Source organism: Salmo salar, chromosome ssa09 (genome assembly GCF_905237065.1).
Source record: "Salmo salar chromosome ssa09, Ssal_v3.1, whole genome shotgun sequence".
Taxonomy (NCBI): Eukaryota; Metazoa; Chordata; class Actinopteri; order Salmoniformes; family Salmonidae; genus Salmo; species Salmo salar.
In genome coordinates, this window is record NC_059450.1 from 24,897,076 (window position 1) to 25,002,829 (window position 105,754).

Consider the following 105,754-nt stretch of genomic DNA (forward strand, 5'->3'; position numbering starts at 1 on the left):
CAGAATCTGGATCACTGACTAGAAAAAAGTTATTTAGGCAGTTTTGCAACCAGAGTGAACAGGATGATTGGGAATAACAATAGATCATTATATTAGTCCTTCAGAATCAGCACAGCGTGTTGATTTGGCCGATATTCAGTCTCCCTGAGAAAACACTTCATGGTGTTCTGATTACCTTGCGTTCTTTACATTTCAAAGCAGAACATGGAGGATTTAGAAGATTGTCTTACATGCTACATTCCTCTGAAGGAGGTTTCTATTGTTATCTTGGCTGGTCTTGTTGTGAGTGTATAGATGAGTGTGTGAGTAGGAAATATCTGTGCAGGGAATGGGAATTCATTTAGAGTGTCTTGCTGTGGTGTTTTTTCACTGAAAGGTGCCATAATCAACAAAGTGCTTACAGCATGTCTGTAGGTGGAAGATATAAAAACACCAGTGCAATGCTATATCGTTCTCCATGGCTAATCAGTACAGTCCCTGGATGGATATCATTATCATGTCAACTGGAGCATGGGTGTTCTTCTGGTTCATTCTGGGCCCTTAGTGTCTCCAGTGAAAGTCCTTTTCTCATTGTTTCACAGATGACTCATCTTCCACTTAGAGGTGTGTTTTGGGGGGGTGAGGTTTTGTGGAAGGCTAATCGTTACTCTCTCCTCTGACTCCTCTCTTCTTATGTACTGGCTATTACAGCATAAGGCCATCCCAGTGCCTGCCCGTCTGTAGGATAACACTTAATAAACCCACACCCAAATAGGCAATTAGAGTAAAGTCCACAGGCACAAACGTCCTCCTACAACCATCTCATCTCCTCTTCCTCCCTCCTCTCAGGGACATGCTGTGACAAGGCAGGGGCGTTTGGAGCAGAGAATCAGAGGGCTGAATAGGCACCTGATCTCCACTGCAGGGTAGCAAAACAACAACAGAGAGCTACACTAAACACACCACTATAAACCCATAGATACATTACATATAGTAAGTCCACAGTAGTACTGAGGAATGTGAGGACCAATTCAGTGAGCGAGATTTAGAACAAAGAAGATGAAATGGTGTGTCGAGTTATGGAGTTAGGGCATCTACTCTTACCCCCCCCCCCCCCCCGAGCCTGCTGAGCGAGATGACGCTCCAGCATGGACACCCCAGGGTGCCATGGACACCCCAGGGTTTTCACAGTGGTTCCTCAGCTTGGGTCACTGGAGCAGGGTAACAGTGTGCTTGGTAAAGCTCTGTTGCTCTCCCAGTCAGGCAGTGGCTGTCAGAGCTCATATAGCAGCCAGCCTGTTCATCTCTACTTCAGCTCCCATCTTGGAATAGCCAGGCTGTGGAGCCATCACCATGCACCATGCCACTCCAGGATGGAGCACAGTGGTGGGTGATCCTAGGAGAGGACTGGAGACTGATGGGAGAGGTGGTTAGATGGTGGATGGAGATGAGGCTGGTTAGACACAGACACAGGACACTGGGCAGGAGGTACACTGGCCAGAGAGACCAGCCAAGGCAGAGCAGAGCTGGCTGAGAGACAAGACCACAGCTGGTTGGCTAATGTCCACTTTCTCACTGTGCGCCTGTAGGCACCATGCCAGAGGACAAATCCCAGTACTTCACATAACAGGTGGCCCAGATGACAAGATATTATCCAGGGAACTGAGATCCTCGCTGGATGTCAAAGTAACAGAACATCAGGTATCATCATAGCACTAGACATGCAGTGACATGATGGTATCCATGTAGCCATTCAGACTGAAAAAACTAAATGCTCCACAAAAGACAGGAAAAATAAGGTCATATGGATACATTCATACATAGTCAGTGAATATGTATGTAATATAATGCTGTGTGTGAACAGTCATACAAATTATAGATTGTTGTTGTTCACTGCCTGGTCTGGGATAAATTATGAATCTGCTGTGGATGGGCAGGCACGTGTCTGATGCAGCTGTGATGAGAACCTGTGGTCTGGCAGGGACCAGGGCTCTCAGCTCCTATCCTCTTCCGAGGTCTCAGGGCCTGTCTGTCTGGGTGGCTCTCAGCCCAGATCCACCAGACAATGTGTGTGTGCGCTTGTATTAGAGTGTGTGGACACGCAGCTGTGTGAGGCTGGATGTTTCCTGGCTTGGTTCCCAAGGGCACCCTGATGAAGCCTGGTCTGGCCTGGATGGAGGGAGGAGAGGAGAAGGGAGGAGAGGGTGGGCTGGAGTCTGGCAGCTGTACAGAGGTCGGTCTATCTCTAGCCCTCACACTGCAGTCTCATGAGCCAAACCCTGCTGAATGATCCACAGTCAACACCTGCCCATGTACCAGTGTCCGGGACACTGCACACAAATAAATGAGGATGCTCTGTAGACGAGGCGACACTACCTCTGGAAATAACTGGGTTATATAGACCCCTCCGCGCCCACGAGCGGGCGAGAGAGAGATTGATGAAACTCCTACTGAGAGAGGACAGAGCCCACATGGTCTGTTTAATCAGAATCATCCCTCTCGCTCTCCCTCCCTCTGTTCCAACCCGCTAATCAAGAGCCAGGTGTTCAACATGCGCTAGTCAGTTCCCTCGCCCTCTCTCTGTCTACCCCTCTGTCTCTTTCAATCTGTCTCAGCATCTTTTTTTCTCTCCTCCTCCCTCCATCCCTCCCTCTCACAGGTGGGTTTGTGCATGGCTCTAACCCTGTAATTAAACAGTATCATCCACCTGCGCCATCGAATCAGATCTGACTTGAGATCATTATAAGGCTGCTAGGCTAGCTGCAACACAACAGAACAGAGGAGCACAGGGGAGTCAAGGCCAAGGGCACCAGGCTCTGACCCCACAGTGAGACCCTGTTGTGTGGGTGCACTCAGGGGGAGGTGGAGAGGGCAGAGGAGGCATTAGTGGGCTCACAGATCAGAGGGAGCTGTATGTTGGAACAGACAGGTACACACACTCATATAGTATATGCACGTACACACACAGCTGGAGGTCTGGGGAGAGAGTTAGATCTAATTTCTCTCTGTGATGGGGGGTTTCTGACAGAGGGAGTTTGGTGTGTGTGTGTGATAGCGAGGGGCTGCCATGGGAGTGGTCTCCACAGATGGGGTTCAGTAATCCCTTAATGAATTAAATTACAGAGATGGGACCATAAATCAAAACTGAGCCTAGAGCTGAAGGCAAACTCATCTGTTGCCACAGAGAAACAATTTAGCCCTCCTCCTCCAGCTCCACATGTTGTTTACAGAGATGAGGCCAAAGGATTTATGTCTGTGAATTAGAAGCGCTTGCTGTAGCTGTTGCTTGGACTCTGCTATACCTCCCAAAACTAAGTTAGGCTGAATGCCTCGAGAGCCAAGCAGCAGTTCTCTACTCCCTTAAAACCTGTTGGGGCTCGGGGGCAGTATTGAGACATTTTGAAAAAAATATGTGCCCATTTTTAACTGCCTCCTACACCAACTCAGAAGCTAGGATATGCATATTATTAACACATTCGGATAGAAAACACTCTGAATTTTCTAAAACAGTTTGAATGGTGTCTGTAAGTATAACAAAACTCATATTGCAGGCAAAAACCTGTGAAAAATAGATTAAAAAAAAATGTGAATTTTGTGACTGTACTATTTAGTGTCATTGTTTTATAGATACCATAGTGAGAAAGGATTCATTTCGCAACACCTACGGCTTCCACTAGATGTCAACTATCTTTATAAAGTTGTTTGAAGCGTCTATGATAAACAGAGAGCAAATTAGAATCCAAGGAAGTTGACATGTCATCACTTCATTTTTTTGCGCCTGCGCATAAATCTGAGAAACGTGAGTTTGTCATCATTGTTTATCTAGACATAGGATAGGTTGTGTGAAAATATTACTGATGTTTAACGTTAAAAATGGACCAAAAGATTAATGCTAAACAACATTTGACATGTTTGAACGAACATAAATAGATTATTTACTAGGTTTTTTTTGCTTTCGGCGTGATTTTACACTCCCCCCACCACGTTTTGTGGGAGCATAATGAACGCTAAGTACTTGGTGTTATTTGGACATAAATTATGAACTTTGTCAAAAGAAACCACATTTGTTCCGGACCTGGGATGCCTTCCGGACCTGGGATGCTTGCCTTCTGATGGAGATAATCAAAGGTAAGGGGATATTTACAATGTTATTATCGATTTTAGATGATGCTAACTGTATAGCATAGCCTGTTGTTCTTAGCATAGCACCACGTTTATTGCAAAATGTGATTTCCCAGTAAAGTTATTTTGAGATCTGGCCATTCGGTAGCAATTACGAGATGATAATATATTATTCTTTGAATGACAATATTATAATTTACCAATGTTTTCGAATAGTAATTTTGTTATGTTCACCGGAAGCATTTCAGAGAAGAAAAAAATCTGAATTTCACGCTACTGTAAAATGCTGTTTTTGGATATAAATATGAACTTGATGGAACAAAAAATGCATGTATTGTATAACATAATGTCCTAGGAGTGTCATCTGATGGAGATTGACAAAAGTTAGTGCATAATTCTAGCTGGTTTCTGCTTTTGGTGACGCTGACCTTGAATTGAAAATGGATGTTTGTACTTTTGTGGCTATGTACTGTCCTAACGTAATCTAACTTTAAGCTTTTGCCGTAAAGCCTCTTTGAAAATCGAACAATGTGGTTAGATTAAGGAGATGTTTATCATTTAAATTGTGTAAAATAGTTGATTGTTTGAGAAATTGAAATTATTAGATTTTTGATGTTTTGAATTTCCAGCCTTGTTAGCAATCCCGACTCGGGGTTCATTGCTAACCTGTAGCCCCAACAGGTTATTAACTATGCCACTGGTATTACAGAAGTGAAACAAGACATGTAACTGTGTTATGTAAATATAAAACATAACTTGGTGTTAAACTCCTTACATAATGTAAGGCTACTCTTAACACTTTCCTGTCCTTCAAAGGTCACTCCCATTCAATGTCAGTCATACCTGTATGATGTCAGCAAAAATCTGACAAAAGATGACAGCATCTGTCTATGACAATCTTTATCTTCTCAGATGATAATGCCTATAATAGGTATTCAGAGCAACAGAATACACCCACATCTATATTCCACAGTGGACAGCATAGCCTACAGCAGGGAGGTTGGTGTACAATGAGATTACAAAGAGAGAGGGTAAAGGAATCCCTTTAAGCTAAGGTCCTAGGAAATAATTGGGGTGAGGGAGCCAGGAGGGAGAATCAAAGTGCTGATGCAGAGAAAGGCAGAGTGAAGTGGAGGGAGTTCAAGGCAGGTGGGATTATTAGGGAAATTATTCTGGCAGAGCAGCAGCAGAGTCTGAGCAGGCAGGCAGGGGAGGGATGGGAGGGCCGAGCCCAGCAAGGTGCCTTTGAGCTGGCTGCCATTGGGTAAAGTTAGCGCTGCCGCTAAACTGCAGCTGTCAGAGTGAGGGAACCAACCAGGAAGGAGGAGAGGGAGGGTCATGCTGCGGCTGCCTTCATGTACTGTATGTTCATCTGCCTGGGCTATGAGTGTGGAGAGCAGGAAACAAGGGGGTAAAGGGGGAGGAAAGGAGGAGTGGGCTTTCTCTCTTCACCTCTCTGAATCTACTATCAATGCCAGAGGTCCTCTCCAAAAGTCTCATCGGCATTAGGAAAATTGCAGTTTAGTCAACTAGCATAAAAACATGCTGAAGAATGAATCCACCCGGCCTTCTTGTCTGTTAGCACTGTGAAAGCGAATTAAGGTCACATAATACCACAAAACTACACAACCAACACATTTTTCCTTCAACAGACATTAAAGGTGACTGGTGTTACCAGACTGAAAGAATGAACTTCTCTACAGTAACATATAGAAAAATACCAATGTCAAACTTTTGTGTAGAAGATGAAGATTTAGATGACATGAGAAAAGGTACGACGGCCCTAAGGGGCAAATTAGCTTGGTAATTTGGTAAAAAAAACAGCAACATATTTAAAAGGCCATCAAAAAATACTTCAAAGGCCTGCAGATATGTCAAAGACCTGCAAAATATTTCAGGTTACAAAGTTAGTTAAAAAGGGAATAAATATTTTTGCCTTCGAAGTTTGGTAAAATGCTATGTCGTTAGCATCCCAAGCTAGTTAAGTCATTAGCAGCGATAACATGTTAGCTACGATGTTACCATTGCTAGCTACATCATTATCAGCGCTATCTAGTTAGCAACGACAACAAGTTAGCTATGATGTTATTAACGGTAGCTAGTTAGCTACATCATTAGCAATGCTAGCTAACAACGCTAGCTAGTTAGCGTCATCGTTAGCAGTGCTAACAAGTTAGCTACGACGTTAGCAGCACTATCTAGTTAGCTAGGTCATTATCAATGCTAGCTAGTTAGCTACGGCGTTAGTGAGTTTGGTACAGCATTACTAACTGCTAACAAAATTGGGGGGAAAATTTGTTAATGTCATATACATTATGAAGAAGGTATAATTGAAAACTTGTGGAGCATAATCGATAGCGAGCTAGACTTCGGGCTAGAAGGCCGAGGGTTCGAGACCTGCTATACGATGTTGAGTCGTAAGCTAGCGCGAGGATGCGCTCTTTGAAAGGATGGAGTTGTAACGACCCTCGTTCTATAACGAGGAGCTCCATAGGGGAGCTATGCTCCTAGTGGTTTACCACGCTGCCTAGGCAGCGAACAGCCTGAGAGAAATTTATGCACACACCTGTAGCCAATAGATTACAGGTGTCCCTATATAAGGGGATCCTTCCCCACAATCAGCCTCCCATTAGATGCCTAGAAGAGAAAAGACTCAGGATGAACCCGCTGTCGATATCCTGGTCTCGACGTTGTCCTTCATGAGCACTCCTTTTCCACCCCCAAAAGCGGGCTATATTCACCCTACTTCCTAGTGCCAAAAAAGACTGGGGGGAACGAGGGCAAACGACCCTTTCTAATGCTTACGACAAAACATCTGTTGGACGTATCCACAACAAAGACTTTTGAATAAGCATAGACCTAAAGGACGCATACTTTTATGTGCCGGTGCATTCGCGTCACAGGAAGTTTCTGCGTTTCGCCTTCCAAGGGGTGGCGTACGAGTATGCGTGGATGTCATTAGAGGTACGCCCCGGAACCTCGCACCTTTTCCAAATGCATGGAGGCGGCATTGGAACCGTTGCGTCGTCAAGGGATAAGGCTACTAGCCTACCTAGATGACCTACTGGTTCTCGCCCCGTCAGCCGAGCTGGCGATCGCACACACGACACAGACAGTGATTCATCTCACACGTCTGGGGTTCGCTGTGAATTGGAAAAGGAGTATGCCTTGGCCCAGTCATCAGATTGTCTACCTGGGATTACAGCTAGACACTGGGTCTCATGTCGTCTGCCCACTCCGTGGTTCCGCTGGGACTTCTGCACAGAGCACAGCGATGGTTTGCCCAACTACGACTGGACCCAGTGAAGCACTTTCATCATGCGTCCTGACGCAAGGGGTCCTAATAGGCAGTGTCCTCCAACATTCCAGTGTTTACATTTACATTTAAGTCATTTAGCAGACGCTCTTATCCAGAGCAACTTACAAATTGGTGCATTCATCTTATGATATCCAGTGGAACAACCACTTTACAATAGTGCATCTAAATCTTTTAATGGGGGGGGGGGTTTAGAAGGATTACTTTATCCTATCCCAGGTATTCCTTAAAGAGGTGGGGTTTCAGGTGTCTCCGGAAGGTGGTGATTGACTCCGCTGTCCTGGCGTCGTGAGGGAGCTTGTTCCACCATTGGGGTGCCAGAGCAGCGAACAGTTTGGACTGGGCTGAGCGGGAACCGTGCTTCCTCAGAGGTAAGGGGGCCAGCAGGCCAGAGGTGGATGAACGCAGTGCCTTTGTTTGGGTGTAGGGCCTGATCAGAGCCTGAAGGTACGGAGGTGCCGTTCCCCTCACAGCTCCGTAGGCAAGCACCATGGTCTTGTAGCGGATGCGAGCTTCAACTGGAAGCCAGTGGAGAGAGCGGAGGAGCGGGGTGACGTGAGAGAACTTGGGAAGGTTGAACACCAGACGGGCTGCGGCGTTCTGGATGAGTTGTAGGGGTTTAATGGCACAGGCAGGGAGCCCAGCCAACAGCGAGTTGCAGTAATCCAGACGGGAGATGACAAGTGCCTGGATTAGGACCTGCGCTGCTTCCTGTGTGAGGCAGGGTCGTACTCTGCGAATGTTGTAGAGCATGAACCTACAGGATCGGGTCACCGCCTTGATGTTAGTGGAGAACGACAGGGTGTTGTCCAGGATCACGCCAAGGTTCTTAGCACTCTGGGAGGAGGACACAAGGGAGTTGTCAACCGTGATGGCGAGATCATGGAACCGGCAGTCCTTCCCCGGGAGGATGAGCAGCTCCGGCTTGCCGAGGTTCAGCTTGAGGTGGTGATCCGTCATCCACACTGATATGTCTGCCAGACATGCAGAGATGCGATTCGCTGCCTGGTTATCAGAAGGGGGAAAGGAGAAGATTAATTGTGTGTCGTCTGCATAGCAATGATAGGAGAGACCATGTGAGGATATGACAGAGCCAAGTGACTTGGTGTATAGCGAGAATAGGAGAGGGCCTAGAACAGAGCCCTGGGGGACACCAGTGGTGAGAGCGCGTGGTGCGGAGACAGATTCTCGTCACGCCACCTGGTAGGAGCGACCTGTCAGGTAGGACGCAATCCAAGCGTGGGCCGCGCCGGAGATGCCCAACTCGGAGAGGGTGGAGAGGAGGATCTGATGGTTCACAGTATCAAAGGCAGCAGATAGGTCTAGAAGGATGAGAGCAGAGGAGAGAGAGTTAGCTTTAGCAGTGCGGAGAGCCTCCGTGACACAGAGAAGAGCAGTCTCAGTTGAATGCCCAGTCTTGAAACCTGACTGATTAGGATCAAGAAGGTCATTCTGAGAGAGATAGCAGGAGAGCTGGCCAAGGACGGCACGTTCAAGAGTTTTGGAGAGAAAGGAAAGAAGGGATACTGGTCTGTAGTTGTTGACATGGGAGGGATTGAGTGTAGGTTTTTTCAGAAGGGGTGCAACTCTCGCTCTCTTGAAGACGGAAGGGACGTAGCCAGCGGTCAAGGATGAGTTGATGAGCGAGGTGAGGTAGGGGAGAAGGTCTCCGGAAATGGTCTGGAGAAGAGAGGAGGGGATAGGGTCAAGTGGGCAGGTTGTTGGGCGGCCGGCCGTCACAAGACGCGAGATTTCATCTGGAGAGAGAGGGGAGAAAGAGGTCAAAGCACAGGGTAGGGCAGTGTGAACAAGACCAGCGGTGACATTTGACTTAGCAAACGAGGATCGGATATCGTCAACCTTCTTTTCAAAATGGTTGACGAAGTCATCCGCAGAGAGGGAGGAGGGGGGGAGGGGGAGGAGGATTCAGGAGGGAGGAGAAGGTAGCAAAGAGCTTCCTAGGGTTAGAGGCAGATGCTTGGAATTTAGAGTGGTAGAAAGTGGCTTTAGCAGCAGAGACAGAAGAGGAGAATGTAGAGAGGAGGGAGTGAAAGGATGCCAGGTCCGCAGGGAGGCGAGTTTTCCTCCATTTCCGCTCGGCTGCCCGGAGCCCTGTTCTGTGAGCTCGCAGTGAGTCGTCGAGCCATGGAGCAGGAGGGGAGGACCGAGCCAGCCTGGAGGATAGGGGACAGAGAAAATCAAAGGATGCAGAAAGGGAGGAGAGGAGGGTTGAGGAGGCAGAATCAGGAGATAGGTTGGAGAAGGTTTGAGCAGAGGGAAGAGATGATAGGATGGAAGAGGAGAGAGTAGCGGGAGAGAGAGAGCGAAGGTTGGGATGGCGCAATACCATCCGAGTAGGGGCAGAGTGAGAAGTGTTGGATGAGAGCGAGAGGGAAAAGGATACAAGGTAGTGGTCGGAGATTTGGAGGGGAGTTGCAATGAGATTAGTGGAAGAACAGCATCTAGTAAAGATGAGGTCAAGCGTATTGCCTGCCTTGTGAGTAGGGGGGGAAGGTGAGAGGGTGAGGTCAAAAGAGGAGAGGAGTGGAAAGAAGGAGGCAGAGAGGAATGAGTCAAAGGTAGACGTGGGGAGGTTAAAGTCACCCAGAACTGTGAGAGGTGAGCCATCCTCAGGAAAGGAACTTATCAAGGCGTCAAGCTCATTGATGAACTCTCCAAGGGAACCTGGAGGGCGATAAATGATAAGGATGTTAAGCTTGAAAGGGCTGGTAACTGTGACAGCATGGAATTCAAATGAGGAGATAGACAGATGGGTCAGGGGAGAAAGAGAGAATGTCCACTTGGGAGAGATGAGGATTCCAGTGCCACCACCCCGCTGGCTCGATGCTCTAGGGGTATGCGAGAACACGTGGGCAGACGAGGAGAGAGCAGTAGGAGTAGCAGTGTTATCTGTGGTAATCCATGTTTCCGTCAGCGCCAGGAAGTCTAGGGACTGGAGGGTAGCATAGGCTGAGATGAACTCAGCCTTGTTGGCCGCAGACCGGCAGTTCCAGAGGCTGCCGGAGACCTGGAACTCCACGTGGGTCGTGCGCACTGGGACCACCAGGTTAGAGTGGCAGCGGCCACGCGGTGTGAAGCGTTTGTATGGCCTGTGCAGAGGGGAGAGAACAGGGATAGACAGACACATAGTTGACAAGCTACAGAAGTGTTGTTTCTTGTATTATTGTCTCGTGTCTTTAGAGAACTGTTTCACTTTGATATCCTTTTTCTTCTGTCCTGATTTTCTCTTTCTTTTCTTCTGTTAACTAGATATTCTTTGTTATTCTTCGTTAGCTAGCTAGCTTCTTCCAAAAGAGTCCCTAGCAACTGCTTAGCAACTGGTAAACAATTCAGCTAGCTAAGATAACTACAATTTTATGAAAAATAGTAACTTTTTTCAAAAGCCTATCTTCTTTGTTTGTTGCTTGTTTTTTCTCCTATTCAGTCTTGCAGTTTTCTTTTGATTTTTCCGATGTACTTCACTCTAAAAACCATGTAAATTTCAATATTTGTAGGAGCTCATTTTTCAGCTGCTGCTGCTCAGTGATTGGAATTCCAGACAGTTTACAGAAGCTTGTCTGACTGGATGGGGAGGGACATGTCAGGCTCGGGCGCTCAGGAGGTGTGTGGCCTCACTCGGGATGCCACATCAACCTCCTGGAGTTGGAGACAGTTTTACTTGTTCTGACCCACTTCGTGTCTACCCTATGGGGTCACGACGTGCTGGTCTGGTCGGACAATAGAAACACAGTAGCCTACATAAATCGCTGAGGCGGAGTCAGGTCTCCTGCACTAAACCGGCTGGCAGAGGAATTGTGGCTGTGGGCTCACGAGCACCTTTGCTCGTTGACAGCAGCACACATTCAGAACGTCGGAGCAGACCTTATGTCTTGAGGGAGTCCCCGAGACGGCGAGTGGCAGCTGCACCCCGACATTGTTCTCCAAATATGGGAACGGCTCGGGAGAGCCGAGGTGAACCTGTTCGCGTCACGTGTGAACGCGCAGTGTCCCCTATGGTTTTCCCTATGAGCCCAGGACGAACCGCCACTAAGGATAGACGCTTTTGTGCACCAACCATGGCCAGATGTTCTCCTGTACGCATTTCCACCGCTGTCCTGCATTCTCCCACTGCTAGCCCGTGTGAGAACAGCAGGGCTGTCAATCATATTGATAGCTCTCGATCGCCCAGGAGCTCCGTGGTAAGCGGAGATGACTCAAATGTTGATTGCGCCGTCATGGCCAATTCCACAGAGAGGACGCTTTCTCAGGCAGAGGGCATGATAAATCGGCCAACCACTGAGGCTCTGGCCCCTGAGAGGGACAGGTTAGAGCGCCGTGGGTTATCTGATTCAGTAATCAGAACCATACAGGGCTCAGGTGCCAGTTCCACATCCATGATGTATGCCAGCAGATGGAACGTGTTTTCACAATGGTGTGCCACAGAGAATGTAGACCCCGTGTGCTGTCAGGTCGAGAGCGTGCTCTCTTTCCTACAGTTCATGTTTGACAAGCAGCGCTCACCACTACCATTAAGGTGTTCATGGCAGCGATTTCAGCTTGTCATGAGGGGTTTGGCAGAGAGTCTTCAGCCACCCTCTAGCGAAACGGTTTCTATTGGGAACGCGGCGGCTTAGGCCAGCGGCTAGAGCCACGCTGCCCCAGTGGGATTTAACTTTGGTACTCGAGGCGCTCCGCGAGACACCGTTCGAGCCATTGAATCAAATCCCCCTCATGATGTTGTCTCTGAAGACGGCACCATTGCTTGCCTTGACTACAGCCAAGGGTGTCAGGGATTTGTGTGCTCTTTTGACGAGACCTGACTGCCTTGCCATCAATGGCGACTTGAGCAGAGCGGTGTCACATCCTAACCCGGCATTTATGCTGAAGGTTATTAAGAGCCCATATAGGTCACAGACCGTTGAGTTATGGGCCTTCTCCCCCCCTCCCCATGCGGAGCAGAGAGAGGAGAGGCTTCATCGCCTGTGCCCGGTGCGCGCCTTCGCGTGCTAAGTGCACAGCGATAATTAGGTCATCGCCTCAGCTGTTTGTGTCACGGTGCTAGTACACTTGGTAGACAACTTTCTAAACAGTGGTTGTCTCATTGGCTTTGCGAAGGCATTGAGGTGGCTTATGAGGCGACAGGGCAGCCACTGCCTCAGGGCCTCCGAGCCCACTCCACTCATGGAGTAACGGAGTCTACGGCCCTTTTCAGAGGAACAGCGGTAGAGGATATTTGAGCAGTGGCGTCGGGGTCGTCACCGTCTCCTTTTATCTAACTTTACCGGTTAGACATGTCGTTTAGCTTTCTAGCTCGTTCTGTACTCAGCATGGCTGAAGGGAGAACTTGAGTTAAGAAAAGATGCAGGACGATTGGGCAGGGTTCCCATTAGGTCCGCTCTTTTTTATTAGGGAGTGAGACATGTGCGACATGACCTTTGTCTGACACAGTCAGTACAGAAGGGAATGTTTAGACTTCCCACCAATGTATCACTGTGTAGGGGCGGAGTGATGAGGGAAATAGTAGGATCAATGGACAGGGTTTCCATCAGGTCTGCTTTCTCTTATTAGAATGACTACATGACATGACTCCTGGCTGGGGGTTCATGTGTTGTATCTTTACCCACAAGTCTATGACTGTGTTTGGGCGGAAGGATTAGGGATATAGTTTCTGTAACTGGTGTTACAGTACTATTAGACCAATCTTTAATACGGACAGAGTTTGAGTTTATCGATCTGCTTGTACAGTTTAGTATAGCTCATATTCTGTTTTATCTGCCCACTAGTCATTGGCGGTGTCTCTGGACTGAGATGGGTGGATTAGACCTATTCGTTCTATGAGTGGAGCGGAGCCCCATAGGTCTTAAGGCCCTGCCAACCCCCATTCTCGCTGAAGATAATTTTTGGGGAGGCTGTTTGTGGGGAAGCATCCCCTTATATAGGGACACCTGTACTCCTATTGGCTGCAGGTGTGTGCCTCATTTCTCAGGCTGTTCGCTGCCTAGGCAGCGGGGTAATCCACTAGGAGCAGAGCTCCCCTATGGGGCTCCGCTCCACTCATAGAACTGGAGCTACAACACTGGTAACTATCGGTTTATAAGTGCGGATATCTACTCTGCCTCTTGAGCATGCTGTTGGGGCACAGTCGATAGCGCTCTGGACCTCGGGCTAGAAGGCCGAGGGTTCGAGACCTGCTCCCTGTCTGTTTTCAGCAAAGTGTTTGCGTGAAACTTTATCAAATAGGGGAAAAAAAAAAAACATATCAATTTAAAAAACAATGACCTGAACTTGGGCTAATTCAGACCCTGACATATTTTGAAGCCTTTTACCAAACTTCGCAGCCTATTATTTTGAAAGCTGGTTTGCCCCTTAGGGCCACTGTAAGAAGGGGAGTGGGTGATATTAATCCTAAACCTGTTTCACAAATATTATTTGACAGGGTGGCCATTTTACATATCATAAAACAGTATATCAGATAAGGTCATAAAATTTTACTGAAAAAAGCTGAAAAATAGCCTACGCTCCAGGCTTTGATGGCTCTGGAGGAGTAAAATGTGATATCTACATACAATGGTGCTGTAAAGCCCCCATCTGAGTGGGAGGTTGGGTTCAGCTGGCAATGAAGAGAGAAGAGGATGACGTGCCTCTGAGGTGAAGTGTGGTAATGTTCTAACATGTCAGCCCAGCCAGACCCTCTCAGTGACAGGGTTTGATGTGCGGGGGCGAGGAGACCCAGACCTCTCCATAAAGTTAACTCTACACCTCTGCCAAGGGTGATATCTGATAGCCTTGAAAACCAACACCACTATAAAAGCTCAGAAAAAAAATGGAATATGACACCTTACCTTCTCTAAACCTTGCTTTATCCAATTGGAGATGATAGGTTGAGGATGCCTTTTAGCCAGCAGCTAAGTTACTGTAACATTTAACTCTGTTGATGTGACCATTCTCCTCTAATTGTGACTAAACCATGTTGTTTCATGTATTCATGTCAAAAGCAGTTCTAACACATATCAAGACACAACAAAAAGATGATAGACAAATTAGAAAAGAGAATAAGAACAAAAGTTTCCTGTTGGTAGGAGCTTTACTGAGATGCAAAACAAGTAACCTTCAACACAGATGGGTTACTTGACGTCATGAAAATGATGCACACACTTCAAAATGGGGCAGAAGTCTGCGTGTTGTGATTCTGGATGGCCAGATAGCTAGCAACAATAACAAGAAACTGCCATGTGGGGAAATGTCAGTGGCTTGTTCAGCTAGTTTTATTTCGTTCTTGATACCATGTCTTGTTTTTAGGTGTTTTCACTGATGTCATGTCTATGCTAATATGGTCAAACATGTGCTAGCTAGCTAACCAACAACTGTAACGATGTAGTTCTCATTGTGCAAATTTATTTATGTTTTCAATAACACTAAACAAAATATAGTTTGTCAACAATCTAAGCCAACTTTGTTTTTCCCCATAGTTTTGCACGCGTCGGTTTTGTTGCTAATCAACCAATCCGTCTATATACAGTAGCAGCAAAGTGGAAGGAGAGGCTGTGAACATTAGCCACATCCTAACATCTCCTTAAATACAGTTGTTTCAACACAGTGAACAAACCACCAGTAATCCTCCCAGTCAACATTTTCCAAATAAAATCATAAAAGCTCATTTACAAAATAAATCCATAACGCAATGTCATTCATTTGGAATGGATAACATTGCATAGTTCATCAACAATTAATATATTTGCCAGCTTTATGTACAATTAATTAAAGCTGAGATGTGCGGTAGGCGCAACAAGCAATCCTGCATCATGGTAAAAAAAATGTATAAATCGTAGTACATACTATGCTGTTCTATCGCACGTGCAATGATTTACGAGAAGAAAAAAACGTGTTGTCTGAAGCAATGTCTTTGTTGTTGTAATACCCCAAACGGACGTGGCAGTATCACCGCTACGGATTCCAGCTTTAACACTTTAGTGAATATCCAGTCCAAAATAGTTTGCAGAATTCTTCTCCATAAAACAAATAATGAGAAATCATACCACATTAAATAAATAGCAGCTGTTGAAAAAGAAACCCAAAACCAAATCAAAACGCTACCAGTTCAAATGTACCTAATACGATAATACAGGTTTCAAGACTTAATGTCATTGGCTGAACTTCATCACCTCGATTAACATGAGCATTTCAACTGAAATATACTCCATATGATTTTACATATTCAAGGCATGAATATAGCAATACTTCGACTTCAGACGCAAGCTCGCATACAGTTGCTTTCATACTTTGTTCATGTGTAGCCATGATTTTTGAAATACTGATTGGACTAATACCTGTCTTATGACTGATCCCAACACATTAGGTAGTGTACTTCACTTTCATGTAATTATAGACATACTTAGCCATGATGGGGGGGTAACAAGCTAAGGCAAAGACAACATGCACTACCGTTCAAAAGTTTGGGGCCACTAAGAAATATCCTTGTTTTTGAAAAGGAAAGCACATTTTTCGTCCATTAAAGTATCAAATTAATCAGAAATACAGTGTAGACATTGTTAATGTTATAAATGACTATTGTAGCTGGAAACGGCAGATTTTTTATGCAATATCTACATAGGCGTACAGAGGCCCATTACCAGCAACCATCCCTCCTGTGTTCCAATGGCACGTTGTGTTAGCTAATCCAAGTTTATCATTTTAAAAGGCTAATTGATCATTAGAAAACGGTTTTGCAATTATGTTGGCACAGCTGAAAACTGTCGTTCTGATTAAAGAAGCAATAAAACTGGCCTTCTTTAGACTAGTTGAGTATCTGAAGCATCAGCATTTGTGGGTTCGATTACAGGCTCAAAATGGCCAGAAACAAAGACATTTCTTCTCAAACTCAGTCTACTCTTGTTCTGAGAAATGAAGGCTATTCCATGCGAGAAATTGCCAAGAAACTGAAGATCTCGTACAACGCTGTGTACTACTCCCTTCACAGAACAGCGCAAACTGGCTCTAACCAGAATAGAATGAGGACAGAGGTCCCGGTGCACAACTGAGCAAGAGGACAAGTACATTACAGTGTATAGTTGGAGAAACAGACGCCTCACAAGTCCTCAACTGGCAGCTTCATTAAATAGTACCCGCAAAACACCAGTCTCAACGTCAACAGTGAAGAGGCGATGCCGGGATGCTGGCCATTTTGAGCCTGTAATCGAACCCACAAATGCTGATGCTCCAGATATTCAACTAGTCTAAAGGAGGCCAGTTTTATTGCTTATTTAATCAGAACTACAGTTTTCAGCTGTGCTAACAATTGCAAAAGGGTTTTCTAATGATCAATTAGCCTTTTAAAATGATAAACTTGGATTAGCTAACAATGTGCCATTGGAACACAGGAGTGATGGTTGCTGATAATGGGCCTCTGTACCCATACGTAGATTTTCCATTAAAAAAAAGATCTGCCGTTTCCAGCTACAATAGTCATTTACAACAATAATGTCTACACTATATTTCTGATCAATTTGATGTTATTTTAATGGGGGGGGAAAAATTGCTTTTCTTTCAAAAAGAAGGACATTTCGAAGTGACCCCAAACATTTGAATGGTAGTGTATACTTGAGTGACGTGAAATGTACGATATGAGACATTACGGTTGGTCTCTTTGTTCGATCCAGCTCAATACTACCCATAACCTCTTTCCTAGATAAAGGAGATATCCTGAGAAGAAATGGATCCTGTCATCATCTCCATCCTCTTCACCATTCTGCAAGCATGAAAGCTGTCTCCGCCGTCCGCCGTCTCAATCAATGAGTCAATCTCCAAATGGGACAGGGGGTTGGAGTAGCACAATGGTCCAGACAAACAGGCCAAACCCAGTAGTGCTAGAAACCATCATCATCATCACATCCATACTCTGGAGTAAAAGAAGACAGAAGGATTACTCAACTGCTCTCAAAATACATGTTTTCAAACATATGTAGACACCCTGATAGCCAGACAACATGGCAAGACAACCAATGCAAGAGGAGTTAGATAATGCCGATCAAGAGATCTGGCTACCAGGCTAGTTTGAAGTATCTATCTTACTGACCGTTGCCTCCCAGCAGCTCCATGGCACTGACGCAGGGCTCCTCCTCATCCTCCTCTTCCTCATCTGCCACATCATCATAGACCACAGGCCCACTCTCGACCAGCACAGAGTGGGGCGACACCTCAGAGGCCACTGGCAGGGGGCTGGCTATCTAAGAAAACAATAAGGAAAAATCCACAAAATCAGTCGAAATCAGTGGTAATCTGATTCTGCACACTATCTGCAACCTGAGCCTGAAAGCCTGAATACATGTTCAATACAGAGGTTATAGCTAGCCTGATCCCCCATCCGAGTCCTACTGCATGTGGGTATGGGCGAGGCAGGTGGGGGGATCCACAGTGTGATGGAGACCCATTTCAGCTCCCTCTGCAGCAGCATGTTAAAGCTCCTGCTGGGCTCTCTCTTCCCTCCCTCTCTCCATGGACACCCTGCTGGGCCCAGCCTCTCAGTGTGGAAAATGTCTCATAACATGAGCTGGAAGTCTCATTAATTATCATCAAGAGGGAGAAAAAAAGTATATAAATTATTCTCCAGACTAATTAGTGGGTGGGTGGCCACTGTGTGGTGAGGAAGGGTCTGAGTCCTGGGAAGGAGCTATGGGAGAGGCAGGGAGTGTTGAAAGACCCTTTCAGAGGGAATGAGAAGACATACTGATTCAACAATCTTGACCCCGGACAATTTTAAAGGTGAGAGAACTGGGTGACCTTGGTGGAATCAGGTCAGTCATAACAGTGTGATGAGTCAGTGGTTCTCTGCCATAGCTTACACTGGGGGAAGGGCTGGATGAACTTGAATAGTCTCTCAGCTTTAAAGCCTGGAACAGTGAAATTAGGCTAGTCTCTATTCTATTGCAGAGGTTTATCACAGGAGCCTGCCAGTTTCTCTGAGCTTGACGTTTAAACAGACATTTATTGCCAAGACTGTCAGGCAGAAGCACTGCACTGGGTAACTCAAAGTGCCATTTACTCCTAGAACATTTCTTTTGGAAATACAAAGAGAACCAGAAAAACTGCCAGGCAACAGCAAAGCACACATCTCCTTTCTCTCTCCTGTGCTCCTTTTCCTTTCCTTACATAACATGAATTCCAAGCAAACCCGTCCCAACCAATCAGAGAAGCCATTTTATGCCAGTTCCCAGGGGGTGGTGAGGGGTTGCTTAGTAACAAGCTTTGTTGACCCGGCCCCTCGTGGCAAATGTTTTCTTCCTGGTTGCTGTAGCCTGCACTGGGAGATTCTATTCATGGCTGCCAACACCACATGAGTGAGAGAGAGCGAGCAAAAGAAGGGAATGGAGCGAGACACAGCAGCAGAGGGATGAAGAGTGGGTGCAGGAGAAAGTGAGGCTCCCTCCTGTACGTTCCAGCCCACACCGCTTGAGTGCATGTGAACAACTCAGCGGGACATGGCCGCAGTCCTCTCCCATTAGTGAGCCTGCTGCTGAAGAAACACTCCCCTCCCCCCCCCATCTGGTCCATAGGAGACTAAAGGGTTGGTTAAAGAAAAGACTCACCCAATTTGAATATTATATCGTATTTGTGCATCTCTGAGTGATGTTCTATCGATTCCCGGGGTCATTTCATGTTTTCATGTGTATCTGAACCATCATCGTGCAAGCAGGCAGAAATACAGCCCGTATGATGAGTTTTGCATCTTATGAGGATATAACATTCAAAATGGGTGAAAACCATAGGTAGAGACAAAGAATCATGATTCCTTTTTTTCTCAAGATATAGTGTTATCGATAGTAGGCTTGGGCGGTATACCGTATATACCCTATACTGGGGTATTTTGAAAAAGCCACGGGATGGTTTTTCAGTAAAGCCAAAACTATTTATTTTTATACATTTGAATATTTGTAGCTTCTTTTTAAGTGAATACCTGCAGTCAACTGGTGCAATAAGTTAGGAGATAAAGAACATTGCGTTCTTCACTTCACTTGTCACATTATGTAGCTTACGGTAGTCCCCAGTCACGTGGTGTTTGTTTACAAGCATACGATGAGAGACCGGAGCCTTGTGAGTCAGTCACTGTCGTGCAACATGCGCCAGGTGATATAAGTATGGAATTCACAACTAAATGTTTGCCAGCTAGATATCTTATAATTATTAAGTTATGTCTAAAATGTGCTAAATGCTCTGCAGTTGTGCATTTGGTTTGCTAACTTAGATAGCTAAGTGGTTAGCTTCTTCCAAAATCAAGCATCCACTTGGTAACAGCAGAGAATACCCTCCTGGATCAAGAGCCTTGCTGGCTAATAATCATTTTGTGTGTGCAACAAACTGAGTAGCGTTTGAGTTACTTGTATAGTTTAGGTCAGAAACTGTACAAAATGTTCATAATGCACTTGTAAGCATTTAGTTAGCGTTCTCTATGAGGATCACTTAGTACTTGTTAGCATTTTGTTAGCATTCTGGTAAGTGATGTTTTTGGGCTTTGAATATTAGTACTTAAGTCAAATTGAGCACTAGGTAATAGATAAAGCAGATTGTGTTCATCATTCAGCCCATTAGATCATTTTTCCATTATGAAGCTTACCAGTACTAGTTTCCCAAAAAAGCAGTTTGAGCCAGTCACGTTTGTTTACAAAAAAGCACAATGAGCAAAATGGGAGCTTCGCAAGGTGAGTCACTCCTGCAACACAATTTAAGTGAGGTGATCAAGTTACACTTGTATTAAATTCACTAATATTTGTCAGCTATATAACTTATAAATTAAGTTATCTAAGATGTGCCAAATAAATGATCTCTAGCTGGGTTTTGCTAACTTGCTAATGTTGCTAACTTGCAAGATCAAGCTTCTTGGTAACAGCAGCAGAGGCAATCCCCTCCTGGATTAAGATCCCTGCTGCCTAATATTTGTTTTGTGTGTGCTGCAAACTGCGTTTTGAGAAACTTGCATAACTTTATGAGCTGGGTTGCCTGTCCTAGTAGTAAATGTTTGCAAGCTCTCGTTACCATTTACCTAGCATCTGCTATGAGAATTTCTTAGTACTTCTTAGCATTTTGGTAGCATTCTGGTGACTTTTTTACGTTTATATATTTTTCAAAAGCGCCCCTTGTGTGCACTACCGGTAATACCGTATATCCCGGGATGGCACAGGCACGGTATGAAGGTATGGAAATCTGGATACCTTTAGCGATAGTAAGTGTGTGTGTGTAAGAGACAAAAGCATGTGTAACATCTTACCTGGTCTAGAGCCAGCTTCTTAGGGGGATGTGCTGATATGAAGGGCCGTAACCTGAGAGAAAAAAAAAAACTTTGAAGAATAGACCACGTGGCTGCAATGAATGGCAGAGATGACCGTTGAGAAAACGGACAAAGGCTGGAGCGACAGACAGACACAGAGGGAAAGAGAGATATTCTAACAGACAGAACACAGAGAGAGATGCAGCTGAAGTTTACATACACTTAGGTTGGAGTCATTAAAACTTGTTTTTCAACCACTCTACAAATTTCTTGTTAAACTATAGTTTTGGCAAGTCGGTTAGGACATCTACTTTGTGCATGACAAGTAATTTTTCCAACAACTGTTTACAGAGAGACTATTTCACTGTATCAAAATCCCATTGGGTCAGAAGTTTACATACACTAAGTTGACTGTGCCTTTAAACAGGTTGGGAAAATCCAGAAAAAGATGTAATGGCTTTAGAAGCTTCTGAAAGACTAATTGACATCATTTGAGTCAATTGGAGGTGTACCTGTGGATGTATTTCAAGGCCTACCTTCAAACTCAGTGCCTCTTTGCTTGACATCATGAGACAATCAAAAGAAAATCAGCCAAGACCTCAGAAAAAAAGAAAAAAATTGTGGACCTACAAGTCTGGTTCATCCTTGGGAGCATCCAAACGCCTGAAGGTACCACGTTCATCTGTGCAAACAATAGTACGCAAGTATAAACACTATGGGACCACGCAGCCGTCATACCGCTCAGGAAGGAGACGCGTCCTGTTGCCTAGAGATTAACGTACTTTGGTGCGAAAAGTGCAAATCCATCCCAGAACAGCAAAGGACCTTGTGAAGATGCTGGAGGAAACAGGTACAAAAGTAGGGGTGGCAGGTAGCCTAGTGGTTAGAGCGTTGGACTTGTAACCGAAAGGTTGCAAGATCGAGTCCCGGAGCTGACAAGGTAAAAAAAATCTGTCGTTCTGCCCCTGAACAAGGCAGTTAACCCACTGTTCCTAGGCCGTCATTGAAAATAAGAATTTGTTCTTAACTGACTTGCCTAGTTAAATAAAGGTAAAATATCTACATCCACAGTAAAACGAGTCCTATATCGACATAACCTGAAGGAAGCCACTGCTCCAAAACCGCCATAAAAAGCCATACTACGGTTTGCAACTGCACATGGGGACAAAGATCGTACTTTTTGGAGAAATGTCCTCTGGTCTGATGAAACAAAAATAGAACTGTTTGGCCGTAACGACCATCGTTATGTTTGGAGGAAAAAGTGGGAGGCTTGCAAGCCGAAGAACACCATCCCAACCGTGAAGCACGGGGGTGGCAGCATCATGTTGTGGGGTTGCTTTGCTGCAGGAGGGACTGGTGCACTTCACAAAATAGATGGCATCATGACGAAGGAAAATTATGTGAATATATTGAAGCAACATCAAGACATCAGTCAGGAAGTTAAAGCTTGATCGCAAATGGGTCTTCCAAATGGACAATGACCCCAAGCATACTTCCAAAGTTGTGGCAAAATGGCTTAAGGACAACAAAGTCAAGATATTGTAGCGGCCATCACAAAGCCCTGACCGCAATCCTATAGAAAATTGGTGGGCAGAACTGAAAAAGCGTGTGCGAGCACAAACCTGACTCAGTTACACCAGCTCTGTCAGGAGGAATGGGCCAAAATTCACCCAACTTATTGTGGGAAGCTTGTGGATGGCTACCTGAAACATTTGACCCAAGTTAAACAATTTAAAGGCAATGCTACCAAATACTAATTGAGTGTATACGAATGCTGAAATAAATAATTCTATTATTCTGACATTGCACATTCTTAAAATAAAGTGGTGATCCTAACTGACATAAAACAGGGAATTTTTACTAGGATTAAATGTCAGGAATTGTGAAAAACTGAGTTTAAATGTATTTGGCTCAGGTGTATTTAAACTTCAACTGTATATTCTAACAGCCAGGCAGACACACAGAGAAAAAAAAATAATTACTTAACACGTTGGAAAGAATGTTTTTTTGTTCAGAGAAAATTTGAATGCTATTTGGCCCTAAACCGAGAGTACAGAGGCAGAATACCTGACCACCGTGACAAACCCAAAATTAAGGAAAGCTTTGACTATGTACAGACTCCGTGACCTTAGCCTTGCTATTAAGAAAGGCCACTGTAGGCAGACCTGGCTCTCAGGACAGGCTATGTGCACACCGCCCACAAAATTTGGTGGAAACTGAGCTGCACTTCGTACACATTTCCCTATGAATTGACTTGAATTCTAAGAGTGCAAGAGACTAACAGACAGAAGGGTGCCAACAGCAGCAGTAATTCCTGGAGAAGAATATCTCCAGTGGATGAAATTAGAATCTCTCCTGGAGGCTCTCTGCCCCCCCTGCCCGCCCACCCTGGTGAGACATACTCCCCTGGGGGCTTACTGTAAGTGCCTTACTCACACTGATAAGAGTGGAGAGAGAGCACTTTTAATTAATCTGCTTTACAAGGAGAAGGGTGGAGGAGAGGGTGTGTGTGTGTTCACTGTTCAGCAAGCATGGCATCTTCACTCCCTTTGTCAGAGCTTATTAGAAAAGCATCCAGCAGCACCAGCCTATTCTGGGCTTAGTGGGGCTAGCCCACAGACCTTGTACTAGACAGGACTGGGTGAGCAGGGTTCCCCAATGGGTCCCTTTCACTTTAGTTTCCAATCACAGGATCTTAGAGGCACCAGCACATACAGTTATACACATAAGGTAATCTATTCACTGTTGTGAGATGGAAAATGCATTAGTTAAATTAGTAGTATGAGGAAGCTATGGTATAAATATATGGACTATGATAATAAATCAGGGCTTCAAACTACATTTTCCAGGCTGGGCCTGAAGTCTGAGGCAAAGTTCCTCTCCCCTCACAATCAAACTATGCATAAAGAAACTGCCCACAAAAAACTGTGGTGCCCACTCGCTCTTTTCCAGTATACACACACTTATTCTCCCAGATACTACTTTGGCAGGGCTGGCTGAGCGCGGTCCATTCACCCTAAAGTGGATTCTGGGACAGACAGAGCAGAGCAGAGCTTGGCAGCGTGAGACACTGATAGGGCCAAAAGAAGCTCCACATGGCACTGACACCATTCATACTCTACTATAGCATCTCACTACAACACACTCAAACAGAAACATCTCCCACACCAAAATACCTGCTTGAGTAAGAACAAACTCATACAGTGTATGAGGGTCCAATGTTTATGATTGTTTAGGCTAGAGGACCAGCCTTGTTTGTTACAAAACAGACATGGCATTTATGAAAGGGAGATCATGCTGCGTGGCCCTGGGGAATTCTGACCTCTAAAGAGGATGTTTGAGACATATTGGGTCATATGTGGCCTTTTTTTGAAGTCATGTGTGGTCTGAGATTGGCCCTGCATTCCCATGTGCATCTGGGTCTGGGCTAGATACGCACACATCAGAGGGATGGGGTCGGGGCTCAGGATGGTGGCATTAGCCGGTAGAGTGACAGCATCTGTCTGACCATGCCCACCAGGGGGAGGATCACAGGCTGATCACACAGACAGGATCAAACTGCTACTACAGGTTCACTACTACCATCCTGGCTTGGAGTATGACAGGCTCAGTATGATCACAGACAGCCTGGGAGGATCAGACACACACACACACACACACACACTACTACTACCGCATTAATATCATACTAATAACACACTACAGGGACGCTACTACCACCCTGACAAGGAGGATCACAAACACAGACAATGCGGTCAAAAAAGATGAGCAGACTGTCTCACACCAAAAGGCAGGCAGAGACAATCTCAGAAATACCAAACAGTCCATGTTCTCATTACTGGTGACGAAGGGTATACCGAAAAGTCGGTACTTTTTAAATACTACAACATAAAAAACTATTTGATACTAGAATTTTTGTTGCTTTCAGTACATCAAATGTGTCCCACGGATCAAAAGTCTGTATCAGTGAAGGTGATGTCCCCCGAATAATGCCAGCCCACACTGCCTACTCCACTTAGCCGGCACTGGGAGTCTGGGCTGCATCATGTTAGCGCCCCACGGCATGTAGAAATGTTGAAACCATTACTGTTGCAAAACAATGTCCATACAAGCTAGAACACTTTACAACACAAGAAGATACCGGTAGCTTCAAGCTTTACAGGCAAACTTTCATTGCTAGATTACAGCTAAAGCTGACATCAGTTCACCTCCCTAGTACTTCGTTTGGGATAATGTGCAAACCATAACATAATGCTGATTTTAAAGATAATTGCCACCAAAACTTAAATAATTCACTTTATTGGCCTCTCACGTTTTTACCCAAAAATGATTTATTGTCTCAAACAAGTAGGGTCTATCTGCAGACCGTGATTACTACATGCCTCGGCACTACACTACAATTCAATTGATTGGACATGATATATTAGGTTTCACAGTTGCGAGTGGATGTCAGAGTGAAAAACAAGCCATGAGGTCAAAGGAATTGTCCGTAGAGCTCCGAGACAGAATTGTGTCGAGGCACAGATCTGGGGAAGGCTAATACAATTTCTGCAGCATTGAAGGTCCCCAAGAACACAGTGGCCTCCATGATTCTTCAATGGAAGAAGTTTGGAACCACCATGACTCTTCCTAGAGCTGGCCGCCCGGCCAAACTGAGCAATCGGGGGAGAAGGGCCTTGGTCAGGGAGGTGACCAAGAGCCCGATGGTCACTAACAGAGCTCCAGAGTTCCTGTGGAGATAGGAGAAACTTCCAGAAGAACAACCATCTCTGCAGCACTCCACCAATCAGGCATTTATGGCAGAGAGGCCAGACGGAAGCCACTCAGTAAGTTGCACGACAGTCCACTTGGAGTTTGCCAAAAGGCACAAAGACTCTCAGACCATGAGAAACAAGATTCTCTGGTCTAATAAAACCAAGACCGAACTCTTTGGCCTGAATGCCAAACGTCATGTCTGGAGGAAACGGGAGAGTCAGGATCGAGGCAAAGATGAATGGAGCAAAGTACAGAGAGATCCTTGATGAAAACCTGCTCCAGAGTGCTCAGGACCTCAGACTGGGGCAAAGGTTCACCTTCCAACAGGACAATTTAACCTTTTATTTAACTAGGCAAGTCAGTTATGAACAAATTCTTATTTACAATGACGGCCTAGGAACAATGGGTTAACTGCCTTGTTCAGGGGCAGAACGACAGATTCTTACCTCGTCAGCTTTTCTTTTCGGTTACTAGTTAAATGCTCTAACCAACAGGCTACCTGTCCAATGACCCTAAGCACACAGTCAAGACAACGCAGGAGTGGCTTCGGGACAAGTCGATGAATGTCCTCGACTAGCCCAGCCAGAGCCTGGAATTGAACCCAATCTAACATTTCTGGAGAGACCTTAAAATAGCTGTGCAGCAACGCTCCCCATCCAACCTGACAGAGCTTGAGAGGATCTGCAGAGAAGAACAGGAGAAACACCCCAAATACAGGTGTGCCAAGCTTGTAGCATCATACCCAAGAAGAATCAAGGCTGTAATCACTGCCAAAGGTGCTTCAACAAAGTACTGAGTAAAGGGTCTGAATACTTATAGTACCAGTCAAAAGTTCAGACCCACCAACTCATTCCAAGATTGTTCTTTATTTTTACCATTTTCTACATTGTAGAATATAGTGGAGACATCAAAACTATGAAATAACATATGGTATCGTGTAGTAACCAACAACAACAAAAAGGGTTAAACAAACCTAAATATATTTTGACAGCTTTGCACTCTTGGCATTCTCTCAACCAGCTTCATGAGGTAGTCACCTGGAATGCATTTCAATTAACAGGTGAGCCTTGTTTAAAGTTAATTTGTGGAATTTATTTCCTTCTTAATGCATTTGAGCCAATCAGTTGTGTTGTGACAAGGTAGGGGTGGTATACAGAAGATGGCCTTTTACCAAATAGGGCTAAGTCCATACTATGGCAAGAACAGCTCAAATAAGCAAAGAGAAATGACAGTCCATCATTACTTTAAGACATGAAGGTCAGTCAATCTGGAAAATGTCAAGAACTTTGAAAGTTTCTTCAAAATGCAGTCACAAACATCAAACGCTATAATGAAACTGGCTCTCATAAAGGACCGCCACAGGAAAGGAAGACCCAGAGTTACCTCTGCTGCAGAGGATAAGTTCATTAGAGTTACCAGCCTCAGAAATTGGAGCCCAAATAAATGCTTCACAGACTTCAAGTAACAGACACATCTCAACTGTTCAGAGGAGACTGCGTGAATCAGGCCTTCATGGTTGAATTGCTGCAAAGAAACCACTACTAAAGGACACCAATAAGAAGAAGAGACTTGCATGGGCCAAGAAACACAAGCAAAAGACAGTCCAAATTTGAGATTTTTGGTTCCAATCGCCGTGTCTTTGTGACACAGAGTAGACGAATTTGTGGTTCCCACCGTAAAGCATGGAGGATGAGGTGTGATGGTGCGTTGCTGGTGACACTGTCAGTGATTTATTTAGAATTCAAGGCACACTTAACCAGCATGGCTACCACAGCATTCTGCAGCGATACGCCATCCCATCTGGTTTGCGCTTAGTGGGACTATCATTTGTTTTTCAACAGGACAATGACCCAACACACTTCCAGGCTGTGTAAGGGCTATTTGACCAAGAAGGAGAGTGATGGAGTGCTGCATCAGATGACCTGGCCACCACAATCACCTGACCTCAACCCAATTGAAATGGTTTGGGATGATTTGGACCGCGGAGTGAAGAAAAAGCAGCCAACAAGTGCTCAGCATATGTGGGAACTCCTTCAAGACTGTTGGAAAAGCATTCCAGGCGAAGCTGGTTGAGAGAATTCCAAGAATGTGCAAAGCTGTCAAAGGAAAGGTTGGCTTCTTTGAACCTAAAATATATTTTGATTTGTTTAACACCTTTTTGGTTACTACATGATTCCATATGTGTTAGTTCATATTTTGGATGTCTTCACTATTATTCTACAACGTAGAAAATACTAAAAATAAAGAAATCTTTGAATGAGTAGGTGTCCCAACTTTTGACTGGTACTGTATGTAAGTGATATTTCAGTTACATTTTTTATAGATTTGCAACAATTTACAAAAACCTGTTTTTGCATTGTCATTATGGGGTATTGTGTGCAGATCGATGAGGAAAAATAAATGTAATCAATTTTAGAATAAGGCTAACGTAACAAAATGTGGAAAAAGTCAAGGGGTCTGAATACTATCCGAATGCATTGCAAGTCCCAAATATAAGGGAAACAGATTGTCATCTGTATCCCCATGAAATCAGCCAAATAAGCTCAATAACTCAACACATGCACACTGTTGAATATACATCAACCTGTATTGTGAATAGGCCTGGGCTACATCTAGATTTACCATTGAAATGTAGTTAGATTGGTAAAAAGTAGTCAAATTGATTGTATAATTGATTAATTAATGCATACATGTTTGTCACTGAAAATGTTTGAGGTAAAACAATTATAATATTGAACTCAAAAGATGCCCAACGATTGAACAGAGCAGTAGCTGAGTCTCTCTGTCTGGATCAAGAGCCATTCTGTGACTTTGGCTAATATGCCGTTTTTTTGCCGTGGGATTGTTTTGTTATTGAGTATCATCATTCTGGTATCGTGACAACACTACTCATTATTGCGACACCACTTCAGCTAGAACAGTGAATGTGTTCTAAAAATCTACTTCTCCCTCAGAGAAAAGAAAACATGTCTGACGTCTCCTCTCTAATGAGGGCAGGGGTGGTGTAGGTGTGACAGAGATGCCTGCCCAGACCCGCTCCATCCTTCCTCCCATGGCATGTCCCCTCTCACACCTCATCCCCCATGAGCTCACACCTTGGACTGGAGTAAGCATGGACACAGCTCAGCTCATTATTGGGGAGACACACAGTAACACTGCTCATTCATTAGGGAGCTGTAACACACCACCACCACACACCTCCATACTGTCAGCTGTCACAGTGACAAACTATACATAGCCTTTGAGAAAGCCCAGAGGACATCAACATTAGTCGTGGCTTCTAAACCTCCCAGAAAAATACATCTGTCTGGTTAAAATCTAAGGCTACAGATGTTCCATAAAAGCTTACATCCAAAGACAAACTACTTATCGACTTGTTGGTCCCCAGTGTGTCAATATTTCCATAGTAACAGTCTGTAGTTATTCTACATCCCAAATAAAGCAACTTCATTCTGGTTAAGCAGTGATCACTTTTAAGCCTCACTAACCCAAAATATGCAAGCACCATCCTAGATCCTCGTCCTGCAAGGGGACATATCTTGCCTTAAGTTCAGAGGTCAAACTGGTGTTCAAAATTGAGCCGGCTGCCAATGACGACAGCCTCCTAGGGAGCCCTTTCCCTCTGAACATTGATATCAGCAGTGGGGAGTGGCTCCTTGGACAGAGGAGATGTGACATGTATAAATCACCTCTCCAAAGACAATGGGACATATGAAGCACTCCTCTATTGGCGTGACGCCCCCCTCCACCTCTCTAAAAAGGTCAGACAGGAGACACTTGGGGAGACTCCAACACACTCCCACTTTCACTCCCCCTCTTTCTTACTGCCTCAGTCTTTCCCCCACCACTGCTGTCCATCTCCGACTCGCTCTCTGCTAGACTATTAGTCTCTGCTGGGCTTAACACATTTCTAATCAGCTTACTGCCAATGAGACTAAGCCGGAGTTGAAAAGGCGGTTGACGGAGAGCGTTTAGCCAGTTGCTAGCAACTGGTTAGTGCTGGGGGATGGCAACTATATAATTAGAAGAAAATCGTTAAAGCCAAGAATGAGAGGAGCGAGACTAAAAGAGATGGATAATGTTAAGGTTACATTAAATCAGTAATATAACAAATTAAATGGGGAAATGATTGCAGTGAATGAGAAACAAAGAGGAAGCATTTACCCTACATATGAAAGTATAATCTGAGATTTTTGTGTACGGCCCAGTACATCACTGGGGCCAAGCTTCCTGCCATCCAGGACCTCAATACCAGGCGGTTTCAAAGTTATTTTCAACTTTCCCTTACGGTACTTGTCTACTATTGGTCTTGTGCCGGTATTTAGCCTTAGATGGAGTTTACCACGCCCTTTGGGCTGCATTCCCAAACAACAAAGACTCCAGCCACCCTAGTCATAGACTGTTTTCTCTGCTACCGCACAGCAAGCGGTACCGGAGTGCCAAGTCTAGGTCCAAAAGGCTTCTGAACAGCTTCTACCCCCACCGTTTCTTTTTTTTTAACACTGTTGCTACTTGCCGTTTATCTATGCATAGTCACTTTACCCCTACCTACATGTACATATTTCCTCAATTACCTTGACTAACCTGTACCCCCGCACATTGACTCAGGACCGGTACCACCTGTATATAGCCTTATTTTATTGTTGCCCTTTTTTTCTTCTTCTTAGCACTGCATTGTTGGTTAAGGGTTTGTAAGTAAGCATTTCACGGTAAGGTCTACACCTGTTGTATTCGGCGCATGTGACAAATAACATTTGATTCCGTCACTATGTGATGATGAGCACTTCACACTGGCAGAGGGTGAGAAACCAGCAGTAGTGAGAAAAGGATTTAGCTGGTGCCAACAGTCAGTCCTTCTCCTCTGGGATCTCCAGACAGACCACTCTGGTTCAGACACTTTCACTGTGCAGTATGCCCCTGGGCTCACAGAACTGAAAGAATAATTGTCTAAGTGCTTTGATACAAGATGGCTCCCTTTGTCACCAAGGCAGGTGCTAATACATGAGTGGTGAGTATAAAACAATGTATAGTGAGAAAGGCACTAAGTGCATCCGCCAGTCCATGTGTTACTACTCAAGAGAGACTATTTGACTGGTTCAGGCTGTGGAACAATGACCGTAATATCAACTCTGCCCATCTCAACAGTTCCCGTGGTGCTTCTTGGGCTGTGGATGGATATACTGTGGGATGGAGTCCAAACGGCCCACTTTGGAACTCTAGTTCGAAAAATTCCAACTTTCATTGGACCATTAGTTGTGGTAAAGCGTTAGTAGAACAAAGGTTTGGCTGTAGACAACTGTTTGAAAATCGAGAAGAGAGAAAGCTGCTGCTAGCGGAGCCGGATGTCCAACAGAGAAAAATATGCAGTTTCCCAGCAGTCTATAGTCCTCCTGTCCAGCCCAACGTATGCCTCAGGTAGGATGGGATGCCCTCTGGTCTGTAGCATTGTAACGGATGGAGCCTGCCTGGCAGTGGCACCCAAAGAGTTGGTTCCTGCGAGAAGCAAATCCAGAGGCGTCCCATGGAAATACTTAGTGGTCACAGTCAGTCAGGTGTTGCAGGGCAGTGGGGGAGATCAGAGAGAGGCCAGGGAAGGGCTGGAAACCAGAGGGAGATTATACTCTCCCAATAGAGCTGCTACTATTAGTAGAAAAACACTTCTTTAGAGTGGACTGAAAATAAAGTGACGCATATTGGTCCATGTGGGGATGATCTGATGTCACTACTCTGCTGATGACACCTGCTCTGAGAGGCTGAATAGAAATGCAGAGAAAGTTGTTAATTCTTCACAGGCAGCAGAAAGAAAATCGATGGTCAAAAACTCTTGCCACAACCCTCTCCATTAGACCAGACTGTGGATCAGAGCTTCCACTAGAACTTTAGGGTTAGATTTACACTTCTGAAACCCAACACAGACCAAAACCATACAACCCCCCTCCCCTTGGTGAAATATGCAGTCAAGTATTCCTCCCCAAAAAGTTGAATGGGGAAAAGGGCTTTAAAAAGAGAGAAGAAAGAAAAACAGCTTTGAATGGGAACAGATTAAGGAGGGAGAAGAGGGAAGAAAAAAAAGCACTGGAGGGAAATTATCTGGGCTATTTCTGGAAGAGTGCTTTTCCATCCTCCAGTCGGAATGAAGGGAACAGGGAGGCCCTGTTTGGCAGCTAGCTGGAGAGGCGTGGAGCAATATGGAGGGAGAGGGATGGAGGGATTGAAGGACTGGCGGGTGGGAGTCCTGTAAAGTACAGGCCTGTGACCGGGTGAAGGGCTGGGGAAAGGGGGAGCTCAGAGGCCTTCCCTAGAGGCCAGGCTGGCCATGACCGAGGATGGGAGACCCTGTATAAATCAGGCTTGAGACTGTGCAGGGCCAGTTCCTACAGGGGAGAGCCTTTAAAAGTGGAGTGGAGTGTGGGGGAGCCAAGCAGTGGTTGGAGGAAAGTGAGAAGGAGCACAATGCTTCAGTGTAGCAGTCAGTAAGTTCTGGAAGCAGGCAGCACAATGGACTTACTGTCAGCCACCGCTCTCCTCCACTTTTCTAGTTCTCCCTGACTTGCCTTTTAAATAACCACAGCAACCCTTTCAGAGCTCCAGTAATGGTGTACTCGTCAAACAACCAGTGAAGGGACTCTTTCTGCAGTCAATGGGCAAGTCATGTTTTCATTTGAATGTCACTATTTCTGAGGTACAATGTCAGCAAAGATGCCAAATTATCAACATAGTGATATAGAAAAAGTAACTGTTTGGATAAACCATGGTGTGATCCCATCCTGTGGTTAAAACTATTTTTGTTGAGCAAGCAGAACTAAAGTGCAAAGTTCAGATTTTTCTCAGCAAGTGGATGAGAGTCTTAAAAGCTACCTGCTAGCAAAAGCACTGTTCCATTCAGGAAAAACAAGTGTTGAAAGTGTACAATGAATGATTCAATAACCATAATGTAGATGAATCATTTATTGACATGAATGCATTTTTTTTTTTTTTTTTAATGTACTGACAGTTGGAGGGAAAATTGTAATTCTTAAAGGGGGAAAGGTTCATCCATGAAGCCCTCTTCAACAGCAAAAAAAAACACTGGAGATGTCTTGAGTGTGTAGGCCTACAGTAAACGTCAGCTTTCTAAAGAAGTGCTAGGCTACTCTGACTGGCGCAACTACACTGAACAAAAATATAAAACGCAACATGCTATATTTCAACGATTCTACTGAGTTACAGTTCATAAAGGCCCACCCACTGAGGAGCCAGGCCCAGCCAATCAGAATGTGTTTTCCCCCACAAAAGGGCTTTATTACAGACAGAAATACAAATCAGCTGTCCGGGTTGCTGGTCTCAGATGATCCCGCAGGTGAAGAAGCAAGATGTGGATGTCCTGGGCTGGTGTGGTTACATGTGATCTGCGGTTGTGAGACCGGTTGGACGGACTGACAAATTCTCAAAAATTATGGAGGTGGCTTATGGTAGAGAAATGAAGATGAAATTCTCTGGAAACAGCTCTTGACAAAGGAGAATTACTCACTAACAGGGATGTAAACACATTTGTGCACAACTTTTGAGAAATAAGCTTTTTGTGTGTATGGAATATTTCTACAATCTTTTATTTCAGCTCATGAAAAATGGGTTGAGAGGGTTGGGGCTGGTCAGATGGAGGGAGGAGCTGCAACCAGATGACCCCAGTAACACTTACTGCACTAGGAAGGGGGGTGGGGGGGGGCCTCCCCTGGATGTCACTAAAAGGCTGGCTCTAGGCTGAGCTGGGTCAAGGCTGAGCTGGGTCTAAGACTTGTACACCTGCAAGATGGTTCCACACAAATTTGATTTGAGGTTTTTTTAAACAACAAACAACTCAAAACTGAAGAAACTGATTAACTTTAGAAGAAAGCCTCACAGTGGATCATAACATACTGAATGTGTGTGTTGAGAAAGCGGGAGAGAAAGAGAATGAGATCAAGCAAATCCTGGCAGAGAGAGAAGGTAAATCTCAGGGAAGCACATGGGAGTGAGTGGCGGGCTGAGTGAGTCCACAGCCTTCCAGAAAAACAAAAAAAGGAATGCGAGCATCTGTCTGGTTGTCGCTGGTGATTAATCCAGGATAGAGGAAAAGTGCCGCCTCATCGTTATTGAGAAGAGCAGCAACATCGCTTCAACAGGCTGGGAAGTGGACATGTTGCCCCTAGTGACAGACAGGAGGCTCGGAGAAGGACAAAAATACTGTTGCATCACTCACATTTCCATTCATCTCCCATTTATTCAACACTGCTGCCGTCAGTCAGTCTTGAAGCTTAAATCAGCCAATATTGAATATATTGAACAATATATGACAGTGAACAGCAGTGGTATTATTAGATAGACTGAGTCACACTGTGGTTCTGCTTCACCCACCTCTTGCCCAGGCTGCTGAGTGGTGTGCCCAGGCTCAGAGGGACATTGGTGGGTTTGCGGTATCGTCCAGTCAGCCTCTGGGCTCCAGGGGTGGCTCCTTTCGGAGACTCTGCTGTCTGGTGGGCTGGACTGGCACATGGCTTGACATTCAGCTCCTTCAGGATATCGTAGTTGATCTTAGTGGAGATCTTCTTCTGCTCCAGCATCTTCTCTATGGCCTCGTCGGCTGTGCTGGCATGGATCGGAGCCCGCTTCTTGGAGCTCTTGGGCTGCAGGGCACATAGTGGGGTTTCAAATCACTCTATATCCAGTCAAATGCAATTAGTTATGCAAATTGGTGCTTTACCTTAATGTACATTTGTAACTATACTTTGCACAACAAAGGGATGCTCTAGTTATGCGGTAGTATTACGGGAGGGGGCCGATTGTGAAGTTAGACAACATGGCATAAGGTGGTTGGATCAGTGCTGTCAAAGACTCCACACCTCATTAGGTATCTATTGCGCTGCAGTTAATCCAGCTAGTTAAAACCAGAGAGCAGATGTTGGACCTAACAAGGAGCCTGGGCCTTGCCAAATACTGACATGAAATGAGAAACCCACTAGAGTGGAAAACATGCACACACATTGACACACCACAGCTTAGCATATATCCAGGCCACCCCAAGCTCACTGCTTCTTTATACCAGTGGTTCTCAACTGGTTTAGTCTCGGGACCCAAATTGAACCAGGTTGTCTGTCGCGATCTAATAATCGTGTCACGATTTTTTGTTGTTGCCAAAATGCAATCTGGAAAATGTTTAATGATATATTGATACTAAATGCACCAATTATATGACAAAGGAACAACAGTCCCACCTTTTTCAATTGTCAATAATTCCACTTTGCCCATATTCTTGATGAAGAATGTAAACTCACTGGTGTGAGACCAAAAAAAAGATAAAAATATCTACCAAATCCACTAAAGGTTCCGCTAATAATTCTAAATTGAAAACTGATTGAAGAAAAAAATAGGTTCATTATCATTTATACACACTTTCTACCTGATTTTAGTAGTTTAAGTTCAGACTGGTGTATTTTGACAAAAAAAATAAAGAAGCATTTATCAGTATTATTCAGACACTCGCAACACATTCAAAACCTCCCAAGACCCAAATTTGGTTTGCAACCCACCAGTTGAGAATCGCTGCTTTAGATTGTCAGGATTTACCTTCTTGTCCTTGTAAATCCCCAGCTCCTTCTCTTTGGCTATCCGCGCTTCCTTTTCTGAAAGTATAAATGGATTGGGGGGAATTCAATTGGAAATATAGTTATTTGTAGAGAGTCAACTTGGGGGGGGGGTTAGTCTCTAAATAAATGCTAATTTAACAATTCTTCTATTTGTTTAAAATGCAGTGGTAAATATGAAAATAAAAGCTTCCAATGAAATGAACATCCCCACCTCTCTGTCATGGTTTATTTTTATGTGGCGGCGCTGTCCACTCAGTTGTGCTGAAATTTGACCTCAGCTGAGCTCCTTCATGCATAGATTTTTTTTTGCATTTCCTCATTTTCACCATGCGTTTGTGATTACAATATGCATTGGAATAAAGGTTTTCATTTATCATTGTTTGCTTTTGTCAGTCAGCTGTTCAGAGCGCACATTGCTTTGTTTTTCAGGTGCGTGCAGATACTGATGTTCTCCGTACCATCCGGGGCCAGAAGTAGTACATTTATTTCACTTAATTATTGTCTATCAATATTTGTTTTCTTTCCTGGATCAGCTGACGGTCGACAATATCACTAGCCTAGAGCTAGACACCAATATCACTAGCCTAGAGCTAGACACCAATATCACTAGCCTAGAGCTAGACACCAATATCACTAGCCTAGAGCTAGACACCAATATCACTAGCCTAGAGCTAGACACCAATATCACTAGCCTAGAGCTAGACACCAATGTGCATCCAATAAGTATACGTTAATGACACTATGATTATAGTTTCAATAGAAGCATTCGATTTTGCAATGACATAAGATTACATTGTCTGGGATTTGTGTGCCCATGAGAACTGTTTTCACGGCGAAATCAAATCCAATCTTATTGGTCACATACTTGTGTTTAGCAGATGTTATTGCGGGCGTGCTTCTAGTGCCGACAGTGCCGCAATATCTAACAAGTAATAAATAAACAATTTCACAACAAATACCTAATACACATCTAAGTAACTTAATGAAATCAAGAATATATAAATATATGGATGAGCAATGTCAGAGCGGCATAGACTAAGAAACAGTAGAATACAGTATATACATTTGAAGTCAGTAGTTTACATACACCTTGGCCAAATACATTTAAACTCAGTTTCACAATTCCTGACATTTAATCCTAGTAAAAATTCCCTGTCAGTTAGGTTCACCACTATATTTTAAGAATGTGAAATATCAGAATAGAGAGAAATATTTATTTCATCACATTCCCAGTGGGTCAGAAGTTTACATACACTCAATTAGTATTTGGCAGCGTTGCCTTTAAATTGTTTAACTTGGGTCAAACATGTCAGGTAGCCTTCCACAAGCTTGAATTTTGGCCCATTCCTCCTGACAGAGCTGGTGTAACTGAGTCAGGTTTGTAGGCCTCCTTGCTCACACACGCTTTTTCAGTTCTGCCCACCAATTTTCTATAGGATTGAGGTCAGGGCTTTGTGATGGCCGCTACAATACCTTGACTTTGTTGTCCTTAAGCCATTTTGCCACAACTTTGGAAGTATGCTTGGGGTCATTGTCCATTTGGAAGACCCATTTGCGACCAAGCTTTAACTTCCTGACTGACGTCTTGAGATGTTGCTTCAATTTATCTATGTAATTTTCACCACAAAGTGCACCAGTCCCTCCTGCAGCAATGGACCCCCACAACATGATGCTGCCACCCCCATGCGTCATGGTTGGGATGTGTTCTTCGGCTTGCAAGCGTCCCCGTTTTTCCTCCAAACATAATGATGGTCATTACGGCCAAACAGTTCTATTTTTGTATCATCAGACCAGAGGACATTTCTCCAAAAAGTACGATCTTTGTCCCCATGTGCAGTTGCAAACCGTAGTCAGGCTTTTTTATGGCGGTTTTGGCGCAGTGGTTTCTTCCTTGCCGAGTGGCCTTTCAGCTTATGTCGTTATAGGACTCGTTTTACTGTGGATATAGATACTTTTGTACCTGTTTCCTCCAGCATCTTCACAAGGTCCTTTGCTGTTCTGGGATGGATTTGCACTTTTCGCACCAAAGTACGTTAATCTCTAGGCAACAGGACGCGTCTCCTTCCTGAGCGGTATGACGGCTGCGTGGTCCCATAGTGTTTATACTTGCGTACTATTGTTTGCACAGATGAACGTGGTACCTTCAGGTGTTTGGAAATTGCTCCCAAGGATGAACCAGACTTGTGTAGGTCCACAATTGTTTTTTCCTGAGGTCTTGGCTGATTTTCTTTTGATTTTCCCATGATGTCAAGCAAAGAGGCACTGAGTTTGAAGGTAGGCCTTGAAATACATCCACAGGTACACCTCTAATTGACTCAAATGATGTCAATTAGCCTATCAGAAGCTTCTAAAGCCATGACATCTTTTTCTGGAAGTTTCCAAGCTGTTTAAAGGCACAGTCAACTTAGTGTATGTAAACTTCTGACCCACTGGAATTGTGATACAGTGAATAAGTGAAATAATCTGTCTAAACAATTGTTGGAAAAATTACTTGTCATTCACAAAGTAGATGTCCTAACCGACTTGCTAAAACGACAGTTTGTTAACAAGAAATGTGTGGAGTGGTTGAAAAACAAGTTAATGACTCCAACCTAAGTGTATGTAAACTTCCAACTTCAACTGTACATATGAGATGAGTAATTCAAGATATGTAAACATTATTAAAGTGACTAGTGTTCCATTTATTAAAGTGGCCAATGATTTCAAGTCTGTGTGTCGGCAGCAGCCTCTCTGTGCTAGTGATGGCCATTTAACAGTCTGATGGCCCTGAGATAGAAGCTGTTTTTCAGTCTCTCGGTCCCAGCTTTGATGCACCTGTACTGACCTCGCCTTCTGGATGATAGCAGGGTGAACAGGCAGTGGCTCGGGTGGTTGTTGTCCTTGATGATCTTTTTGGCCTTCCTGTGACATTGGATGCTGTAGGTGTCCTGGAGGGCAGGTAGTTTGCCCCCAGTGACACGTTGTGTAGACCGCACCACCCTCTGGAGAGCCCTGCGGTTGTAGGCGGTGCAGTTGCCGTACCAGGCGGTGATACAGCCCGACAGGATACTCTTAATTGTGCCTCGGTAAAAGTTTGAGGGTTTTAGGTGACAAGCCAAATTTCTTCAGCCTCCTGAGGTTGAAGAGGGGCTGTTGTGCCTTCACCACACTGTGTGGCTGGACCATTTCAGTTTGTCAGTGTTATGTACCAGAGGAACTTAAAACTTTCCACCTTCTCCACTGCTGTCCTGTTGATGTGGACAGGGAGGGTACTCTCTCTGGTGTTTCCTGAAGTCCACGATCATGTCCTTTGTTTTGTTGACCTTGAGTGAGGTTATTTTCCTGACAACAGACTCCCAGAGCCCTCACCTCCTCATGTAGGCTGTCTCGTCGTTGTTGGTAATCAAGCCTACTACTGTGTCGTCTGCAAACTTGATGAGTGAGTTGGATGCGTGAATGGCCACGCAGTCATGGGTGAACAGGGAGTACAGGAGGGGGCTGAGCACGCACCTTTGTGGGGCCCCAGTGATGAGGATCAGCGAAGTGGAGATGTTTCCTACCTTCACCACTTGGGGGCGGCCCTTCAGGAAGTCCACAACTCAGTGGCACAGAGCGGGGTTCAGAAACAGAGCCCAGAGCTTAATGATGAGCTTGGAGGGTACTATGGTGTTGAATGCTAAGCTATAGTCAATGAACAGCATTCTTACATAGGTATTGCTCTTGTCCAGATGGGATTGGGCAGTGTGATGGCGATTGCATCGTATGTGGACCTATTGGGGTGGTAAGCAAATTGAAGTGGGTCTACGGTGACAGATAAGTTGGAGGTAATATGACCCTTGACTAGTCTCTCAAAGCACTTCATGATGACAGAAGCGAATGCTATGGGGAAATAGTCATTTAGTTCACTTACCTTTGCATTCTTGGGTACAGGAACAATGGTGGTCATCAATTTCACATAATGAAAAATTACGTAGACAGTTACACTTACAGCACATTTTCCAAGATCTCCAAGATCAATGATTTGTACAGGGTTTAAGTTCATTGTTCTAATTCAATTGTTAAATGCTTAATAATGACAAATAACTTATGTCATTGATGTAAGAAAAGGTTGTGTTATGTCACACGATCTGTGAAGACTCCAAGCATTAACTCATGAATTATGGACAACTCACAAACTAGGGTGTAAAACATTTTTTCATTCAACTCATGTATTATATTGAATGTAATATTATATTGAATGCTACCTATTCTGCGTGTGTTCATGAGTTTAAAATTGCCTTGACAGAGGGTAGGCTACCGGCAGTAGTGTAGGCCTAGTGGAGGGTAAACTCCAGTAAATGCTGTTTACCCACCTTTTTTCAGAAAAATGCATTGAAAGTACCGGGAGCGTTCCTTTTTTTCACCGTTTACGACTTATATTTTTTACTACTACACACTGGCTACCGGTAAGGCCTATTTGAAATGTATGGTAATACACATTGTAGCCTAGTCTAGTAAGTTGACCGTGTGTGTTAGGGTGACGGTTCCATTTTCCCCGGGACAGTTTCAGCCCCATTTCAGCTGTCCCGAAATTTCAGGCTAGAAAAAAGGTCAATTTGTCAGCAAGACACATCAATTAATGTAGGCCTAATCAATGGCAATCGCTGAATGTCATTAGGCACACATTTTGGTGTTTTGTAACAGATGTTTATTTCCATTAATCAAATAGAGTGAGTAGGCTGTACATGCAGTTTGGATGCTGGAATTATTTGAGTGGGCGAACAAGCACAGGTAGCCTACTTTTTGAAGTGATTTGTTTGACAGATGAAAATATGACTGGTTGTATTCCTGCCACATTAAAAGGTAAATGTACATGACGTCTATTATTAGGCACATGAATTTTGCAATACAGAGACCCACTGGGTGTGGCTGTACCTTTCTGCTCTTTCAAGTAGTCTTCATTCTGTTTCAGCCAAAGCTCAGTCTTGATTTTCACCTCTCTGTCATTCAGGAGATACTGCAGAGAAGGGTACATAAATTACATAAAGTACATAAATGACCTTAGTTATGCATTCACAGGCTTTATTTGCTGGCAATCCTGTAAAGTCAGAATGAATAGATGGTTCAATATTAGGTGCAACGTAAATTAAAATCCAGTACATACCAGCTCAATCTCATCATCATCAATACCACTCAAGTCCAGCTCTCCATTTTCAGCATCCTCATCTGAAAAATAAATTGGAACATTATTATTATTATAAATGTTAAGTATTGTAGGTTCTCAGGTACGCCAACTCACTCTGGGAGAAAGATATCAATTCCACAGCAGATAACACTTTACAAAATTCATCCAGTGTATTTCTGCAAAAACAATTGTGCCTGGAGTTTATCAGTAAATAATAAGCACCACAAATTCTAAAAACAAAAAATAATAGGTTTAAGCCTGATTTAAGCAGATCTGCCTGTAGAGATTGTCTTTTCAATTACAATACGCTTTCAAGATTGTGGTACGCTTTATTTTCATGGAGTTGCTGAAACGTCAATTTGCATTTTGATGCGAGACAATGGATTCCTGAGCCTCATTTCCATTTTTACCCTCCTTCCTCTGGTGATTGCTCAGGTTGTCAAGAGAAGAAACAACAGCCACCTTTATGCCGAGACAAGACAGGAGTGTTCTCAAATCCCAGGGAACTCAACACTTCAATGATGAACGTTTTTTTCCCAGTCCCTCACAAAAGGAAAAGTCTGATTACCTTTGATAACAGAGACAAAAGGATTGTGGGATTGACTTCGGCAAAAAAGAAAGAAATAGAACAGCTTTCACACACAGATGAATCTCCTTGATAAGCCATTTTCTAATAAAGTGAGACTCCTTCGCCTGCCTACACACAGACACAGTCTCAGTCAAAGGGAAGAGGAGAGTCACGTCTTAAGAGGCAACATGTGACACGTTTATGGGAGTCGTTTAACTTCTGTCACCTCTCTGTCTGACGTGTTCAGAGAGCCATGCTTCCCTAGGTTAACACACTCACCACAGAAGCACACTTCAAAGCCGTGCCACACACATCCAGACAGGCTTCCCAGTTAATTAAGGAGAGACGGGTGCACAGGACACACCACACACAATATTACAGAAGGTGCAATCCAGTCAGTCGTGTTCAGTAGGTCCCAATCGGTCTGGCCCAGCCCTCTCAAAACTTCCCTTCAGTGAAGTGTGAGGGGAAGTTTTTTTATTTAACTCGGCAAGCCAGTTAAGAACAAATTCTTATTTACAATGACAGCCTACACCGGCCAAACCCAGACAACGCTTGGCCAATTATGAGCCACCCTATGGGACTTCCAATCACGGCTGGTTGTGATACAGCCTGGATTCGAACCATGGTGTCTGTAGTGACGCCTCAAGCACTGAGATGCAGTGCCTTAGACCGCTGCGCCACAGACAGGAGACGGACAGAGAACACACTATTCATCCAGAGGAGCAAGGAGGAGCATGAGAACAGGGGTGGTGACAAGTTAAATTAATTTCCTTAAACTATGACAATTACATTGCTTTTATCAAAACAAATTATTCAAGTAAATAATGATACTGTATGTGATGTGGAAAAAACTAAGAATAATAATGTACCGGAGAGTATAAAAAAAAAATAGGCAGTAAATCGAGACTAGCTGCAAATGAATTAAAGTGTTGATTGCAGCAGGATAAAAGGCAGTGCAATTTACATTGTATTCTCCTTTGATAAAACCCTCTTAAAATGACATCATGATGTGAGATGGGCTTCTACAGTTTTTGTTCACACAGCACACCCTGCGCATCAATGCCATGAGCCCCAGGATTCCTTAGGGCTTTCCTTTCCCAATGAACATTTCTTTACCAGTAGATCCCCCCTCCCCCTGGAGCACTCTAGAACGCACTCCAAATCCGCCACAGAGGGGAGGAATAAAGGGTAGACCACTGTCAGATCGTCAACTGTGGGGGCTGTCCACAAGCCAAAAACACCAAATTCTGATGTGATGTTGTCAGAGATTAGATACTACACCGCATAGCTTCACTTTTGTGTGTGTGTGTGTGTGTGTGTGTGTGTGTGTGTGTGTGTGTGTGTGTGTGTGAGATGGAGAGCAGCTGATCTCCTTGAGCCCATATTTCAGAGAGAGAAAAAGACAGGGGAGAAAGAAAAAAGTATGGTCCAGCAAATTAGAAGAGAGCGTCGGTGCTTCGAACCTGCGTGGTCCTCCCCTCTCCGCTCTCTTCCCAGAAAACACTCCAGAGTTCATGATCGTCAGGATGAATCAGCTAGTGGCATGGTGCTGCTCACGGTGGATCACTATTACCTAAACTTCAAGACTCCCTTGAGGTCCCCAACAACACCGCTGCTCCAAACAAGGCTTTCCCTTAACCTGAGAACATGACAAGTCTCATCATCATGCAAAACCAGCCCAGTGGTCAAGTCAAGCAGACTACATGGCAGCTGCGTGCTGAAAACAACCAAACAGAGCAGAGGAAATAAATAAAGTGTAATATTCTCCGACTGAGATGGGCAGGCCAGGCTGAGGCAAGAAGAGCCCATTAAAATATGACCTCCCTAACCTTGACTGAGCCCAGACAGACACTACTCCCTCTCAGCCACCTGCCTGGGCCCCTGCCCTGAGCCAGAGGGAGGGAAGGAAAGCGAGAAAGAGAGAGATGGCTAGAACGAGAGTGAGCAAGCGAGAGATTGATGGTTAAAGATTTCATAATGCTGCTGGTGGCAGAGCTGTGTGCTGGTTCACCATGTTGAGCACATCTCTAGCACTAACCTTGGGACAGGGACCCACCAGGCATTACAGCCCACTTCATTATCTGTTCCAACCCTTTAACATAACCACATACATCAAACAGCATTCAGATATGTTATCATAGTGCCTTGACAGTCCTTATGACATAATCCTGTGTTTGTGCTCCCTGGTTTCCACCATGCTAAATCAATAAACAGTTTTAGCCCTGATGCACGCAGTGAGTTAAAACCGAGAGAGCGAGAGCGAGAGAGAGAGAGATAAGCCTGAGGCACAGGACTTTCTGCTCCTCTGTGGTAAACGGCAGCTGTCATCTCCACTCAGGCTGGGAGCTACAGACAGAGCATCCCCTTTTCCTCCCCAGTCCACGGAGACGGATCATGTCCAGTCACGACTCGCTCATATGATATGTGTCACAGACTATGATGCAGCATCTCACCAAGCCTAGGAGACGCTACTGCAGCTCTTGAGAAACACAATCAGCCTGGTTTTACATTTGAAATCACAAAGGGGTTTTGTGAGACTTCCTGACAAAGTGTAATAGGCCGGTAGAGATGGGCTTAAAATACATACTAGAATGTTTTTATCCTAATCTTCCCGCTTTTGGCATATGCATATTAGAGGTCGACCGATTATGATTTTTCAACGCCGATACGAGGACCAAAAAAGGCCGATACCGATTAAATCGGCCGATTTTTACTTTTTTTTAATTTGTAATAATGACAATTACAACAATACTGAATGAACACTTATTTTAACTTAATATAATACATCAATAAAATCAATTTAGCCTCAAATAAATAATGAAACATGTTCAATTTGGTTTAAATAATGCAAAAACAAAGTGTTGGAGAAGAAAGTAAAAGGGCATTATGTGCCATGGTAGAAAGCTAACGTTTAAGTTCCTTGCTCAGAACATGAGAACATATGAAAGCTGGTGGTTCCTTTTAAAACATGAGTCTTCAATATTCCCAGGTAAGAAGTTTTAGGTTGTAGTTATTATAGGAATTATAGGACTATTTCTCTCTATACGATTTGTATTTCATATACCTTTGACTATTGGATGTTCTTATAGGCACTTTAGTATTGCCAGTGTAACAGTATAGCTTCCGTCCCTCTCCTCGCTCCTACCTGGGCTCAAACCAGGAACACATCGACAACAGCCACCCTCGAAGCAGCGTTACCCATGTAGAGCAAGGGAAACAACTACTCCAAGTCTCAGAGCGAGTGACGTTTGAAACGCTATTAGCGCACACCCGCTAACTAGCTAGCCATTTCACATCGGTTACACCAGCCTAATCTTGGAAGTTGACAGGCTTGAAGTCATAAACAGCGCAATGCATTGTGAAAGGCTGCTGGCAAAACGCACGAAAGTGCTGTTTTGAATGAATGCTTACGAGCCTGCTGGTGCCTACCATCGGCTCAGTCAGACTGCTCTATCAAATCATAGACTTAATTATAACATAATAACACACAGAAACACGAGCCTTAGTTCATTAATATGGTCGAATCCAGAAACTATCACGTTTATTCTTTCAGTGAAATACGGAACCGTTCCGTATTTTATCTAACGGGTGGCATCCATAAGTCTAAATATTCCTGTTACATTACACAACCTTCAATGTTATGTCATAATTACGTAAAATTCTGGCAAATTAGTTCGCAACGAGCCAGGCAGCCCAAACTGTTGCATATACCCTGACTCTGCGTGCAATGAACGGAAGAGAAGTGACAATTTCACCTGGTTAATATTGCCTGCTAACCTGGATTTCTTTTAGCTAAATATGCAGGTTTAAAAATATATACTTCTGTGTATCGATTTTAAGAAAGGCGTTTATGTTTATGGTTAGGTACAGTCGTGCAACGATTGTGCTTTTTTTCGCAAATGCGCTTTTGTTAAATCATCCCCCATTTGGCGAAGTCGGCTGTCTTTGTTAGGAAGAAATAGTCTTCACAGTTCGCAATGAGCCAGGCGGCCCAAACTGCTGCATATACCCTGACTCTGTTGCAGAGGTGACACATTTTCCCTAGTTAAAAGAAATTCATGTTAGCAGGCAATATTAACTAAATATGCAGGTTTAAAAAGATATACTTGTGTATAGATTTTAAGAAAGACATTGATGTTTATGATTAGGTACAAGTTGGAGCAACGACTGTCCTTTTTCGCGAATGCGCACCGCATCGATTATATGCAATGCAGAACAGGCTAGATAAACTAGTAATATCAACCATGTGTAGTTAACTAGTGATTATGATTGATTGATTGTTTTTTATAAGATAAGTTTAAATGCTAGCTTACCTTGGCTTCTTACTGCATTCGCGTAACAGGCAGGCTCCTCGTGGAGTGCAATGTAAAGCAGGTGGTTAGAGCGCTGGACTAGTTAACCGTAAGGTTGCAAGATTGAATCCCCGAGCTGACACGGTAAAAATCTGTCGTTCTGCCCCTGAACAAGGCAGTTAACCCACCGTTCCTAGGACATCATTGAAAATAAGAATGTGTTCTTAACTGACTTGCCTAGTTAAAAAATATTTATATAAAAATAATAATAATAATTAAAAATACATTAAAAAAAATTGCCGGCCAAAATACTGATTGTTATGAAAACTTGAAAAATCGGCCTTAATTTAATCGGTCGACCTCTAATGCATATCTCTATGATGTCATCAGTAGTCACCTTACCCCACCTTCCTCCGAGGGGCTGGCCATCCGGCCATCTGTCATGCTGGCCCTGGCCCTACAGACTGTACTGCCCCTAGGCATTGTAAAACACCCCACATCTCCGCCTTCTCACTGTGGAATTGAGGCATCTCCAGATGTCAGGCAGAGAATGTAAATGACAGAGCGGAGGACCTTTGTGTGTGTGTAGCTTCATCTGACCTCTCTATGATTGCCTTTTTGTTAAATGGGAAGGAAGATAAACACCAGTTTTTCTAATAGCTTACATTTTTAAAGGCTAGCCCAGGTAGGTAGGTCGGATGTGTAGAGTGGTGCTGCTGCTGACACAGTGAACATTTGATTCTATTCCACCTTGAATAGCTTCTAAATAGACCTTTTAACAGCCCAAAATTAGCAACTAGAGATCTTCTCACTTCACTTGGATCTGCCTTAAGATATTCACACACCAGAGGTCGTTACGCTCTCTGAATTATATTGTTATGTTTAGCTGTAAGTTACAGAGTAGTAACTGTAGTCTTAGAATTGGAGAGTCAGGAGCCCTGCTTAGGTAAGCAGGAGTCTACTTATTTACCAATGGCTTTAAGCACTGGCAGTGGACAACTCCAGTCATTGAGCGCTTCGTTGTCCAATGATTGATTGACTTTCAAATCAAAACCTGGTATGTGGGGGAAAATGAGGCACAAGTTTGTTTTCTGCGCAAACATCTGAAATGGTTCAGGGAAGTGCCAAGATTCACCTAAATCCAGAGGCCCAACACCTTTAAATGGCCCTTGCGGAGTGCTGACATTATCAGCCCATAAAAGCAGAGCCGTTTAAAAAGTGCCAGAGGCTGACTGTGCTCAGTGATGCTGTTAAGGTCAGGCCCAAAGTCATTGTTTGGACTAAGTGCCTGGATGAAAACACAGGCCTTCAATCAATGCCTGCTCTAATGGTAAAGGACAGTGCTCCCTGAAGACAAAACTATATAGACTTTTGCGACAGAGTTATCATGTGGTTGCCGAGTCGCAAAGCTTTGCCAAGACTGGCTGCTCTCTCCCTGACTCAAGTGTAAATGAATATGCCATTACTCAGAGACTAAAGCATCTAAACTTCAGCACACCTACTGTAACAATCACTAGTCATGCCTCTGGTTTCCACCCTTCAATTAGAGGTCATCTGTACCAGAGACCGGAACTGGGACCAGAGCGGGTCCCGATCGAGAATTCTAAATGACACCACGGGTCTGGGTCGGATCCGATATGATTGTCACGGGTCTCAGGTATGTCAGTTAAAATTGCACTTGTCCGGAAGGGCCCATACAGATCCAAACGCAACTGCTGCAGTATAGCAAAAGAGACATTTTATAATTTATGCTGCTGCTCTTGCTTTTCATGAGTGGAACAGGGCACAAGTAGCTTGTTGGCCAATCATGAATCAAAGTGGCACAAGGCGACAGGTATAAAACCTGTGTGTGTGGCAAAAGTTAGGAGATATTTAATCAATGGAAGATGGAATAAAAATGACAGAATTAAAAAGTTAAAAGGAGAAGGATTGGCTACAATGACCAAGAACCACAACAGGTAGGCTGCTACTTAATATTCTGAATGAGGGTAACTGTAGGATGAGAAGGCATATTCACTGCAGCCTCAATTAGCCTAGCTAGTTAACTCCCGGTTTGATGCAGTCAAGACAGGTACTACATAATCATATTGGATGATAAATACCTTAACTATGGCAACTATTAGTCTACTATAACGCGAGTCTGCTTGTTTGGTTGCGGTCTCATCTCTCCGTGTCATCTGCTCACAGTATGGCCCCTCCCTGCCTGCTAGAGCAGCACCCCGGCCTCCCTTTATCAGCTCCAGTTAATAAAGTAGCATAAATTACTTTCCCCACACTCTAGTTGTCCTCAGGTCCATTCGGAACAGGTCTCTATGTTTTAAGAATGAATTTATGCATATCAGGTACGGGTGGGAAAGCCCCAGGTCCATTTTGAAACGGGTCCAACATTTTGGACTCATGAAGACCTCTACCTTCAATATAGGCGTTAGGGATGGATGACAGATTGGTTTAGTCTACTCAATTCCATCTTTAGTGTCTTAAACACATGAACAGACTCTCAAAAGGACCCCTCCTCCCCTTCCTCTTAAGCCGTGCCCAAACCAACAGTGCACGAAAACATAACTGATCACACACAGATGAAAGTCGCCTTATTAATGACAAGGTCCTACTCTGCCCACTTAATGCTTCAAACGTTGAGCTGGGGACCCTTGAACTTCCGCCCCTCCCAAACCCACCATAATTAGCCAGTTTTGGGGAAGCTACTCTGAAAATATAGTTTACCAAGCTACCAATTACTTCACACTGGAAGAAGTTAAGCTACCCTTAAGAAAAAATATAGTTTACTTAAGTAAAGTTAGAAAAATAGTTCACTACTTCCAAACTACATTGTGAAAAAAAAATATCCAAATCTGAAATGTCAGACTTCAAAGAACCATCGCTCTGTAGTCAGATGTCAACAGAATGTGTGATTTAGCCAATTAAAACACATAAAGCGAGAATTAGGTTTCAAGTGTGAATTGGGCAGGTCTGATGCCAAAAAAGGAAATTATTGCCTATGTCACACATTTTTTGCTAAAAATAAAAAGGCGATTGTAGTTTTATTTAATTTAACCTTTATTTAACTAGGCAAGTCAGTTAAGAACAAATTCTTGTTTACAATGACGGCCTACCCACGCCAAACCCAGACAACGCTGGGCCAATTGTGCGCCGCCCTATGGTACTCCCAATCACGGCCGGATGTGATGCAGCCTGGATACGAACAAGGGACTGCAGTGATGCCTCTTGCACTGAGATGCAGTGCCTTAGACCGCTGCGCCACTCGGCAGCCCAAACACCACTGTGGCATTAAATAAATGATTAACTACTGAAAAAACTACCAAGATTTGAATTAATTTCAACTACCACCAAGAAACTGCAATATGTAATTCAATTATTAGTTGAACTACAGGTAGTTCACTACTCCAACACTGCAATTAGCCAGGCCTGAGACACCACTGGCAGACTGCATCCATGACACAACCATTGCAGACACACAGATCCATGAAAGCAGCCCCAAGAGGTACACACAACAACACCGACTTGCTTAAATCATCCTCTCTCACTAGATCAGCCACATATTAAAAAGTATTCTATTAGAATGAGTCAAAAGGTCAGCCAATGTACAGTACCAGTCAAAAGTTGACATACCTACGCAATTCAAGGGTTCACTATTATTTCTACATTGTAGAATAATATTGAAGACAAAAACGAACACATGTAATCATACAGTAACCAAAAAAATTGTTAAACAAATCAAAATATATTTTATATTTGAGATTTTTCAAAGTAGGCACCCTTTGACAACTTTCCACACTATAGGCATTCTCTCAACCAGCTTCACCAGGAATGCTTTTCCAACAGTCTTGAAGGAGTTCCCACATATGCTGAGCACTTGTTGGCTGCTTTTCCTTCACTCTGCGGTCCAACTCATCCCAAACCATCTCAGTTGGGTTGAGGTTGGGTGATTGTGGAGGACAGGTCATATGATGCAGCTCTCCTTCTTGGTCAAATAGCCATTACACAGCAATGACAGTGGTGGGTCATTGTCATGTTGAAAAATAAATGTCAGTGGGACTAAGCGCAACCCAGATAGGATGGCGTATCGCTGCAGAATGCTGTGGTAGCCATGCTGGTTAAGTGTGCCATGAATTCTAAATAAAAGTCACCTTCAGTGTCACCAGCAAAGCACCATCACACCTCCTCCAAGCTTCATGGTGAGAACCACACATTCGGAGATCATCCGTTCACCAACTCTGCGTCTCACAAAGACAAGGCGGTTGGAACAAAAAATCTCAAATTCAGACTCATCAGATCAAAGGACAGATTTCCACCGGTCCATTGCTCATGTTTCTTGGCCCAAGCAAGTCTCTTCTCTTATTGGTGGTTTATTTGCTTAATTGAGCTGTTCTTGCCATAATATGGACTTGGTCTTTTACCAAATAGGGCTATCTTCTATATACCACCCCTACCTTGTCACAACACAACTGATTGTCTCAAACGCAAAAAGGAAAGAAATTCCACAAATTAACAAGGCACACCTGTTAATTGAAATGCATTCCAGGTGACTACCTCATGAAGCTGGTTGAGAGAATGCCAAGAGTGTGCAAAGCTGTCAAAGGCAAAGGGTGGCTACTTTGAAGAATCTAAAATATATATTCATTCAACACTTTTTTGGTTAATAGATGATTCTATATGTGTTATTTCATAGTTTTGATGTCTTCACTAATATTCCACAACGTAGGAAATGGCAAAAATAAAGAAAAACCCTTGAATGAGTAGGCGTGTCCTAACTTTTGAATGGTACTCTATATTTTCCCCTTTCACGGACATGGAGGATGAGATCCACATGACAAATGTACATAGAGATAACTCAAACTCACGTCAGTCAATAAAAGCTTTTGATACATTAATTTGAGAAGCATTATAAACTCAGCAAAAAAAGAAACGGCCCCTTTTCAGGACCCATCTTTCAAAGATAATTCGTAAAAATCTAAATAACTTCACAGATCTTCATTGTAAAGGGTTTAAACACCGTTTCCCATGTTTGTTCAATGAACCATAAACAATTAATGAACATGCACCTGTGGAACGGTCGTTAAGACACTAACAGCTTACAGACGGTAGGCAATTAAGGTCACAGTTATGAAAACTTAGGACACTAAAGAGGCCTTTCTACGGACTCTGAAAAACACCAGAAGAAAGATGCCCAGGGTCCCTGCTCATCTGCGTGAATGTGCCTTAGGCATGCTGCAAGGAGGCATGAGGACTGCAGATGTGGCCAGGGCAATAAATTGCAATGTCCGTACTGTGAGACGCCTAAGACGGCGCTACAGGACGGACAGCTGATCGTCCTCGCAGTGGCAGACCACGTGTAATAACACCTGCACAGGATCGGTACATCTGAACATTTTTGTATTTATTTTTATTTCACCTTTATTTAACCAGGTAGGCTAGTTGAGAACAAGTTATCATTTGCAACTGCTACCTGGCCAAGATAAAGCAAAGCAGTTCGACACATGGAATAAACAAACATACAATCAATAATACAGTAGAAAAATCTATATACAGCATGTGCAAATGAGGTAGGATAAGAGAGGTAAGGCAATAAATAGGCCATGGTGGCGAAGTAATTACTGACTGTTACTTTTGATTTTAACCCCCCCTTTGTTCAGGGACACATTATTCCATTTCTGTTAGTCACATGTCTGTGGAACTTGTTCAGTTTATGTCTCAGTTGTTGAATCTTATGTTCATACAAATATTTACACGTTAAGTTTGCTGAAAATAAACGCAGTTGACAGTGAGAGGACGTTTCTTTTTTTGCTGAGTTTATGATTCAAGCCGATGACTCATTTTAAATCACAGAATGGTGGGTCTTTTAAAACCAAACCCATCTAATAATCTATTCTTCTGACAATAGATTATGTTTTGTCCTTAGTGGCTACAGTGATCCTTCCATAGAGATTGACTCTGTTTGTTTTGAAACTCATTCCCTTCTATGACTAGATTTTGGTCACCTTCTCTCTACACTCCCCAGATGCCCACTACCATGAAAACCAATCTGCTTCACCACATCCGGACAGACAGTCAACATCCTCCTACACCTTTGAAATCCCCCACACCTTGACATTTCTAGATATGGAGTAGAGGGAGAAGTGAGAGACAGTGGAATATCAAAATTAGGAAGGAGCAGTAAGGAATATTTCCGATGCAACTAACAGCAGGGGAAAAAAGCATCTAGAGCAAGCAAAAGGTTTGCTAACCGTTCTCCTTCTCCTCTCCGATGCACTTGCTGATAGACTCTGGGAGGCCAAGGCTGGCTGCGGTGGGCATGGGCCCCAGGAGCGAGGCTAGTGATGGGCCTCTGCGTGGAGGTCTCTCCTCCTGCCCCTCTCCATCCTCCTCTCCAGAGATCACCTGGTCACACAGCTCCTTATTGAGGTGCTGGGCCACCGCCTTTAGCTCCTCGTCCTCCCTCTCCTCCCCATCAGGAAGAGATATTTCATCATCCTCTTCCTCCTGGGGGCCTAGGAGGTGGAGAGAAAGAGCAAGACATCCAAATAAAATCCTATAAATCCTACATGCAATTACATTTCCTAATTAAACTGATAAAAACTAAATGATGCAGAGAACAAGTAGAGAGACTGACATTGCATTTCAAGGCAGATTGATTTAGTCGTCGTTGTGGCTGATTATGAGAATAATTCAAACTGTATGACATCTGTGTTTTCAATCAAGTCAAGAGTCCTTCATGTAGTTATGGTTGAATCTACCAACCCGGGTAATGAGACAAGGTACCTTATAAAATAAGTACCTGGTTTAATTCTACGGTACCATCAAGCTGTCAAAGTATCATCATGATGACAGCCCTCTTAGTGTTGATAAAAGCCCAGTGTGTGTGTTATAATTGTGCTTCCCAGCCCAGGCAGAAGAGCAACAGGCCTACATCACGCTGCCAGCCTGCCAGCCAGTGGCCCCGCTACAGAGGCCGTGCAGAGATTAAGAATGAAATGCAACACAACCAGCTAGGGGGGCACAGATGGTTGGAGGGGGTTTAGCTCATCACAGTTAAATGGCAAATGTGCGTCATCATAACATTCTCATTTGCACTGAGTGAACAATTGTTTTGTTTTTTTCTGAGTATTTAGATAAATGGAAGTATCAGGCTCTAGCGACAGACTGGTAGCATAGTGAGATACAAACACACACCCCCCCACCCCAGGGGGTCCTAACTAGAGAACTTGCATGGCTGCTGAGCGCAGCAGGACCCCTCAGTGTCGTACCGGCTTTTGCACAGGAGGCGTACATCCCTCTCAACTTGGGCCGGCTCTGCTCCAGCTCCATCTCAATCTCATCTTGGTACTCATGGATTTCACCTGTTGAGATAAAACCCAGACAACGCTGTAAAGTCAGAGTGGAGTCGGCAATCTTTGTATATTTATTTTTTACGAATTGTTTGGTTGGCATTTGACTAGACATTTTTCATAACCGTACCTTGAACATCGTCAATCTTCTTCTCTAATTCTTCTTCAAGCTAGAAGGAAAAAACCCAAGATCGGGGTGTGAATGTAAAAAACAGCAGTGCCATATTGAGACAAAACACCAGTTAAAACATAGGACGAGATAAATAAGGGTGGTACGGTTGTATCCTTCCTGCAGTTCCTCACCAGCTTCATTCTTTTCTTTCTCTGGCCAGCGATGAAAGAGGGCGGGTCACACTCCTGGTCAAGATCCACTTTCATGAATTCCTCAATGGTCAGCTGGCTGGTGGGCGTGTCCTCAAACTCATTCAATCTGAACCATGAGAAGGAAAAGCGTCAGCATACTCTTTATAGAGATGACTGAGAACATGCAAGGCTAATCCTACTTCATTTGGAAGACGCTGTAATGTGCTTTTCAAGCAGCGCTCACCTCTTTCTTAGTGTGGCCTCGCACACCTTCACTACACTAATGATTTCTTTGATGGTACGGCGGAACTCGTGCATGCGAGCAGCGACCAACAGGGCTGAGAACAAAAACACACACACACACACACAGGTGAAATACTCCATCACAGAAACAAACCTTGCCGACAAGTTTAATATCCACATATATTTTCCAATTTACCCACCAATTGTTGTAATATTCACGTTCTAATAATCTATTAATGTTGGTAGAACATGTAGCGCTGCAATGCAAGCTCTGGATACGAGCGTCTTCTAAATGACTAAAATGCAAATAATCTAAGCCATTAGATAAATCATCAATTCAGTAGTAGGTTCTGTTCTTACGCGAGTAGTTTGAATCGTCTTTGTTGTTCTAGTAGCCTGCTTTTAGAAATCCCATGGTCTATCGCGCACAATCACTTCATATTGAGTAACAAGCTCTTCTAAACTTCTCTTTCCTCTATGTAAGTGAATCCTCTACATGATTTAATGATAAGCAATTCATTAATCTGATATTGCAGCTGAGGAAAAGCGAGAAAGGCAGAAAAGTGGAACCAGGAGCATAAATGTCCACATGCCTGGAGAAGTTGGTTCTTCAGTTTCAGGATGTCTTGCCAGTAATACATTAAGCAGGGAGTGTTCTGTTCAGGTCCAGTAAGTAGGGAACAGACTGTAGTACATTGTCACTGATTGGATCCTCTGGTTACTTATGAGTGTTACCTGTGATTAGGGGTCACCTATGATCGAAGGTCACATGATCTGAGCTATGATTACAGATCCCTGTGGTGAGCGATACCAGTGGACATGGTTACCCTGTAGTTTCTGTTATTCATGAAAGGACTAGCCTACCTGTGATTGTGGTGGTAACCTGTGGTGTGGTTTACCTGAGCTCATTGTTACCTGCGCCACACAGTCCTGAGGGTCTCCGTCCCGTGTGCATCCAGTCCCTTTTCATCCTTTGCAGCAGTCGCAGTGCTGTCATGGACACCTCGTGGTTCTTCTCTCCAAACTCCAGCATGTGGGCAAAGCGAGGGATGTACAGGCAGGGGTCTGGAATGGGAGATTGAGAAACTGAGATCCAACCCAGATAAGCAACATTATTATGCTAATATATGAATTGCAGATGTCTCAATGGTGTACAGCAGGGTACTGTTTACAACTCTGTAGACATTGATCAGAAAGGGTTATGTCTTCTTTAATGAAAAAGTCAATAATATTGGATATATTCATATTATTCCCAGTGGAACACATTGTGACCAATAAGGACGAATACTTCTACACTGCATTTTCAATCCAAACTACCTTAACTTCTGCCTTTCCATCATCCGAAGCAAACTAGTGACATTCAATCTCCATCATGTCAATTTAAATGTGTTGTTTGTCTCCTTTTTATGCGCTGTGTGATTATTTTCTGTAAAGAAAAGCACTATACAAGTTAAGATTATTATTAAGTTATGACTGTAGAATCAAATGACCCATTTGGCAGTGGCAGAGCCTTCTGTTGGAAAGCTGGAATACATTCAGTTGCCAAACGTTGCATATAAAAATGCCATGAATAGAGCTGACATGATTCCTTATTCTACATGTCAGAGGGATAAGCCTGTTTCTTTGTAGAAAAAAATATCTGAACGTTCAAAAACGTTTCATCCTGCTGAATGCACCCCAGGTAGAGCAGGCTGCTGGTAGTAGAATATGGTAGGAGCCCAACCCCCATCTCCAAATCTAACATGTCTCCTGGGCTGGCTCTAGTTAAGTCTCTACAAAGCAAACTTCAGGAACAGTCCCCTCTAATCTAACGCGCCAACATTCAGCCAAGGTAAACAGAAGTGCGGTCTTCTGCTGTCAAAGCTTTTGCGAGTGGCTTGCATCCAGTGGAAATAAAGTGGTGCGGCTGATGTTACTTAAACAATGCAAAACAGGATCAAACAAAGCTCAAATAATTCTGCATCAAACTTTCTCATTTCTGACGAGTGGAGATATTACACAAGTAAACCAATCGGACATTAAATTACGAATGGTTTAAATCCAAATGAAGCCGTGATTACGCATAGGCTATAATCGGTAATTTAAATACATGTATCATTTACATCAGAAACAAGGACGTGGATATACATTTTTTGAGTTGGAAATGGAAACAATATTTTCACTAAGAGTTTGGCGATCTCAGTCCGATGCCTAATGTCCATATTTGGACGTCACATTGAATTAATGCGGCATTCGTAACCAAGTAGGAATTGACCAAATATGACATGGAAAATTTCACTAGAAAGATCGACCAACTGGTAATTACTAGTTGGGAACTGAGCTCCCACTTTTCCTACATGCTAACATCACCTACTAAGGAAATTAGCTTGATAACAGCATTTTCGGAAGTTAAATACAAAACAATTATAAAAAGCAATCTATTAATATGGTATTTTAACTCTAATTTGTTTACAAACATGATAGGTGTACTTTTAGTTCATGGTTTATATTGCTTGTTGGCCATTAGCCAATTGGCGTTTCTCAATTACTTCAAAGTACGTGAATGCATCCAACTGGTATTAACGACTTCACAACTGGTAAATTAGCACCTCCCACTTAGTTACAAACGCAGCATTAGCGAGAGCTGGTCAGAGGCTTGGAGGAGGCGCTTCTGACGTTGACAGTATGGGTAAATCTGATTTGTTGTTGGCAGCGAGCTGGGCGTCCGAGAGGATTATATCAAATAAAAAATAAAAATAAAAATCACTGCAACTAAAACGCCAGACCCGACAAATTATAATTCACATCGTATCCATACATCAGCTAAAGAGGAACCCGCGCCTTTTCCTCGTTGATCAGTAGCTTTTCGAGAAAAACATCTGCCAGGATTTGCGCAGGAAAACAGCGGACTCCAAGCGAGCAACGATTATCTGTATTTACCATCCGCACAAAAAAGGGAAACAATACGTTTCGGGGAGAGCTCAGTGGCAAGAGAGGATGACATGAGAAAGGAGTATTCTGCTTGAACTTGTTATACAACCTCAATCACAGGACGGATATTTTGTATGTTTCTCTTACAATTGATTCGGGGTTCGTAGACTTCTTAATCGCTGAATTTATGCAACACTTGCATCTAAAGGTCACGATTTGTGTATCAATTGTCAACGCAGATTAATAGTAGATCCTGGAGTTCGTGGTTTATTTTTAGGGAAAGGGCCAACGCTTTGTGTGCCGATGCCAACGGCAGATTGCAGGTTGCTCCATCATGGTCGGATCATGAAGTGTCTGACTTTTTTACTCTTACTTCCAGAAACACTGAAAAAGTCTAAAACGACTGGGAAACACACAAGCAGGTTACCAGTATGCTATGATATTCTAACCCTGTCCTTGAAGAAGAAGATGGCTGCAGAACTGTACCCTGCGACCAACAACGGTACTACGGTGACCGGCACTGACAAGAAAAGCAATGTGCAGGTCACCCAGTCAACAACCACTGCAACAACACCGACCACCCAGCAAAACATAAACAACAACAACGTCGAACCTCCGAGCTGGCAGTCCTCTCACCCCACGCTACGGGAGAGGTAGTCTCAGCTTCTTACTTATATTATTTCGATTTAGTTCAAAGATGGCTATTGTAAACCAAGTCAATGTCCATAATTGGAATCACAATTTATAATGCTCCATTGTGTAGGGCATGCTATAATATTGTCTTGCAAAAGCCTTTTATGGAATAGCCCAAGTTGTCATATCTCATTGACAAATTTTCTCCCTTCTAGGAACGCGGTGATGTTCAACAATGAACTCATGGCCGATATCCATTTCATTGTTGGTCCCTTCGGTGAATCTAAGAAAGTGCCAGCGCACAAGGTAAGCTCCCTCTCTATTTGGAGAAGTTGACTTTTCTGAACCATCACGCCTATGATGAGTGACTAATCATGTGTCCGTTTTCTTTCCCTCCAGTATGTGCTGGCAGTGGGTAGCTCGGTCTTCTGTGCCATGTTTTACGGGGATCTTGCAGAGGAGTCGTCCGAAATCCATATCCCAGATGTCGAACCTGCTGCTTTTCTAATTCTGCTGAAGTAAGCCACTCACTCATATTAAACATGACCAGCACAATGTCACTTCAAAATAAATTACACATCCAAAGCAAGACAAGTGCCAAAATGCTAGCTCAAAGGGCACAGGGAGCACTGTAGAGAACTGTAATTGCTGGTTTCTTTGCTCTTTGTTCATCTTGAAACATTTCTCATTCAAAGCCAATGATTTACCCAGAGGGAATAAGCAGTCTAGAGGATAATGACTTTTTGTTGATACTATAACAATTCGTCATACAACGCCAATGCAATGAAACGTTGCTGCTTTTTATCCACTTGGGAGAATAGTGGAAGCTGTGCCAAGTCCACATCTTAATTTCCTAGAAGGAATAGCCGTCATGAATTCTCCACATGCTGATGATCTGCCTTCTTTACTAAACTAGAATCTCATTCTATTCCTCCATTTTGTCCCCTTCAGGTACATGTACAGTGATGCGATAGACCTGGAGGCCGACACCGTGCTGGCCACCCTGTACGCTGCCAAGAAGTACATTGTACCCGCCCTGGCCAAGGCCTGCGTCACCTTCCTGGAGACCAGCCTGGAGGCCAAGAACGCCTGTGTGCTGCTGTCCCAGAGCCGTCTGTTTGAGGAGCCTGAGCTGACACGGCGCTGCTGGGAGGTGATTGATGCGCAGGCCGAGCTGGCCCTGGGCGCAGAGGGCTTCTGTGAGATTGACCTGCAGACCCTGGAGATCATCCTGCAGAGAGAGACCCTCAACACCAAGGAGGTGGTGGTCTTTGATGCTGTCATGAGTTGGGCCACAGCAGAGTGTAAGAGGCAAGGACTGGGAGAAACCACCCGCAACAAGAGATCTGTCCTGGGCAAGGCACTCTACCTGGTGCGCATACCCACTATGACCCTGGAAGAGTTCGCTGATGGGGCAGCCCAGTCAGACATCCTGACACTGGAGGAAACGCATGACGTCTTCCTGTGGTACACAGCGGCCACCAAGCCCAATCTGGACTTCCCACTGGCACAGAGGCAGGGCCTGGCACCCCAGAAGTGCCACCGCTTCCAGTCGTCAGCCTACCGGAGCAACCAGTGGCGCTACAGGGGCCGCTGTGACAGCATCCAGTTTGCAGTGGACAAGCGGATCTTTATTGCTGGACTGGGCCTGTACGGGTCAAGTGGTGGGAAGGCAGAGTACAGCGTCAAGATTGAACTGAAGCGTCAACGGGTGACCCTAGCACAGAACCTGACCAAGTTTGTATCGGACGGATCAAGCAATACATTTTCTGTATGGTTTGAAAACCCGGTTCAGGTGGAGCAGGATGTCTTCTATACGGTGAGTGCCGTGCTGGACGGGAATGAGCTGAGCTATTTCGGCCAGGAGGGCATGACAGAAGTACAGTGTGGAAAAGTGACATTTCAGTTCCAGTGCTCCTCGGACAGTACCAACGGGACTGGGGTGCAGGGGGGACAGATCCCAGAGCTGGTATTCTATGCATAAACTGAACTGGTCATAACGGACAAGTAGAGGACATATGGACTGTACATCCATATGTTTAAGCCTTCTAAATAATGTAGCATTAAGACACTACGCTATGTCACTAAACAAAATACTATTTTTAAGTGAAGGAATGCTGTTATTTATTTTAAACTTATTTGAATTATTAACTGCAAAAAGCAGTCCCTTGTAAAAAGTCGTATTGCACTTGTGGACAGCCTCTGCAATGGTTTTTTGTACATAAAGTACGGTTATATGGTTTGTGGCTTGATGCTGATCAATCCTGATGTTCTGTGCGAGAGCTTATGAACCTGCAGAAAATCATAAAAGTTATGCGAGATAAGCCACAGATGTTGCTGCTCATCATTATATAACTCGCTTGCATGTGTGAAATTTGTTTGAGGGATTATTTTGTTGTTAGAGCACCCTCTAGGTACACAGATGAGTCCTACAGGCAGGTTGGTAGAAGTGATGTGGTCAAACCTTCATGACGCCTTTGTTGGCGCAAAGTCACTAATTTGACCACTTTTAATAAGTGGTAAATAGGTTTGGTTCTCAGTAGCAAGACAAAACTTAAACCAACAGCATTTCTCCAAAAAAGACATTCAACAGTATTGCAGGGAGACGGTAGGTACCTATGGCAGGGGCATTGATGCAGAGCTCTCTGGCCAGGATCAGGAAGGTTCTACCCAGGACGTAAACATTTACCTGAGGGAGGGAAAAGAGAATAAAGAGCAGAAATACAGGAGGGTAGTGCAACTTTCACTGAAACCCACCCTGTCAAGTCCACAATGTCCTCATAACATGATCCAGAGTTACTTAACAATTGAGTAGCTCGTGATCAAATCTGTTCTAGTAAGTAACTCAAAGCTAAACTGATGTACTATCTAGAAAGCCCATCGATTCTCCAGAACAGGGGTAGACTAAAGCTCTAGTTTCTAGCCCCTGATCTCCGACCATCTCATTCTTTCCAGCTAACGCTCCAGACCTTAGGGCAGCGTTTCCCAAACAAGTCCCGGGGCCCACCCTGGGTGCATGTTTTGGTTCTTAACCCTAGCACTACACAGCTGATTCAAAGATTGATGGGAGGTGGGTCACAATGCCTTCCCATTCCCATGGGAGAGGAGGGCAGTGATCACTGGCCTGGGTGGGGCACCACAAACTGGGGATTTGTGGAATATCTACCCATAGCACACTGATCCTTGACTGGATAGCCACTCCTACCCTTCAAATACCAGGGGGTAGGGTCAGCTCTTCCAAGGACAGCTGAGAGCATAAAAATACAACTGACCAGCTGTGTCTGAGAAATGTCCCTCCACCCTAACACTGACTTTATACGTAGAACAAAAATGTGGGCGTATATTTATACAGTCCTTGGCTTTAGTTACAAAGCTCAACATACTGCATAAGCCAACTTCCATCTTGTTGGATGTTATATCTAACCACTAGGCAGCGTAGCCTAGTGGTTAGAGCGTTGGACTAGTAACCGAAAGGTTGGTTGCAAGTTCGAATCCCTGAGCTGACAAGGTACAAATCTGTCGTTCTGCCCCTGAACAAGGCAGTTAACCCACCGTTCCTAGGCCGTCATTGAAAATAAGAATGTGTTCTTAACTGACTTGCCTAGTTAAATGAAGGTTAAAAAAATAAATGGTCAGTGTGGGAATGGGATCATTTATACTTAAAATATAAAAAGAAGCATCCTTGATGTATCCGACTGTTCAATTATATTTCAGAAGAGGTTTTTATTTATCTCCCAACAAACAAAAAAAGGGCTAAATGTCAATGTCGAAGTGCAAACACTCGATCAGAGTTGAAGAAAGATGGAGAAACATTTGTGTAGGCCTACTCATTGGAAACTCACCTGCAGGAGGTCACTGAGGTCAAGAAGCATGTCTGTAAAGGGGTGGGTTAAATCAATAAAACCACAAGATAATACACTACACAATTACATCAATTGGGTTTCCATTCTCTGCAAATGGTACAGCCAAGTATGTTTGTTATTTTCAATAAAAAGTATTTCACACTTCCTAACCAGCATTCATTAATACAATATTACAGATGTTAGAATATGAAATACGAAGAAGAAAAAAATTGTATGAAATGAAATGTATGCATTGTACTTATGCACTGTAAGTCGCTCTGGATAAGAGCGTCTGCTAAATGACAAAAAAAAAAAAATACATTTTCAGGATAATTTCTGGTGCAGCCAACAGTGTACATTAATTGAAAGTGTCACCTCAGGCCAGCAGCATTTCTATATATACTGAGCAACAGCTTCTGGAGAATCCCCCCCCCCCCAAATCAGCCTCTGGAGACACTTGTCTCCTGGTGACCAACACAGCCCCTGCATCAGTCTCTGGTGACAGGTGCACGTGTCCAGGGGCAGCCAAAGTAGTTTAGCGACAAACCTCTTTAAAAAGCCTCACAATGGGATTATGGTCCCCACTGAAATGGAAAAGATAATCATACAGTCTCGATATGAGATTACAGACAAGTCATTATAATAATGAAAACAAGTCCCTCTGTGCAGCTGATTTTCTCAGAGATAACAGTTGCTACAAGCATCCTGTTTTACCATTTCAGTAGTATGGGGAAGGAGGGAGGGAGCTTACTTCCAAGCCCTGCCTATAAAACATGGAGGTTTCATTTTGACGTGAATACTTGGCTGTCATTCATCAAGGTCATGAATGTGACCATAACCTGGCCCTTCCCAACAACACAGCATCTGTGGGAATGATCCCATTAAATGTATTAACTAGCATTAAATTGAGGGCCCACTGAGCAATCATTGCAAATATCCAGATGTCCCTTCACTGAGCGCCATGCCATTTCAGCTGCTAGACACTGAACAATGTTTGCCTCTTGATTCCTTGTTCTCTACTCATCATTCCAGTCCTCTGTCAAAGTTCTACAGATTGTTTTCCCCAACTGTGGAAAAGTGCATTTTTTCTTTTTCCAACCCTCACCCACGACCCACGTAAACAATGTAATGGGAAAGGCTTTGCTCTGCTCCCTCCTGTTCTAGCAGATAAAACTGTCCCCTGCCCTTCCTGTGAAACCACTGGCTGTTACATAACCATATCATACTCAGTCAATGACAGGAAACGATAAACCAACAGCCGTACAATGGGATATAAAAGCTGATCTGCTTAATATTAGGACAGTACAGAAATGGGTACTGAGTGAAACACATTACCACAAGTCATGTCCCCGAAAAAAAAAAAATCTTGGTCGACCAAGAGTTCTGTTCTTTCAACCAATTGATTGGTTGACATTTTTAAATGTGTATTTTTCCATATATTGACACATCCTATGTGTTTTAATCAAATCAACTGTATTCACTGAGTTTGTCTGATGCTTTAAGCACACGGTTGATTAATTGATTTGATTGTGCTGGGCCGGGCCGGGCCGGGCTCAGACTAGCATCCGTTGTCTCGCTCTCCTCCCTGCTGCAGCGACCACCACAGACCAAAGTGTTAGTCGCTCTGTCCATGTTTCTGAAGACGCAATATTATAACAGCCATTTCCGACTAAAAAGTTCTGTTACCGAAATACCTAATTTGTTTAGGAAAAACTCTATATTCTCTCAACCCTTGCTCTCTTTATGTGACAGTATGCATCACATGCACGTGTCCAAAGACCTGTTCACACAGGACTAGTATTACTAGAACGTTGGTTATGTCATTATTACTCAAAAATGTCAGTTATTCCAGAGGATGATTCGGATGGGATTCGTTTTCTCTCAAACTGCCCCCTGTAATTATTATCTTCCCAATAAATTGAGTTATGACGCAAGCCTGGAGGTTTTTAATTCTAGGCGTGAAGATACAATATTTCAACATGTCAAGGTGATAGGGCCGCATTGATAACTCAAGCTTGGTTCCCAAGTTTCTAAATCATACCAAACCATCTCCTCATTCTGCAGCTGCCTCCGGCATTGTTCTCAACACCAATATGCTGGTTAACTTTGCTATTACGCACAAAGCAACATGGTCTAGGCGCCAACAGTGCACTGATGTGTTTCAGAACCACTGACAGCGGCCTCTATCCAACGAAAGGAAAACGCATGTTATAAAATATTATTTTTATGAGTGTTGCGCCATTGTTCTTATGTAATATAACCATATACAATTTCAGTAGCCCGTCTTAGACTGGACTGTTCCATTCCCACGACCTCCACAATGGATCAGTCCACAGCGCGAATCAGACATATCTTGTACACCATGAGAGAATATGTATTTATTTTTGCTCCTGAGGTCAGCCCTAGTGCATTCGGAAAGTATTCAGACCCCTTCCCTTTTTCCACATTTTGTTACGTTACAGCCTGATTCTAAAATGGATTCAATTGTTTTTCCCCCCTCAATCTACACACAACACCCCATAATGACAAAGCAAAAACAGGTTAATTTTTTAAAATAAAAACCTATTTTAGAATAAGGCTATAACGTAACAAAAATGTGGAAAAAGGGAAGTGGTCTGAATACTTTTCAAATGCACTGTATATACACAAAAGTATGTGGACACCCCTTCAAATAAGTGGATTTGGCTATTTCAGCCACACCATTTGCTGACAGGTGTATAAAATTGAGCAAACAGCCATGCAATCTCCAAAGACAAACATTGGCAGTAGAATGGCCTCACTGAAGAGCTCAGTGACTTTCAACGTGGCACGGTCATAGGATACCACCTTTCCAACAAGTCAGTTCATCAAATTTCTGCCCGGGTCAACTGTAAGTGCTGTTATTGTGAAGTGGAAACATCTAGGAGCAACGGCACAGCCGCTAAGTGGTAGGCTACACAAGCTCACAAAACTAGACCGCTGAAACACGTATCGCGTAAAAATTGTCTGTCCTCGGTTGCAACACTCACTACCGAGTTCCAAACTGCCTCTGGAAGCAACGTCAGCAAAATAACTCTTCGTCGGGAGCTTAATGAAATGGATTTCCATGACTGAGAAGCTGCACACAAGCCTAAGATCACCATGCGCAATGCCAAGCGTTGGCTGGAGTAGTGTAAAGCTCGACGACATTGGAGCAGTGGAAACACGTTCTCTGGAGTGATGAATCGCGCTTAACCATCTGGCAGTCCGACGGATGATTCTGGGTTTGGCGGATGCCAGGAGAACGCTACCTGCTCGAATGCATAGTGACAACTGTAAAGTTTGGTGGAGGAGGAATAGTAGTCTGGGGCTGTTTTTCATGGTTCGAGCTAAGCCCCTTAGTTCCAGTGAAGGAAAATCTTAATGCTACAGCATACAATAACATTCTAGACAACTCTGTGCTTCCAACTTTGTGGCAACAGTTTGTGAACGGCCCTTTCCTGTATCATCATGATGATGCCGCGCCCCGTGCACAAAGCAAGGTGCATACAGAAATGGTTTGTCGAGATAGGTGTGGAAGAACTTGACTGGCCTGCACAGAGCCCTGACCTCAACCCCATCGAACACCTTTGGGATGAATTGGAACGCCAACTGCGAGCCGGGCCTAATCAACACACATCAGTGCCCGACCTCACTAATTGTCTTGTGGCTGAATGGAAGCAAGTCTCCACAGCACTGTTTCAACATCTAGTGGAAAGCCCTCCCAGAAGAGTGGAGGCTGTTATACCAGCAAAGGGGGGACCAACTCCATATTAATGCCCATGAGTTTGGAATGAGATGTTCGACGAGCAGGTGTCCACATACTTTTGGTCGTGTAGTGTATAATGGTAACAACTATTTGGTTGTAGCATAAACCTTTTCCATTCCCCTTTTTTCAAATCAACCCCTTCCCTCCTTCCTCTGTTACTCCCCCACCCCTCTCTGCAGTGTGTAAGGATACGAGGTGTCCCTTCCGTCCTGCAGACCAGGTAGAGGCATGCGGCCACCACGTGGGCCACCCTTCGGCCCCGTGTCAGGCGTTTACACACGGCCATCTTGTAGAAGTTGAAGGCCGTGTCCAGGCAGTGCTGGTTCAGCTGCAGCTGGTGACCCAGCGTGTTGATCTGACGTCTCCCTGGAGACAAACACAGACATGTTATGACACACAGTTCGAAGTCGTACACTCAGACGCACCCTCATAGGCACTTAAGGCATATAATAAACAGAGTAGACAAAGATCCACACACGACAGGGATTGTAATTACCCTGACGTTCAGTTCAGGTGTTTCGAAATCAGTGTGCCCTTCACTCTCCTGATTAACTTTTCATGAAAACACTCAGACATTATACACAATCAGATGTCCCAGTGAATACACACAGGTACTCGTGAGATGGGTGTGGCAAACTACTGCTGCTGAGGTAATGCAACATCTTACTGTGATTAACCTGTTGGGGGTAGGGGGCAGTATTTGCATGGCCGGATAAAAAAAACATACCTGATTTAATCTGGTTACTACTCCTGCCCAGTAACTAGAATATGCATATAATTAGTAGATTTGGATAGAAAACACTAAAGTTTCTAAAACTGTTTGAATGGTGTCTGAGTATAACAGAACTCATATGGCAGGCCAAAACCTGAGAAGATTCCATGCAGGAAGTGGAAATCTGATTTGTGGAATCACCTTCAACACTTTGCCTATGAGAAACACCGTGAGTTAGGATTCATTTAGCACTTCCTAAGGCTTCCACTAGATGTCAACAGTCTTTACAAAGTGGTTTGAGTCTTCTATGGTAGAAACTGACCGAAAGAGAGGCTTGGAAAGTTGGTCACAGGGGGAGGGCCATTACTACTATGACACGGGCGCCCATGGGAACCCTTTTGTTCCCGAAACGTTTAGTAAGACAATGCAATCGTCCGCCTTGAATATTATTGAAGCTCTGGTTGAAAAAGGCCCTAAAGATTTATGTTATACAACGTTTGACATGTTTGAACGAACGTAAATATATATTTTTTGCTCTTTCGTGGCGACAAGTCCCGCGTGCTACAGTACATTATGAGTAGCCTTCGGAACGCGCTAACAAGAAAGAGCTATTGGGACATAAATTATTAACTTTTTCGAACAAAACTACATTTGTTGTGGACCTGGGATTTCTGGAAGTGCCTTCTGATGAATATAATCAAAGGTAAGGGAATATTTACAATAGTTTATATGATTTTAGATGGTTCCAAGATGGCGCTAATCTGTATCGCCTAGCCTATTTTTCTGAGCATACCACCTCGTTTATTGCAAAGTGTGATTTCCCAGTAAAGTTATTTTTAAATCTGGCAATGCGGTTGCATTCACGAGATGTTAATCTATAATTCTTTGAATGACAATATTACATTTTAACAATGTTTTCGAATAGTAATTTTGTAAATTGTAGCGCTGATTCACCGGAAGCATTTGAGGGAAAATATTTTCTGAACGTCACGCGCCGATGTAAAATGCTGTTTTTATATATAAATATGAACTTTATCGAACAAAGAATGCATGTATTGTGTAACATGATGTCCTAGGAGTGTCATCTGATGAAGATTGTCAAAGGTTAGTGCTGCATTTAGCTGTGTTTTGGGTATTTGCGATGCATGCTAGTTGCTTTGAAAATGGCAGTGTGATTTTTTTTGGCAGGGTACTCTCCTAACATAATGTAATGTTTTGCTTTTGCTGTAAAGCCTTTTTGAAATCGGACAATGTGGTTCGATTCAGGAGAGGTGTATCTATAAAATGGTGTAAAATAGTCATATGTTTGAGAAATTGAAGTTATAGCATTTATGAGGTATTTGTATTTCGCGCAACGTGATTCCACTGGCTGTTGACTAGGGTGGGACGCAAGCGTCCCAGGTTCCCAGACAGGTTAAATATTCCCCCTACCTTTGCTTCAGATTATAGGGCATCCGCACATCACCAGAATTACTCATACCTAGGGATGCACATTTTGGGGAATTTTCAGAGGTGGAAACTTTCTGTAGGAATATATGCAAATTAATATTACTACCATTTAAAATGTAATGTTTTTTTTTGCATTGGAGACAGAAACAAACCTTTTACCTAATAAGTAGACAAAATTGCAAATTATTAAATCCTGCCAATAGAAATAAAAAAACAATTTAGTTAAGAATTGAACTTAAATTAAATGAGTTGACTTCACATGGGATGATTTCACTGAACAACAAAAGGGAATATTGAATGATCCCCAATGACCCATCGCATCTCCCAAAAACGTTTTCAACATACAATGATAACCAAAGCTTTAGTTTCTAGACTGTCTTCCTCTCAGGCTTTCATGTCTTCTCCCTGGACCTCCTCAATGTCCACCTCTTGAACATCAGACTGAGGCCTCATCTTCACTGTCACTTTCCAACCTTGAGGATGGCTCGTTGTCAGGCTCATAAAGCCTCGAATTTGCCCGGATGGCCACCAATTGTTCAACCCTTGTATTGGTCAGCCTGTTGCTTGCTTTGGTGTGCGTGTTCCCAAACAAGGACCAGTTGCGCTCTGAGGGGGTGGGATTTTGAGGATGATGGAGGAAACAACGGAAAGAGCCTCAGATGCACAAAGTCCCTTCCACCAGGTGGCTGATGAGATATGTTGGCACGACTGCCATCTTGCATCTCCATCCCAAAGCCCTTGCTTGGAAGTGTACTTCGCCAGACTGCCAAGAACCTTGCCCTTATCCAGGCCAAGGTGGCGAGACATGGTAGTGATGACACCATAGGCCTTGTTGATTGCTGCACCAGACAGGATGCATACTTGGGGTCCAACATGTACGCTGCGGCGTGTATGGGCTTCAAGCAGAAGTCTTCACGCTTTTTGATGCATTTCAGAACTGCAGTTTCCTCTGCTTGGAGCAACAGTGAAGTGGGCAGGGCAGTAAAGATCTCCTCTCTTACATCTGCAAGCAGAGTCTGAACATCAGACAGGATGGCATTGTCTCCCTCAATCTGTGCAATGGCTACTGCTATAGGTTTCAGGAGTTTCAGGCTGCTTACTACCACTCTCTCCCAAAATACATAATCCAGGAGGGTCCTCTTGATGGGATTGTCCATATCGGCAGACTGTGATATGACCATTTCTTGGAGAGACTCCTTCCCCTCCAGGAGACTGTCAAACATGATGACAACACCACCCCAACGGGTGTTGCTGGGCAGCTTCAATGTGGTGCTCTTATTCTTCTCACTTTGCTTGGTGAGGTAGATTGCTGCTATAACTTGATGACCCTTCACATACCTAAACATTTCCTTGGCTCTCTTGTAGAGTGTATCCACTGTTTTCAATGCCCTGATGTCCTTGAAGAGCAGATTCAATGCATGAGCAGCACAGCCAATGGGTGTGATGTGAGGGTAGGACTCCACTTTAGACCAAGCAGCCTTCATGTTCGCAGCATTGTCTGTCACCAGTGCAAATACCTTCTGTGATCCAAGGTCATTGACTGCCTTCAGCTCATCTGCAATGTAGAGACAGACCAGTGTGTCTGTTGTCCCTTGCGTCTGTGCTCTTGTAGAATACTGGTTGAAGGGTGGAGATGTAGTTAATTATTCCTTGCCCACGAACATTCGACCACCCATCAGCAATACAGTCTGCTTTCTCTATGATTTGCTTGACCTTCACTTGAACTCTGTTGAACTCTGCATCCAGCAAATGAGTAGATCAAGCATATCTGGTTGGAGGGGTGTATGCTGGGTGAATAATATTCAGAAATCTCTTCCAATACACATTGCCTGTGAGCATCAGAGGTGAACAAGTTGCATACACAGCTCGAGCAAGACATTCATCAGCATTTCTCTGACTACGTTCCTCCATTGAGTCAAAAAACCTCTGATTCCAGGAGGACCATGAGCTGTTGCTATGGATAAGGTGTCTGATTCATCATTTTCACCTCGAATAGAAGTAGGGGGACTTTTGTCAGAGGTTGCTTGTTGTGAGCGCTGAGGGAACTTTATGCACTTGGCCAGATGATTCTGCATCTTTGTTGCATTCTTCACATATGATTTGGCACAGTATTTGCAAATGTACACAGCTTTTCCTTCTACATTAGCTGCAGTGAAATGTATCCACACATCAGATAGTGCCTGTGGCATTTTCCTGTAATGACTAGGGGGAAAAGTAAAAAAACCCACATGGTAGTAAAAACTAACTAGCAGAAATAGTTAACAAGTTAGAAATGATTTAAACACACTTTGTTGTAGGCTACTATTTACTAGTTAACAAAAAATAACGTATGTCATAAAATATATTCACCCCACACAGTATTGTAATCAAAACTTACAAGAAAGCATGTAGTCCTTGGCTCAGACAGTGTAATAGTGTGGGCTCAATAACATCTCATTTGTGCACAAGATCTTGAGAATCAGCTGTACATGTGATGGAAGAATGCACTGTGCATGCAAAGGGTTGCAATTCCATTGAATTAGGGATAGTTTCACCAAAATATGCCACAAGACCTAGAATTGCCTCGTGTATCCCACAAAGGTTCACTGTTATAAGCTATCTTTTTTGATGAATTTAAGCAAAATTCCCCAAATTCCAGGGCTTAACTTCCCATGGCAAATTCCCAGAAAAATTCCAGAAATGTACCGGAAAGTTACCGACCCTTTGCAACCCTACTCATACCACTCCCTCCTCATTCCCCTCAAGTTGTGACAAACTCTAAAGATCCTGATTTCTATACAGCTTTGTCTATACAGCTTTGTCTATCCATTTTCCAAACCCCAACCAGCATCATCCGGTACATTTATTGTGACAGCTGGATAAAATTGGAAAGCCCCACACTAGCGATATATTGAGGTAGTTTGGGTCGAACGCAGGACATATGAGATGTTCTCCAGTAATGGGAAAAGGAACCTGTTGGTCATTGTGAGGAGACGTGATGAGTTGGGGCGGGGGGAGGCGGGAGCCGTGCCAGTGGGGAAGATGATTGCATTAATCAGAGTGTGGGTGGGTGGGTGGGAGAGCAGAGGGTGGCCTGGCCAGACACTTGGGATGTTTATGGAGGAGAGCATTCCCTCACAGCACCACTCGTTCTTTCAGAGCTCCATAGACACTATAAATCTCCCCGCAGCATGACAGACCTATTACCCCATACAAACTCATACCCGGCTGTAACTATATGTCTCTCTGCTCCTCTCACACACACACATATATTAGTCATCATCCACAAAATCTGACTAACGTCTGTCTCATCCCTACAGACACACTGACAGTGCTATGTTTGCAAGCCCCCCCCCCCACACACACACACTCTCTCTCTCTCTTGCTTAGCAGTTAGCCAGCACTATATTGATCATCAGTACCATGGGAGCAGCAGGAGCCGCAGACGACTACTCACATTAGGTTACTGGGAGATAACTGACATTCTATGGCCGAGTAAAAGTAACTTCCAAATAAACGTGACTAAACAAACAGGAAATCATCAAAACTAGGCAACACAGACTGACTGAATGTGTCCGACCAGACAAAGGAAACGTATGACATCAGCCCTTTCCTGAGGCATTCAAGCATGCAATGGATGTTTGCTTGTGCCAACCAAGCTCTGCTGTAGACACACCCTGTTAATCTCTCATTGGACATTAAAAGGAAATGGGTTGTCCCTACCAAGTTTGTTGTGCTTCTGAAATAAGGTGCCGATACAGATGCCACTTTAAGAGGGGAAGAGGACCATGTAAAGCAGATGGCATCAGTTTAGTCTGTCTAGTATAAGACAAAATGCTTTACTTTCAAGACATCATGAAAGACAGCATTAAAACAAAGGTTAATATCCTAGTGCACCCACATTTGAGGATTAGGCCTGCTGTAAGTGTAATGAGTTACGACGATGCATGCTGTAAGTGTAATGAGCTCTTATGATGCATGCTGTAAGTGTAATGAGTTATTATGATGCATGCTGTAAGTGTAATGAGTTATTATGATGCATGCACACCAATGCTTTAGGAATGCAAGTGGTGACCCCTAATTATTAACTCACCGTTCTGCAGGGTCTGGGCCCGGGACTCCCTTCCAACGCCCGTATAGAGCCCTTCCCCAAAAGTGGGGTTCCTTCCAGAGGCTATAAATAGGAGAAAGAGAGAAGCATTACATCACGACACACCAAGAGCGCAATCTTTAACATTTACAAAACAGTAGGGCTGTGACGATACTTCCAACCTTTTCTCCTTAACAAAAATGAAAACACAAAGCAGACAACTCTTTGGTCCTTTAAAAACCTGCTGTATGTGAGATATTGTGTGCCATAGCTTGGAAAATAAATACATATGAGACTGGATGATAACAATAACATTAGGGCTGTTTTCCTGAATAAAGTTAAATCTGCTTCATGTTTTGTTTCTTTTCCACAGTACTAGCGAGTATCACGATACTGTTAACACACAATTTAGCAGATGTTATAGCGGGTCCAGCAAAATGCTTACAGTGCCTTCAGAAAGTATTCACAACCCTTTACCTTTTCCACATTTTGTTGTGTTACAAAGTGGGATTAAAATGGATAATTGTCATTTTTTTTGTCAACGATTTATAGAAAAGAAAATCTAACATTTGTTAAAAATGTATGAAAAATGAAACACTAATATCTTGATTAGATAACTATTCAACCCTCTGAGTCAATACATGCTAGAATCACCTTTTGCAGCGATTACAGCTGTGTCTTTCTGGGTAAATCTCGAAGAGCTCTTCACTCCTGGATTGTGCAACATTTGCCCATTATTCTATTCAACATTTTTCAAGCTCTGTCAAATTGGTTGTTGATCCTTGCTAAACAACCACTTTCAGGTCTTGCCATAGATTTTCAACCAAATTTAAGTCAAAATTGTCACTCGGCCACTCAGGAACATTCACTGTCTTCTTGGTAAGCTACTCCAGTGTAGATTTGGCTTTGTATTTTAGGTTATTGTCCTGCTGAAAGCTGAATTTCCTCTCCCAAGTACTGGTGGAAAGCAGACAACCAGACATTCCTCTAGGATTTTGCCAGTGCTTAGCTCCATTCGGTTTCTTTCTTATCCTGAAAAACTCCCCAATAGTCAACAATTACAAGCACACCCATAACATGATGCAGCCACCACAATGCTTGAAAATATGGAGAATGGTACTCAGTAATGTGTTGTATTGGATTTGCCCCAAACATAACACATTGTATTCAGGACAAAAAGTTAATTGCTTTGCCACAATTTTTGCAGTATTACTTTTGTGCCTTGTTGCAAACAATATGCAGGTTTTTGAATATTTTCCTTCTGTACAGGCTTCCTTCTGTTAATTGGGTTAGTATTGTGGAGTAACTATAATGCTGTTGACCCATACTCAGTTCTCTATCGAAGCCATTAAAACGCTGTTTTAAAGTCACCATTGGCCTCATGGTGAAATTCCTGAGCAGTTTCCTTCCTCTCCGGCAACTGAGTAAGGAAGTACGCCTGCATCTATGTAGTGACTGGGTGTACTGATACACCATCCAAAGTGTAATTAATAACCTCATTATTTATATTTATTTAACTAGGCAAGTCAGTTAAGAACAAATTCTTATTTACAATGACGGCCTAAAATACTCAAAGGGATATTCAATGACTGCTTTTTATTTTTATTATCCCCCCAATCTACCAATAGGTGCCTTCTTCGTGAAACATTTGAAAACCTCCCTGGTCTTTGTGGTTGAATCTGTGCTTGAAATTCACTGCTTGACTGAGGGACCTTACAGATAATTGTGTGTGTGAGGTACAGAGATGAGGTGGTCATTAAAAAAAAAATCACGTTAAACACTATTATTGCACACAGAGCGAGTCCATGGAACTTGTGACTCAAGCACATATTTACTCCTGAACTTTTAGGTTTACCATAACAAAGGGGTTGAATACTTATTGACTAAAGACATTAAATCTTTTCATTTTTAATTAATAAAAAAAGAAATGCAAACCATAATTCCACTTTGTCATATTAGGGTATTGTGTGTAGTAAGTAGACTTGCACGAGCCTTGGCTTGCGAGAGCCAGAACAGCTCATAGGGCAGGATGCCTGTTTCTGTAGTGCGAGGCAGATTGATGTACAAGTACACCACCTTGAGAGGACGCTAGTCTATCGCAGGGCCTTACCACCAATCTAACTAAAAAATAAAAAATCTATTTAACTTTTTTAGGATAGGGAGCAGCATTCGGAATTTTGGATGAAAAGCGTGCCCAAACTAAACTGCCTGCTACTCAGGCCCAGAAGCTAGTATATGCATATAATTGGTAGATTTGGATAGAAACCACTCTAAAGTTTCTAAAACTGTTAAAATAATGTCTGAGTATAACAGAATTTATTTGGCAGGCGAAACCCCGAGGACAAACCAGCCAGGATTTTTGTTGTTGTTGAGGTGGCAGTGTTTTCAATATGTTTTCTATGTGGATCTAGATTTCTAAGGCACTTGCTTGCAGTTCCTATCGCTTCCACTGGATGTCAACAATCTTTAGAAACTGGTTGATGTTTTTCTTTTGAGTAATGAAGAAGTACGGCTGTTCAGAACGAGGGTCGAGTCTAGTGTACTGTTGTGGTTCGGCGAGCGACCTGAAAGCTCGCTCCACTTTGTTTTCGCCGGTATTGAACACAGTTTATCCCGTCTTAAATTTTAGCGATTATTTACGTTAAAAAAATACCTAAAGTTGTTTGAAATGTTTGGATCAACATTACAGGTAACTTTTTACGGTGTTTTGCGGAATCAAACGTGCCAAATAAATTGACATTCTGGAGATATAACGACGGAATTTATCGAACAAAAGGACCATTTATGATGTTTATGGGACATATTGGAGTGCCAACAGAAGAAGATCTTCAAAGGTAAGGCATGAATTATATCGTTATTTCTGAGTTTTGTGTCGCGCCTGGCGGGTTGAATTATGATTGTCATGTGTTTGTTTGATGGGGTGCTGTCCTCAGATAATCGCATGGTTTGCTTTCGCCGTAAAGCCTTTTTGACACGGTGGCTAGATTAACAAGAAGTTAAGCTTTAATTTGGTGTATTGCACTTGTGAATGTATGAACGTTTTTTAAAAAAAAAATTATATATTTCACACGCTGCCATTTCACCGGATGTTGTCGAAACATTCCGCTAGCGGAACCCCTAGCCGTAAAAGGTTAATCCATTTTAAATTCAGGCTGTAACAACAAAATGTGGAAAAAGTCAAGTCATGGATGGAGATTGGACTTCTGGTTTTTACTTAATTCTCTGTACAGGCCAATGATTATGACAACGATTCTGATCTAACCATAAATTCATATATTGCGGCACTGGCCTGAGAAGATTGAAGTTCAATATCTAGCCTAGAATTAGTCTAGTAGGCTCACGTTAACAATACTGAACAAAAATATAAATCCAACGCGCAACAATTTCAAAGATTTTTCTGAGTTACAGTTCATGGAAGGAAATCAGTCAATTGAAATAAATTGGGCCCTAATTTATGGATTTCACATGACTGAGCAGGGGCACTGCCATGGGTAGGTCTGGGAGGGCAGGCAGGCCCAGCCAATCAGAATGAGTTTTTCCCCACAAAAATGGCTTTATTACAGACAGAAATAAACCCCCCTCCACCTCAGACAATCCCGCAGGTGAAGAATGCCAGATGTGCAGGTCCCGGGCTGGCGTGGTTACACGTGGTCTGGGGTTGTGAGGCCGGTTGGATGTACTGCCAAATTCTCTAAAAGGACATTGGAGGCAGCTTATGGGAGAGAAATGAACATTCAATTCTCTGGCAAAAGCTCTGTTAGACATTCCTGCAGTCAGCATGCCAATTGCACGCTCCTTCAAAACTTGAGACAACTTTGGCATTGTTTTGTGTGACAAAACTGCACAATTTAGAGTGGCTTTATATTGTCCCAGCACAAGATGCACCTGTAATATCAGCTTCTTGATATGCTACACCTGTCAGGTGGATGGATTATCTTGGCAAAGAAGAATTGCTCACTAACAGGGATGTAGACACATTTGTACACTAAATTTGAGAGAAATAATCTGTGTATGGAACATTTCTGGGATCTTTTATTTCAGCTCATGAGACCAACATGACATGTTTCGTTTATGTTTTTGTTCAGTATAGCTAGCTAACTCAGCTGGTCCATTGTTGCCCATGCGAGGAAGTAAGGCTAGCAAGCATTTTAGCTAGGTAGCCTATGATTATTTATTTTTTTAAGTGTATTGTATGAGAGCCATAGACCATTTAGCCAACATGAAAGAGGAGGATGGCATTGGCGTAGGGTGAGTCCAAAAACATTTTTTACTTGCGCACGCACACAGAAATAAGTACCATGGACAGCCACATGATATTTAGCTAAATTGATTGGAATAAATAGTTTTGGGTAATTGGCATCTTTAAGTTTGTTTTCAGTGTATTAAACTAAGTATATATAGCCTTGTTTTCATGATGTTTAAATGTTTAAGTTGAAATGGTGGTGGAATAGCGGCTGCAGTGCTCCTGTTGGCTTTGTGCTGACTTGCAGTAGCCAACTCAGTGGTTCTAAATCAGTAAACTGTTGTTTAGTAAACTGTCAAAAACATGAACTTGCTTGAACATGCTGCAGGTCATATAACTGTTTGTAACATGCAATATTTGCTTTGTGGACTTCACATGACAGATGTCGCTATTCGGTTTTGTGATGAAACAAACATGTAGTTGAATTTATTCCACCATGTGACTGTCTTTGTCATCACATCCGTATTGTATATCACGGTGGCGTATGAATGAATGGGTTAGAGAGCAAACAATGCAAATATCACAACAACGGTTGTAATATGGCTTTCTTACTGACTTAGCTTCCTCAGAAATATCACCCACGCACAGCTACTGGAAAGACTAGCCAGGGCCATGCACTCTGCAAAAATACCATTCTGCAATCCAAGTGACTAACTTAATGTCATGAAAAACTGCAGGAATAAAAGGGATATAAAAGTTTTTTATACTTCTAATAAGTAATGTCTCTTAGCTCTCGAAAACCCTTCTCTCCATAAGGTTCCACGGCTGTCTCTGTGTGAACTACAATTCCAACGCTGTGTTTTAACGTTTAGAAACTTCAATAATCAGTGCTTGCTAAACACTTTGAAATATAACCCTTCTTTCATATCAGCAAGAAATAATATTTCAAATTCAAAAAAAGACATGCTTACTGTATCTGATTTGCACAGATCCATACGCTGTGTGTGGTTCCAGTTGACAAACTACACTTCCTCTAGAGTTAAGCTAACACACAGGGTTTCAGAGCATTAGCACAGGTGGTCACTGGCTGTTTTCCGTAAACAAGTGCTGTAACATGGAGATCTGGCCATGTGGGAACACTAACCCTATAAAAGGTGTGTAGTAATTTTTGTGTGCTGATTTGAAAGACATGTTCCTTATGTTTCCAAAACGTACCGCGAGCGATGCGTGTTAACGTTTAGAGCAAGCATCAGGGCTCTTAAAAAAGAAGATACCGTCATCAGTAGGCACTAAAAGGTAGTTGTCATCTATGAATGGGCTACCTCAGAATAATGTAGCTCGTCATTATAACCGAACTACAATCCATCTGCACATACCATCTCCAGCTACAAACTGTCCCACAGCAGAGGAACCACCCCCTCCTGTCTCCATGAACTGGACCTCTGACACGATAATGTTGTCCTCCAGGACCGAGCCACAGCCCACGCACACTGCATCGCCTCTGGCCTGGTCCACATCGATGTCTGTGCCCCCACAGTTCTTACACACTCTTGAACTCATGGTGAAGTCTGCTCACACTGCTCAGCCTGGGGAACAGAAGAAATTGGACACATTTTTGTGAAAATCCCATTTTGTAACAGTTGCATTTATTGGCTACATAAAAATCTACACAGCATGTCATGTATTCTTCCAGCCAAAAGGTGGTGGCCTAGCAAGCATAACCTTCTGCCACAACAATTAAATAAACTAAAACGGCATGAGTGACTGCATATCACGTTTGGAAATAATTACTATCACAATAATATGATACCGGTGAAGCTAGCCTAACTAACACTTTCATAAATCTTCTGTAACCTGACCCTGGACGCTTGGGGTATAAATGCGCCACTACACCCCTAGCTAACGTTACGTGGCAAAGCCTGGTGATCATTTTTCTGACTAGTTTGCAGTACATTTAAGTGTCATTTCTGTCAAATGCGCTTGTAGTGGTCCAATGAGCTTGACATTTCCGTCAATGATTGTTCCGCATGTTTAATCTCGTACCTAGATGCTGAATGAAATTACGACCCCTTCTTAAATCTTCACTAGCCGTGAGGGTTGGAACCACTGACCGCAAACTTTCTACAATCCACTAGGTTAGGTTTTGGTATTCAAAATAATTCTGTGTAGCCTAATGGGTAACATGGTTTCCAAAAGGTGGTGATGAATTGTTGAGAAAATACTGGATAATGAATACGCACCAGCCAATTCAAAGGCGATGCTGCTGACAGCGATGTGGCTAGCAAACTTTAGCTGATAGCAAGTCTCCCGAGTAGATTTCCAAACCAGCGCGTCAGCTAAATCTATTTAAATGTGTTGTAGTGACTAGACAATGTATATAGCTTAAATGTACTGTTATTTGGATTCTAAACCACACATGATTTACTGTAATGAGGTAACAAGCTAAAGACTACCATGCATGCAATCCTTCTTGTAACCTCATTGCCAAGCCCACATGTGCGTTTTCATGCTTGGGAAATGGATTGGTCCAAACTGATTTTCGAGGGTGATTCACCCAGTAGTGATTATTCTCTATCCCTTTCTTACAGAAATGTATCACCAGAGAATGTTCCTGCCTTGTACGTGACTTGTAATGATATTTGTTGATCCAGTGTATGAAGAAAAAAATACTAAAATCTAAAAAATATCAAACTGCTACTACAAACACCCCCTTTTAGCGCCACATGATAGCGACCCATGTACACAGTTATATCACTGAACGCAATGGACTGACATTTTTAAAGAGACACTACCCTAAATCCTTGTCTTGTGACTTGACATCTTTCTTTTCAGTGGCATCATAACCTCATTCTAAACATAAGATATACTTTTTAGACACCACACTCCACAAATCAAGTCTTGCAGGCTCCAGCTTTATATATGTTTTATTGATTATTATCTAGTCATAGGGATCTAGTGTTTAAATGTATAAAAAATGTAACCTTTCTTTAATTAGGCAAGTCAGTTAAAAACAAATTCTTATTTAGAATTCCGCCCACCCTGGTCAAACCCGGACGACGCTGGGCCAATTGTGCGCCTCCCTATGGGACTCCCAATAACAGCCGGTTGTGATACAGCCTGGATTCGAAACAGGTTGTCTGACGCCTCTAGCACTGAGATGCAGTGACTTAGACCGTTGCGCCACTCGGGAGCCCAGAACTGCAGCTGGCCCATAACAGAGCAACAAGTCTTGCTCTTCATTGTAATCAGAGGGCTACTTTTAATACTATGCATGTGAGTCTGTCTTTGCTAAGAGCTGAGGAAAGACTGACTGCGTCACTTCTTGTTTTAATAAGAAACATTCATGTGTTGGAAATTCCAAATTGTTTGCAGTCAACTTGCACACAGCACTGACACACACACTTACCCCACCAGACATGCCACCAGGGGTCTTTCCACAGTCCTCAGGTCCAGAACAAATTCAAGGAAACGTACAGTATTATACAGAGCCATGAGTGCATGGAACTCCCATCTTATAACACAAGTGAACAGCAAACCTAGTTTCAAAAAACAAATAAAGCAACACGACACAACGCCTCTCCCCCATGTGACCTACTTGTGTGTATGTACTGACATGTATGCGTAACTGATAGATGCACACTCACTACATGTTCATGTTTTTAAATGTATGTCAATTATAAAGTCTTTTGTCTGTAGTCTTTTTCATTATGTGCCGACCCCAGTACAACTTGCTGTTGGCATTGGCATCGGCTAATGGGATCCCAAAAAATCAAATATGTATTTGAGGGTGGTTTACATTTCTCTATTGCTCTGACCTTTCAACCTGTAGTCCAAATTACCTGTGGGCTGTTTAAATTGGTGTTTTAACCCTAGGATGCATATGCTGTATTGCCCCCCCCCCCAAAAAAAGAAAAAATGTCAGCATCTAATATTCCAGGAATTCCTTAAATAACGTGTCTTTAATGTTCTAACATCCTAGTTTTGTTTTTTAATTTATTATTTTTGAAGTAAAAATTGTTTTTGCATCATTACCCCAAGTTTTCATATGTGGGCCAAATATGACCCGTATGAATTTCCTATGGAATTCACTCCATTGCAATCGTCAAACTGACCTTTCTTTTTGCAAGTAGACTGGGTAACCATTTGATTTGATGTTCAGTAGTCTTATGGCTTGGGGGTAGAAGCTTGGGGGTAGAAGCCTCTTGGACCTAGACTTGGCGCTCCGGTACCACTTGCCTTGCGGTAGCAGAGAGAACAATCTATGACTCGGGTGACTGGAGCCTCTGACAATTTTTAGGGCCTTCCTCTGACACCACCTGGTATAGAGGTCCTAGATGGCAGGAAGCTTGGCCCCAGTGATGTACTAGTGGAAGTGGGTCTAGAGTTTCTGGGATAATGGTGTTGATGTGAGGCATGACCAGCCTTTCAAAGCACTTCATGGCTACAGATGTGAGTGCTACGGGTCAGTAGGCAGGTTACTTTAGTGTTCTTGGGCACAGGGACTATGGTGGTCTGCTTGAAACATGATGGTATTACAGACTCAGACAGGGAGAGGTTGAAAATGTCAGTGAAGACACTTGCCAGTTGGTCAGCACAAGCTCAGAGTACTCGTTCTGGTAATCCGTCTGGTCCTGCGGCCTTGTGAATGTTTGCCTGTTTAAAAGGTCTTACTCGCATCAGCTGCGGAGAGCGTGAATACACAGTCGCCCGGAACAGCTGGTGCTCTCATGCATGTTTCAGTGTTACTTGCCTCGAAGCGAGCATAGAAGTAATTTAGCTCGTCTGGTAGGCTCATGTCAGTGGGCAGCTCTCGGCTGTGCTTCCCTTTGCAGTCTATAATAGTTTGCAAGCCCTGCCACATCCGACGTGCGTCGGCGTCTGTGTAGTACGATTTGATCTTAGTTCTATATTGATGCTTTGCCTGTTTGATGGTTCGTTGGAGGGCATAGCGGGATTTCTTATAAGCTTCCGTGTTAGAGTCCCACTCCTTGAAAGCGGCAGCTCTACCCTTTAGCTCAGTGTGGATGTTCAAATAAAATCAAAGCACTTATTGATGAAGCCAGTGACTGATGTGGTGTATTCCTCAATGCCATCGGAAGAATCGCGGAACATATTCCTTGTCTGTGCTAGCAAAACAGTCCTGTAGCTTAGCATCTGCTTCATCTGACCACTTTATTGACACTGGTGCTTCCTGCTTTAGTTTTTGCTTGTAAGCAGGAATCAGAAGGATAAAATTAGGGTCAAATTTGCCAAATGAGGGGGAAGGGAGAGCTTTGTACGCATATGTGTGTGGAGTAAAGTTGGTCTCAAGTTTTTTTCCCCTCTGGTTGCACATTTAACATACTGATAGAAATTAGGTAAAACAGATTGAAGTTTCCCTGCATTAAAGTCCCGGCCACTAGGAGAGCCGTCTCTGAACGAGCGTTTTCCCGTTTGCTTATGGTGGTATACAGCTCATTGAATGCAGTCTTAGTGCCATGTGGTGGTATGTAGACAGCTATGAAAAATACAGATAAACTCTCTAGATAGAGTATCTCTCTTGATGACAAGAGGACCAGTGTTCAGAAAGGCAACAGACCACCTGGCAGCCTTCCGGTATTTGTGGGACCTTTTCCTAGCAAACTGTAGAGGAAGGTTCATCCCCAGCGACTGTGTCACAGTGGATGAGCAGCTTTCCTACAGCTGTGACGCTTGGCATTCAGACCAAGGAGTTCAATCTTGGTTTCATCAGACCAGAAAATCTTGTTTCTCATGGTCTGAGAGTCCTTTAGGTACGTTTTGGCAAACTCCAAGAGGGCTGTCATGTGCCTTTTACTGAGGAGTGGCTTCCGTCTGGCCAATCTACCATAAAGGCCTGGTTGTTGGGAGTGCTGCAGAGATGGGACAACCTTCCAGAAGGACAACCATCTCCACAGAAGAACTGAGGCAATGGAAAGATGTGAGGTGATAAGAGAGCCATGCCACCACCACTCAGAGCAACCAGGGCCAGAAGAGGTGCCAGCTTGCGCAAAAGGATAGGAAAGTCAGCTGCTGGTGTTCTCAGTGCAATACATCTGTCTGCAAAGAGCACAGTCATATGCTTGTGGTTTGTAACAAATGCATGGACTAAGAAAGCATAAGTAAGCATCCCACACACAGTTCCTGTTAGTGTTCATGTTTTCTAAATTCACAATTGTTAGCGTTGTCATTTATATTGATGAACTTTGGATTTTCAAAAATGTTTTTAAATATTATAAAACATGCTTACGGTGGTTTTATTTTGTTCTTCACACAAAAGGTTTAATGTGAAACTCTGTAATATTGATTGTAAGAAAAATGCTATTATTTTCAATAGCCGTTATGAATTTATATTATAATTCGTGCGAGTGTAGTATTTCACTACACTCACATTAACATCTTCTAACCATGTATATGTAACCAATAAATTTGATCGAAATGTGTATCAAACCGTTGAGCAACTAAAAACATTTCAAACAATACGATTATTATTGAAAAGGTCCAAATCACTCAAAATAATGTCTCACAAAATGTCTAATATTTTAGACCCATATAAATAAAACAGATATTACAGGAGCGGGTAATTTTGACCCAGCCTGTGCATTATTGGGGCGCCATGTTTACTATGCATCCTAGGGTTAAAATTATTATTGACCTTTCATTTAATAATGCAACAATCATTGTCATGATTTGTAAATACAATTTATGAGAAGTTACAATTTAATTTGAGTTAAAATAATGGACATTTCTTGACACATACTATTAGCGATTGTAATAGGATTACTATTAGGACAGTGACTGTAAAAAGGGAGACCATAAAGAGCAGTGGTACTTACCATAACTGCTAAATGTGTCAATGCCATCTAGTGCAAAACTACCAATTTCAACTTGAGTGAACACTGAATGTAGATAACAGAAATAATTGAGTCTGGCCATCTCAAATACTGCTGCATCATGCAGAAACAGTTTATATGTCCAGCATATGTCCAGCAAAATAAGCCTGAACCGTATGGCAAGGATAAATACAAAAGTGAGTGAATTCAGATAGTAATGCATCTTACGCCTCATGTCCACTGAGTTCCGGCAGAAGTAAATATTTTCAACTCGTTCGTTCGTACAGTGCGGTGGTACAAACGGAAGTACAACTAGATAAAAGCTAGCTAGTTGGAGTCTGTGAAAAGCAAAGTACATGTGTGTCAAGTATGGTAAATGCGGGCTAGACTTCCGGAAAAACAAAACGCATATGCATTTGGTGGACATCGGGCATTAGACAACATTCTTGTGAACTAAGCAAGGACTATCAAAGGACCTCAAAGTGAATAGCCATAGCATGCTTTTTTCTTTTACACAATGCATCATACAAACACATCCAGCAAACACCATGTCAACATGCCTGTTACCATATTAATACAATTGATTAGTGCAGCCTACTTGGGAACAGTCCTGATAAAAAAACGTTTTAAAACAATGAATATCAGCAACCTTCTAGATTCCGGCTAAATGTCCACAATTCTCTGGTTTGATAATACAAATAATATTTGGTCAAAAATGAAAACCTGTCTTAAGTATTTTATTTGGTATGTGAAGCGTAATACCTTGGATATAAGCCAACAAAACAGAAAAGTAAAAGTGTTACATTAAACAGCATATTGTACCCTTAGATTAAGGGTTAGATTGTTGGTGTTGTGGCTGTGTAATTCATTTATAAAAAGTAAAGCAACCCAACATGAAAACAAAATGTTTAAGTCATCTTGTAGTGTAGGAATAAACTTTTTTTTTTATATATATATATATATACACAAGTGCTACAAAAACTATACTAAATATTTTAGCTGTAAAAAGTACATACACCGCATTTTGTGATAAAATAGGAATATTTAACAAAATAGTTTATACAAAATTTCTATGTATGGGACTACATTTAAAGAATTTAATAAACTCTGTGTGAGTTTATTAAAAAAAACACACACACACACACACACACACACACACACACACACACACACACACACACACACACACACACACACACACACACACACGCACGTATTTGGAAACCTGCTCGTCGAACATCTCATTCCAAAATCAGGCATTAATATGGAGTTGGTCCCCCCTTTGCTTCTATAACAGCCTCTAATCTTCTGGGAGGGCTTTCAACTAGATGTTGGAATATTGCTGCGGGAACTCGCTTCCATTTAGCCACAAGCATTAGTGATGTCAGGCACTGATGTTTGGCGATTAGACCTGGCTCGCAGTCGGCGTCCCAATTCATCCCAAAGGTGTTTGATGGGGTTGAGGTCAGGGCTCTCTGCGGGTCAGTCAAGTTCTTCCACACCGATCTCAACAAACCATTTCTGTATGGACCTCGCTTTGTGCATGAGGGCATTGTCATGCTGAAACAGGAAAGGACCTTCCCCCAAACTGTTGCCACAAAGTCGGAAGCACAGAATAGTCTAGAATGTCATTGTATGCTGTAGTGTTAAGATTTCCCTTCACTGGAACTAAGGGGCCCGAACCATGAAAAACAGCCCCAGACCTTTATTCCTCCTTAACCAAACTTCACAGCTGGCACTATGCATTGGGGAAGGTAGAGTTCTCCTGGCATTTGCCAAACCCAGATTCGTCCAACGGACTGCCAGATGGTGAAGCGTGATTCATCATTCCAGACAACGCTTTCCACTGCTCCAGAGTTCAATGGTAGCAAGCTTTACATCACTCCAGCCGACGCTTGGCATTGCGTATGGTGATCTGTACGGAAACCCATTTAATGAAGCTCCCGGTGAACAGTTCTTGTTCTGACGTTGCTTCCAGAGGCAGTTTGGAACTCAATAGTGAGCGTTGCAACCGAGGACAGATGATTTTTATGCGCTTCAGCACTCAGCGGTCCAGTTCTGTGAGCTTGTGTGGCCTACCACTTTGCGGCTGAGCCGTTGTTGCTCCTAGACGTTTCACAACAGCACTTACAATTGACTGGGGCCGCTCTAGCAGGACAGAAATTTGACGAACTGACTTGTTGGAAAGGTGGCAATCCTATGACAGTGCCACGTTGAAAGTCACTGGGCTCTTTAGTAAGGCCATTCTACTGCCAATGTTTGTCTATGGAGATTGTATAGCTGTGCGCTCGATTTTATACACCTGTCAGTAATGGGTGTGGATGTAATAGCCGAATCCACTTATTTGAAGGGGTGTCCACATACGTGTGTGTGTGTGTGTGTGTGTGTGTATATACCACTAGAATCAGTGAATAATCTGTGGATCCCTAAGGAAGGGATAAGGATCCAAATCTGCCAGCACTGAAAGTAGAGTATAGACAGCATGTACAAAGAAACTTAACTTGAACTATGTCACAGATCACATAACAAATGACCTTAAAAGCGTTACGTGAAGGGAAATGGTTATGCCAAATGGCTTATGTCTATGATAGCATTAAGAATAGCAGCATTAGATGGGTGGTTGGCCAAATAGTTCAATGGATTGTGACTGAAATGCACTGTCAGCATCTAGAGAATGTGAGACGGAAGGGTAGGAAAGAAAACACTTGGTCTGTGCCATCACTCTCAGGCTCTGGGCATCTTAGCAATGAGTCAACGGTCCCGAGCTTCATACAGCAGTTTGGCAGCCTGTCAGGGAACAGAGACAACATACACAGTACGTAATGGCAGGTCTGAAGTTTAAATTCCAGTAGTATCAAATATAATCTTCCTTTTAAAACACAAGCCAGCCTGTTAATGTGGTGTACCTTGTGCATAGCAGCCAGCCATGAGGAGGCAGTCTTCTTGTCGTCTGCTGCCTCCATGCGTAACTGCTGGGGGTCCTGAGAGCCAGTGGGTTTGCAGTGGAGCAACATGCCACTGGCCCTGGAGTTTCCCCCTGGACACAACACACAGTTAAGCACAGCCTGGTCTCAGACCAGACGTAACATAGTACATGTAAATATGTTACGTATGGTTACATAAGACAGATGGTTACTTAGGGTGGTTGGTCAGGGTGGGTGAATATATAACACAAACATCTACCAACCCAAATCTCATCACGCACAACTTTAGCAACTTTAACTACGGACTACTTTTTAGCTACTTAGCATGTTGGCTAACCCTTTAACCTATCTCCTAAACTTAACCCCAACCCCAAGCTAACATTCGCCACCTAGCTAGAATTCGTAACATATTGTACATTTTGCAACTTCGTAAGATATTGCACGTTTTGCAAATTTGTAAAATATAATACAAATTATAATTCATAACATATCATACGAAATGGGTGACGGACATCCACAAATATTTACCATACGAAACGTAACATATAATACTAAATGGAGCGTCTCGGATTTTCGTACAGAATAATACAAAATGCTATAAGACCAGGTTGTTAAGTAAGGTACAGTAACAACACTCACTATCTTGGGATGTACTCTAAAAGCTTCAGCTCAGACTTTGTAAACCAAAACTGCTACCTGGCTGGTGTTCAAACTAATGACCTTGGTGAGAAAAAAAAAGTAACCTTACAACATATCTCAAAAGGACACAATAACAAACATTGATTAGACAAAACATGCAAGCGCTTATTTGTTAAAGACTGGCATGTGCAATAAATCACTAAGAAATCTATAGACTTGAGAAAATAAACAACATATCAGACGTTCACAGAAGAAGTTGATAGGAATGAGGGAATATGTTTGGATGTCTTGAGCTGTGAGCTGGGTTGTGTTCAGTAGGCACAAAGTGGAAGAAAACAGCCCAAACAGAGTGAAATAGGAAGGTGCCACATGGAAACTGTCAAATAAAGTATTTTGATATGGTGTTGCCTAATGAACACCAGCCTGGTCACAGTTAGAGGGGCAATGAGACTCACTCTGGGTGTTTAGTTACACACAATCCCCCCCCATGGAAGCATGCACGGGACACGGATTTTAAGGACGTCGCCTTTGTTCTACCACTGATATAAAATGCATGTACAATGATATCAAAGGCATCCTTATCAAAAGCAGGGCCACAAACTCTGGGGGCAGGTGAACTTAAGATGGGGAGGAATAAGGGTGAGTGGGGGGCGAGGGAGTATAAAAGCGCTAACCTTCAGAGATATACTGACTGTCCAGCAGACTTGTGTAAGTGTGAATGTCATTCTCTAAGGTCATAAGGAGAAAGGCCAGGCCGCCCAGAGGCAGAGGGAGAGAGGGAGAGAGTGTTTTAAAATTAAAGCAGAGGAAACAGTCAGGCACAACCACCACCTCAGTATACTTACCATGCTGTTAGATCAGTTAAGGGGTTAAGGGGTTTCAAATCAATACAATGAAAAGACACAGTCAACAGAATTCTACTGTGGATTTATGATTATACATCCGGTCATAAAGAGGAGATGGAGCTAGTTCCTCCACCCACAGGAATCCATGTCTCTTAAATCAATAAGCATTCAACGAGCTACATAGTATCGCTGCTGTACTGTCATCATACTGCCCTCTGTACTGAGAGCAATCAAGCCAGGCTGAGCAAACAACCAGAGAACATCTGATCCAGAGCTTTACCTTCAGGAGTGGACTCCTCCGTCAACACCTGCATACTGGAGATCCGAGACAGTTCCACCTCAAAATGGCTCTCCCCATCAAAGAAAAGATACCTGAGTGGAGAGGGAGATAAATAAAAAGAGAGCAAGAGAGGTGAGACAGTGATGTACTGAAAGTCTTTCAACTGGAAAATGTACATTTTCTAAAGTGGTTCTATCAAAGCACAGATACAGTATATGTCCTTCCAGCATTAACCTAAATAACTCCATTCTAGATACTTTCTCTTTGTGTAAAATGTAAAACACTCACGATACCTGTGGTTGTTGGAGAGACGACACATCATGGTCTCAGACGTCTTTGAGGTGCCCAAAGTGACAATAAAAGAACCACCTGAGTAGGACAGACGAGTCATTATCAGTGAGTCAAATAAAAAAAGCATGCCAATCAAAGATCCCTCCATAAGAATCCATCCAACTGTAGATACCTCCCAGTCCACTGGTGATGTTGTACTAAGGCTAATCTTGGTTAACCCAGAAGTAAAATCTATCTTAATTTGATTGTTTACATAGTATAATCTCTCGTGGACAGACAAAGGATACAGCATTATTTGACCATGCTATCTGGCTAACATGACCCCATTAATCCAAAATGCTACAAGGCTTTCTCTCCAGGTCCCTGCCACTGCAGCAGGCCCTTGCCCTGGAGCTCACCATGCTGCAAATGGATTTTTAATTACAGGCCTGGCTGAGTGAAGCAGAGTGGAAGGGGCCTATTTATAACCACACTGGTCTGCACCAACACTTCACTAGCCAGGAGGGGGTAGAGCAGGGCAGCATCACCTCAGACCTAGCCCTGCTCACTAACATCCATCCATCCATCCATCCATGAGTTTGGGTATCCTCCTTACACAATTGATTCATTCCTTTGAACTCACCTCCCATAAGCACTTTGAGCTGTTTGTCGTAGAACTCCATTTCCTTCTGGGAGACCAGGCTGCACTCGCCACACTGCCGGACTGGGTCGACGAAGCACATCCTGGGCAGAGCCACCTTCTTACTGCAGCACTTATCACAGAAACACCGGCCACACCGCCGACAGTGGTGCTGAACATCAACAGAACAAGAGGAAGGGAAGCAGAGGTCATAACAGGCAAAACTATGTATCCTATTGGCAAAAGCAACAGTATAGCTCAAAGTCAGGTTAAACATTTAAATACAGTTATATGATACACTGCATGACCAAAAGTATGTGGACACCTGCTCGTCGAACATCTCATTCCGAAATTACGAGCATTAATATGGAGTTGGTCGGCATTAATGAGGTGGGGCACTGATGTTGGGCGATTAGGCCTGGCTCGCAGTCAGTGTTCAAATTAATCCCAAAGGTGTTCGATGGGGTTGAGGTCAGGGCTCTGTGCAGGCCAGTCAAGTTCTTCCACACCGATCTCAGAAAACCATTTCTGTATGGACCTCGCTTTGTGCACAAGGGCATTGTCATGCTGAAACAGGAAAGGGCCTTTACCAAACTGTTGCCACAAAGTTGGAAGCACAGAGTTGTCTAGAATGTCATTGTATGCTGTAGTGTTAAGATTTCCCTTTACTGGAACTAAGGGGCCTAGACCGAACCACGAAAAACAGCCCTATAGCATTATTCCTCCTCCACCAAACTTTACAGTTGGCACTATGCAGTCGGGCAGGTAGCGTTCTCCTGGCATCCACCAAACCCATATTTGTTCGTCGGACTTGATTCATCACTCCAGAGAACGCTTTCCACTGCTCCATAGTCCAGTGGCGGCGAGCTTTACACCACTCCAGCCGACGCTTGGCATTGTGACCTTAGGCTTGTTTGCAGCTGCTTGGCAAACCCATTTCATGACGCTCCCGATGAACAGTTATTGCGCCAACGTTGCTTCAAGAGGCAGTTTAGAACTCCGTAGTGAGTGTTGCAACAGAGGACAGACTATTTTTATGCGCTACGCGCTTCAGCACTCGATGGTCCCATTCTGTGAACTTGTGTGGCCTACCACTTCACGACTGAGCCGTTGTTGCTCCTAGACATTCCTCTTCACAATAACAGCACTTACAGTTAAACGGGGCAGCTCTAGCAGGCCAGAAATTTCACAAACTGACTTGTTGGAAAGGTGGCAATCCTATGACCGTGCCACTTTGAAAGTCACTGAGCTCTTCAGTAAGGCCATATTACTGCCAATGTTTGTCTATGGAGATTGCATGGCTGTGTGCTCGATTTTATACAGGTGTGTCTGAACTAGCCGAATACACTAATTTGAAGGAGTGTCCACATACTTATGTATATTACGGGATCATAGTAAATCAAACCTTTCTTGTAAGGAAGTCATATTTTTTGTCACACTGCATACAGCTTGGGCACTGAAAGAGGAAAAGGACATACTTTTGGTTCACTCAAGTTCAAACATGGACACAACAATTTGATAAACAGTTTAGATGGATTACCAAAAGACCTCGCCTTTACACTAAGATGATCACAAACCTAAGGCTTACAGTAACATACCCAGACTTTATTTATTTAACTAGGAAAGTCAGTTAAGAACAAATTCGTATTTACAATGACGGCCTACCAGAAGGGAAAAGACCACTTGCGGGGACAGGGGCTGGGATTAAAAATAAAAACCAAAATATAGGACAGCACAACAAGAGAGACAATACATAAAGAGAGACCTAAGTAAAAGTTAGCCGAACACTGACTGTTTTAATGCAACCACGTCACAGCATCTTAAAGATCAGTGTACCATTCAAACACATGGGTGAAGAGGCAGTGAGGTGTGACAAGCTGCTGGACAGGTTTACTATAAGGTTCACACACAGCTATGACTCATGGCCATCCCCCACTCAAGTGTTTTCCAAAGTGGACCCATGTCATAATCATGATTAGCCTGGGTAGCCGCTAGTGGGCTTTATGGATCTCCACTATCATCTGGGCTTGATGTGCACAGCAGGTACTGTCCCCAGCGACAGGTTTGTACATAAAACATTCTCCATTTAGGCAGCAAAGGCTTTGATTACCTCAACTTGATTTAAAAATGGGGAGAATGTGGGTTAGGAAACAAACAAAAAAAGTGTACTTTCTTTATGAAACACATTTTTCCACCACCATACCAGAGTGGCTAATTAATAACTGGAATTCTAGGAATGATACTTTCTGATGTTGCGTTAACTAGGCAAGTCAGGTTGCATCAGACCAGTGGAGGCTGCTTGGGGGAGGACAGCTCATAATAAATGGCTGGAGTGGAGCATTTCATTAATTCCGCTCCAGCCATTACCATGAGCCCTTCCTCCCCTATTAAGGTGCCATCAGTCTGTTGTTTACCCCTGGCTGAATGCGGGGCGCAACATCAAGAAGTAGAATTCGTACGCATTAGACACTAGCATGGTAGTAGATAATCAAATCCCCCCCCAAAAATGTATTGGTCACATACACATATTTCGCAAGTGTGACAAAATGCTTATGTTCCTAGCTCCAAAAGTGCAGTAATACCTAACAATACACGCAAATCCCAAATATTAAAAGGAAATATGTACACCGAACAAAAATAGTAACATCTTTGAAAATGTTGCATTTTATGGAGTTAAATACAGTTCATATAAGGAAAATCTATGGATTTCATGACTCAGAATATAGATATACATCTGTTGGTCACAGATAACTTAAAAAAGAAAGGTAGGGGTGTGGATCAGAAAACCAGTCAGTATCTGGTGTGACTACTATTTGCCTAACGCAGCACAACATCTCCTTCGCATAGAGTTGATCAGGCTGTTGATTGTGGCCTGTGGAGGTCCTGGGCTGGCATGGTTACACCTGGTCTGCGGTGGTGAGGCCGGTTGGAAGTACTGACAAATTCTCTAAAATTACATAGGAGGCAGCTTCTGATAGCAAAATTCACATTTAATTATCTGGAAACAGCTATTTTGGACATTCCTGCAGTCAGCATGCCAATTGCATGCTCTTTCAAAACTTGACACATCTGTGGCATTGTGTTGTGTGAAAAAAAACTACACATTTTAGTGACCTTTTATTGTCCCCTGCACAAGCTGCACCTGTGTAATATCTGCTTGATGATATGCCACACGTCAGGTGGATGGATTATCTTGGAAATGGAGACATGCTCACTAACAGAGTTGTAAACAAATGTGTGCACAACATTTTAGAGAATAAGCTCTTTGTGCGTTTGGAACATTTCTGGGATCTTTTATTTCAGCTCATGAAACCAACACTTTACATATTGCGTTTACATTTTTTGTTCAGTGTATATCGCGTGTATAAACATTATGGATATTATATGAATAGAAACATTTGTATACTATATAAAAAATAAGTAGTTATATAGGATGAGCCTTGACAATAATACAATATATACATATTAAGTGGGTAAAACAGTATTGCTCAGGTGGCGGAGGTCCTTTTTAGTTATTTATTTTTAAATTTTATTTCACTTTTATTTAACCAGGCAGGCTAGTTGAGAACAAGTTCTCATTTGCAACTGCGACCTGGCCGAGATAAAGCAAAGCAGTTCGACACATACAACAACAGAGTTACACATGGAATAAACAATCAATAATACAGTAGAAAAATCTATATACAGCATGTGCAAATGAGGTAGGATAAGGGAGGTAAGGCAATCGGTTGAAGAGCATCCATTTAGTTTTACTTGCATTTAAGAGCAGTTGGAGGCCAAGGATGGAGAGTTGTATGGCATTGAAGCTCATCTGGAGGTTAGTTAACACAGTGTCCAAAGAAGGGCCAGAGGTATACAAAATGGTGTCGTCCTTGATGATATTCTTGGCCTTCCTGTGACACCGGGTGCTGTAGATGTCCTGGAGGACAGGCAGTCAGCCCCCGGTGATGTGTTGGGCTGACCGCACCACCCTCTAGAGAGCCCTGTGGTTGCGGACGGTGCAGTGCAGTTGCCGTACCAGGCAGTGATACAGCCCGACAGAATGCTCTCAATGGTGCATCCGTAGAAGTTTGTGAGGGTCTTAGGGGACAAGCCAAATTTCTTCAGCCTCCTGAAGTTGAAGAGGCGATGATTGACGGTGTGGATGGACCATTTCACATTGTCAGTGATGTGCGTGCCAAGGAACTTTTCCCCTTCTCCACTACGGCCCCTTCAATGTGGATGGGGGGTGCTCCCTCTGCTGTCTCCTGAAGTCCACGATCAGCTCCTTCGTTTTGTTTACATTGAGGGAGAGGTTATTTTCCTGGCACCACTCCGCCAGGGCCCTCACCTCCTCCCTGTTTGCGGTCTTGTCAGTAACTGTTGTCAGTAACAGACACTGTTGCGTCATCTGCAAACTTCATGATTGAGTAGGAGATGTGCATAATCACACAGTCATGGGTGAACGTCAATAAAGTGTGCATATTTTCCCCTTCTCTTCATTAAACCTAGTTAAGGAGGAAATCGAAGCCTTTGGAGCCAGATTTTTTTTAATGTATGAACCGGATGCCGGTGGGCACAAGTGTTTCATCCGGCTGTACACATCGAGCCCAATGGTGGCTGCCCAGGCTAGATCATGATGCATGTGGACATCTCGTAGAGACGGCGAGAAAAAAAAATTCTAATTAACTTGCAGTCATATGAATTGCAATGACTTGCTGAGGCATCTTTGGTTCTGTATTTTGGTGGCACCTGATGCAAAGCAGCTAGCTAATTGACAACGTAGCTAACTAACTACTGTAGTGACGGCTCCATGTTGTCTAACTTACTAGCTAGCTAGAACACTACAGGCAGCTCTTTGGTATTTATAGCTGAACACGCCACTTCGATACAACTACGACCCGAAGGGATTTTTTTCGGAACAGGTTAGGAGAATTAACCTAGTACGTTAGCAAAAGGGTTAGTGAAAATGCTCTCCTAACCTAGTTAACTTACCTACGAAAAGTCACTTCGCGACGTAGTTGTATCGAAGGAAGAGGCGTGTTTTTAGGGCATCACATTTACAGCTAGCAAACTGCTTAACATTGTTAAAAACCAACACATGCCAAATGAAGTAGCTAGGCAGTTATAAAAAATAAAATAAAAAGCACACGTATATTTTTTTAATAATAATAATCATTCGCCTTTTGGCATTCAATCGTGGGATAAGTAACGTTAACTGGCTACTGTCCCGTACAGACAGAGTCAAGTCCGAGCGACGTTGCTATCTTGTTATTTCCTCTCCAATAGTCTCTTACCTCTTTGTCTGGGACCCACTGGGGTTCATCTAAGGAAAAAGGGCTGTTAAACGCTCCATTCTCCGGGACCATGCGAAGTCCACTTGGGCTTCGGACCAATTTCTTGCCATCAGGCACTGTAGACATTTTTCCAGAACCTCTTTTTAGATCAAACTGAAAAACACTCATCGTATTTGATGGACAGAGCCGTTGTCCAATATAAATGCGTGGAGTATATTCACTGATGTCATGTGATGAACCAGAGCAAACGAAAAGCAATGTTGTTTTGGTTTTCTGATCCCACCCACATTTTTTCATGACATTTTAGGAAAAACATCTACACAAACTCGAACTGTGTTCGAATACCCATACGAACATACTGTATAGTACATACTTAATGAGTATACTACATACTATTAGTTCAGCCGTGCGAGAGAGGCAGGTTGAGGTTTCCAGGGTTAGAGTAGTGCAGAAGATGTCATATGCTGAGGCAGTGAAGAAAGTAGAGGAAGATGGGTTATTTTGTTTATTTTTATTTCACCTTTATTTAACCAGGTAGGCTAGTTGAGAACAAGTTCTCATTTGCAACTGCGACCTGGCCAAGATAAAGCATAGCAATTCGACACATACAACAACACAGAATTACACATGGAATAAACAAAACATACAGTCAATAATACAGTAGAACAAAAGAAAACAAAAAGTCGATATACAGTGAGTGAAAATGAGGTAAGTTAAGGCAATAAATAGGCCATGGTAGCGAAGTAATTACAATATAGCAATTAAACACTGGAATGGTAGATGTGCAGAAGATGAATGTGCAAGTAGAGATACTGGGGTGCAAAGGAGCAAGATAAATAAATAAATACAGTATGGGGATGAGGTAGGTAGATAGATGGGCTGTTTACAGATGGGCTATATACAGGTGCAGTGATCTGTGAGCTGCTCTGACAGCTGGTGCTTAAAGCTAGTGAGGGAGATATGAGTCTCCAGCTTCAGTGATTTTTGCAGTTCGTTCCAGTCATTGGCAGCAGAGAACTGGAAGGAAAGATGACCAAAGGAGGAATTGGCTTTGGGGGTGACTGGAGAGATATACCTGCTGGAGCGCGTGCTACAGGTGGGTGCTGCTATGGTGACCAGTGAGCTGAGATAAGGCGGGGCTTTACCTAGCAGAGACTTGTAGATAACCTGTAGCCAGTGGGTTTGGCGACGAGTATGAAGCGAGGGCCAGCCAACGAGAGCGTACAGGTCGCAATGATGGGTAGTGTATGGGGCTTTGGTGACAAAACGGATGGCACTGTGATAGACTGCATCCAATTTGTTGAGTAGAGTGTTGGAGGCTATTTTATAGATGACATCACCGAAGTCGAGGATCGGTAGGATGGTCAGTTTTACGAGGGTATGTTTGGCAGCACGAGTGAAGGATGCTTTGTTGCGATATAGGAAGCCGATTCTAGATTTAATTTTGGATTGGAGATGCTTAAAGTGAGTCTGGAAGGAGAGTTTACAGTCTAACCAGACACCCAGGTATTTGTAGCTGTCCACGTATTCTAAGTCAGAGCCGTCCAGAGTAGTGATGCTGGACGGGCGAGCAGGTGCAGGCAGTGATCGTTTGAAGAGCATGCATTTAGTTTTACTTGCGTTTAAGAGCAGTTGGAGGCCACGGAAGGAAAGTTGTATGACATTGAAGCTCGTCTGGAGGTTAGTTAACACAGTGTCCAAAGAGGGGCCAGAAGTATTCAGAATGGTGTCATCTGCATAGAGGTGGATCAGAGAATCACCAGCAGCAAGAGCAACATCATTGATGTATACAGAGAAGAGAGTCGGCCTGAGAATTGAACCCTGTGGCACACCCATAGAGACTGCCAGAGGTCCGGACAACAGGCCCTCCGATTTGACACAATGAACTCTATCAGAGAAGTAATTGGTAAACCGGGCGAGGCAATCATTTGAGAAACCAAGGCTGTCGAGTCTGCCAATAAGAATGTGGTGATTGACAGAGTCGAAAGCCAGGTCGATATATACGGCTGCACAGTAATGTTTCTTATCGATGGCGGTTATGATGTCGTTTAGGACCTTGAGCGTGGCTGAGGTGCACCCATGACCAGCTCTGAAACCAGATTGCATAGCGGAGAAGGTACGGTGGGATTCGAAATGGTCGGTAATCTGTTTGTTAACTTGGCTTTCGAAAGACCTTAGAAAGACAGGGCAGGATAGATATAGGTCTGTAGCAGTTTGGGTCTAGAGTGTCACCCCCTTTGAAGAGGGGGATGACCGCGGCAGCTTTCCAATCTTTGGGAATCTCAGACGATACGAAAGAGAGGTTGAACAGGCTAGTAATAGGGGTTGCAACAATTTCGGCAGATAATTTTAGAAAGAGAGGGTCCAGATTGTCTAGCCCGGCTGATTTGTATGGGTCCAGATTTTGCAGCTCTTTCAGAACATCAGCTATCTGGATTTGGGTGAGGGAGACATGGTGGGGGCTTTCGTGGGTTGCTGTGGAGGGTGCTGGGCAGTTGACCGGGGTAGGGGTAGGAGTGGTGAGAGTAGTAGAGCTATACCCGTACAGAAGGATAGGCCAAAAAGTAATATGTTTCATTAAAATTGGATTTTTAGCATTTATAGCAGTGGTTATCAGCTGTAATGCAGGGATGAGACAGAAGTCGCAGAAAATTGAGGTTGTGGTGGCAGCTGCAGAGGGGTATTTGGGTGTGCGAGACTTGACATCAGAAGTTAAAGGGTGTGTTAAGTGGTGATGTCCCATCCTTTAAGGATGATGGCATGAGGTAGAAATAAATACATTTAATTAGTGGAGTAGGGTGGTATTAATTTTATATAGTTTTGAAATTAGCGAGTGTAGTGTTAGATGGTAGGGTATTTATTTAGTACATTTGTATTTTTCAAGCAAAGTATAAGGGAGTTGTACTCCAGTCTAGTAGGTGGCGGTAATGCAACAAATTGGATGCCAACCGCCGTTAAACCTCATAGAAGAAGAAGACTATTAGTTAATTTTAGTATACTGTAAACGAATCAGTGATGCCAACTTAGCAATTTTGTTGCTAGATTTAGCAACTTTTCAGACTACCTGGCAATTTCTTTTCAAACAGCAGCTAGCAACAAATTTAGCTACTTTTAAACATCAATTTTGAACTTTTAGCAACTTTTGAAAAGTGACTCAAATGCATGCATTTTCCCTCTAAATGACACAAAAACGATTTTCTCTGTCACACACTCAGTCACAACACACATGCCTGGCTGCAAAAGTGCATTGTGAGTGACGTCAGCAGCAGGCGCTCAGCTCGTGCACAGGCAGCAGCAGGCCTGCAGCAATTTCAGCAAATTGCAAATCATTGTTGGCTGACTGCAGCAGCAGTAGTACGGGTTCGACGAGCCAAACCCAATGAATATAGTTGGTCACGCATGTTTGATCTTGAACAGAACTTACAACATCAATCAACATGTCTCAATCAAAATTGTACAGCCAGAAGAACAGAAAAGAGTGGGAGTCTGTACCTGAACAAATGTCAAATCATATTTTTCGCTGTATTGGCCAGTCAATTTGAGTTACGTTATTGTGTATTCTACGTAATAACGCAGTTTTACGTTATCACGCAATGACATCACAACATCATTTAGCAACAAATTGTCATGACGTTGCCCTCTCTCTGGGTACAGAGAACACAGTTGAACCCCCTCCCTCTGCACCAGGCCTTTTCTATGCACCATTCCCCTACCTACCTCCCCCTACCCAGGCTGCTGTGGTGAGAGGGGTCGTAAAAATTCCAAAGGAGAATGTCCTGCCTCATGGCCTAGTTTTGAGACAGAGAGTGGTTTCATAGAAGAGACCAAAGGATTCTTCCACCTCACAGGACGGGGTAACCGAACGACATTTATGTTCTGGAGAAGGTATAAAAGATCGGTGAAGAATCCAGCTACGAACTGGTCCGTTGGGTACAATTTTATGAAACTCACGAGAGACAATATTGCCATATTACCATACTAAGGTTTATATACTAGCCTCAGCGATGAGACTTACATCTAATGGTTGTATAAAATGTTTGAATAAGGATAAAGCTATTTGGAATATGTTGATGCTATGTACTGAGGTTAATGTGATAGAATTGTATTTCTGTTCAAAGCTTAACTCAGTCATCGGCACGCCCCCAGGGACACAGACAGGACAAGGCGTCATGTGACAGCTTTGCTATTTCCAGTATAAAACCCCCACCTAGAATTTCTATCAGGAGACCAGGCCTCCACTCCATTACGAGTTGGCCAATAGGTTTGACCCTGCATCCCTCTACTTAACTTTAACCATACCACGTGGTTAAACTTTTAGACTATCGATACCGACAGAATAATAACAAGTCTTTGATATTAATTAATAGTCTGCAGCTAGAAATTCTTTCATTGAACGCGAAGACTGACGAAACATCCATTCTATAACGACATTAATGAATGTCACTTTGAAAGATCCATTCTAACCGAGTGACAGAACGCGGACAAAACTCTCCAACAGAACAGAACTCTCCAACAAGGATCCCGACACACACTGAGCGTAAATATATATTGATTGCAATTGTTCCCGAATGAGTGAGCGTTCATGTGCAAAGGATTAGCATATCAATTGTTAATATTTATCAACTCTGTAGTGTCTTCTCAGCTGCCCTTTATGACCCTTGTTTTAACAAGACACCAGCCATGTCGGTTTAGCCCACTAGGTCACATTACTCTACCAATTCTTTATGACGATAATTACTGTTTGTATGCTTTCTGTGAATTACTTAGTTTAGTAAATAAATGATTTTAAGACAATTGATGTATGGATGACTTTTAGTAAAGACTGGGTTCGTGCAGATACAACAATTTACGACGTTTGGAATGAGACTGGACGCGAGGTAAAATACACCATTTAAACCAGTAGATAATCGGCCTATACTATAATATAATATATAATGTTATAATATAGGAAAGTTATATTAGGAAAATTATAACTTTGTAATCTGAATATTTTCCTTGGTGCCCCGATCTCCTAGTTAATTACAGTTAAACGATTAATCATTATAATCGTATGATAATAATTACAGGGAGTTATTTTGATAAACATGTCTTCAGTTAATGGTTTTCAAAGACACGACAAAATCAACCTGCCTCTAGCAACTTACCCTGAAAATTAGTTGGCAACACTGGGTATCCTTTCATGTTTTTCATTTTTATATCACCTTTATTTAGCCAGGTAGGCAAGTTGAGAACAAGTTCTCATTTACAACTGCGACCTGGCCAAGAATAAAGCAAAGCAGTTCGACACATACAACAACACAGAGTTACACGTGTGTAATAAAGATAATCTAACGTTTTACCTAGTGATGTATAAGGAGGGCATTTGCACGACATGCTTCGCAGCGGCGCACAGCAGGGCTCCAGAGACATATTGGGCAACCAACTGATACCAATCACGAGCACACTCAGAGACAGATGGCTGACTTAAGCACTCACATAACATGACAAAACAGCACTCACATAACATGACAAAACAGGAAGCGCCCTAGCCACACGAACTGACCACTGGGGTAAAAAACAACACCCCATGACTATCGCAACCACCCAGACACGACTTAGCAGACACACACACACACACACACACACACACTTAGGGGTGTTGGACTCCGAGGACAAAGGACACTGCCAAGGGCCAATGGGAAGTCGACACCACCCGGAGAATGGACCGTCCCTCCACTCATCGACCAGTCAGGAGAGCGGACCCACTAGACTCAACCTACGTCAACACACTGTTATTTCATTGTATAAATTAAACGCACACGATGTTTCGGGGCTCTCTTCCGCTAGTTCCCTATGAGCTAAACGAACGAGTCCGTGCACGCTTTGGCAAATATCTTTGTCTCTTAATAAACTGCCTTACTATAAACTGAATCCACCTGGTCCAGCGTTTTGACTTGGTCTCCTTCTCAAGTAACTGATCATCAACAAAACTTGGTAGCAGAGGATGGTTTCAAACTCCTGAATTCGGTCCATTAATGGTTGATGTGAGAGGAGACAAGTCCGGGACAATCTCGTAAGGACGGGTGACCTGTCCGCAGGAGTCATCGGCGATTCTGCTTGCCCCGGGAAACTGATCAACGAGCTCGACTAAAAAAGGAAAGCAGAGCCTGTTAAAACAAAATCTGCATATTGTATTATAGTCTTTATCCAAATTTTGATCAGTAGTACTGGGCGTGAGTATGAATTACTGTTAATATTGTACGAAATTATATAGACAAACGTTAAGGCTGAGTACAAGGATATTTGCTGTTATAGGCCTGAAAATGTATCCGTGAGTTTCTGTCCAACTAAAGTGGCGTTTGGTTTGGACATTAATACATAGTCGGGTACATGGGATATTGCATTCCGTGAGATTGGGACGGACTGAAGTGACTCTCAGTTCGGAGCATCAATACATAGTCGGGTGCAAATAAATTAACCCAGAGATATCCGTGAGATTGGGGCTAACTGAAGTGGTCATCAGTTAGGAGCACCAATATATAGTCGGATAATTAGTTGTTAGGTCAAGTTGCATCGGTACACTGGGACTAGTCGAAATAGCGCTCGACTAGGCGCATCAGTAAAACTGGGATTGATCACGTTTGTAACCAAGTAGCATCAGTGAAACTGGGATTGGTAAAAGTGTATCTGTGAGTTTCTGTCCAGCTAAAGTGGCGTTTGGTGTGGGGCATTAATACATAGTCGGGTACAAGTGATATTGCATTCCGTGAAATTGGGGCGGACTGAAGTGACTCTCAGCCCGGAGCATCAATACATAGTCGGGTGCATAGTATTTAACCTAGAAATATCCGTGAGATTGGGGCTAGCTGAAGTGGTCATCAGCTAGGAGCATCAATAAATAGTCGGATACGTGTAATTGTGTGCTCTGTATTGTTGATTGGACGTTCCGCGGATCCCCCTCTAATTATAAATAATTATTGATTAAATTGTAATAATAGACAGGTGGAGGAGAGATTCGGGATTGTACACAAATTTGGGTCGGTGTGCAGGCCCCAATCTCAGGGCCTCGTGGAACGCGCCAATCAAACCCTTAAGGCTAAATAGCTAAGGTATGTGCAGGTTTGAATATGCTGGTCCACCAAGGGAGGGAGGTCATATGCCCGCCCTTGATGTACAACAAATTGTAATGTCTGATTATGTGAGAAAACTGACGGAACTTTCTGCAGCTCTCTCCACACAGATCCGCAAGGTCCAAGAGGGGGAGCTGTTGGGAGACTCGCCACCACTGAAGGTAAAAGTTGGGGACTGGGTGAGGGTCAAGGTCCACAAGAGAAAGTGGCTGGAACCCAGGTGGACTGGGCCGTACGAAGTGAAGGAAGTTACTTCACACTCTGTCCAGGTCAAAGGTAAATCAGGAGCACCTTGGCACCACCTTACACATTGCACTCCAGCCCCAACCCCTTCCAGAACTTTGACTGAAACCAGGGCCGATTTGCGCGCCCTACATAAATTCGATTCCAACCACTGAAACCTTAGTTGGGGAAAATGGGACAATGGCTTCCGTTTCCACGACCTAAGGCACCACGCCCAGGGTCGGGGTACCTCCCTCCCTGGGAGAGGCTGGGGATATCAGCTCCCCTGTTTGTTATTTTTGTGAGTGTACACTACTAGGCTGATCACCACCGCTATTGACCCTGGTCAGGCTGATAGGGGCCTAATGTTTCCTTTGCTTCAGGTGGAAGACACTGAACCCGAGTATGCATTCGAATAGTTTAGTTTTCACGCCTGCCACGCGGGAGGCCCGGGTTCGGATCCCAGCCCATGCACCATGGGACTAAAATGTAAGAAGATATGTTTTGCCTGGAGAGATACGGTTGCTAGCGTTTGTTTAAGATATAAATGTAACGTTTTGATAGCTTGATTAGTTTAAATTGAAAGGCTAACTAATTAGAAAATAATAACGAGGGAATTTTGATATGATACGTTGTCTGTTGCTGGAAATAGAATACAGAGAAAGAGTTGAATGATGTTATTTTTTATAAGTATGGCGATTTACATGTTACTTTTAAAGTCTTGGATATTTCATAAATGTGAAGCTGAAAGAGAAGAGGAAGTTGTGAAGTTGGGTTTTAATCTTACTATAGAGGTAAGGCAGAACGTTGGTTGAGTAGTGGGTTATATTTTTGCTTACGGGTAAAAAAAAAGATGAGAAGAGAATTGGTTATGTGCGCTGAGCTATGTTTGGCTGGAAGAAAACATTTGGTGATGTGAAGCTGGTTATTGATTCTTGGTTTGAATGTTTAGGTAACACCAGTGAATTAGAAAAGGAAGTTTATGTATTTAAACATTATACTCTGTTTCCATTACGTGGAAAAATGTCAAGTCATTAAAGTGAATTACAGGTGGAGTTAATTTTATATTAACAGGGAAGGTGCACATTAAACACAGTTGTGTATAATGGCAGGGTATTCCTAGCAAACAGAATGGGCCGGTTTGCAGACAAACTGAAAGGGTTTTAGGGTTTTAAGCAATCTTGGGTCAAATTGGTTAAATAGTACGTTAAAATATGGGGTTTCATAGATTGAAGTACAGTATTGTATCCAAGGGTAGCGCATGTTCAATTAAGTTTAAAACTAATGATTGGGGGGAGTACAATGGAAGTATAAGCATTTTTAGGTTTTGTTTGTAGTTAACTTTTGGGTTTCTGAATCGGTGTAGTATGAGGAAATGTTGACCAAGTGGTTATTTTATGGAATATGGAGCGCTTAGCTCTTTGGGGAAAAATTCCTAGGGACAGGATATCTTAAAGGGGTAGACACACATGGCATTTTAAAGTTTTATTTTCTGAGTTTTAATTAAACACGTGAAATTCTTTTGATAGGGAATGTTCTGGGAACTTGAGATACGAAATGTAGATAAGGTTATTAGCTTTCATTTGTCTAATGTAGTAAGAAAGAAAAAACGGTTCTGAAAAGGGGGTATGACTTTTTGACCCCACTGGTGACTTTTCCTTTTGTGGTCTGATCAGCCGCAATGAAAAGCCATTGGATGGTGAATTTAAGGTCATTTGGGATACTAACTTTAAGGACATTTGGAGAACTGATAATTATGATGGAGTTAAAGTTCTTAGACACAATTGATAATTTGAACCAATGAGAAGACAAAATTACGAAAAGGGTACAATAATTTTTCTTTGGGGAGTAGTTCAGATTAGTCATTTTGATCTGATTATGTTACGTGAATATCGTTTGATAAGTAGGGGTACTTTTTACATTATCTAGATAAGTTTATTTTCCCTTAGGAAGTCAGCTGTGGTTGTATTTAGTGGAAGAGATTTAACACAACAAGACTGGAATTAATATAATAGTAATATTATATTTTGTTGTTAAATAAGTTTTAAATGGTAGACTTATGTCAAGCATTAGGATATATTCTAAGCCAACAGGACAGGAATATATGACATCTGTAGGGAATCCAGGATTATTGAGGGTATCGAGATAAATTTAGGTAGATATGTAATAAGATCATGAGACATTTAGTACTCCCCTGCACTGCTGAGACCTTGATGGGTTGGAAGTAGAAGGAGGAGAGCATAAACAAGGAAGAGAAGATAAAAGTAACATAGAAGAATTAGATAACGGTTAGTGAGTGGAGACCAGCATAGTTAAATTATAAACAGGTGAGGACAGAAATAACACTGGAGAGACAGAAAAGACATAAGAATAGAAGATAGCAGGATAATTTAGTTAGGTTCATTTAGTTAGGATATTAATACATGGAGAGACTATCGGCTCCATAGGCATGTATTATAGTTTTGATTTTAAGTTATGTTTGGTAAAATTCGCTAGGAAAAAATATGATAATTTAGTTGAAAGAAGTTGTTCAATCTTAAAGAAGATAGGACACTTGATAGAGAAATGCACAGGGTAGCTAAGGATGAATGCCCCAGGGAGAATTGGACATGTGGTATATGAAAGGGGGCAATCCTACAAGAGAAGGGCTGACATAAGGATAATTTACTAACCTTACAAAAGACATTGTTAAGAAATGCAGCAAAATTGATACATGGCTTGAGCCATGTATAAATAGGGGGAGTATGGTAGAGCAGGCGATAGAACAGGATAGGATGCTACAAGAACAAAAACATTTTTGTAGAATTTCCATTCCAACATTTGGAAATGGACTTATTGAACTATTCCAAATTGAGGGGAAGAAGGGGTGTTTAAAAATAACAGATAAGCATAGCAAATGGGTAGAAGTGTTCCCAACTTACTTGGTGGACAAGATTATGGTAACTAAAAAATGAGGACAAGATAGTATCCCTAGTGTTGATACTGGGATCTATCTCTTTAAATGATGGATGACATTTTAGCTAATTAGGTAGAGCCTATAGAATGCCAGAGTTAGAGATACCAGAACAGGTAGACATAGAAGTGAAGAAATACTAGCAGAGCACATGAGAAGACTGTTTTTTAACCAAACCCGTATGTCCAAGATTTTGTGTCCAACAGGTGAATTACAGGAGAAGGTGATTCACTCAATCCAACCAGGAGACTGGGTGTGGATCCAGTCCCTGAGGAGAAAAAACTGGAAGCAGTCCCGTTGGGAAGGCCCATACCAGGTGCTGTTAAACCATTGCCTTTGCCATTAGAAAAGCTGAGCGAGTCACTTGGGTCCACGTTACCCACTGCAAAAAGGTATGTACACATATGAGCACGGATGATCACACACAGAGTTAGGAGAAGAACCGAGAACCAATACGGTCCGGGGGTTACCTCCTTAATGAAGATTTCCTATCCCGACCGTTCATCACTGTGTGTGCTCCTAGAGGTGTGAGTATGGGGCGGTACCAAGCAGAGAGACTAAGGGCAGGAGAGGGTTGACGGTTTTTGGGAAGAGTAGAGACTCTGAGCTGCATCATAGTCTAATCTTTCTGATACATTCAGATCCAACACCTACGGGTACTAATCATAGGATACCGTTGTCATTGAGAAGAAGTAAAAGATAAACTATATAATACACTGATGAGTGACATACAGAATAAGGAATCAAAGAAGATCAAGATGTAGAATTTAAGGTAAACATTAAACAATTTTCTGGGGAAGCAGACAACTGTACAGGAATATGGGTTGGCCAGATTGAAGTACTCAGCCAACCCACCTCGGTTCACCTAAATTCCTGATGAGCACCAGTGTTATAGATACAAGAATGGCACCGAGAATTAAGATGATTTTAATGGCTGGAAAGGTAATTGTTAATATGACTGACTTAGGTTTGAAAGCACAGGAGAAAATGTTTAACCTCATAGCACCTACAACTGATGAAGGGTGGGCTAGTACCAGCATAGGACGCATACGACAGGAATTACCAAAAAGGGTGGTTAGGAACTTGCGCCCTGGGGTTATTGGTCCAACCAGTTCGAATTAACTATCAGAGACCAGTTGTAGGAGGCTAAAGAAGGTACAGGAGGAGTTTTGATCAGGATGGGATTAGCTTTGTCTAGATTGATGCTATTGGCATCCTCAGGGAGGTTCCAGATGAATACAAAGTTATGAATCAAATATGTGAAGGCTTTAACACTACATTATGTTGGTAGTTGACAATAAATAATAATGTGGATTGAATTAATGACATCTTTTAATCAACAGAGATTCATGAATGAAACAGGGGATGCAGTAAAGAGGTTCTCTGACCAATTATCCGCCACCTCCCTCATGACCTGGTAAAATAGACTGACTCTCGATAGGTTACGGGCAAAGAGGATGGTGTAGGTAGTATGATTAGGTTCATTGCTGTACGTACATTTCTGATAACACAGCTCATGTTTGGGAAATGGAAAAGTGTTGCAAGAACTGTATTATGGGCTGCTTTCACCTGTATGAGTGTGTTTGGGTTGTGTGGTTGTTGTTTGGTCCCGTGTGCGAGAGGTTTAATCACCAGAACTCTAGCGAGATGGATAACGGAGCAGATGGTGAGCTACGGACCGAGTCAAAGTTCAGATCAATGAGACGACAAGTACCTACCGCCGAGCAAGGTGGAGGATTCATTCAAATATGAGGAGCACATGTTAGATGAGACCATCTATTGGGATGCATGAATTAGTTTGAATTTGTGTGAAATTTCTGAATCCAATAAAAATAGATGTGTTATAATGTATGTGAAATATCTAGCAAAACGGGTGGATTGTAATGGGAATGATATGATTTTAATCCCTATTGAGACTTGACAAGCTATCTGCTGAGATGAAGGGTGAAGAGGGGGACTCACAAAATTTGTCTCTGACAAATTTGTGTACTTCCGTTTGTTTGTTTTCACTCCCGCTTTGCTGCAGCTTGTTCCCCTTTTTCTTTGTCACGTCTTGAAGACGTGAAGAGGGGGATTTGTAATAAAGATAATCTAACGTTTTACCTAGTGATGTATAAGGAGGGCATTTGCACGACATGCTTCGCAGCGGCGCACAGCAGGGCTCCAGAGACATATTGGGCAACCAACTGATACCAATCACGAGCACACTCAGAGACAGATGGCTGACTTAAGCACTCACATAACATGACAAAACAGCACTCACATAACATGACAAAACAGGAAGCGCCCTAGCCACACGAACTGACCACTGGGGTAAAAAACAACACCCCATGACTATCGCAACCACCAAGACACGACTTAGCAGACACACACACACACACACACACACACTTAGGGGTGTTGGACTCCGAGGACAAAGGACACTGCCAAGGGCCAATGGGAAGTCGACACCACCCGGAGAATGGACCGTCCCTCCACTCATCGACCAGTCAGGAGAGCGGACCCACTAGACTCAACCTACGTCAACACACTGTTATTTCATTGTATAAATTAAACGCACACTATGTTTCGGGGCTCTCTTCCGCTAGTTCCCTATGAGCTAAACGAACGAGTCCGTGCACGCTTTGGCAAATATCTTTGTCTCTTAATAAACTGCCTTACTATAAACTGAATCCACCCGGTCCAGCGTTTTGACTTGGTCTCCTTCTCAAGTAACTGATCATCAACACGTGGAATAAACAAAACATACAGTCAATAATACAGTTGAAGAAAATCTATATACAGTGTGCAAATGAGGTAAGAAAAGGGAGGTAAGGCAATAAATAGGCCATGGTGGCGAAGTAATTACAATATACCAATTAGACACTAGAGTGATTGATGTGTAGAAGATGAATGTGCAAGTAGAGATACAGGGGTGCAAAGGAGCAAGATAAATAAATACAGTATGGGGATGAGGTAGTTGGATAGGCTATTTACAGATCGGCTATGTACAGGTGCAGTGATCTGTGAGCTGCTCAGACAGCTGGTGCTTAAAGCAAGTGAGGGAGGTAAGAGTCTCCAGCTTCAGTGATTTTTGCAATTCATTCCAGTCATTGGCAGCAGAGAACTGGAAGGAAAGGCGGCCAAAGGAGGAATTGGCTTTGAGGGTGACTAAAGAGATATACCTGCTGGAGCATGTGCAACGGGTGGGTGCTGCTATGGTGACCAGTGAGCTGAGATAAGGCGGGGCCTTACCTATCAGAGACTTGAAGATGACCTGAAGCCAGTGGGTTTGG

General features: G+C 43.2%; 3 protein-coding genes across 6 annotated transcripts; 1 reads left to right on the forward strand and 2 right to left on the reverse strand.

Annotated features, from left to right (window-relative positions):
- Nucleotides 1-16,888: 16,888 nt before the first annotated feature.
- Nucleotides 16,889-77,010, reverse strand: brf1a (BRF1 general transcription factor IIIB subunit a). The gene is made up of 19 exons (XM_014210704.2): nt 76,732-77,010; nt 75,868-76,077; nt 70,312-70,392; nt 64,271-64,444; nt 60,313-60,344; nt 59,087-59,159; nt 53,843-53,992; nt 52,929-53,022; nt 52,685-52,811; nt 52,512-52,551; nt 52,301-52,393; nt 51,281-51,544; nt 40,155-40,216; nt 39,926-40,007; nt 35,013-35,068; nt 33,804-34,072; nt 20,676-20,727; nt 17,490-17,640; nt 16,889-17,312 (listed from the first exon to the last, which is right to left on the reverse strand). Exons 2-19 carry the CDS (start codon nt 76,049-76,051, stop codon nt 17,281-17,283), a joined length of 2,016 nt encoding a protein of 671 aa, XP_014066179.1. The 5' UTR covers nt 76,052-76,077; nt 76,732-77,010; the 3' UTR covers nt 16,889-17,280.
- LOC106610963 (BTB/POZ domain-containing protein 6-B) lies at nt 55,322-60,482 on the forward strand. 3 transcript variants are annotated; one of them, XM_014210708.2, is made up of 5 exons: nt 55,322-55,969; nt 56,217-56,490; nt 56,686-56,776; nt 56,870-56,988; nt 57,422-60,482. In XM_014210708.2, the coding sequence occupies exons 2-5, from the start codon at nt 56,306-56,308 to the stop codon at nt 58,452-58,454; spliced, it is 1,428 nt and encodes a 475-aa protein (XP_014066183.1). In that variant the 5' UTR covers nt 55,322-55,969; nt 56,217-56,305; the 3' UTR covers nt 58,455-60,482. The 3 variants fall into 3 exon arrangements, with proteins under 3 accessions (XP_014066183.1, XP_014066180.1, XP_014066181.1); XM_014210706.2 differs by having other exon boundaries at nt 55,324-55,996; XM_014210705.2 differs by having other exon boundaries at nt 55,322-56,490.
- Nucleotides 77,011-83,516: 6,506 nt separating the features above from the next.
- LOC106610961 (zinc finger FYVE domain-containing protein 21) lies at nt 83,517-92,422 on the reverse strand. Of its 2 annotated transcripts, XM_014210701.2 has the most exons (8): nt 92,196-92,422; nt 88,325-88,375; nt 86,923-87,091; nt 86,303-86,378; nt 86,010-86,101; nt 85,559-85,612; nt 84,228-84,358; nt 83,517-84,108 (listed from the first exon to the last, which is right to left on the reverse strand). In XM_014210701.2, exons 1-8 carry the CDS (start codon nt 92,361-92,363, stop codon nt 84,073-84,075), a joined length of 777 nt encoding a protein of 258 aa, XP_014066176.1. In that variant the 5' UTR covers nt 92,364-92,422; the 3' UTR covers nt 83,517-84,072. The 2 variants fall into 2 exon arrangements, with proteins under 2 accessions (XP_014066176.1, XP_014066178.1); XM_014210703.2 differs by lacking the exon at nt 85,559-85,612 and having other exon boundaries at nt 83,525-84,108.
- Nucleotides 92,423-105,754: the final 13,332 nt, after the last annotated feature.

What these genes read in the sequence shown, in the direction of transcription:
- LOC106610961 (XM_014210701.2), bottom strand. Translation starts at nt 92,363, where the DNA reads ATGAGTGTTTTTCAGTTTGATCTAAAAAGAGGTTCTGGAAAAATGTCT. An exon ending in CAGTCAGTATATCTCTGAAG is followed by an intron (nt 84,359 to 85,558) that starts GTTAGCGCTTTT and finishes TGTTGTGTCCAG; the next exon opens with GGGGAAACTCCAGGGCCAGT. An exon ending in GGCTGGCTGCTATGCACAAG is followed by an intron (nt 84,109 to 84,227) that starts GTACACCACATT and finishes GTTCCCTGACAG; the next exon opens with GCTGCCAAACTGCTGTATGA.
- LOC106610963 (XM_014210705.2), top strand. Translation starts at nt 56,141, where the DNA reads ATGCCAACGGCAGATTGCAGGTTGCTCCATCATGGTCGGATCATGAAG. An exon ending in CACCCCACGCTACGGGAGAG is followed by an intron (nt 56,491 to 56,685) that starts GTAGTCTCAGCT and finishes TCTCCCTTCTAG; the next exon opens with GAACGCGGTGATGTTCAACA. An exon ending in GCTTTTCTAATTCTGCTGAA is followed by an intron (nt 56,989 to 57,421) that starts GTAAGCCACTCA and finishes TGTCCCCTTCAG; the next exon opens with GTACATGTACAGTGATGCGA.
- brf1a (XM_014210704.2), bottom strand. Translation starts at nt 76,051, where the DNA reads ATGAGTTCAAGAGTGTGTAAGAACTGTGGGGGCACAGACATCGATGTG. An exon ending in GAAAGAAAAGAATGAAGCTG is followed by an intron (nt 52,552 to 52,684) that starts GTGAGGAACTGC and finishes TTTTCCTTCTAG; the next exon opens with CTTGAAGAAGAATTAGAGAA. An exon ending in CTACTTGAAAGAGCAGAAAG is followed by an intron (nt 35,069 to 39,925) that starts GTACAGCCACAC and finishes TTATACTTTCAG; the next exon opens with AAAAGGAAGCGCGGATAGCC.